Source organism: Antennarius striatus, chromosome 6, assembly GCF_040054535.1.
Source record: "Antennarius striatus isolate MH-2024 chromosome 6, ASM4005453v1, whole genome shotgun sequence".
Taxonomy (NCBI): domain Eukaryota; kingdom Metazoa; phylum Chordata; class Actinopteri; order Lophiiformes; family Antennariidae; genus Antennarius; species Antennarius striatus.
In genome coordinates, this window is record NC_090781.1 from 5,373,031 (window position 1) to 5,517,209 (window position 144,179).

At 43.3% G+C, this 144,179-nt stretch overlaps 1 protein-coding gene across 3 annotated transcripts; it reads left to right on the forward strand.

The window, feature by feature from the left end:
• The first annotated feature begins 24,782 nt into the window (after positions 1–24,782).
• On the forward strand, positions 24,783–81,962 carry tbcela (tubulin folding cofactor E-like a). Of its 3 annotated transcripts, none has more exons than XM_068316903.1 (10): positions 24,783–24,840; positions 40,024–40,094; positions 40,222–40,491; positions 41,196–41,335; positions 41,706–41,887; positions 55,207–55,463; positions 76,221–76,347; positions 76,500–76,616; positions 76,719–76,830; positions 79,579–81,962. In XM_068316903.1, exons 3-10 carry the CDS (start codon positions 40,344–40,346, stop codon positions 79,783–79,785), a joined length of 1,290 nt encoding a protein of 429 aa, XP_068173004.1. In that variant the 5' UTR covers positions 24,783–24,840; positions 40,024–40,094; positions 40,222–40,343; the 3' UTR covers positions 79,786–81,962. The 3 variants fall into 3 exon arrangements, with proteins under 3 accessions (XP_068173004.1, XP_068173006.1, XP_068173003.1); XM_068316905.1 differs by having other exon boundaries at positions 24,830–24,846; XM_068316902.1 differs by lacking the exon at positions 24,783–24,840 and adding an exon at positions 25,340–25,408.
• Positions 81,963–144,179: the final 62,217 nt, after the last annotated feature.

The window sequence follows — 144,179 nt, forward strand, 5'->3', positions numbered from 1 at the left end:
TCACTCTTGTCTTGGACGATTCTGAGAGAGGTAGCTCCATCTGACTCCTGTATCATTTTTGTTTTAGACCCCTTGTCCTTGTCCCTTTCTCTTGGCTGGTCTTGTTCAGGTTTCTTCCTTTGTTTGTGATCCTTCTTGTCACGGTTTTGATGTAAGGATGTTGGATGCTGTTTTTCACATGTGTCACACGTGCTTCTAGATTTGCAGGCCTTGGAATGATGACCAACTTCCAGGCAGCCAAAGCAGAGTTTCTCTTGCTGCACAAACTTGACTCTCTCCTCGATTGGCTTTTCGATGAACCTTTGACACTTGTGGAGAGTGTGGTTTGCTTTCTTACAGAACAGACACTTGCTGTCCAGCCCAGCACAGACTTGAGTGCGAAAGGCTGATCTTCGCTACCATGGATGACATCTCTGGGAGCTAGGGCTTGAGAACAGCTATAACCGATTAGTAACCCTACCTTACAGTCAAGTGCTTGAGACATCTCCTCAGCTAGATGCTCTAAATGTGGCCAGGACTTTGCTGTTTCACTCGTAGGTATATGGAATCTGTTTGCTGGTATATATTCTCTAGTGTAGCTTAGTGGTAGCTTGATCTTGGTGTCGGACTTGATACCTCTCATTTGTAGACCTGTCACCTTCTCACTGGAGACGACCTTTGTTCTTGACGTGATTGTAGATACCTTAAGCTTTACTGGCTCTTTCACCACATTCAGTGTGTCAGCGACATCCTTTAAGATGAAAGTGGTATCGCTGTGGGTGTCGAGCAAAGCATACATTAACACTTCCTTGTCTGGATCAGTCGGTGTAGATACGTAGACTAGAACTATTGGTGAGGTGTAAGTGTCACTCTTGTCTTGGACGATTCTGAGAGAGGTAGCTCCATCTGACTCCTGTATCATTTTTGTTTTAGACCCCTTGTCCTTGTCCCTTTCTCTTGGCTGGTCTTGTTCAGGTTTCTTCCTTTGTGATCCTTCTTGTCACGGTTTTGATGTAAGGATGTTGGATGCTGTTTTTCACATGTGTCACACGTGCTTCTAGATTTGCAGGCCTTGGAATGATGACCAACTTCCAGGCAGCCAAAGCAGAGTTTCTCTTGCTGCACAAACTTGACTCTCTCCTCGATTGGCTTTTCGATGAACCTTTGACACTTGTGGAGAGTGTGGTTTGCTTTCTTACAGAACAGACACTTGCTGTCTGTCCTTTCACTTGAGCTTGACATGAAGGTCTTGGCACCAATAATGCGTTTTCGATATCCCTTATGATTGTCTTGCTCACTTGACTTTGTTTTCTCTTCTTTCAGGTTCATTGCTTGCCACGAAGTGACAGGGTGGCAGGCAATACGAGCCTCTCTTCTGAGAAATGACACAAAGGCCTTGAAGTCAGGGAACGCATTGGTTTCATCCTGGATGGTTACAACTATACAGTTCCACTGTGAGCTGCACCAGTCAGGTAGTTTGGCCGCTATCCTTTGGTTCTCCACGCAGTCATTGAGAACTTGTAGTCCTGGTACATGAGGCATAGCTGATTCAACACTGCTGAGAAGGTCTGCAAATTCACGTAGACCTTGATTATCCTTTGGACCGATTTTTGGCCATGCATGAATCTTGTCCCTGTATGATTTACCAATTAGGAAAGGGTTTCCGAATCTGTCTTCCAGTATAGTCCAGACGGCAAGGTAAGCGGACTCTGTACCGACCAGAAAATTCCCTTCAATAGCTTTCTTGGCAGCACCGCTGACATACTTTCGTAGGAAAAACAGCTTTTCTTGAACTGGTACGTTCTTCCTGTCAATCAGAGTAGAGAACGAAAGCTTCCAATCATTATACTTAAGAGGATCTCCTGTGAAGACCGCAGGCTCTGGGATTGGAATGCGATTTGCAGTGATGGCTTCAACTAAGATTTTCACGAGATCGTTGGAATTGTCGTGAGATGTAGTTGTGTGAGTGAGAGGAGTGTGCGCGAATGTAGCTTGTTGCATAGGAAGAGGAAGAGTGGGTATGGATGCATAAGTAAGCGTAGCTGGTTGTGGCACTTGGGCTTGACTTGTTGGATTGGGTTCAGGTTGATGTGCTTGAAGTTCTTGTGGAGGAGGTAACGATTGATGATCTTCTTCATCATCACTATTAACACTTTCAGAGTAAACCTTTAGCATGGCCTTTGCTGCGTTGAGCTTTTTGGTTTCCTCTAACCGTTCAACTTCTCTCTTTTTCTCCTCTAGCTTCATTTTTCTATCAGCACTTTCTTCAATGAATAGAGCTCTTTTCTTGGCGTTCTCGGCTTCATTTTTAGCTGTCAATATTTCATCTTCACGCTCCAGTCTTTGGATTTCTTCTTCTTGCTCACTCTGTTCTTTCATGATTTTGAGAACTTCCTCTGTAGCAGCTGCTTCTGCTGCGGCTTGTCTTGCATCTTGTGAGGCACGTGAAGACTGTTTAGACCTTCTGGTGTTTAAAGAGAAGGAGATGTTGGAGGTTGTAGTTTCAAACACTGATTCATTTGTCAGGCCCAGATGAGATTTCGGATCCACTGTCTCTGAGGAATTGCTGAGCCTTTTTATTAGCAGTCTTGCTAAGAGCTTGACATGTATCATTCATTCTGCGTATTTCAGCGTCTGGATGCTCTGTGTGTCTCTGATTTTCAGATAAATTGTATCAATCTCAACTTGGGCTGTATTTATTTTACTCATGGTCTCCATTAGGTCAGAGTCATCATTATACTTGATGGATTTTTTCAGTCCATTTAAATTATGCTTCCACCTCTCATATGCCCTTTTGAAGTTTGCTTTCAGATTGTTCAACCTAGTATCTACAAGAGCCTGTCCCTTTCAGTAAGTGTTCGCATACGTTCACTTCTCCTAGGCTATGTGGAATCTGCCTTAGCTAGAGGTTTTGAGTCTAGTGTGGTAGGTACGACTAGTTTACTATTGTCGACCTTGTGTGTCTCAACGTGAGATGGTGTTTCATTTGCTGTTGTCTTATCTTGCTCGATATACTCATCTTTCTCTAGGGGGAATGTTCCACTGGCGTCATGCCCGGAGTGTCCCCCAACTCACGCCTTATGCCAGCTGGGATAGGCTCCCCGTGACCCGCTACGGTGGATACAGAGTCGGAAAATGGATGGATGGACATGGGTTAGTGATGATGTCTTGTGTGTCATTTGGGTTACGAGGCTTGTGTGGTTGGAACAGTGTGATGTAGCCTTCATGACTGGTCGTCATGGTGGTCATGTTGGTAAGTGGTCATGCTCTGTGACTGGTCTTAAAGCTTTTGGTAATTTGATATAGGAGAAAATGTCATGATTTGGATAATAAATCACAAGGATATGTTAAATCTCACCAGCAGGACTAAGCTTCCAGAACCATAAACATACTGTTGTTACTCTGAACTTTTAAATTTAAAGCAAAAATATATTAAAAAATTCAATATTTTCTTATTTTTTTTAGCTACACTTTATAAAGTGTAGCTAAAATACTGTATATATAATGCCCCGCCGCTCACCCGTAGCAAGCTGGGATATGCGCCAGCAACACCTATAATCTGCAAAAAGTAAAAGCAGCTGAAGATAAGATAATTACAGTTGTCGTGTCTGCAAGAAAATGGATGGATGGGTGGTTAACATCATGAAAAATCATACCTCTAAATTAAATTTAGGAGCTGCACACTTGAATGGGGACTCTGCAACTATTATAAAGCTGTAAGTAATCTACTATCCAATGAGAGAAAAATAGTACCCTACTTTAACAATCCTCTCCTGGTTTAATCAGACCATCACGACCTACAGAAGAAGACCCTGGGCGGCAGTGGCTCAACAGTAGAGGCAGTTGTCCAATGTTTCAAGATTGGCGGTGTGAGCTGACAGGGGGAGGCATCAGCTCACCTCTCAAGCACTGCCGAGGCGCCCCTTTACAAGTTGCTCATTGGAGGCACTCCATGAAGGAGCTGCCTGCCACTCTACCTCCCACTTACCTGCATGCCCACTGGCCCCTTGTGTGTGTGTGTGTGTGTGTGTGTGTGTGTGTGTATTACGGGCCTGTACACACTATATATATATATGCATGTACCTACTAACCTGTGTGTATAGTGGATTCTTAATTTCCTTTCGGGGATTAATACAGTTAATAAAATAAAAAGAAAACAAATGAAAACCACACCTAAGGATATGCAAGCAGGATGTTCCAAAAAGATGGTGCAGTATATGGGTTATAGAGTTAATGTTTATCAGAAAGAAACACTGTATGTCTACCTGTCTAATCATAACCAAGTCATTCCAACCGCTAGCCAGTGGGACTGTTAGAGAAAATATTAAAGGTTCCAAGCCGTGAAACCCAGAATTGAGGCCAAGAGACATGTTTCTGGGTTTCCATTAGGACTGTTTCCTGCCAGAAACCCCACTGAGGCGCTGTGTTTCCCAAAAACTTAAATATATTATTACAGTAATTTAAATTTAAATGTATTAAATTTCATAAATAGACAACCAAAATGTGACATCTAAACCTTGTAGAAATCAACCAACCCAGTAAGTACAAATAACAGTGATACAGATTTGTATCGTCCAACGTTTATCAGAACTTTGGATGATCAGCTAATCAGATCAACATATTGATTTATTTTGCCTTACAGATATCTGGCTCTCTCATAAGGAATATGTTAGTTTAAATGGATCCACTCTGCCCACTCATACCACAACCCACATTCAAACAACATTCAGATACATTCAGACATTGGCTCTAATACAGTAATCAATTCTAAACATAAATTGAACTAAAAATAATTTAAAAGGTTGAGATTAGTTTCTCTCATTCATTCTGGAAAGCAGTTCAACCAGTTCTTTGTGTTCTAATCATTATTACTGTGAAGGCATAGCCTCACAACATACAAGAAGGCCCTTCGCACTGCTGAAGCAGTCTACTATTCAGCTTTAACAGAGATTAATAAGGACAGTCACAGTCACACTTCTTCCTTGTCTGTATAGGTATACCTCCAAGATGTCTAGCAAGAGGAAATTGTTTTCATCATCTTCTCAGGCTGCAAAGAAGGCAAGACGGGCCATCGATCTGGACACAAAAATGATGGTGATAAAACAGCACGAAGGAGGAAAAAAAGTGAATGTGATCGCACGCAACTTAAAGTTATCACACTCTACTGTGTCAACAATTTTGAAAGACAAAGATAGGATCCGTGAAGCTGTGAAAGGTTCTGCATCTATCCACTCAACAGTAATTACAAAACAACGCACTGGGCCCATTCACGAAATGGAAAAATTACTGCACATTTGGATGGAAGATCAGATTCAAAAACGGACTCCACTAAGCCTTTTTACTGTGCAGACGAAGGCTAGAAGTCTATTCCAGACTTTGAAGGAACGTGCTGGAGAAGACTACGGTCAGAATTTTGTGGTTAGTACTGGGTGGTTCAAAAGATTTAAGAAAAGATTCCAGCTGCATAATGTTCGAGTGACCGGAGAAGCAGCGAGTGCAGACGACAAAGGAGCATGTGAGTTTGTCGCCAGTCTTGACGAACTGATTACAGAAGAGGAGTATCTTCCAGAACAAATCTTCAATGTTGATGAAACTGGGTTGTTCTGGAAACGAATGCCAGAACGCACTTACATCCATAAGGAAGCCAAAAGCATGCTGGGATTTAAAGCCTACAAGTTAAGGCTGACTTTGCTGCTCGGAGGGAACGGGAAAGGGTTTAAGCTTAAGCCTTTCTTAATTTATCATTCAGAAAACCCGCGTGCCTTCAAGAATGTAAACAAGCACACTTTGCCAGTTTCATATCGTGCTAACAGGAAGGCATGGATGACCCAGGCATTGTTTGAGGATTGGTTTATCAATTGTTTCATTCCTCAAGCGCGAGAATACTGTTTGGAGAATGGAATTCCTTTCAAGATTTTGCTGCTCCTCGACAATGCACCTGGACATCCACCTCACTTATCTGACCTCCATCCAGATGTAAAAGTGATTTTTCTGCCTCCCAATACAACTCCACTTATCCAACCCATGGATCAGGGTTCAATTGCTGCATTCAAGGCAAACTACCTCCGTACCAACTTTGCACAAGCCATAACTGCTATGGATGCAGACCCAGAACTATCGCTGCGAGATTTTTGGAAACAGTACAACATTCTAATGTGTATCAAGAATATTGCTACTGCTTGGGAGGCTGTGACGGAGAAATGTAAGAATGGGGTATGGAAAAACTGTGTCAAGCGTTATGTGAACTCTTCTGCGGGATTTGAAAGTGACGAAGAACTTGATCAGATTCGGGAGAAAATAGTTAAACTGGCAAAAAACCTCTCCTTGGAGTGTGAAGTGGAAGATATCGAGGAGTTGCTAGACAAAGAATCAGGAGAACTTACGAATGAAGAACTGATCGCGCTGGAAGAAGAAAGAATGGCAGAAAAAGAGAGAAGGGAAGCAGAGAGAGAAGAGGAGGAACCAGAAAAAAAGTTTACCACCAAAGGATTGTCAGAAGGCTTTTCCCTCTTAAATAAACTCCTTGCACACTTTCAAGACATGGACCCAAACATAGAAAGATTTGCAAGGATTGAACGGATGGCAAACGACGCTTTCCGTCCTTATCGTGAAATTTATGAGGAGAAAAAGAAACGAACAATTCAGACAAAGCTCACAATGTTTATGAAAACATCGTCTCCCACCAACCCACACGCTGCCCCAGTTGATGATCCGGACGACCCACAGCCAAGCACCAGTTATGCCAGCAGCCACTAAGTTTGTACAGTACAGTAGTACGTATACGTATTTTACGGTCTTTGCATTTTGGTATTTCAACACTACATCGTTTTTCATTTTGTATGTTTTTTACATAATAAACTAATTGTATTGCAGTACGGTGTTGATTGTTTGACTTGAACGTGACAAACGTAAAAATATGGAACAGTATGATACGGTATCTAGAGAAAATGATCAGAGAGACGCCACCCCCCCCCGCTCCCTCGTGTTTCACAATAGGCGAGAAAAAAAAAATTGCATTTTTATGTAAGGGTCGATTTACGACCGAGTCGATTTACGACCGATCTGTCGGGCCCAATCACGGTCGTAAGTCGACGACTACCTGTACAGATAGAAAGTGGTTTAATATCAGCATAGAGAGGGTCATAAACCTTTAAATTATCGTAAATAGATAAGTAGTTTGTCACTGTATCGACAAACTACCTATTGCGGAATTCATTAATTCCGTGTGGTTCCTGGATTGCATTAACCACAAAGAACGAGGGCTCACTGTATATATATATTTTTACAGGCCCCTGAAACAAGCGCACACACACACACACCAACACCAGGGGCCTGTAAACATGTAATTAGCACACAGCAGGAGGCAGAGTGATGGGCAGAGACTTCTGGGTGTGCCCCGAAATGAGCAGCCTGTAGGGTGGATAGCGCTTTGCTCAAGGGCACCTCGGCAGTGCTCGGGAGGTGAGTTGACACCTTCCACTGTCAGCTCGCTCTCTAAAGATGGCTGGTCGGAAGCGGGAATTGAACCGTTGATTTTAGACCCACTCTACCGACTGAGCTAATGCTTCCCCAAGTCATTTTCTTTGTAGCACTACAGGGATTTCCTAAGGAACACACAATATTTGTTTATACAAAGCGTAAAGGTAATTAAAAAAAGCAATATATACAGTGTTATCTTAATCTCAATTGTGAAAAAGTACCCCCCCAACAAGGTGACATTCTATCCACTTAATAAAATTACTACTGCAGAAATAAATTAAAAAAGCATAATGAGTATATAACAAAATAGCAAATGAATATTGCGCACATTTTCATGATATGAAGTTAACTTATGACTGTGTTTACTATTTTGAAGCTTTTTCTTTCATTTTATTATTCTATTCAAACTTTGTCCTGCAGCCCTTTTTGGATTAGACCTGGTGTTCATGGTCCAAATTTTAACATCCACACCTAATGTGTTACCTATGAGTTGGATGAACTACAACACTGAATAAGGTCGTGTCTAGTCCACAAGAATCACATTGTGCATTAACAATGCACAATGACTACCGGTGTGTAGGTCAATCGCTTGCCGTTTAATATGTCACCCAGTATGGTGAGGATTTCTTCTGTGGTTTACACAGACTGCCTCCCCACTGGGGGTCATAGTGGTTATGATGAATAATCTCTCTGACTCAGCAATGTATAATTTCCTCCAAATTGTCCTTGCTCTTACAGTTGGCTTTAAATATAAGTGGACGTTTGACTGTTCGGTTGTTTTATCCCCAACATAACGCTCTTTTCACGCACATAAATGCGCTCTCATCTATATCAGGTTCTGTTAAATAATGAAATACATTACAATGTTTTATTGTTGTGTAAATAAAACAGTCAATCGGCATATGAACGTTACAAAAACAGTTGAGAAGGATATTCACACCATTGCGTACACCGATATTATCTAAGAACTGAAATCAAGAGCTGACATGTAGCTTGTTTCATACAGTCATAGCCAAAACTGCTTTAGTTCATACAACAGTGGCCGTGACATTGTATTGCTTATAATCGCTTTAAGGTATTACAGGTTTTATTTTCTGTCTGTTTTAGTCACATGATACACACAGGAGTTAATATTGATTTTAAAAAAAAGAAAGAAATTAACAAGAAATTGAAGAAAACAAAGGTGGGATAATATTTTATGTTACTGATTGTTCTCTTCCCATTCTGGTGGAATACAGAGTGACATTTATCCTCTACTTAAGTATTAACAGATTCTCATCCCTTTTTAAAGAGAACTGATAAAGAGAACTGTCCGACAGGATATGACAGGACATCTGAACGCGATACAAAACAAATTCAAATCTCTGTGAATTAGAAACTCCATCAAGGGGCTCCTCGTCAAACGGACATGCTATGTTCACCTCTGAAATACGGAGTTATTTATTAAACTTACTTCGGTCAGACTCTCCGTCTCACAGAACCAGGAAATGAAGCCGCGCGAGCGGTGGTGAAAGGGGGCGGAGTCAAAAGAAACACTGGGTTTGTGGAATAAAACCTGCTCCCGACCAGGTTATGTTCAGAGAGTCTGTTACTGCGGTAACGAACCCAGAGGTTCACTTTACCTCGCTACATGAAACAAGCCAGGGTTACTGCTCTAACTGCTCTAACTGTGCGTTAAGTTGTGAAACCGAGAACCGTGATTTCAAGGTTAACTTACTCTGGGTTACCACTGCACCTGCTTTGTGACACGGCCCCTCCTCCAGACCAGGCTAGCTTCAGAGTCTGTTACTGTGGTAACAAACCAAGAGGTTTACGTTCTGACACAGGCTAGGTTTACTCCTCTGACTCTGGGTTAAGTTACCTCCCTTTGTGACACCGCAAGCTCTGGTTTTCCCTGATTTCAGGGTTAACTTACCCAGGTTTTCCACTAAACCGGCTTTGTGAAACGGACCCAATATGTTTGGTGAACTTGTTGATGTGATTCTTGGATGTGCTATTGTTTTTGTTTGTCTGTGTTGTTACATTGTCCTTTATGATGACGCAGACCTGACGCAGTGACGTAGTTCCTGTATCTCTGTACGTATCTGTTTTCACACGCTGTTTCTGCTCTCGCTCTGTCCTTCTGTTTAAATATTGCCCTTTTATTGCTATTTAATTGTTATTATGGACGTTAGCACGTTCGTTAGGCCTTGTGATAGCTTATCCTCGTCGGCAGTGGCTCCGCAGTTTGTCACCGTGGATCGGTGGGAGGGGAGCGGCCGGGGCCGGTGTTCTGGTAAGCGGACCAGTTTGCGCTCGCTTCCCCCGGCGGCCGGCTGGGCTGCGGTCACGGCTCGCCCGGTTTCCTCGGCCCCGGCCTCCCCCTCTCCCGCCCGCGGGGTTAAGCCTGGTCAGCCTAGACAGCCTAGCACGCTAGTCATAGGCGACTCCATTACCAGCAATTAGCAACGCCAGCAACAATATGCTGTCTACCAGGAGCCAGAGCTTCCGTCATAGAAGCTAACCTCAGGGTACTTGGCATCAGCTAGGGAGAGTAAGGGCAGTAAGAAACACTCCACCAATACACCTAGGAACATTGTTATTCATGTTGGCACCAATGATATTAGGCTCCAGCAGTCAGAGGTAACAAAGAACTTGGTTAGGGCTCTGGACTGCGCTAGGAAGATGTGTTGGCATCGAGTAATAGTCTCTGGCCTCTTGCCTGTGCGGGGGAATGATGAGACTTACAGTATAGTAGATTAACAGCTATGAACCGCTGGCTGGCGCGCTACTGTAGGGAACAGGGTTCAGGCTTCGATAACTGGCCTTCTGGGGCCGCCCCGAGCTGCTGAGAGCTGACGGTCTGCATCCTACTGGGGCAGGGGCAGCTCTTTTGTCCAGGAATATAGACAGGGTCTTACAGCGTGTTTAACAATAGCCATACAGCGCTTGGGCTGCAGGTGATTAGAGAACCTGCTAGGGTAGCAGTTGATGCGGTCGTGGAGTCTAGACTAGGAAACCATCAGACTGATGGAATAGTTAGTAACATTGAGACTCTCTCCTTCCCTCAGATTTTTAATAAAATGGCCTGGGACTTAAAAATGTACATTAAGCACGAGAATCTTACTTATGCTCCTATCACCAGTGAGTTTACTGTTCAGTGAAGCACCTGATCAGATTATAAAAGACTCTATACCTGAAAGTATCCCAGTTGTTTTATCACATCGTATTTATAGGTCAGTACCTCCCAGATTCATTGAGACGTGGCATTTGATTAAGATAAATATATTCTCAGCTGTTAAACCGTTTAACAATAATGTTAATGATACTACCACATTTCAATTTGTCCTTTTAAATATTAGATCATTGTCATCTAAGGCCTTGCTTGTGAACGATTTAATTAATAATTCTTCAGCATGGCCTGGATATGATTATGTGAAACATGGCTAAAACCAAATGTCTTCTTACCGTTAAATGAAGCTTCACCACCTGATTTTACATCTGCTCGTGCCGCAAGGGCTGATAAACAGGGTGGTGTTGCTTTAGTTTACAAATCTATTCTGAACCTGACTTCTAATCTAGATATTAATTTTACCTCTTTTGAGGCTCTTGTTCTAAAACCATCGCCTACAGCTGTAAACAGCAGGCTTCATCTTGTAGTAGTATATAGACCGCCTGGTCCCTATTCTTTATTCTTAGAAGAATTTGGTGAATTTATTTCGTATCTAATTACTCAATCTGATGAGGTTATAGTGATTGGTGATGTTAACATTTAAATAAGGCTAGTAATTCCTTGTGTAAAGCTTTCTTAACCCTCCTTAACATGTTAGGTTTCACCCAATGGGTACATGAAATAACTCATTCCAGTGGTAATACCCTAGATCTGATTCTATCGCGAGGTATAAATGTTACTGCTGTGACTGTCTCTCCACTTACTTCAGTGATATCTGACCATTTTCTTATTACTTTTAAGCAGCCTTTATTTATCAAGATAGCATTACCCTTGATGTAGTCACTACTCGCCATATCGGCTTGTCAACGGTATCTAAAGTTAGTGAGCTTCTACCTGAGGTATTGACTCCTTTTAATGCAGCAACAGGATCAATCGAAAACTACACTAGTGACCTAAACTCAGCTATTTCTAGTCTGTTGGACTCAGTTGCACCTCTAAAAACTAAAACCATAGGGGTGCGCAGATCTACACCATGGTTTAATGAGGAGACACACACTCTCAAACGGGCCTGTAGGAGTTTAGAGCGCAGATGGCTCGGGGCGGCAGTGGCTCAGTGGTAAAGCGGTAGAGCGGGTCGTCCTATGATTTAAGATCGGCGGTTCGATTCCCGCTCCCGCCCCCCAAAAATACCCGGAGGTGAGCTGACAGTGGGAGGTGTCAGCTCATCTCCGGAGCACTGCCGAGGCACCCTTGAGCAAGGTGCCGTCCCCTTTACAAATTGCTCATTTGAGGCGCACCAAGAAGGAGCTGCCTGCCACTCTACCTCCCCTGCATGCCTACAGGCCCCTTTGTGTGTGTGTGTGATACAGGGGCCTGTACTCACAAATATATATGTATGCATGCGTTTGTAATCAGTAGCTAGAGTGTGCGTTCTTAATTTCCCTTCGGGGATCAAACCAGTATATAAAATAAAAAAAATTAAAAAAAAGATGGCGTAAATCAAAATCAAAATTAAGCTATATCTCTTGGCATGAGTGTGTCTTAAACTACAAGACATAAGATTACTTCTTCAGCTTCACCTGGATCAAAAGTTGATGTGGTTCCTTCTCTGGGTGATAAAAACCCAATTAGTCTCTTTAACACACTTTGAGACCATCTCTCTGGAAGGATTATCAAAGTTGGTCTCAACCTCTAAACCTACTACATGCCTCTTAGACCCTCTCCCAGCTAAACTTGTCAAAGAATTATGGCCATTGCTGGGCCCTACTATTTTAAATGTAGTTAATCTTTCTCTTGCAACTGGTGTTGTTCCCATTAGTTTTAAGTCGGTCGTATTTAAACCTCTGCTTAAAAAGCCACATCTTGACCAAGAGTCTTTAAAGAATTATAGACCTTTTTCTAACCTTCCATTCTTATCTAAAGTACTAGAAAGGGTAGTATCTCAACAGCTCTTAGATTATTTATCATTAAGCGGTCTTTTCGAACCATTCCAATCAGGTTTTCGGGCCTGCCATTCCACTGAAACAGCACTTACCAAAGTTGTAAATGATCTCCTATTAAATATGGACTCTGATGTCACTTCTGTTCTCTTAGTTTTGGATCTTAGTGCAGCGTTTGACACTATAGATCACTGTATACTCCTTGACCGACTGGAGAGGCAGTTTGGTGTCTGTGAGTTAGGTCTTGCTTGGTTAAAATCTTATCTATCTGATAGGACACAATGTGTCTCCTACAATAATAAAACTTCCACCTTCTCCGACATCAAATATGGCATACCTCAGGGGTCTGTACTTTGTCCTCTGTTATTCGCCCTGTATGTTTCACCTCTTGGTCAAATTATACGCAGCTTTGGAATAAGTTTCCATTGTTATGCTGATGACACACAACTCTACATGCCCATAAAAGCAGATGATTGATCTGAATTAATTAAACTAGAGGCCTGTCTTTCTGCCGTGAATAGTTGGATGTCCAGTAATTTCTTGCTCCTAAACCCAGACAAAACAGAGATGTTAATCATTGGCCCTGCCCGACATAGAAACCAATTTCAACAACTAACAATATCTGTAGATAACTGTTTAATAACCCAAAGTTCAACAGTCAAGAATCTTGGAGTAACGTTAGATTCAACTCTCTCCTTTGACCAGCATATTAAAGAGGTGACAAAGATCGCCTTCTTTCATTTGCGTAATATCTCCAAAATTAGGTCCTCTCTAACTATGGCTGATGCAGAAATTTTAATTCATGCTTTCGTGTCCTCTAGACTTGACTATTGTAATGTTCTGTTATCGGGGTTGCCTTGGTCTAGTACTTGGGGCCTTCAGATGGTTCAGAACACAGCAGCAAGAATATTAACTAAAACTAGGAAATTTGATCATATCACCCCAGTATTAGCTGCCTTACACTGGCTCCCGATTCATGTTAGATCCGATTTTAAGGTACTTTTATTTACGTATAAAAGCATTAATGGGCCTGCTCCAACCTACTTGTCTGAGCTGGTTAAACCTTACACTCCGACAGGTCTCTTGTGTGTTCCTAGAATTAAAAAGAAGTCAGCTGGCCAGAGGGCCTTCTCCTATCGTGCCCCTTTCCTGTGGAATGATCTCCCTATAGGTATTAGACAGTCTGAATTCGTAGATATCTTTAAATCTAGACTCAAAACGTATCTGTTCTACCTAACATATAAGTAATATCGTGGGTGGCAGTCTCAATGTTTAGGTTTAGCCTAGTCCTGCCGATGACCCGTAGGATTTCTTAGTTAGGCCCATGCCTTCCATTAATCCTCTGGCATTCTAGTCCCTCTAGCACCACTCTCACCCCTATTCTCTCTATCTCTTTCCCTCCTTTTCCTGTTCTCTCTTTCAGGCCTTTGTGTGGTGGATCATCGGCAATCGGCTACCTCTGTCCGCTTCCGTGGCTGGCGATATCAAAAGCTGCACAATGGTCCTGTTTCACCATCCACTAGGGGAGTCTGGTTTCGTCTCATTTGGTTCTGTTGTGGTTTTTTGGGTTTTGGCAATCTTATACTGTAACTTTTTTGAGAACAATGACTTAGGCACTGTTTGGTCTGTCCTCAGAGTGGTGGATCCTCGGCAATTGATGACCTCTGTGTGCTTCATTGGCTGGTGATGACTCGCTCTACTGGATGGATTATGTGGAAGCGAAATAATGCATGTGTAGGTCACATTTCAAATCAGAGGAAACACATTTTCAAGTTTGGCAGCGAATAACCAGATTGTCCGAAAAACAGGAAGACAGGAAGCGGGTCAACCTGACATGGGGTGGTTACTTAGGTTTGGACAGTTGCCGGGAACAATTGGTTTCCTGTTTTCTCATGAATAGGACACGTACAAAGCTCACATACACACAAATGGACAACTGTGACTATAAAAGGGTCAGGAGACATGCATCCAGGGGCTGTTCCCGATTGATCTGTACTGATGATCTGCGTATCAATAAAGAATTCCCGTTTTGGCTGTAACATCATCCTCGTTGTACTTTGGTTTTATTTTGGTATTTTGCTGGACAAAACACTCTCACCACATAACTGGCGTCACGAACAGGATCAGGATTGACTAGAGGATCTCTGAAGGGAAGGAGAGCGGTCGGTGCAGCTCCGAGGGGCATCCTCTCTGCGTGGTGTGACAGGCCAACTAAAGGTAAGGTCATTTGAATTCCTTACTCAAATTTGAATTGGCAAAGATAAAATATCTAAAGTTTAAGTCACTAAGCGTAGGTGGATGCTCCAAATAGTTGTCTAGAGTTTTCAGAGACAGAGAACGTGAGAGGTGTTGCAGCAGAGGGTGTGTTTTGCTAAAACTCCAGGTGCACATGGACGGCTGCTGCAGACAGTTTCACTTAGAGAAGTGAAGCGACAATTGGACTGATTGGCATTACGACTAAAAGGGAAACAGCCAGAAATTAAGACAGCAGCTGGGGAGAAGTTTGTGGAGCTTAGTGAAGCTCGTATGTCCAAGTGTGGACTTGTGTTACTGGTCTTGGGAGACCAGGGTGAGTCTATGGGTAGACCACTTTGAGAATACGGTTTTGGGAAACCGGGGTCCAAGAGTGGACTTGTGCTGAGAATACGGTTTTGGGAAACCGGGGTCCAAGAGTGGACTTGTGCTGAGAATACGGTTTTGGGAAACCGGGGTCCAAGAGTGGACTTGTGCTGAGAATACGGTTTTGGGAAACCGGGGTCCAAGAGTGGACTTGTGTTGAGAATACGGTTTTGGGAAACCGGGGTCCAAGAGTGGACTTGTGCTGAGAATACGGTTTTGGGAAACCGGGGTCCAAGAGTGGACTTGTGCTGAGAATACGGTTTTGGGAAACCGGGGTCCAAGTGTGGACTTGCGTTATTACTGGTTTTGGGAAACCAGGGGGTCCAAGTGTGGACTTTGAGCTTTTTCCAGGGTTTTGAGTTGACAACCCTGGGCCCTTCTACTGCTTCCGGCGGTGAAGCAGCTGTTTTGTTTGTCCATTTGTGTGTCTTTGATCGAGCGCCGGCAGTAACTGATAGTGGCACAATTTGACTCTAAAATTCAGAAAAAGTGCCAAGAAATAGCATAGTTAAGAGACTACGCCTATCGTGTCTCTATGATCCAGAAGATAGTTTGAAGAGATAACGATCATATACTGACATAATAATGAATTGCAATAACCGGCCGGTAAAAGTAAGAAATTAAGAAAAATATATATAAGTGCACAATAAGTGAAGGTGATATAAAGATAATTTGGGAACCGTAATTTGTGAAATAGTGTAAAAAGGCTGCAGCTAAATATAGCAATCACTTCATGCGCATGAATTTCAAATTGAATCCAATCTAAATTGAAAACCCCCTCCACTACACACATGTCCCACTGAAATAAAATGGGCGTATGAATGCATAAACTGTATAAGTAATTGATATAAGCTTTGTGGTGAAGTCTTTCAGTGTCTGCATACATCCATGTATACATTGGGGTGCGTTTCTTAAAACGTCATCTGGCTGAAATAAGGTCACCCAGAGTTAGTGTGTGTTTGATAAGATCCAACCATACGCATGGGAAGATCAGAGTGAATGAGAATTTGTGTGACTGATAAGCCCATTGAAAGTACAAGCATACAAATTATATAATCTGATCATACAAGCTTGGGATAGAACAAATAAAGTTTTCTTTTATGAGTGTTGAAAAATTGTTCTGATGTCTTAAGTGATACCGAGTGATTGAGTGAATGATTGCTGAGCTCAGATGTGAATGTGTGAGTTGAAGAAAAAACAACAACAACAAAAAAAACAAAAAAAACAAACCAAAACAAAAGTCTGCGATTGATTGTTCGGTGAAGATTGAAACCGTATGTGCTGTAGACGGAGTAATAGAAGGTGTATTGAAAGTGTATTGAAAGTGTGTTAAAGTGTGTTGAAGCAACAACGAAGCTTAAATTCATGTTGTGTTGAGTCGTTGAGATTGTTGTTAATTGTCCGAGCAGAGGTTTTAACATTGTGGGCATAGAGTTGGGTTGTGTGGCACGATCTACACGCGCGGAGAGTCAAGCAGAGACTGGAAGTTAAGATTAAGAGGCAGACTACAGGGGGAGGGGTCAGTAGACACAGACTGGACCTGTCTAAAAATATATCTAGGTGCAGAAGCTGCAAAAGAAATCCCTCCTCTGGCGTTGTCGGCAGGAAATGAACACCCCCGAACAGGCACTGCTAGCACTGCTAGGAAGGCTAGACACAGCAGGTCAGGCGTACTGGATCGCTACGAGGGGAGGAAAAAGTGCAGGAGGAGAACAATCTGTAGCTTCTGGATTGATCTGCCCAATAAAGGAATAGACTTGAGAAGGGAGATTAAGCGGTACTAATGAGAATAAATCTCTACATGTCCCTGAGTCAGTTCAAATTATGATGGGGAACCAATGGGGGTAATCCTCTCACAGGCCCTGCTAGGAACAATGGGGTAAATAAATGTGGTTATAAATGTTTCACTTTGGCACCATATCACAAAGAGGGTTTACATTAATAGTTACGTTGAACAAGAATTGTTTAGAAAGTTTTGGCCACGTTGATAAGAGAAGGAGAAGAGGTAAAGAGAAAAGAGATGGACTGCTAAGTATGAAGAGAATGTTAATTTCCAAGAGGAGGGATTATGTAATTTCTAAGAGGTTTGCAGTTAAATGAAGTAATGAAGGAAAAAATATGTTTGAAGAGAAGGACAAACAGTTATGTAGGGGAAGCGATAGGATAGGGCTCTGTATCTGTCTTCACTGTCTTCACATCCTGTCTGCAACATTTTTTCTGATAACTTAAGACACTCAAACTGACTGTTTTTTTCCAAGATGTCCTGTTTCTTCCAGAGTATCGTTCTGGGATACTTTCACAAAGCAAAGGGAATTCAAAGGTGGCAACACCAGATACCAATGATGATGTTCACTAAAGACTGGATGTGTGACACGAGTCATGTGTTCATCCAGCAACAAGGCCGTAAATGAAGTAATGAGGAGACAGGGGACAAAGGCCAGAGCAGTGAAGAAAACACACCTATGAACACTTTAGATACAAACACACACAACGACACCATTATGGTAAACATAGACAGACACACACAGGTTATGATTATGATTCTAATGACTGAAGAAGTAATGTTGTCAACAGTTCCTGGTTGTTCATTAGATTATAGGTTGACCTTAGGAACACAGGATTCAGCCCATGATAATGTTTATTTAGATCAGAAGCAAATCAGGATGTTTTATCTTTTCATTCAATCACTCATGAACCAAGGTGCCTTTTGTTGAATGGCCTAAACCACCACAGAAAACCACATCTTGTCTGTTAAGAACCTATTGGGGGCTGGAAACCAGTGTCAGAGCTCAGAGTGGTAAAGAATCTGTACGTCATCCAGCCCCAGCTGAACTAAAAGGTGAAAGATTACAGTAGACTCATATTGGTTAACTGATTAATTATTTAATTTGATATATGCAAACCTTGACTCACACTTCTTCTTGTATTTTTAATGATAAACATTTTACTTTATATATATATATGGACAAATTCCACGTTTCTTTTTTCTTGACAATGGTATTTGTCTTTGCTCTTTCCGCTCGTGAAACAATCACGTGGGTTTTTTTAGCTGAATTATTACTCTAGAGGTGTATACGTTTTGTCTGGACCTCGTACAAACGATCGTGAGGGAAACATGAACATAAATGATGTGCTTAAGTTTTTGGATCCATGATTTTACAGAGATCTCTCAACCCCAAATGACATCACACGTGGGGAAGACGTTTTGCCATGACTGACTATGACTTGGATGTCTGACTGAAACACTGCTTTACTGACTTAAAGCAGGTTTTAAAAGGTCTATTTTCTTTTTATTTATTTATTTATTTTTTTCATTTTTATAACTCTTGACATAATTTACTCTGGATTTTTTTAATGTGTTTATTTAGTGAATACTGTGTTGTCCAACTGTGACAGTTGGATTTTTATGCATTCCTGTGTAACATATGATTGTACGTGTTCTTATCAGAGGGAAATAATTTCCCTTTAAGGTTATTAACATATTTTTCATTCATTCATGCCGTAAAGCAGCTTTTGAGAAAAGACTGAAATAAAAAGATGATACAAGATGATTTGAAATTCACAAGGGATGTGGTAAAAAAGTGTATTTTCTTGAGACTGTAGAAAATAGCAAACCACACCCCATGTCCTGTCTTGGATTTTTGGCTGCCGGGGAAGGGCCCTCCTGCGACAGCCGGAACCCATGAACAAGGACAATAGTTTTACTGATGATAGAGAATTTTTAATTTGAAAAAATTGGTAATAATCCATTCAGAAACATGTCAACTCAAGCAAGAGAGAGAAAGAGTGGAGCATGAGATGTCGAGAACATGAAAATGCCAAAAGAAATTTGAGGATTTAGTAAAGAAATTCACGAAAACTACAGTTGCACTTAACTAAAGCTCAACCACAAAACTAACAAGACTAACACCAAGACACAAATGATTTCTTGCCCCAACCTGGGCAGGGAGATGTGTGCTTGTGTGTCTCATTTCTCCCAATCAGATTTACGTGTTGGAGGCTGAGGTGATGACACGGTCACACCTGAGGTCATACACCACGACACCGGAGGACAGTCCAGTTTACACAGATGCTATTGGCATCCCAACTGGAGTTCCAGATGAGTATATAATGACTGATAAAATTGCAGGTGGTTTTGAGTCAATCTCTGTTTGAATCACCTCCGGAAAAAATAAATAAATGAATAAATAAAAACATTGACAGGATTAATTAGGTCCATCACAACATTCAATGTCTGACAAATTTAGCTAGAAACAGATTTGAAGCTGTATTTGATTAATTGTCTGCCACCAAATTAGTTACTTATGAAAATGGAATTGCTGTTTGTTTTCTGTGGATGCTGTTAGTTTGCTTGCATTCAACAGTTGCTCCTAAGAAGCATCGGTCGGGCGGTGGGCAGACTGGAAACGCCCCCGTCATATCAGAAGGCAGAGCGGGAGGCCCTATTGGCGCCCGACTCCAACGAGAGAAACGCCGCAGACTTTACCTGTCCAGACATCGTCCATCCCTCTGATGGAGAGGGGGGGGCAGCTTAGTCAGGTTCTACAATTCACATTCACAATGTTGCTCATGCTAATGCTAGCACATGATCACGCTGCTGCAGGGACAGTTTCGTTGGTAATTCTGTGCCCATTGCTCATGTGAGGGCTGTGGAGGTAAAAGGGTTGGTAATATTGTCTTAGCTACCACAGACCCCGATAATGAAGCTTTGCTGAGTCCCTAGGGCTCATAGGGAAGGTTAGCTTCCATTGTTCCAGCTGAAAACACATGGCTATAGACATTTCCATATTGTTACATACACTCTCCACTGCCTGTGGAGCGGGGTGTACGCTAAATCCCTTTGGGGGGGGGGGAGCCACGTCCTCAGCAGTTGGAGTGAACATATAGGATACATATAGGATCGCCACACTGAGGTGAGTTGTTGGGAATCTCCATTTAACAATGGAAATGACCACAAAATGCATCTGCTTACACAAATATAGGTAACACAACACGTAGTTCTTGTCTACCACATAATTTTCTGAACACAAAAGTGGCACGAGCCACGGAAAGAAGGGCCATACACCGTGGTGGGGGTGACCCCAACAGCGGTCCAAGTCGAGGGAAGCACCACATGGTATCAACTGAGCCACTGCACCAAAGAGACTTTGCCAGAGACAAAGGGGAGAATGAAACTGAGAAACAATGAGGAAGATGATGTGGTTGTTGACAGGAGTCAGGGGACTGTTCTGAGGAGCCCGACTCAGATTCTGAAGCTAAAGAACAAGAGACATCCGCTGGAGTCACAGCCGCTCCAGGAAGCACCGCACAGCCATGATCAAGATGAGTATAATGCAACCACAAAATTCCCAATTCACACTGTGTTGAAGCCCATGCTAGCATTCTCATCTCATGTTCATGATGACACACAACCAGTAAACCAGGAGCAAGATGACAGGAGAAGTAAGAGATCTTCACACTATGTGGAAGTGGACAGGAACAGTGATTATTTCTGAAGAGATTAGAGAAAAGGGGACAAAATGTGAAATAAGTGTTGAATTAAATAAAGCCATTTTATGTAGGATGAAATCGGGGGAAGGGCAGATAAGTATGAACAACTTTTCATGCCACATAAAAATTACCATAGATCAAGTGCTCGAGATACAAGTAAAATTAGATAGGAGAATGAATTCTAATGATGCGTTCATTAGAATTGATCACAGAGATCTCTCTGTTGCTATGAGAAAACCTGAAGCTTTGAAGTTTGAAATGAATGACAATGCTGGTAGGGGTGGAAGCATTAAGTGGGATGGGCTAGAAGAAATTTTTGGAAAATGGGAAGCCGGTTTTGGCTAAATCTGGAATAATTATACTGATAATACTGATACTATTCTCTTTATTGACATGTTGCATCGTGTCTATCCTGAGGAAATGGTGTGTGAGAACAATGGACGAAAGGATGAACCTCATTAAGGACACACAGGACGCACAAATGCTAAGTATGCTACCGGCTGATGCACTGGTGCGCAGAATTCTTCTGGCGCAGAGGAGGGAGAACATGCCAGATGTGTTCACAATCTCCAACTATGAGGAAGAACTGTTATAAGGAATGATGGACAATGGCTGATATGGATATACATTACAACTACATACAGATATATCACCAGGATATCACTATGACATTATTCTTACTATTCTGTGTAACCATTGTTTAATCATCAATTTTATCAGTTAGATCATTCTGTTTATTCTATATTCAATGTTGTGTTCTATAAAAGAAGAGGTAATCTAATTCATACCATTCAGAATTATTAGAATGACTTCTGTGTTTCAGTAAATGATTTCAGTGTGTGATGTATTTGGTCAGTCTGTTAGGATGTATTGTTTAAGGTCGCCCAACGGGAAGGGGGCCATGGGGGGCTTTTCCTGGTTAAAAAACAGCCGCCAGGTTTTTCACCCTCATCAGGGAAGTGATAACAGATGACCAGTTATGTTAGTATATTCATGTTAAGTTCATATATCAGTAAATGGAATGTTTTTGTCACTTATCACTATGTTTAGAGTTCACACAACCATATATTTAACCCTAAACTTACAGCGCCACCAATCCTAGTCACACACATAGAGACATACAGTTTGATTCACCATACATTATTTCGATGAGTAGTTTATGATAATCTCATAAAGAGGAGGGATTATGTGGAAGCGAAATAATGCATGTGTAGGTCACATTTCAAATCAGAGGAAACACATTTTCAAGTTTGGCAGCGAATAACCAGATTGTCCGAAAAACAGGAAGACAGGAAGCGGGTCAACCTGACATGGGGTGGTTACTTAGGTTTGGACAGTTGCCGGGAACAATTGGTTTCCTGTTTTCTCATGAATAGGACACGTACAAAGCTCACATACACACAAATGGACAACTGTGACTATAAAAGGGTCAGGAGACATGCATCCAGGGGCTGTTCCCGATTGATCTGTACTGATGATCTGCGTATCAATAAAGAATTCCCGTTTTGGCTGTAACATCATCCTCGTTGTACTTTGGTTTTATTTTGGTATTTTGCTGGACAAAACACTCTCACCACAATCAGCGTGCCTTTGTCATACACTTATTATAGTTATTGTCACTGTTATTATTATTGTGTTGCTAATCTGTACATGCGGTATCTATTGCTTCATCTGTCCACTCCTGGAAGAGGGGTCCCTCCTCTGCAGTCTTCCTGAGGTTTCTCCCATCCATTTTTTCCCCTGTTAAAAGGGTTTTGGGGGGAGTTGCTTGTTATCCGATGTGAGGGTCGTACTGCTCACAGTGCACAAAGGTCAGAGGGATATCGTCCATGTGCAGATTGTAAAGCCTTTTGAGACATTGCAAGCTTTGCAGCCAAACACTGAATTAACAACCTTGATCAACCAGCCTTTACATTGGCATGGGTGACTGATTTACACGAGTTCTCTTAAATCTGTTCTGTTATCTGTGAGCGACATACCAAAGCTATGCGGGAGTGTTCTGTGAATAAAACCATGCCAGTTTTGTTCTTTGTTCTGCTTGTGAGAAAACTGTCTTTGTATTTGATTTTCTAGAAAAATATTGTATGCTTGAACTCTTTCAATACAACTCACAAAATACCATGCTTTCAGTTCTTACGATAGATAGATAGATAGATAGATAGATAGATAGATAGATAGATAGATAGATAGATAGATGGATAGACAGATAGATAGATAGATAGACAGATAGACAGATAGATAGATAGATAGATAGATAGATAGATAGATAGATAGATAGATAGATAGATAGATAGATAGATAGATAGATAGATAGATAGATAGATAGATAGATAGATAGATAGATAGATACTTTATTAATCCCGGAGGAAATTGTATATATCCACTGCTCAGGCATTACATAACGAATAATACTGGATAAACACCAGGGGAAAAAGAAACACTGACATCATAGGACATACCGCAAGACATACACTACACTAACCGACACATGCAGCACTAACAGGACTTATATACTAATCTATAACTAAAATATAAACAGTATAAAATTAAAATATAAACAGTATAAAATTAAATTAAAATATAAAACAGTATAAAATTAAAAAATATAAACAGTATAAAATTAAATTAAATCCATTCAACCGCGTGCTGACCTCGCCACCTCCCCCTCGCTCCTCCTGAAAGAGTCATTGTACCCCCTGATGGCACTGGGCACGAAGGAGGACCCCCAGCCTCTCTGTGGAGACGCTGTGTGACAGCAGGCTGCCACTGAAGGTGCTTCTCTGCTGGGAGAAGGTGGTGTGTAGGGGGTGGCTGGTGTTGTTCATGATAGCCTTAACTTTAGACATGGTCCTGCTCTCCAGAAGCGTATCCACAGAGTCAAGGCTCAGCCCAACCACTGAGCCCGCTCCGCAGATGAGTCTGTTCAGACGGTCCATATCTCTTTTCCTGGCCCCACCACCCCAACACACAATGGCGTATGACAGCACACTGGAGACTACGGACTGATAGAACATGAGAAGGAGCTTAGGACAGATGTTGAAGGAGGCCAGCCTCCTCAGGAAGTACATCCTGCTCTGCCCCTTCTTGTACACACAGTTCAAGTTGAGTGACCAGTCCAGTCTGCTGTCTAATTGCAGTCCCAGGTACTTATAGTTGTCTACCAACTCCACCTCACTGCCCTTGATGATCACTGGCTGTGGAGAGGGAGGTGCCCGCCGGAAATCCAGCACCATCTCCTTTGTCTTGGAGACGTTGAGCTGGAGCTGGTTCTTTTGGCACCACTCCACGAAGTCAGCCACCAATGCCCTGTACCCCCCTCATCACCCTCCCGGATACATGCCACTATCGCAGTGTCATCGGAGTACTTCTGTATGTGGCATGTGTCCGAGTTGTGCTTGAAGTCTGATGTGTAGAGAGTGAAGAGAATGGGGGAGAGAGAACAGTCCCTTGTGGTGCCCCCGTGCTGCTGGTCACCATAGAAGACAAACAGTCCCCCATACGGACGTACTGGGGTCTGTCCGTTAGGTAGTCCATAATCCAGCTCACGAGGTAGGGGTCCACAGCCATAAGGGGGTTACTATGGGTTATGATAGAAAATAATATTTATTTTTTTGTAATCTTTCATTTTCAAACATTTGTATTTATTTATTTGAGAAGTGTGTCTTAAAATATTACTTTCATGAACTGCCTTTTGGAAAAATTTCATTCCATGTGAAAGGACAGTAGTATAATGTACATGAACTTCCAGGCACACTATCCAAAAGCTGTTTAAGTTAATCCACTGGACATTAAGAAAGTTCTTGAAGACTGTCTCTCATCCAAGAGACTTCTTCAGTTCAGAGTGTGGCTGATCATGTCCCAGTTTATAAACCCTGTGGGGTGTGGCCAGTGCTATTCACATTCCAACGACCATCGTTGAAACCCGTCTGGCTCCTCAACGCCACAGGGTTTATAAGCCGGGACATGATCAGCCACCCTCTGAACTGAAGAAGTCTCTTGGAAGAGAGACAAAACGTCTTCAAGAACTTTCTTAACGTCCAGTGGATTGACTTAAACAGCTTTTGGATAACCATGACCTGGATGACTGAGAACCTATACAGACATCCAGGCACACTGCTGTCCACATACTTGACTGAACTTGATGTATTGCTGACTGTAAACTGCCCAGACCACTTATCCTTGGTAAAGGTAATTTTATAATATCTCATTCATTTATTTCATTCATTTATGTGTGTGTGTGTGTGTGTGTGTGTGTAAATATATATATAATATGAATACATATTTACCTAAAATCCTCTAAATCATCAACAAATAGGTCAGTATTGTGTTTCCTGGAAAGTCTGAAAAATTAGAATTAATTTTAAGAAGGTTTCGATATGTTAAAAAAATTTGTCAACACATTATGCACAACATCTGCAGATAACCAGGTAAGCAATATACAGATAGGAAAATACATACTATATGTAAATTTTAAAAAAATCAACAATATCAACTGGCAGGAATTCACAATGGCAGCGATACAGTAGCATTATAGGACCATTCTAAATGTTTATTACAATTATTTTTAACTATATTCTGCAGTTTTAATGTCATCTTCAGTACATGTTTCAATTGTTACGCTACTATAAAGGAAGTAAGAATTTTTATTGTGTTAGGCGTAATAATACGTCACTTCCGGGATAGACGACGGAGCAGAATGACAGGTTATTTGTTTTTTATCAACAAGGAGAATTCAAAGTAGACTTTGAAGGTATGTAAAACGACGACATTCTGATCTATGAGGTTAAGATACTTTATTGAAGGATAGCGTCATTATGTATCGTTTATTGAAAGTATATTACTATCGCTGCCCTCTAATTTTATCTCTTGCTCCTTCGAGCTGCTATTGGGAAACAGATTTGTATGAACAGGAGACTGTCTGCTTTTCGACTACAAAACATTAGTTTTCCGTTAAATGAGTGGTTAAATGTTCTTTCCTTAACATTTGGTTTTAAAGGGGGAAATATATTTTCCGTATAGGGTTAGGGATCAGCAATATAATGATTACAGCAAAACGCCATTTACAAGTTTTATTGTCTGTGCCATATCGTCCTGTTATCATAACAATACGGCCATGACATATTTTTAAAAAAAATCAAAACATGCATTAACTCATGGAGTACCCACTATGCACACCAATAACTTTTCTTATCAGTTCCATGTTAGTGTTGCTATTATTATTATTGATATTATGTCCAGTGTCCCCCAAACTATTATTGCTAGTTACTGGCACTCACTCATAAATCAGGTGGAAATCTAATTAAATAAATGTACTTGTAATGGATATTTGGTGTTGTGAACTCCATATTATTAAAGCAAATAAAAACACATGTCACATTTAAAATACCTGCACCTCTGTTGATCATGTGGGCTCCAATATAGCACAATATTGTCAAAAAGTGTGAAGTTTTATCGTGGATTTCACTGTTAATCATCCTCAGGTCAGGGATTGTGTGTGTTGGTGGCTTCAAATGCACGTGACTTTGGGCAAGCTGCATCCCTTTCCAGAAGTGGATGTTCTAGTAAAAATTAAAGTTTAATCTTACAGACGATTGTACACAATTTGTTGCAATGGGTGGGTGGTAGGTGGTGCTTGAAAACAAACAAAGAAACCCCTTGGAAGAAAATACTGAAAAGGGTACGTTACAGGTACAAACTGTATATATAAACTTGACAATATGATGGATACTTGGAGACTGTCTTCATTGTACAATGACTTAAGGATTTTAGCCAAAATATTGCTTCTAATTTTGACTTTTCTGTTTCTAATTACCTCAATTACCAACATTTAGTTGTATGTCCTTGGCAATGTACTTGGGTGAATATGGATATTAAGTGGTATTTTGAAAAACACAATATAAAATTTCAGCTTAAGTGTTACTAAAAGAACATTCAGTTGAAACATCTTTTATACATTTTCATGGCAATAAGTTGCAAAGGTAAAGTTTGTGAATGATTATGATATTATTGTCCATGGTTTAATAAGGAATGCTTGATATGTAATGCTCAGTCCACGTCTTTTGCTATTATGTGGACATGTTTGTTTTTGTTTCTGTGCTCTTGATATATCCCTCTTCTCAATTAATGCGTTTCTTATATGTTAATTTTTGCGTTTGTGATCTGAAAAATACAGTACATACATACTTCATGGGTAATACTTTTAATGAGTTTGGACAGCAAAAATATTTTTTCTCATGTCAGACATCAGTAAATGCATACAATATATTGTTAGAATATTATAGGATTTTTAACCCCACGGCAAATATACAGTATGGGAGCATGTCATGGCCAGACTGGTTGGGCACTGACTAGTTGTGTGAAACCTTTCAAAGGTGAATATCATTAATTCAGCAAACTCTAGCTTTTAGACCGTGTTCACATCCTGAAGAAAACCATGACAGAAGATATCTCATAATAAAATGTACCCTGCACACAGACAGTACTACCATGTTGTCAGTCTATTGCTCTGTGATGTCTCACATCTCTCTCTATATTACTTGATTATGTGTTGACAATCCCAAATACTTTTATATGTAAATATATACAGTAGTATGTTGGATATGAGATTAATTCATTCCATGACTGAGTTTGTAAGTCCAACAACTTGTCAGTCAAACACATTTACCTCACTTAAAATAACTAAAGTCATTCTAAATGATTGAGCGAACTACACGTGTGTATGTGTGTGTTTGCATGTGCTATGTAACAGTTAGAATAACTATACAGTATCAAAATTATTAATTTGAACTGAAGTGAGAAAGTATCAAAATAAGAGCAAGCAGATTAAAAAAAAAGACTGGAGTGGAGGCAGTGACCTCATGTTATCAGCTCTGTCTGGTCAAATGCACTTCAAGAAAAAAATGTGAAAGAAAAAAAAAACAAGAAACAAGTCTGGAGTTTGCATGTTCTCCTCGTGTCTGCATGGGTTCTCTCCGGGTTCCCCGGCTTCCTTCCACCTCCAAAAACATGTACTTCGGGTTAATTGGCCATTTCAAATTGTCCATGGTGAGTGAGTGTGTGTGTTTGTATGTCTCTGTGTAGCTCCGCGGTGCACTGGTGTCGCGCCTGGAGCTTGCCACGCCTCACGCCCATTGCCAGCTGGGATATGCTTCACCTCCCCGTGACCCGTGCAAGCGGATGAAGCGCGGAGGAAAATGAATGAAGTTCATTAAGTAACCTTAAGTAGACTGAAATAGAGGCAAGCTGAAGAAAACCTAAGGAGAGCAGTGAAGCCACACAGTGAAGCCACACAGAGATCAGTCAATGTCTGTGTGTGAGTGCGAGAGTGGGGCAGCCACAGCTCTGCTCTGGTTGCAGTCTCTGCAGGGAGGGGCGGGTGCTGTGTGTGACTAGCCATTCACAGAGCGTGAAGACAGTCAGTTATGAGCAGGGGTCCGCAACCACCGGGTCAAGGACTGGTACCGGTCCATGGGTCAGTTAGTACCAGGTCGCACAGAAAAATTTTTTTTTTACATTACCTCTGTTTTATTTTATTATTATTTATCGAAAGATGTTTTACTTACCCGATTCTCTGTTACATCCATCTATGTCAGTGGTCTCCAACCACTGGGTCGTGACCCGGTACCGGGTTGCGGGACATTAGATACCGGGCCACAGAGAACATTTGACTTTCTATTTTTTATTGATTACCATTATAAAGATGTTTTGTTTTGAAAAGTGACATTCTGTGCGGAATGATGTGCGAACGAATGTGTAGCTGTAGTATGTTGTTGCGCTGTATAATGAAACCGGGACAGCCTATATTTTGAAATTTTCTGTAAGGGAAGTTTATACTTTTATTTTGAAATGCGGAAATTTGCATTTCCGTTTACATGTTAGGGTGTTTGACTGGGGTTCGAAAAAAAGTTCTCGGGGTGTGCGAGAGACAAGCAGGTGCAGCGGACGGAGGAGAAACGGGATGACGGTGCTTTGAGAAGTCAACTGGTGGACGTTTCTTGCGAGCTTTACGGAAAAAGTTCCGCTCGTCAGGTACATTGCTGTGGACCCTTGCCGACCCCAGTAAGGACAATTCACTAATTCGTGGATGGACATTGTTAGATGGAGACGTACCCTAGCATAAATGCTACTGGTCTGCCATGTGCGAACCTTGGATTCCTGCTCGCTAACAATAAAACTCATTACCGAAAGGAGAAGGTGTCTTCATTTGCCATAACTATAAAAATTACACAACGCAGAGTTAAACCCACTACAAAAATTGGTGCCGTGACCCTTCGACTGGTTGGCTGGAGCTGACCACCTTCGTTGCTGCAGTACGAGGTAGGACGTGGGAATCTGCGAGGTTTCGGCGGGAACCAGAGATTATTAGGAAGCTATCGGACGTGTGCACTGGTGTCATCGTTCCTGCTCGGACTGCATGAAGAAACTTTATCCTTTGTGAACTGATTCAAAGTGCTGAGGATTCATACGAACATTGTACTCTGTTTCAGCAGTTGGTGACTTGTTTGTTGCTAATATTCTCACTGTGATAATTGTACGTTGCATCAATATGGAGTCATTTAACATTAATCCGTTTATGAGTGGGGGACGTGGTAGAGGTGGTTTGATGTATACCCCTGTGTCAAAGTCCACGCCAGGGAGCCGTGTAGAGCCATGTCACTCTATGGAAAGGAGCGAGTTACGGGGATTGAGTGACTCTGTAGTCATGCCACTGCCATTTAGTCCAGGTTTGTCACCTATAGACCCTCCACTTCAGAACGTGACCGATTCCGGGTTGGGAGCATCTCCTGGCCAGCTCGCAGAGCTGGTGAGGTCGATTGGAGCTGAGATCGGCGAGTCCATTAAAGCTAGTCTGTAGCATGCAAATTCCTCTGACCGAACACTGGAAGTGGCCGCCGATAGATGTCAGAATGTTTCCCATTCAGGCCACTGTGGTGCCACTGTCATTGATGCATCTAAATTGAACTTAGTGTTACGATCTGATGTCAATGCTCCGCCTTACTTTAGGGGGGATAGCTCAGATAAGTACTCTCTTTCAGAGTGGGAGGAGCTAATGCGAAATTACTCTGTGAAACAAGGTTTCATTGGGAAAAAATGTGTTGATGAGGTTGTGGGTCGGTTAATGGGCAGAGCTAGGGATATTACCAAAGTATGGCTGCGCAGCAACCCTGATGTTACAGACGTCAATGTGATATATGGTGTTCTCAGATGCCATTTTGGGGATGTTGTACATTCGGACCTGCCTTTGGCTGATTTTTACGCGGTGTTGCCTTTAGCTGGAGAAAGATCTTTAGATTACTGGATTAGGCTCAACAAAGCAGCTGAATTGACAGAACAATGCCTCGTCAGTAAAGGTGAACCTACTACTGATCTGAATCGTCATGTAGTCATCATGTTTATCCGCAACTGTCCTGACAAAGAATTGGCTCTGATTTTTAAAACCAAGCCCCCTCGTGAGTGGTCCGCTAAGGAAGTGCAGGAACACCTGGATAATAACAGAAAGGTGCAGACATTTTGTGGGGCCCAGAGCTCTGTACAGACAGGGGTGGAGGGTATATCGAGCCAGGGTGGGACAGTTTGTGGTGCTCAGGTGGGTGGGTACATCGCACCTGACGTTAGAGCAACATCAGCTCAGCCCAGCTCCAGTGATGAGGGTCATACTCTAGATAGAGTTCTGAGTTTGCTGGAACAGACACTTTCTTGTAGTGTTCAGCTAGGTCGCAGTTCTTCCCGGAATGGTGTTAAGAGTCAGACCCGTGACTGTAAGGTCTGTGGCAGCTCTGACCACGGCACTAGCGCACACTGCCGGATGGACAGTCAGGTCAGGTCGCCAGGTCACATAGGTGCAAACTGTAAGAAACCAGCATCTTTTCGGCCATCTCACGCGCCTCGGGTTTCACAGGATTCGGGAAACTAGCTGGCTCCAACTTGGTGGAGGGCAATGTGGAGCTAAGTGGTTTCTCCTCCAATGATGATGATATTCAGTCTCTGTTCTCGGCTGCACGGGAATCAGCTTCACCAGATAAAACAGTGGTTTTTCAGAACACCACGAGAGTAGGCAAAAGTGATGGTTTGTTTTTCACTACTGTGGTTGTTGGGGACAAAGTTGAAATTCGGGGGATGTTAGATAGTGGGTCCATGGCTACTTCTCTGCGTGCGGACATTGTACCTCAGTTGAGGGAGGCCGGAGTTGTACATGGTGATGTCTTGTCCCCTACGGACATTGTTCTCATTGGGTGTGGTGGGAAGCAAACTGAGCCAGTGGGGATTTGTGATCTGAAACTCAGACTGTTTGACTCCGACTATGTTGTCCCAGTGTTGGTTGTTGATGGACAGGTGGACGAGATAATCGTGGGGACTAACCTGCTTAAACCAGTCATCAAGCAGTTTAAGGCTAGTGAGGCCTATTGGCGTATTCTGAGCAAACCTGAGTCATCGCAGCAGCAGGGTGCGAGTGAGTTTATCCGATTTCTCGCAAATTTGGAAAGGTGGCGTGGGGATGAAATTCCGGATAAGGTGGGAACAGTTAGACTGAAGAAAGCTGTTACATTGGAGCCCCTGAGCGAACATGTAGTGTGGGGTCGTCTTCCACCTGGGACCAGACTATCTGCCGGTAGTACTGTTGTGGTGGAACCGAGCTCATCACGCTGTATGCCCCGAAACATACTGGTTGGCAGAGTGGTGACTCCTTTGTGGGGGGATGGATGGATTCCTGTGAAAGTGATAAATCCGACTAGGTCCAAAATGATATTGAGGAGAAATGCGAAAGTGGCTGATGTTTCCCAATGCATTGCTTTGGAAGATTTTGAGGATGGTGGTGAACAAGTGAGTCAGCAGTGCGTGGGGAGGGTCAGCACTGACAGTTGTGACGGTTTGAAATCACAGGGCTCAGGGAGAAATCGTATGAGAAGCAGAAATGCTAGACTAAAGAATTTGGGACTCCAGGAATTGGCAGTGTGAGACATCTCCATTCTGGAAAGAGAAACTGTCTGACCTGATCGTGAAGTATGAGAGGGTGTTTTCCAGACATAATTTGGATTGTGGAGAGGCTACTGGGTTTTGTCATCGCATTCGTTTGACTGATGACCGTCCCTTCCGCTTGCCATACCGCCGTCTCTCACCTGCTCACTACCAAAAGTTGAGGGAGACACTGGACGAAATGGAAGAGCGGGACATAATCAGAAAATCGAGTAGTGAGTATGCTTCTCCCTTGGTTTTGTGCTGGAAGAAAAATGGCCAACTGAGACTGTGCACTGATTTTCGCTGGCTTAATGCTCGTACAGTTAAGGATGCACACCCTCTGCCTCACCAAGCCGATGTTTTGGCTGCGCTGGGAGGCAATACCTTTTTCTGTACACTGGATTTGATATCTGGCTATTACAATGTGCCACTCCATGAGGACGATAAGAAGTACACAGCTTTCTCATCGCCTCTCGGATTGCATGAATACAATCGCATGCCTCAGGGTCTTTGTAATAGTCCAGCCACTTTTATGAGGATGATGCTTACCATTTTTGGTGACCAGAATTTCATGTCCATGCTTTGTTACCTTGACGATGTATTGGTCTTTGGCAGGATGGAGAAGGAGTGTTTGGAGAGGCTTGAGACTGTTTTCAAACGCTTGCAGGAACACAATCTGAAGCTCTCCCCTGCAAAGTGTAAGTTTCTGAGGAGGTCAGTGAAGTTTTTGGGGCATGTGGTTTCCGAGAAAGGTATAGCCACTGACCCTGGTTGCAGGGACATAAGTTCACTGTGTGGACTGATAACAACCCTCTTAAATACATCTTGACTAAACCTATACTGGATGCGTGTGAGCATAGATGGGTGTCTAAGCTAGCTCCCTTTGATTTTGACATTCAGTACATTCCTGGGCCCAAGAACACGGTGGCTGATGCTCTAAGTCGGGAACCGTTTGTCAAGTGTGGGGTGATGCACAGGCTGACTAGAACCCCATATGATATTTTGTTGAAGGAAGCTAACTGTGTCTCTGTGCCCCATGTCCAGGATGTGTTTCACATCTCCTGTGAGGATCAAGGGTTGGGAGAGCAATCTGCGCCTATTCCAGACCCTTCCAGAGTCAGTGTGGGTGGGTCTGGACCTGTGGGTAACATATCACGGGAAGAAGTGTCTGCTGTGCTGGACGTGCATCGCCATTGGGACGATGGAGTTTTACTGCGGGCTGTGTCCCATGTTCAGCAGCTACAGCAAGTGGTTTCGATGGGACAGAGCCCACTGCCGGTTTTGACTCGTGAGGAACTGCATCAGATGCAGTCTCGCGATCCGGTTTTGAGCAGAGTGCGGTTCTTTGTGGACAGAGGCCGCCGCCCGTCTCGCAGAGAGAGGCTTCATGAATCTGAAGAGACTAACAGGACGCTGAAACAGTGGGGAAAACTAACGACTCGATTGGGGGTACTCTATCGTGTTTCTAAGCATCCTGTGAACAAAAAGAATGTTTTTCAATATGTTGTTCCAGTGTCATTAAGATGCCGAGTGCTGAGAGGTGTGCACGATGATGCTGGTCACCAGGGACAGCATCGCACTCTGTGGCTTGCCAGACAACGTTTCTACTGGAACACAATGACTGATGACATTAAACTGTACGTCGCACAATGTAAGAGATGTGTGTTGAGCAAAGCTCCAGAGCCGGAAGCTAGAGCTCCACTTGTTTCCATTGTCACAACTGCACCAATGGAATTGGTTTGTGTTGATTTTTGGTCTGCGGAGGATGTGAACAACAAGTCAGTTGACGTTCTAGTGGTTACTGATCATTTTACCAGACTGGCTTGTGCTTATCCCTGTCCTAACCAAACTGCTAAGACGGTTGCTCGTGTACTGTGGAAATTTTTTTTTTCAGTGTATGGGTTCCCAGCACGTCTTCATTCGGACCAAGGTGCTAATTTTGAAAGTTCGCTTGTAGCCGAGCTTTTGCAGTTGGCTGGGGTTGGAAAGTCGCATATCACGCCGTATCATCCAATGGGTAATGGCCAGGCTGAACGTTTTAACCGCACTTTGGGTTCAATGATTCGGGCGTTACCGCCTCGCTCGAAAGTGAAATGGCCTCAAATGTTGAATACGCTGACTTTTGCATACAATTGCACCGTTCATGAAACCACAGGGTTCCCACCTTTCTTTCTGATGTTTGGTCGTACGCCTCGGTTGCCTGTGGATGTGATGTTTGAAAGTGTTCTCTTGGATGGGGAGACGGTGGATGTTGACAAGTATGTTCAATCTCTTGGGGAAGATCTGAGAGAGGCCATGTCACTTGCTCAAAAACATATCAGTACACGGCAGGCCAAACAAGCTGAGGTGTATAATGAGAAAATGAAGGGTTTCTCTGTTGAGGTAGGTGACAGAGTCCTGCTGGCCAACAAGGGGGAAAGGGGGAAAAAGAAATTGGCTGATCGGTGGGAGAATGCCGTTTATGTGGTTGCTAGCAAGAATGACCAGCTTCACACGTACAAGATTCAACACCCAGTTTCAGGTCGGTGCAGGACAGTACATAGGAATCTGATCATGCCTGTTAATTTTCTGCCTCTACCATCGTGGGATGAGGCTGATCAGGACAACTTTTCTGTTTCCAGCGAGTGCCAGAGCCGAGATGCGAGTATGATGAGTGACTTGGTGCGGAGTGATGTCAGGACTGCCCGGTGGGTATCTGACATGTCTGAACATCCGGTTGTGGATGAGGAAGATCGGTCCATGCCATCTATTGCTCATGGTGCTGTCACTGGGTCTGGGGATGATCTGAGTGGGCAGGCGATGGGTGTTCCAAGGGTTGGTGAAAGTTCCGGGAATGGGGACACAAGGTCTGCAGGGTCATGCTCAGGTGACTGCCAGTTGATGGATTGGTTCAGTGACACTGGTAGTGTTGGGACTGTGTTTGGTGTTTCTGCAGATACGGTTGGAACTTCACGCGGGGGATCTGTGGCCATGAGTGATGTTCGACCTGTGTCTAATGTTCATGGGGAGGGTGCTGTGGGTTCTTTACAAGGGGGACTCCGCACTAGATTGGGCAGGTTGGTGAGACCTGTTAATAGACTTATTCAGACTATGTCTACGCAGAGGGTTCAGTTTGTGAATTAGGAAGTAGGTTTTCCTCTAGGGGTTCATATTGTTTTGTTGGGGTGAAGTTTTGTTTTTGTTCTGCCGTGCTTTCATTTTCTTTAATTTTGTAAAGGTGTATGGTATAAGAAGGGTGCATTTTAATAACTATGTATTCCGGAGCTTGTATAAATGTGTATATGGCACATTTTCCCATGGTGAAGTGTGAGTTTGATCACCTCATTCTTTTCCTGATCCTTAATTGGATAGTCGTATTGACTGGATGGGCTAATAACTGTGTTATAGTGAGGGGAATTACTTAGTTGCACTTATATCTGGGACACCGTATTTTTTTTATTTTTGTTTTGGTTAATGGGTTGTATGTTACTTGGGGTTTAGATTGTGAGCCTTGTTCATCATGCAGCGCAAAACAGTAGGGGTGAATGTAGCTGTAGTATGTTGTTGCGCTGTATGATGAAACCGGGACAGCCTATATTTTGAAATTTTCTGTAAGGGAAGTTTATACTTTTATTTTGAAATGCGGAAATTTGCATTTCCGTTTACATGTTAGGGTGTTTGACTGGGGTTCGAAAAAAAGTTCTCGGGGTGTGCGAGAGACAAGCAGTTGCAGCGGACGGAGGAGAAACGGGATGACGGTGCTTTGAGAAGTCAACTGGTGGACGTTTCTTGCGAGCTTTACGGAAAAAGTTCCGCTCGTCAGGTACATTGCTGTGGACCCTTGCCGACCCCAGTAAGGACAATTCACTAATTCGTGGATGGACATTGTTAGATGGAGACGTACCCTAGCATAAATGCTACTGGTCTGCCATGTGCGAACCTTGGATTCCTGCTCGCTAACAATAAAACTCATTGCCGAAAGAAGAAGGTGTCTTCATTTGCCATAACTATAAAAATTACACAACGCAGAGTTAAACCCACTACAAATGCATGTGTCTGTGCCTCTTGACGGGTCTAGGTCATGTGACAGGTTACCAGCCGTTACCCCTCAAGTAAGCGCTCACAACTGCACAAGTGTTCTGGATTAAAGTCAAAGGAGAATGTTCTGAGATGGCCAAAAAGTATCAAAAACCCTGCTTCCATTTCCAACCTCCTGTCTTTACGGTCACTGCAGGATTTTCTGCAGTGACCATAGAGAAAACCAAACTGCGGAGTAGACTGAACGTCCGGAACACACTTTAGTTGTCATTGTCTCCCGTTAGCCCTAGATCAGCAGTCCCCAAACACGAATTGTCATTATAGTAATTATTATTTAATTGACTTGTTCACCCTTTCATTGTAAATTATCAGTATTTCTCCTACGTTGAATGTACTGATTATATGTCAAAGTCAAATTCAGCTTTATTGTCAAATGTACCATATATGCACGACATACAGTACAGATGAAATTGCAGTCCCCTCTGATCCACTGTAGACAGTACAACAGGCAGTACAACGCAGGCAGGACAACGCAGGCAGGACAACGCAGGCAGGACAACGCAGGCACAGGGGGCAGAGCAGGGAGGGAGTTGAGCCTCCTGACCGCCTTGTGAGAGAAACTGTCCTTGAGCCTGCTGGTTCTGGCCCGCAGACTCTGCAGTCTCCTACCTGATGGCAGCAGGCTGAAAAGGCTATGAGAGGGGTGGGTGGGATCACCTGCAATGCTGATGGCTTTGCGGGTGAGGCGGGTGTTATGTATGTAGCTATATTTCAAAATAAACATTAGTGCAGTCACTTGAATTGAGTTTTTATCCATCCATCCATCCATCCATCCATTCTCTTCCGCTTATCAGGGGTCGGGTCGCGGGAGCAGCAGCTTAAGCAGGGAAGCCCAGACTTCCCTCTCCCTAGCCACTTCGTCCATCTCCTCCGGGAGAATCCCAAGGCGTTCCCAGGCCAGCCGAGAGACATAGTCTCTCCAGCATGTCCTGGGTCATCCCTAGAAATTCTGTCCATAAAAGTTATGAACAGAATCGGTGACAAAGGGCAGCCTTGGCGGAGTCCAACCCTCACTGGAAACGAATCCAACTTACTGCCAGCAATGCGGACCAAACTCTGACATCGGTCGTACAGGGACCGAACAGTCCTTATCAAGGGGTTCGGTACCCCATACTCCCGAAGCACCCCCCACAGAAACCCCCGAGGAACACGGTCGAACGCCTTCTCCAAGTCCACAAAACACATGTAGACTGGTTGGGCGAACTCCCATGTCCCCTCAAAGACCCTGCGGAGGGTGTAGAGCTGGTCCACTGTTCCACGGCCAGGACGAAAACCACACTGCTCCTCCTTAATCCGAGATTCGACTTCCCGACGAACCCTCCTCTCCAGAACCCCTGAATAGACCTTGCCAGGGAGGCTGAGAAGTGTGATCCCCCTGTAGTTGGAGCACACCCTCCGGTCCCCCTGCTTAAAAAGGGGGACCACCACCCCAGTCTGCAAATCCAGAGGCACTGTCCCCGATGTCCACGCGATGTTGCAGAGGCGTGTCAACCAGGACAGCCCCACAACATCCAGAGCCTTTGGGAACTCCGGGCGGATCTCATCCACCCCCGGGGCCCTGCCACCGAGGAGCTTTTTAACTACCTCAGTGACCTCAACCCGAGAGATAGAAGAGCCCGCCTCAGAGAACCCAGACTGCTTCCTCATGGAAAGGCGTGTCTGCGGGATTGAGGAGGCCTTCGAAGTATTCTCCCCACCGAGTCACAACGTCCCGAGTTGAGGTCAGCAGTGCCCCATCCCCACTATACACAATGTTGATGCTGCACTGCTTCCCCCTCCTGAGACGCGTGATGGTGGACCAGAATTTCTTTGAAGCCGCCTGGAAGCCGTCCTCCAAGGCCTCACCGAACTCCTCCCACGCCCGAGTTTTTGCCTCAGCAACCACCAAAGCTGCATTCCGCTTGGCCAGCCAGTACCTATCAGCTGCCTCAGGAGTCCCACAGGTAAAAAAGGCCTGATAGGACTCCTTCTTCAGCTTGGCGGCATCCCTTACCGCTGATGTCCACCAGCGGGTTCTGGGGTTGCCGCCACGACAGGCACCGACCACCTTACGGCCACAACTGCGGTCGGCCGCCTCGACAATGGAGGCGCCTAACATGGTCCACTCAGACTCAATGTCCCCCGCCTCCCCCGGAACGTGGGTGAAGTTTTGGAGGAGGTGGGAGTTGAAACTCCTTCTGACAGGGGATTCCGCCAGGCATTCCCAGCAGACCCTCACAATACGTTTGGGTCTGCCAGGTCGGACCGGCATCTTCCCCCACCATTGGAGCCAACACACCACCAGGTGGTGATCGGTTGAGTGCTCCGCCCCTCTCTTCACCCGAGTGTCCAAGACATACGGCCGCAAGTCCGATGACACAACCACAAAGTCGATCATCGAACTGTGGCCTAGGGTGTCCTGGTGCCAAGTGCACATATGGATACCCTTATGTCTGAACATGGTGTTTGTTATGGACAGTCCATGACGAGCACAGAAGTCCAATAACTGAACACCACTCGGGTTCTGATTGGGGGGGCCGTTCTTCCCAATCACGCCCTTCCAGGTCTCACTGTCATTGCCCACGTGAGCATTGAAGTCTCCCAGCAGAACGATGGAGTCCCCAGTGGGAGCACTTTCCAGCACCCCCTCCAAGGACTCCAAAAAGGGTGTGTACTCTGAACTGCTGTTTGGTGCATAAGCACAAACAACAGTCAGGACCCGTCCCCCCACCCGAAAGCGGAGGGAGGCTACCCTCTCGTCCATCGGGGTGAACCCCAATGTACAGGCGCCAAGCCGGGGGGCTATAAGTATACCCACACCTGCTCGGCGTCTCTCACCATGGGCAACTCCAGAATGGAAGAGAGTCCAACCCCTCTCGAGAGGACTGGTACCAGAGCCCTGCTGTGTGTGGAGGTGAGCCCGACTATATCTACTCGGAACTTCTCGACCTCACACATCAGCTCAGGCTCCTTCCCTGCCAGAGAGGTGACATTCCACGTCCCAAGAGCCAGCTTCTGTTGGTGATCGGATCGCCAAGGTCCCTGCCTTCGGCCACCGCCCGGCTCACAATGCACCCGACACAATGGCCCCTCCCACAGGGGGTGAGCCCATGGGAAGACGGACCCACATTTTTCTTTCGGAATGCGCCCGACCGGGCCCCAGGAGTGCAGGCCCGGCCGCCAGGCGCTCGCCTTCAAGCCCCACCTCCAGGCCTGGCTCCAGAGGGGGACCCCGGTGACCCGTGTCCAGGCAAAGGAAAACGTGTTCCATTGTTTGTAATCATCATTTAGGGTCTTTGAGCAGTCCTTTGTCTGGTCCCTCACCTAGGACCTATAATTGGGTTTTTAATATAATTATTTCTTCTAATTATTTTGTTTACAGAATTGTTGATTATCAGTTTATGAAAAAAAGGTTGTTTATTGTCTGTTGATGCATTTTACATAAAACCAATGCGGATGATTTATTATTAGACTACAGCTGTCCTGGCATCATCAGCGATGATCAAGCAAATGAAGACCGGTCGGTGAAAATATTGTCTTAGATGAAACCGGTCCATGGCGCAGAAAAGGTTGGGAAACGTTGGTTATGAGGATTCTTCAGCAGAAGCACGAGTATTGACGAGTTTTACTCGTATCGTGCTCGTACTCTTTAAAAATGTTATTCGTACCGGATACTGGTCTGAAACAAGTATACAGCTCAACCCTAATTGTAGTGTTGAGCCGGGATCCTCAAATGAAGTGATGTGAAGTGGCCTTGAATTTGTACCTCTGCACAGGAAAACTAGTGACGAAAATATTAACATTTCGCCACTTGTCAATGAATGCTTTTATTTTCATTGATAGAATTTGTTTTATTTTAACGCTTCTGAGGAGAGGGGATCCTGTTAATCGGATCTGTTGGTGTGGTATCCCACTCTCTTTTATTGTTTTGACTTAATTGTCATTGTCAAATTAATAGTAAGGTAGAAAAACTGGTCTTGCTCTTTAGCTTTGGGTCTGAAGTTAAACTGCATCCAACCTGGAGAGGGATGGGTGCCGCCAGGTTCAATGGCCCAAGAAACACCATATGATGACAACCCAACACCATCTGAGATGTCCTAATGACCCTCTGGGTTTATGGGATAGACTAGGCTAAGCTAGGCTCGGTGACTTATTTGTGAGTTGTCCATCCAGCATGGGACTGTCATTTCTTCTGGAAACAGTCCTACAAGGTATTTTGGTGAAAAATGGTACTGATTATGATTATAGACTTTGTCTTCTCTATTAAGACAGCTTTACATTTTTGTATAAAACTTAATACTTATTATATGATGCAAATCAAAGTTTTTTTCCTCAAGTATTTTTCTTATATAGGTCATCAATACAAACACAGAGGCTGACTCTGAATAGTGATTGTGGTCACATCAAGGAAGACGTCTCTTCAGGTAAGACTCCTTCTATTAATGTGTCTGTATTTAGTAATTTTGATTAATCTTGTTCACCATTCATTCTGGTAAGAATAACAATGGTAAGTTATATTGGCTGCGTCCATTTTTGCAATCTTTATTGCAGCCCAACCCATAACCCTGACAAGAAGTGTGTCCTGGTAAGGTCTACTGTATATCACATGTGAGCGCTGTGTATTTGCCACACTCCTGACAAGTTGACGGGAGCTCGATCCGCTGAGCAGAGCCATGGAGCCAACAGAGGACATGGAGGGTCGTACCTTTGTAGAGGTGATGAGTGAAAAGTACAGTCCAGAGAATTTCCCTTATTGCAGAGGGCCTGGTATAGGAGTTGTTGTGGTTCCCACAGCAGGCCCTCAAGGCTCTCCAATGAAAGGTGAGTTGGAAGTGAATAATGACTGATTGCTGTTGCAAAGGCCTTCTGTCTGTCTCTCTCTCTCTCTCTCTCTCTCTCTCTCTCTCTCTCTCTCTCGCTCTCTCTCACTCTCTCTCTCATGTATGTATGTGTATATATATAAATATTATATAATATGCATGATTGTGTATATATGTAGAGTATGTGTACATGTATATACCTATACAAATGCATACTGTATATACACGATACAGTAATCCCTCTCGCAACACACGCAACTTCACCTCTTCGCAGATTTTTAGTAGGTAGTCACTCGATACCGTACACGCTACGTTCCGTGAGTTTCAGACTGCCGCGAGACACAAAAGTGTTTTAAACAGTCAATAAGAGTGTGGGAAATAATGTCAGTATGAGGAGAGTTCATAAATGTTTAAATTACTGTAAATAATAATATGAATAGTTTGTCGCGGAATTTTTTATTTACGTGTGGTTCCTGGAACGCATTAACCGTGAGTAACGAGGGTGCACTGTATACTGTATGTAAACATACATATAGATGTATGTTACAAGTACACTCCAAAATGACTGGGTGGGAGCGGGAATCAAACTGCCGATCTTGGATCATTGGATGATTCACTACCGCTGAGCCACTGCCGCCATATATGTTACTTGTAAGCTGTCCCCACATTAACTATTCCTACCATCATCTCCCTCCTCACCTCCAGACCGACTGAACCTGCCTCGTGTGCTGGTGTTGAGTGGCTGTGGAATCAGCAGGTCGGGAGACGAAGCTGAGATTGCTGCCTTTTGTGCCCATGTAATGGAACTGGACCTGTCTCATAACAAGCTGCAGGACTGGCACGAGGTGATGTCTTTTGGTCTTTTTATCAATGGAGTATGTTTCATTTACTGTTAGTAAATCCACTCTGAACAATCAGATTCTTTATTTGTCGTATTGTCGCCCAAAACTAGACGTATTAAAAATTTCATTGAACAACAGGATGCATTTTATTATCAATGAAACCTACATTGTAGTTTATTTTCCACACAGTGCATGATTCCCAGTGCATGAGATGACTTTGTTTCCAGTAAATATTTTTTTCAAACAGAAAGGCAAAACCTGTGTTTTCATGTTGGTGATGATGAAATATGAATTGTAATGTCCAGGAAGCAGCAGTCAAAACTGTATAATATCTTTGACTTTTTATTTTTGTTTTTATTTTTATTTTTTCCAGATCAGTAAAATCGTGTCCAACATCCCCAACCTGAAGTTCCTGAACTTGAGTTTCAATCCACTGGCAGGAATTATCCTTGAGCTGAATTGTGCTGAAGTCTTTTCCCGGGTTCGGCGCCTTGTCCTCAATAACACTCAAGTGTCCTGGGAGACTGTGCTGCAGCTCACAAGGGAGATACCTGAGTAAGAAGAGTCTTTAAGAATTCTCTCTTTATTTGTCCACAGCCATACACAGTGAGCTGCAGACTCCAAAGCAGGGGTCTCAGATTCAAACTCTTTTAAATTAAATTAATAAAATGCTTGTACTCACCTAATTAAGCAATTCAAACTGCTTACTAAAACACAAAATTCATTCTCCTTTCCTCAAGAACACTTCCATGACTTGGTTGCACAGGTTATTTGTGTGTTTTAATTCTAGCAACAAATCCTTTTCTATTGACATGGAGGCCAGTGTTGAAAGCACGTCTATCCATACTCTTTTATCTCACAACAATTAGCTTCTCTTCAAATGTGCGTCTTGAAAATGGCATTGTGAGTATATCAGCAACCAAATCTTCATTTTGTCCTCCTTCAGCCATTGTGGCAGCAAAAAGCAAGTAAGTTTTTCATATTCAAAATGCGTGCAGATTTCTCAAGCTCTACGCTCTAATGGTAAACCGACTCTTTTGATTTGCATAACACCCTACTTCTCAGAGTGAATATCCAATCACTAGACACGGGCATAACAGGACAACGTGGGTCCAGCTACCAGGCCTTAGAAAGCCAAATTGTGATCTGATTAGCTATCACATCTGTCTATTAACTATATGTGCCTGTTTTCTCACAGTACAGGGAGGACTCTATTCTAGACTCTGAAGGCTCCGGGCAGAGTTCATTCAATCTGACAACACAAGCAAGCTGAATTCTAACCTAAAAAAAGAGCACTGATCCAGTATCTGATCCAGTTTCCAAACACATTTTTCCCATTACAAATAATGTAAATGGTCATAATCCGTTCCAAGACGTTAGAAAACTTAATATCCAACATAATATCCATCTACAGGTAGTCGCCGACTTACGACCGCGATTGGGACCGACAGATCGGTCGTAACTCGACTTGGTCATAAATCGACTCTTAAGTAAAAATTAAATCCAGCAGCGCTGGTTCTTGGCTGGGGGTCGTCCGGATCGTCAGCTGGGGCAGCGTGTGGGTTGGTGGGAGCGGGAGACGATCTTTTCATAATCATTGTGAGCTTTGTCTGAATTGTTCGTTTCTTTTTCTCCTCATAAATTTCACGATATGGACGGAAAGCGTCGTTTGCCATCCGTTCAATCCTTGCAAATGTTTCTATGTTCTATGTCCATTTCTTCAAAGTGTGCACGGAGTTTATTTAACAGGGAAAAGCCTTCTGACAAGCCTTTGGTGGTGAACATTTTTTCTGTTTCCTCCTCTTCTTTCTCTGCTTCTCTTCTCTCTTCTTCTTCCACTCTTTCTTCTTCCAGCGCGATCAGTTCTTCATACAGCGCGATCATTCGTAAGTTGTCCAAGGAGAGGTTTTTTGCCAGTTTCACTATTTTCTCCCGAATCTGATCAAGTTCTTCGTCACTTTCAAATCCAGCAGAAGAGTTCACGTAACGCTTGACAGTTTTTCCATACGCCATTCATACATTTCTCCGTCACAGCCTCCTAAGCAGCCCAGCCCATCAGTAGTGGGCTGGGCTGCTGATCTCAGTGTGACTGAACAGCGTGTGTGCGCCGTGGGGACTGAAGAGAGCGCGGGAGCCTCAGAGCGTTAGTACTGTGGCTGGAGGGAATGCCCCGCCCTACCCGGACATTGTGGTCGTAAAGTCGATCGGTCGTAAGTTGCATAGGTCGTAAGTCGGCGACTACCTGTATTTTCTGCCGCTGTATCCGCGTACTATAAGTTATTTCATAATGTCATTTATGTATCAAATTTTATAGTAATGAAACATATCAAAGAAATGTAAAAGAAAGAAGCAAACACGAGAAAGAAAGCAAGAAACCCCCCCCCAATGTAATCAGGTTAGCCTAAGGTACGAGTTACCGTCGTCTTTTGGACAGAAGTTTACGGTACCGTAACTCGTACCATAGGCAATGCAATGCAAATTAAGTGAAAAATGATTGAATACAGTAAACTAAAATAAAAAGCACATTACAGTTAAAGCATAAGAACAATAAAATAAGAATTTTTACCTTTGTGGTGGTGAGCAGTTGGCATACGTGAATGTTGGAGAGGGAGAGGAGGAGGAGGAGGATGGATGTTACTGCTTTTGTTTCGCATTTGACTTCCAAATTTTGTTAGACTTCTAAGACAAAAGAATTCCAAATTTTTTGGTCAAATTCAAATTTGTACGATGTCTAAAGCGTTCGAAAACCATCCATCCATCCACCCATCCATCCATCCATCCATCCATCCATCCATCATCAACTGCTTACCCGAGTCCGGGTCGCGGGGACAACAGTCTCAGCAGGGATGCCCACATACTTTCCTCTCCCCAGACACCTCCTCCAGCTCCTCCAGGGGGAGCCCGAGGCATTCCCAGGCCAGCCGAGAGACATAGTCCCTCCAGCGTGTCCTAGGTCTTCCTCGAGGTCTCCTGCTGGTAGAACATGCCCGGAAAACCTCCCCAGGGGGGTGTTCAGGAGGCATCCGGAACAGATGCCCCAGCCACCTCAGGAGCAGCGGCTCTACTCCAAGCTCCTCTCTGGTGACTGAGCTCCTCACCCTATCTCTAAGGGTACGGAGGTCTGATGATATGACAACAAAGTCGATCATCGACCTCCGGCCTAGCATGTCCTGGTGCCATGTGCACTTATGGACATCCCTGTGGTTGAACAAGTTGTTTGTTATGGACAAACTGTGACTAGCACAGAAGTCCAATAACAGAACACCACTCGTGTTCAGATCGGGGAGGCTGTTCATCCTAATCACCCTTTTTCAGGTCTCACTGTCATTGCCCACGTGAGTGTTGAAGTCCCCAAGGAGAACAAATGGAGTCCCCAGTCAGAGCCCTATTCAGTACTCCTCCCAGGGACTCCAAAAAGGGTGGGTACTCTGAACTGCTGTTTGGTGCATAAGCACAAACAACAGTCAGGACCCTTCCCCCCACCCGAAGGCGCAGGGACCCTCTCGTTCACCGAGGTGAACTCCAACATATGATGGCTGAGCTGTGGGCTCACAAGCAAGCCCACACCAGCCCGCAGCCTCTCACCTTGACAGAAAAGAAAAGTGGAGAGTCCAGCCCCTCTCAAGGGTTTGGGTTCCAGAGCCCAAGCTGTGGGTGGAGGTGAGCCCAACTATATCTAGTCAGTAGCTTTCAACCTCCCTCACAAGCTCTGGCTCCTTTCCCCCCAGTGAGGTGACATTCCATGTCCCTAGAGCTAGACTCTTTGTCTGGGGATTGGGTCATCGAGCCCCATGCTGACGACTGCCACCCAATCCACACTGCACCCGTCCCCTATGGTTTCTTTGGCGGGTGGTGAGTACACCGGAGGTTGGGCCCACGTCGTCCTTTTGGGCTGAGCCCAGCCAGGCCCCGTGGGCAGAGGCCTGGCCACCAGGCGCTCACATACGAGCCTCAACCCCAGGCCTGGCTCCAGGGTGGAGCCCCGGTTGAGCCATACCTGTTCGAAAACCAAGGTTTGCTTATCTAATGTATATACAGTAAATATAAGAGCAATAGAGGCCAATATCTACCATGGTAGATCTGACCCAAGGTGCAGGCTATGTAAAGAAGCCCCAGAGTCAGTCCAGCATGTGGTAGCAGGGTGTAAGATGCTCACCAGCTCAGCATACATGGAAAGGCACAACCAAGTAGCTGTGATAGTGTATAGGAACAACTGTACCCAGTGTGGACTAGAAGTACCCAAATCCCAATGGGACATACCACCGAAGGTGGTTGAGAACGACATGGCTAAGATCCTGTGGGACTTCAGCTTCCAGACCGACAAACAGCTGCTGGCTAACAAACCGGACATAGTGGTGATGGAGAAAGAGCAGAAGAGAGCAGTGGTGATAGATGTGGCGATTCCAGCTGACGCCAACATCAGGAAGAAGGAACATGAAAAGATTGAGAAGTATCAAGGGTTGAAAGAACAGCTGGAACAGATGTAGAAGGTCAAGGTTAATGTGGTTCCCGTGGTAGTAGGAGCATTTGGGGCAGTGACCCCCAAACTGGAAAAGTGGCTCCAGCAGATTCCTGGAACAACATCTGAAGCCTCAGTCCAGAAGAGTGCAGTCCTAGGAACAGCTAAGATACTGCGCAGAACCCTCAGACTCCCAGGCCTCTGGTAGAGGACCCGAGCTTGAGGATGACACACAGATACCACCCCACAAGGGTGAGAGGGACATTTTTTTATTTTTTATAATATACATATACTAGCAGGAACCAGTGGAAATTCCACGATAAAACAATAATATCAGACTTAATACCAAACATATTAAAACAAATGTGTTGCTATTATAAACCAAGCGCACCCATCACAGAATTTTCCCACCAGCAGGCAGCCCATCCCAGTCTCACCCAGAACTGGCAGCTGCGTCTTTGGCGAGGAACATGATGAATGAATGAATAAATGAATACATATATAAACTTTATGACTCATAAAGAAAGAAAAAGACAAATTTGTATTTGTATCAATTTGTCTTCGACCTGGAGCTGTTATACGTCAGAACATACAGACACCGGTCACACAGACTAACGTCACAGCGTTTTTGTCGCAGGGAGACGCCCCCCAGATAGAAAAAGTTTTGGTTACAGTGTCCACATGACAACGCAGACCCGGCGTTGTCTTGTGGACACTGCAAAAAACTTCACTTTGGTTTCGTCCCGGATATCTTCATTGTCGTGTGACTGAAAGGCACAACCGCAACAAAAAGTCTCGCTATCCGATGCCTTACATATTGTTCATGTGATTCCTTCCACTAGATGTACTGTGATTGGTTTGACTGTAGCGAGTGGAGATAAAACGTAACACCATCAAGTTTTCAAGTGAGCTTATTCAAGTATATACGTGGGGAGATTTAAATATATTTCTTTAAAGAAAACGCATTAAAATATAATTAACTCTTATCATAAATATTATCATGATTTCTGGTTATGTTAGGCCAGCAGACAAGGTTTTGCTAGCCCTGACCGCCCACCATTGGTTTAAAGCCAGAACAATATTACTTAAAACACTAACTAGAAAAGTGTGTTTTTAGTCTTCTTTCAAAAATATCAACAGTCTCTGCATTCTTGAGGTCCTCCATCAGGGTAGTCGACAAATGAGGGCCAAAGTGGCTTAATGCTGGCTTACCATTGGTTTTTGTTTTCAGTTTTGATTTTGTTAAAAGGCCAGAGTTATAGAGTTAATAGCCAATGGCAGAGCAGCTATGAGAATGTTGCTTTCAGGAACCTGTGGGAGCAGCGAGTATCTGTGGTGGGGGTTTCGTTTTTCTTAAGGACAGGAGACAGTGTAAAATACAAGATATTTATTTGTCAATTCAAATCATGTATAGGTTGAGTAGCAGTACAATAATATCATCAATAGGTTGAGTATGAGTCCAATAACGTCATCGATGATATTGACAGACAGACAGGTTCAACAAACAGACAAGTTCAACAAATACTTATCTAAGCATGATGAGAGCTCTGGGGACGATGAAAAAGTCCTCCGATGTGTTGTTGCAGAGTACTCTGGGTACAGGAAAAACTTCAAGTACAAACTAAAAATGGATCACATCTTTTTTTATACTCTAAAGGCGTAACTATGGGAGGTGTGAATCAGTTGTTTAACTTCATTCCCTCTGCTCTCCACTAGTCTTTCCCCCGGTTTCAGTAGGTACATCATGACCTCAAGAAGTTAGCAGAGACATCTAGTCGACAGTTTCACATGGCTGATGACATAACCTAATCAGTCACACAGACATTTAGTGCAGACAAAATTATTAACAGATACTGACATTTACGCAAACACTTCTAAAAACAGATTCGATTCTTGCAGAATCTTTCATGACCTCGAGGCTTCCTGGGGCCGTTTCTCCCAAGTGCTGAAAGATTTGACACATATTGATTTTTGGGTCAAGAAATGATATTATTTTATTATATTATTATATTATTTTATTGTATTACTTTTGTATTAAAACTTTCCACCACATATCAGCCCATACTCTATTTTTACCTTTCGCAAGTCGAAACGCTTTCGTAACTAGAAGCAATATTTTCCTGCTGAGAAATTTCATAAGTAGAAACTTTCAGAAGTAGAGATAATCGGAAGTAGAGATACCACTGTAAATGGAAGTTGATGCCATCTTTCCTGATGCTGTCCCTAAGGGGAAGCATGTAAAGATTAAAAAGAAGTGGCCCTAAAATTGAGCCGTGGGGGACCCCACCCCCAATTTCCTGGGATGTGGGGTTGTTCTGTGGAAAAACCCCCAAAACCAGTTAAAAAGAGTTTCAAAGAAGCTAACCAGGTGTTTAAAATATGATGGTTTAACTGTATCAAAAGCGGTGCTTAGATCCAGTAAAATCAACATTGTATGCTAAATTCCACCTGATGCCATTTAAAATCTTAAAGTACTGTCTCAGTATTGTGGTTGTTCCTAAAACCAGAGTGATGTTTCTCTGAAATGCTATTACAGTAATCCCTCGTGCATTCGCGCATCAACATTTGTGATTTCAACTCATTGCAGATTTTTAAGTAGGAAGTCACGTGATACCGTATGTGCATTCTATTGGCTGACAGCATCCGGAAGTGAGTGTCTGTGAGTCTTGGAAGGCAGCATTTCCATGAGACACAAAAGTGCTTTAAACAGTTTATAAGAGTGTGGGAAAAGGTAATACAGTATAGGGAGGGTTCATAAACATTTACAGTATTTTCTGCTCTATAAGGTGCACTTGATTATAAGGCGCACCCTTAATGAATTGTTCATTTCACAATGTATTTAATAGATAAGGCACATCGGATTATAAGGCACTTTTAATAAATTTTTTTTAAAAAAAAACTAGCGGCTGTAGTTGCGCTATCCGTCCACTAGACAGAACATTCATTGTCTGAGTACCTTTAATAAACTGATGGCCCCTATCGTTATGTTAATGAGGCCATTCTGAGCTTCATCACTAAAACCTGATCACTTGATCACTTTGCCATTTTAGAAAGAAGTCAACACACTGGGTTTTTTCCTTAGCTGCTGAGATTTACTGATAAAAGTACTACAAAATACGGTAGTACAAAATTATCTAAAAACATGGTCAAATTAGATTTTATTTCTCTAGCACCAAATCCTAACAGTCACCTCATGAATCTTGACATATAGAGCTGGTCTAAAGAAGTTTCTCAAGCCTATTTAAGGAAAGCCAACAGAATTCTCTAGGCACAAGCAGTGGAGAGGAAAAGAGCAGAGCCGCTTCACAGCTCGAATACAAAAGTGACTACGATAGTCACTTCGGCGATGCCTCCTGACTACCGTAGTCAAGGGGTGTAGCCTGGCCAGACTGCTGGCCAGAGTGCCTTCTGAGGGCGCTTCCAGGTGGCGCTGACTGCTGGCTTTTTTTCAGCGATCTTGGTTTTAACCAATATTAATATTAATCCATATTTAAAGCGCATCGGATTATAAGGTGCACTGCAGGTTTATGCAGCGCTCGAAATTGCGACCATTTTGGTCGTATATGCGGCCAAATTTTTATCAGTGCAACTATTAAATATATTTGGGGGCACCGGAGCGATGAGGGAAAAAAATATCTGGTGTGCTTTTTTTCCCTCTTCTTTCTCGCTCTTTCTCTCTCCATAGAGCAGGGGTCACCAAATGGGAGACCGTGGTCCAGATCCGGACCGCGTGATGGTTCTGTCCGGATCCGTGACCACTCCATGATAAATTCACGAGAGTAGAATTTATCATGCATTTTTACTTGCAATTCGCGGCTACAGACGGCAGGTGCTGCTGCTCCAGTTTATCCGGTAAAAGCTCCACTCAGTTCAGCCAATCAAATCGTTTGTCTACCCTGCGCTGTCAGTGCACCAGGAAGTGAGACAGCTTGCTGCCGCTACAGCGGAGCACAGAAGAAGGGAGACAGCATAGCTCCAAACAAAGGGAGGTTAACGAGGAAAACCGCTGGTTAACAATGAGTGGACAAAATTTATGTTTATTCCTCCGTCAGGCAGTTCAAAACCACTTTACCTCATATGGGCCGAACACGGAGCATGAATTAAAAGTGGTAACATGAAATGCCACTATGAAACAAAGCACAGATCTTTTGAGCAGAATTATCCCCTGAAGTCCGAGCTGATGGCAAAATGACAAACAAAATGAAAAATGCAAACGAATGTTCACTAAAGGCAACATAAAACATCTTTTAGTGATGTTTTAAAATACAAAACAATCCAATAATAACCAAAATGGTTCAGTCCAGTTACCAGGCTGGCCTTACAGCGCGCCACAATGCGCTATTTAAGCCACGTCCAGGTAGTGCCTCGGTTTTGCCCCTGACCTGGAGGCAGACCAACGCAGCATCCTCAGGTGAGCGTCTCTCATACAGTTTTGTGTGGATGTGGGGAAAACGCATAGGCGCCGAGTGTGCACCCTGGAACGCACTACCGCGACAGTTTGTTTGGTGCGGACATGTGAGTGTGGACCTGCTGGAGAATGTGCGCGAAATAGTCTGAGCAAGACTGCGCTCCTGTGGTCCTCCCAGGAAACAATGAGAGCGCAGCTGCGGCTGCTCTCCTGGGCGAGGGAGAGAGGCGCGCGGAACGGAGATGAATGGAGCGGTCTCTATCACTCCGTCACTGCCTTGCTTTTGGGTAGGTGCTCCTAAAGTCTTTCCTGGTGCTACTAACTTCTACATTTGGGAGCACCAGTGCTACCAAGAAAAAAAGTTAATTTAGAGCCCTGCTATGAGAAAATTATACACTTTTAGGTGCGCCTTATAGTGTGGAAAATACTGCAAATTGCCGTAACTAATAGCATAGGTTGTCGTTTTATCACGGAATCCGTTATTTGCGTGTGGCACCTGGAAAGCATTAACCCCGAGTAACGGGGGTGCACTGCACTGTTTTAAAAGTCATTAACTTGGTTAAAAAAAATATTACTTAAAGGGACAGTTAAGTCAAAATGAACCAGGTCTGTATTTGAAGTACATAATTGAACAAAAGGCTTGGCGGCATTTTAATTTTTTTATGAGCTATGGGGACTTAGAAAAACAAAATTTATGATAAGTTACAGAGCGCGCCTTGACAGCGGAAGTGACGCAATTGTAGACATCACGGTGAATCCGTATCAGCGCCTTTATATAAATATACAGCAAGAGAAACGTAGCTAGCTGACAGTATCACATTTATCAGGATATCATCTAAAATCATGTCATCATCATCAGATATTGAGGACGAGTTCCCTGTGAACCCACCTGGGGTGTAATTATCCTGTATAATTATCACCCGATGTATGCAGAGGATGATAGTTTGCTGACATCTAGCAACTCATCCCTGGTGGCTTCATCTGAATCAGATTCTGAGATATCGAACTAGTTATAGTGTAATGTTTTGGTTTACTGTGTGTATGTAAACGTTAATCGTGCTACTAATGTTAACGCGCTAGTCCGTCAATGGGATTTCCATATTATGTTAGCATTGAGCTGACTGCCACTCGTTACTGTTGGACTGTGTGGAGTTAATAAAAACTCTAGTTTATATTAATAAGTCTTGTATTTACGAATGTATAAGGATCAGGGCCTGAGATGCTGTTTTTGTAGCTGAGAGCTACCTCCAGGCCTTGAAATTAACTTTTTTTCTTGATAGCACTGGTGCTCCCAAATTTAGAAGTTAGTTGCACCAGTAACAAATTTAGGAGCACCTACCCAAAAGCAAGGCTGTTTTGTGAAAAACTTTAATAAACAAGTCCGTGGAGGTGGGTACACAGAAAACTCACTCACACAATGAATCAAACCACTCCTTTAGGGCTATAATGAATGTGTGATTTATTACACGCAGAGAATAGAAATACTAAGAAACAATAAGTACAAACAAACAAACAAACAAACAATAAGTCAAAAGACCTCTATGATGCTAGACTAAATGTGTCGTTTAGTCCCCGCAGGGCATAGCAATGCAAACAAACAATTCTATGATGCTAGAATAAACTGGTAGTTTCATTCCCCACAGAGCATAGTAATAAACAAACAAATATTTGCTGGGGCTAAGGCAATATATGGTGGCATTACAAATATGCTTTGTCTCTTACCTTGACACAGGGAAGGAGAGCCCACAACCCAGGCAGAGTAGCTTCAACCAGGCTGGGCGTCCGTAGGTGTAACCCGCAGCTGACTCTTTCCTCGGAGTATGAAACTCCTCACCTTTTATACCTTTTAAGAAGAAAGGCCTGCATGCGAGCAGGAATGGCCAGTTCCAGCTCTCAGGCAGCCCTCCCTTTGGTGGTACCCCCAGCTGAGGAATAAACATCACTACCCTCGAGAATGCATTGTAGGAGGCTTTCATGCACTCGTAAACCATCTTTATCAGGAGACCTTACACCTTTGGAATGCACCAAACCTATCACACCAAAACTAAGAAACCTAAGAAATCTTTATTACACCTTGGAATGCAATTTAGAGGCTTACATGCACCCATAAAACATCTTACACCTTGACTGGAAACAGGTCTCCATCTCCTCTCCATCGGTTCTCCTTTGAGACAGGTACTGGGTCTGCTGCATCTGGTTTAATGGGCTGTGACCTGCTGTGACCTCTTTGTCCAAACAAACTAAGATGTGACTTAGCCCAGCAGTTGCATGGAGAGGTTTTGAAGCAAGTTCTCAGCAATGACATGATAAGAGTCAAATCAGGACACACACGATACAAATTTCCATTACAAAGGCGTACAGACAATATATGTAACATGACATGTATTTTATTCACAGAACCGTCAACACTTTTGTAAACATGTTTATAACATTAGTTGGGTCTCCTGGCTCTCAGTCCCTCTCTCATCCACCTTTTCACTGAAGGCCCAGCAACAAAGTTCTCCTCAGGAGGACCCTCTACAACAGGGGTATTCAATTAAAAGTAACGGAGGTCTGGTTAGAAAAATTCCTCTTAGTAAAAGATCCGAACCAAAGTCCAGTTTGTGTCTTATAGCCGGCCACTATATCCACATTATCATTTATTATCAAGCAGCGCCCACTGTCTATAGCCGCGAACGGCAAGTAAAAATGCGCCAAGAAAAATTACACTGTGAACTTATCATGGAGTGGTCACAGGTCCGTACAGAACCATTATGTGGTCTGGATCCAGACCGCGGTCCGCCATTTGGTGACCCCTGGTCTATGGAGAGAGAGAAAGAGCGAGAGAGAAGCAGGAAAAAAAGGCACACCAGATTTTTTTTCCCTAGTCGCACCGGTGCTCCCAAATATATTTAATAGTCGCACTGATAAAAATTTGGGCGCATATGCGACCAAAATGGTCGCACTTGATTCCTGGCTACGCCCAATTAAAACAGAGCGTTAAGGGCAGAGGAGAATTTATCAACATTCAGTCAAAGATATTGAGGACCACAAATCACTTTGGGAGAAGAGATGTCGAATATAGTGTAGTTGGACATCTGGCAGCTGAATGACATGAATTTTAAAAAAAAGCATAATATAGGACCTAAAGGCAGTGGGAAAGACACCCGTCTGAGAACGGCCTGTGGGTGTTTTTTGAGTGGTCAAACGTTATGGTGGTTGCAAGATTAAGTATTGTAATGTGTATTGTGTTAATGTAGTGTAATTGTCACGGGTTCGTGAATGCAGTGGGGAAAAATTGATGGCACAGCCGCAAAAGATCCGTTTTTGGTGGGGTTTTTATTTTCACCAACAACAAGCAGTGAAAAAATATTTACAGTGCAGATCAAAATTCCCAAAACCAAAAACCCAGTGCAACAAAAAGAAGTATATACAGAGAAATCTTACACTACCAATAGGAACCTGCATATTATTCAAGAACACTCAACCTAGCTCCAACTCTGCAACTCCCAACTCTCAACTCTCCCAACTCTCTCCCATAAAGCAGAAATGCTTCCCTTAAATAACCCCATGCCCCTCCCGTGGCAAACCAACAATAATTAAATGGGGTTGGTTTTACAATATCTGATATAATACACCTGAAACTGAAAAACCTGCTTTACAAAATAAACCAGAACAGAATAAAACATAAATGCCCATCATATGGCTGTTTAAACATTTATCAAAACCCTGCAAAATACAAAAAAATCCAGTAATCCACAAAATGGTTTAGTCCAGGTACCGGCTGGCGTGACAGAGCCCCACTTTACGCTATTTAAGCCACACCCCAGGTAGTGGCTCGGTTTGGCCCCTGAACCGCATACGGACTAACGCAGCATCCTCAGGTGAGCGACTCATCAAGTTCTGTGTGGGTGTGGGGAGAACGGGTAGGCGCCGAGTGTGCACCCTCGAACGCACTACCGCGACAGTTTGTTTGACATGGACCCACCCTAGAATGTACGTGCAACAGTCTGAGCGGGACTGCGGTCCTGTCAGGAAACAATGAGAGCTCTGCTGCGGTTGCTCTCCTGGGCGAGGGAGAGAGGCGTGCGGAACGGAGATGGACGGAGTGGTCTCTATCGTTCCATCACAGTAATGATTACTGGAATGGATGAGATGTTTCTGTAAAAATAAGGTCCAAGTCCAGTATTGTGTGTATAGTGATCAAAGGTGGAACAGAGTCGATAGGAGCACGGGCATGGTGGACATCAGTTGGTGTTGGACAGAGCAGCTTGTGTGGGTTTGGGGAGAATTGCATGCTGAATGCAGTATGCCAGGTTTCACTTTTTGATAAATGTTTGTGCTGAATGCCAACCTTTCTATTGATGGCAGGTTTTGAGGAAGATATAAATGGGGCTGAATATATCACGAGTTTGAGATTTGTGCTGTATAAGGATCAGGTTTACTGACATTCCACAGAAATAAAATCTGTCCATGTGAACATTTATAGTTTATGCAATGATTGATTAAAATTGTTTTTTAGAGAAAATGTATATAATTTGGTTTTCTAGCACATATGTTTTAATTCTATTCATGTGAGTGAATGGATGCGATACATTTGAAAGACTCATTATGATCTTATTATGATTCACCTTATATGAAAAAGATGAAACGACACAAAGACAGAAGGACCAACAGTAATGATTAAAATAATAGCAATGATTTTTCCCCCTCAGATTCAGGAACAACTTTAATGAAGCCTTTTTAACATTTTTCAGTAGGTTACAGTTTTCTACAATTGAGTTAGAGTGCCTAGCCTTGACCAAGGTATATGCCCTGAGTCCTTTTGTAGATGAAACTTCTGTCTTTTGTGTTTTGAATAATTCCTTTTAAAAGAGACCCAAATACATACAAGAGAGTGGGTAATCACTTGATAAGGAACTACACATGACCTGTTTGAGTAAAGGACCAGGTCATCCTCTTTTAATATACTTAAAACCAGCAATGCTCCTAACTTTTTACACTGTTTTTTCCCATGTTCATCTGGAGGCTGGAAGAGTTGTTCCTGTGCCGTAATGAGTACAGTAGTGTTCATGACTCCAGTGTGGCCTGCCCCAACTTGCGCCTGCTTCACATCGCTGACAACAGCCTCAAGGATTGGGCTGAAGTCCGCAAGTTTGGCTCCATGTTCCCAAGATTAGACACTCTGATCATGGCCAACAACAACCTGTCCTCGATTCAGGACAACAAAGATATCCTGCGGCGGCTTTTCCCCAACTTGCGCAGTATCAATCTGCACAACTCAGGTCAGTGGAACATTGAATTGTATATGTTCAACAATTTAAATGGGTGTTTCATTGTCCTATGATTGTTTAATTCTAGATGGAATGAGTTGTTCCCTTTCATTCACAATTTCCTGAGACCTGTCTCTGTGTTATAACAGCTGACAAAATTAGCACAAGCAAACATGTCAGTCTGTCATAAAGCCTTGTGTTATTTTGTTTGTATTAGAATGCATTCTTGTCCATATCAGTTTTTATCCAAGGTTATGCTTCTATATTGGACAACATTATTGATTGATTGATTGATTGATGGATTGAATCTATTTATAGTTTTTTTGAGAGCTGAAGAGGCAAAAAAATGTTTTCTGTTTTTACATAATGTAAAAACAGAAAACATTGTAATTGTCAGTGTTTGTATGTTCGTCCGTACGTCCGTTAGTCCACCAAATATGTTCACAACTGTTGCAGATAAAAAGATGAAGCAAAAAGCATATCACTCGAGCAATGAGATGATGATGAGATGATGACCTTGACCTTGAGAAAAATTGTTCAAGGTCAAATTTCAACTTTGTACTCATTGCAGATTTTTGGAAGGCAGTCATGTGATACCGTACGCACATTCTAATGGCTGCATTTGGAAGTGCACTATGTTCTGTGAAGTTCGGACTTCCGTGAGACACAAGAGTGCTTTAAACAGTCGATAAGAGTGTGCAAAAAATTAATACTATAATAATATGAGAAGGGTTAATAAATGTTTAAATTACCGTAAATTATAAAAAATTGTTTGTCAGTCTGTCACGAAATTTGTTAATCGCCTTTGATTCCTGAAACACATTAACCGCGAGGAACAACAGCGCACTGAATACCTTTTTAGGTACACATCTCTGAAACCTGATAAGATATATCACAAAACAAAAAACAAAATTTTCAGGAAGCCAGAGCCACAATATTGCGTAGGTCAGGGTAAAATGTTGAATTCAGGGGTGTCGTGGGATGTTGCAGTCTCAGACTGCCTTGTTTAAATTCACTTCATTGTAGTTCATGGATATTTATTTCGAGGAGAAAGTATATAGAATATCTAACCCAACTTCTGTCAATTATTGTTTGATTGATGACTTTGACCTCTTTGACAGTGTCAAGTCCCGCCCCTTCCGGTGTATGTCCCACCCCCCTCTTCCGGTGTATATCCTGCCCCTTCCGGTGACTATCCCTCCCTATTGGATGACGTCGCATAAATTTAAAATACAGAAAAAATATATCACGCCCCTTCCGGTGAATGTCCCGCCCCCTTCCGGTGAATATCCCTCCCTCCCTTTTTGTCAATCATGTAGCGATCATGCGGTGATCATGTGGTGTTTGTATGATGCAATGGGTTTTTCCCGGAGGGGTTTCGTATGATGGTGGTACAATGAGAAAGTTGCGTTGAAACTGTTGGTTTTGTCAGTGGCGAGGTGATCATGTGAGGAGAGGGTCAAGTTAGTGAATGAAGGGGTTTTCCCAAGTGATTGTTCGTGGTGAAGATCAATTAGTTAGGTAGTGGTTGGGGCTACTTGTGTGTGTGTGTGTGTGTGTGTGTGTGTGTGTGTGTGTGTGTGTGTGTGTGTGTGTGTGTTATACGAGTACTTTATTGTCACACTGTGGGGAGTGATGGAAATTTTATTACATTATCTGATGAACAATTGGGGCTAGTTTAAAAGAGATCTCAAAGATGTTTCTTTTACTTCTCCTAGACAACTATGAGATCTGTAGGATGCCAAACTGAGACTCAAACCTATTTCTTCTGTGTCTCAATTTTTTCTCAGGAGCAATAAGATGTACTGAATCTCAATTTAGTCTCCTTTTAGGTTTCAGAACAGATCTCCACAAGGTCTAATTTACTTCTAAGAGTTTTCTGTCTCTTTGGGACCTCAGGCAGAAAAATCAGAGAGCTCTCTTTATGAACTTATTCTACTCTCATCCCTGCTTCAGGTTATTTGAATCTCATATTAACTCATATGGACCAAATTAAGAGCTCTCCTCTAGCACTCATTTAATTCTCAGAGTTAGATAAATGTTTTGGTTGTTTCTTATCATCTGATGTGATTTGATTGCTTATTATTGTACGCAGAATGAACTGATAGAAAATCTATGATTGCAGGCTGCAAAGACCTTTTTACCTTTAACATTAATTTTATTTTCTATCATTTTAATTATTCCACTGCACATAATTAATATTTTAATGAACCATATAAAACACATTGTAAAGTAAAAACATAAATTTATTTTGAACTTGAGTGCAATGGTTACACTTTTAACATTTCAGCTGTTCCATGCTAAGCCCTGGCGTGACAATAGATTTGCCAACGTAAAACTGTTGAGATCACTGACATTTGTCTAGATGTGGCATTACAATACAAACTATTTGTCCATCAACTTGGAATTTAACATTTTCAGTTAGGACATCCGGTTGGAAAAATCAACGGCTCAAAGTAAAATCACATCTTCTAGTCCATAATATGTTTAGCCCTTTCAAGTTTGTTAGGGAAATGCGTAGCAAATACAATACCAGGCATTGTTGACAAATTCATGAACATCAGCTTGCCCAAAATACTTTCAAGTCCAACTACTGTCCTTTTAACAGGAAACTCCAGGAGGCTCACAATATGGAAACATCCCACTAGTCAAAGTATCTCGTAGAAGATTTTTGCTTGCAACTGCAAATTCATTCACAAAGGCAAGTTTTATCTCATTTTGACCTGCACTGGTTTCTTTGTAGGAACACAAAAACTCAAATCTGGCCATATTTGATCTGCAGACCATCACAAAATAACAGTGTGTAATTGTCGCGCCTTTTAGCTTAGACATACTGCTTTGACGTTTCAAGTTTATTTATTCTTATATAGCCCAGATTCACAAAGAATGTCTCAAAGGGCTTTACAATCTAACACTTTTCCCTATTTGAGCTCTGTTATATGCCTCGACAACATTATTATGTAAACCCTGACCAAGAACCGTTTCAAGAAGAGAAATATCAGTTTCAAGAGATCTATTGGACGAGGGACCAACATGGCCACAGTGTTGACAAAATTAATTGTTTGATAACTAACTTTGACATTCTGGCTAAAAACTTGGTAGCTTCTGTGTTCAAGTTTGTGTTTTGTGTGATGCCAGGGAGAGATTGTATAGTCTTTATAGCATTGACCATTTGGACAGGTATATTCAGGGTCCCATGTATAAGATGTAGCAAGTAACCATTTTTGTCTTAAAAAAAAGCAAGAGTGTGTCCACAGAGGTCCAAGAGCTCTTACACTATTGGCTAAATGGACAAGTAAGTGCATATTAGCTGTCATGTACCGTTCACCACAGTCCACTTATTTGAGAACAGAAATTCCAGAGTAGTTTTACAGTATGATCTACTTGCGCAGGGTTTTTTGACTACCTCAGACGAATAAAGATTGCTTCACTAAGGAGCAGGAAATGGTTGTAGTATAGTCCTGCAAAAATGCCTCGGAATACAACAGGTCCAAAAAAATAGCAAAATGGACCAATACTCAGATGCTTTAAAGAACATTCTGTGAGAAGATACAGATTGAGGCAATCTAATCATAAATGTTGGCCTTATTTCTTTCATCCGTTAGTCAACTTCTTTGATCTAACCATATTGATGCACAACAGGAAAACTCTGTGGAGAGCCACAAAAACATCAACAGACGTATTACTCCCAGTAGTACAGAGTGAAAATAGTCTACTCCTGTACCCAGGACCAATTCATAGCTGTTTAGTTGGCTGAGAAAGGTAGGTCCCTTCACCCCATGTACAATGTTGTTGGAATCATAGACCTTCTTAGCATTATCTGCAAACCCTTGTGGGTATGAGGTGGCCCTTTTGGATTAGTCTTCTGGAAAGGCATGGACATGACTTCCTTTCTCCTGTTTTTATTGTTTGAGCTGGTTGTTCACACTTCAGACATCCAAACTGTCCATTGAATTGAACAGTATTAAGCACCAATGCTTTTGTGGGCAAATCGCAGGTTCCTGCAATGGTAAAGGCTTTGCACCAGCAAACTTAGCAAAAATTCCATCTCTTTTGATTTTCTTCAGGGTGTTACATAGAGGTTCAAGAAATGTCAATATTGATGGTTTTGAGTCCCGAAACCAAAGACCTGCAAATATCATGTTTTCTCATTTTAGTACATTCAACAATATTCAAAGTTGAACAAAGTTGAACAAAGTTTAACTCATTTATAACCAATTAAAAAGGCCAAACAGAAAACTTTGAAGACTTAAAAATGGGTTTGCCATCTGTGTTTCACATTAAAGAAATGTTCCTGGAATCAGTGAGAGGCCAATTGTATGTATAAAGTTTCTGATAGGCTTCTCCATCATAGATAGATAGATAGATAGATAGATAGATAGATACTTTATTAATCCCGGAGGAAATTGCATATATCCACTACTCAGGCATTAAATAACAAATAATACTGGATAAACACCAGGAGAAAAGGAAACATTGACATCACAGGACATACCACAAGACATACATTACACTAACAGACAGACACATGCAGCACTAACAGGACTTATATACTAAACTATAACTAAAATATAAACAGTATAAAATTTAAAAATATTACAGTATTAAAATATAAACAGTATAAAATAAAATCTAAACAGTATAAAATTGAATTAAAATATAAAACAGTATAAAAAATAAATAAATTATATATATATATATATATACAACAGTATAAAATTAAATTTAAATTAAATTAAATTAAATCCATATTCAACCCCGTGCTGACCTCGCCACCTCCCCCCCGCTCCTCCTGAGAGAGTCATTGTACCCCCTGATGGCACGGGGCACGAAGGAGGACCTCAGCCTCTCTGTGGAGGCGCTGTGTGACAGCAGTCTGCCGCTGAAGGTGCTTCTCTGCTGGGAGAAGGTGGTGTGTAGGGGGTGCCTGGTGTTGTTCATGATGGCCTTAATTTTAGACATGGTCCTGCTCTCCAGAAGCGTCTCCACAGAGTCCAGGCTCAGCCCTACCACTGAGCCCGCTCTGCGGATGAGTCTGTTCAGACGGTCCATATCTCTTATCCTGGCGCCCCCACCCCAACACACAATGGCGTATGACAGCACACTGGAGACTACGGACTGATAGAACATGAAAAGGAGCTTAGGACAGATGTTGAAGGAGGCCAGCCTCCTTAGGAAGTACATCCTGCTCTGCCCCTTCTTGTACACACAGTTGGAGTTGAGTGACCAGTCCAGTCTGCTGTCTAGCTGCAGTCCCAGGTACTTATAGTTTTCTACCACCTCCACCTCACTGCCTTTGAAGATCACCGGCTGTGGGGAGGGAGGTGCCCGCCGGAAATCCAGAACCATCTCCTTTGTCTTGGAGACGTTGAGCTGGAGCTGGTTCTGTTGGCACCACTCCACGAAGTCAGCCACCAATGCCCTGTACCCCCCCTCATCACCCTCCCGGATACATGCCACTATCGCGGTGTCATCGGAGTACTTCTGTATGTGGCATGTATCCGAGTTGTGCTTGAAGTCTGATGTGTAGAGGGTGAAGAGAATGGGGGATAGAACGGTCCCCTGTGGCGCCCCCGTGCTGCTGGTCACCATAGAAGACAAACAGTCCCCCATACGGACGTACTGGGGTCTGTCCGTTAGGTAGTCCGTAATCCAGCTCACGAGGTAGGGGTCCACAGCCATGGAGGTCAGTTTATCCTGCAGGAGCTGGGGCTGGATGGTGTTGAAGGCACTCGAAAAGTCGAAGAAGAGCACTCTGACGGCACAGCCCCCGGCGTCCAGGTAGGAGAGTGTGCGGTGGAGGAGGTACATGACAGCATCGTCAACCCCAACCTTGGCCTGATAGGCAAACTGGAGAGGGTCCATAGCACCCTGCACCTGTGGACGCAAGAGCTCCAGGACCAGTCGCTCTAGGGTCTTCATTACGTGGGAGGTAAGAGCGACCGGTCGGTGGTCGTTGAGCTCAGTAGGGCGTCCTTTCTTGGGTACAGGGACAATGCAGGAGGTCTTCCACAGTGACGGGACCCTCCCCAGCCGCAGACTGAGGTTGAACAATTGTTGCAGGGGGTCCCCCAGTTCCGAAGCACAGGCTCGGAGGAGTCTTGGGGAGACCTTATCTGGTCCAGCCGCCTTGTAGGGACGGAGCCTCCTCAGCGTTGTCGTCACCAGGTCTGCAGTGATGATGGTCTCGGTCGTGGTGGGAGCAGGAGGTTGTGGCGAGGTTGAAAGTCCAGTGGTTGAGGTGGGGCCGTTGAGCTTCGCAGTTCTTGGAGTGGGCTCGGGAGAAGTGGCAGGGGTGGAAGGAGAGGAAGCACAGGAGGAGGGAGCATCAGTGGAGCGGTCTGTAGGGCCGGGAGAGGCCTGTAGGCCAGGAGAGGTCTGTAGGCCAGGAGAGGCCTGGGACGAGGAGCCGGGAGTGGTGGGGGAGCTGAACCGATTGAAAAAGCTGTTAAGTTCATTCGCACGTTCAATATTCCCCTCCACAGTGCTGCGCCCTTTCCCGTGTCCGGTGATGGTTCTCATCCCATTCCAGACCTCCCGCACTTGGTTGCGCCCCAGCTGCTTCTCCAGCTTCCTCCTGTACGCCTCCTTGGCCTCCCTCAGGCAGAGTCTCACTTCCTTCTGGGCCTTCCTCATCTCCTCCTCGTTCTTGCTCCTGAACGCCCGCTTCTTCCTGTTCAGGACAGCCTTGACTCCCTTGGTTACCCAGGGTTTGTTGTTGGGGTAACACCTGATTGTCCTGACAGGGGCCACGGTGTCCACACAGAAGTTCATGTAGTCTGTAAAACACTGAGCTGCCCCCTCAATGTCTTCCCCATGTGAGCCCACAATAACATCCCAGTCGGTGGTCTGGAAGCAGTTCCTCAGCATCTCCTCTGCTTCCGGGGACCACCTCCTGACCTGTCGTGTTGTTGCTGGCAGCCGTTTCACCAGCGGGATGTAGGTGGGCTGTAGGTACACTAGGTTATGGTCTGATTTACCAAGTGGAGGGAGGGGGGTGGCGGTGTATGCCTCCTTAGCATTAGTGTAGAACAGATCGATGGTTCTGTTCTTCCGTGTGGGACAGTCTACACACTGGACCATTGTGGGGAGAGATGAGTCCAAGGTGACGTGGTTAAAGTCACCGTTGATGATGACGAGCGCCTCCGGGTGCCGGGTCCGAAGAGCAGCGGTGGTCCCACAGATGGTCTCTCGTGCCGTCTCAGGGTCCGCACGTGGAGGGATGTAGACGGCGAGGACGATGACGTGTGAGAATTCACGCGCCAGGTAGTAGGGTCTGATGCTAACAGCTGTTAGCTCCAGGTCGCGGTTACACAGTGTTGATTTCACCGTCACATGTCCCGGATGGCACCATCTATCATTGGTGTAGATGATTAATCCACCTCCTTTCTTCTTACCGGCGGTGTTCGTGTCCCGGTCCGCTCGGACGGAGGAGAAGCCGGTTAGTCGGACGTTAACGTCTGGCACATCGCCAGTTAGCCACGTCTCAGAGAACACCAACAAGCTGGTCTCCCGGTAGCGATGATCAGTCCTGCACAGCGCCATCAGTTCGTCCACCTTGTTGGGTAGAGAGTTCACGTTCCCCGTGATGACGGAGGGGACGGAGGGCTTGACTCTCCTCCGGTTAGCGGCTCTAGCTGTTAGTCTAGTCCTTTCAACTCGACCCGCTCGGCATCCGCGATATCATATATTTCTTCAAAATTGTGGTGACATTTCTTTATGTCTATTAAACCTGAATCTAAGTTTAGTTTAATTAATTGTTTTACATTTATGCATATTTCCTATCTCTGTTCCCCCAATCCTTGTGTATCCTGTTGAAAACACAGAATAATAATACATTTAACATACTGTACAGTATTTAACACTTGCATGCAAATTTATTACGAAAACATGGGTAAAACTAATGCAGTATGTGAAAAATCCTGCTAGAAGTCCTCCCTTCATAAGGATTAAATATTTATACTTTATTGACTATTTTTGAAAGAGGTGGTTACGCACTTGAATAGTCATTTTGGACATTTGTGTTGCTGTACTAAATTATGCTCAGACATGTTCTTAATATCTGTTATATATATATATATATATATCACACGCACACGCACACACACACACACGCACGCACGCACGCACGCACGCACGCACGCACGCACACACACACACACACACACACACACACACACACACACACATATTATGGAGGAATGTTGTCAGAACCAATGGAGCTGACAAAATGTAGCAGAGAGAAGACCATAAAAGTTGACCATTTTCTTAAAAAAAAGAAAGGAAAAAAAAAGCTAGAAGTCCCACAAAGGTGTTAAAATGTAACGTTATCTACCCGTATGGAAAGTATTATAGTAGAAGTCTTAAAGTATCTGACATTACAGTAAATGTACTTCAGTGTCAAAAGAATACATCAATTACATATGAATTTATATGTATGGGTTGGTTTATTGACCTGGCCCATTACCAGATCTGATATTAACCATTTATCTGAACATCTGAGTCAGTTCAATCAGTGATTCAAATTAGTTAAAAAATATGCTGCTTTAGTTCCAATGACTTTGCAATCTTCAAAGTAAATTAAAACTATGGTTATCAGATAAATGTAGTAAACAATAAAGTATTTGTCTCCAAAATGTAGTGAGGTGGAAATATTAAGTGTCAAGGTATGTACCCCCTGTACTTAAGTACAGAACTTGGGTGAATGTGTTTATACTAAATCACTGCAGGTGACTCTAAAAATATACTAAAATGTGCATTTCCTTACTTTTCTTCTGTATCTTTTGTAAATATTTTGTTCGCTCTTCACTCTTCTCCAGCGTGAGTTGTACCTCTGTGCCATTTTTAAAAACTATTAGACCCAACTGAAATATTTCAACTGTAGAAATAAGCACTTGAAAAGCACTCTACATATAAATATAATTTTATTATTTATAATAATCATAATCATCATCATAATGAAAACAATTGCTGACTTCACACTGTTTAAAACGCATAAAAGAAAACTGGCATATAATATCTTTCTAAACATTTTTTTTTTATCGGGGTATTATAAGGTTGTAAATGGAAAAGAAATAATATGATATACAAATCTTGAAGGTGTAAAAAGTTTTAGTTACAAATGAAGCTTTACAAAACTCATGAACTAACAAAATGTATTGTACAAAGCTAACGGTCAAGTTGTATGCTTTCAGCATGCAGTAATTGTACAGGTGGACCTTTTCAAACATGCATGCTCGGAGCGAGCGAAAACAACACGAGCCGTTCAAACCTATAGTACACATTCATCTGATGGGGTGACCAAAGCAAAGATTCTGATCACGCAATTCATTGCCGAACACAACATGCCTGCTGCTGTTGCCGTCCATTTTGCCGATCTTATCAAAGAAATGTAACCAGATTCAAATATTACATCTGGGCTACAAGTACTGTGTAAGCTTACATGCATAGATGTAAGAGCAAATTAAAACTTTCGTAAGAATCAGTCCACCCCGGGGTTGACAAGTATGATAACTAAAGACAAATATTACGTACCATTAGCGTTTATTGACACTGAATTTTCCTTGGGATCATTAAAGTATCTATCTATCTATCTATCTATCTATCTATCTATCTATCTATCTATCTATCTATCTATCTATCTATCTATCACTGTCTTTATAATGCATCTATGGCTGCACTTGCCGCGCACACATTATGACCTTTGAACCCTGTAAGTCTAAGTGACATCATTGAACAGGACCTGTCCAATGATTTCAGATCCTGTTCAATGATGTTGCAGCATTTTGGACGCATTTTTCTTGGCACGCAGCATTTTTAACTGATGGAGCTCGAGCGTCGTCATTGGATAATTTATGACGGGGACTGACTTAACTAACTTAATGTCTGAATCCATTGCCGGGAAGATCGAGGAATGGAGGACATTGCAGCTCATTAAAAAAAAAAGGTAAGTATCTTTGGCAAATTCACTTGGGCTAAAAGTTTGCCAGATTTAGACAGCAAGTGTTTATGTTGGTTCTGATACTTTTTGATGCTTGCCATGTGTCAAATTGACGCTATAGATATCGAAGGTATAAGCAAAGACCACACGTAGCCTTGAACTTACGGTTAGCTAATGTGTATGTAACTCTGAAAATTATACTTATAGAAGTATTACTATTTCTAAAAACAGTGGACCACTTGAACTTACATCAATTTTGTATGACTGAAAAATTTTGTGGTCTTGTTGTAGCGCCACACATTTCTCTAGCTTCATGCAGCTTGCTTAAGGTAAGGACCTTAATTTGCCTGCACATGTCCACTTGTCCACGTATTGTCCGGGGGCCCCTGGGGGGATTTAGACATTAGTGGGAATGCCTGTTTACTTTGTTTTTCACGGGACCATTAAGCATGTACTTAAATTGACTATTTCACATGAACTCCAAAAAAAGCCCATAAACAGCAGTAATATTTTCTGTTTGTTAATTTGTTAATTACCTCTGTGTGGCTGTTTATTATATACATCGTTATATTGAAAAGATAGTGAGATATTTTGTTAAAATGATTTTCGAATGCAGAAGATGCATTGTTTCTGTCATTATTTGATTTCAAAGATTTCAGTTTTATTTTTTCCTAGATCCCTTTTAAAGGGTGATTATTTTTTGGGGTAACATAACATGTTAATAACCACAAGAAGCCTATCTGAATTTATGTCTTTGTTTATTAAAAAATATTTTTGTTGTATAACCAAGTTTCCTATCCATACAGAGAAGGCATACTTGAAATGCATGTATGTTGCATGTATTGCTGGGTAAACTGAGTATTTTGTGAGTATCTGAAGTCCGATCTAAGTGTCCTCTTTTTTTTGGAAATCAACATATGGTCAACCTATTATCATTACAAAGGTCGAGACGTAGGGAATTGAGAAGGTTCACATTTCCAAGATATGTTATCAGTGAGCAGGGTTTATGAGCAGTGTCCAGAACAAAAGAGCCATACAACTTACGCTAGAAAAGTGCAATCCTTACAGAAATCACAGCCTGGAGTTTTACTGTAACATTCCGTTAATGTCTTTGAGTTGTACTGTTGTTGGTCTGCTGGATTTAGATCATCTTTCTCAGTTCTTGAGTAGCCTAATATAGTTAAATTAATACAATCTGTGTATCCATAGATATCAATGATTTGCTCTACCAAACCATGAGGAAAAAAATGACTTGATTAAACAAAATAATTGTACATTGTGATAGAAGAGTTTCAGCTAAAATGAAAGGAAAGGTGTACAAAACTGGTGAGACCAGCGATGTTGTTTGGTCTAGAGACAGTGTCACTGAGGAAAAGACAGGAGACAGAGCTGGAGGTAGCAGAGATGAAGATACTGAGGTTCTCTTTAGGTGTGACCAGGATGGATAGGATCAGGAATGAGTACATCAGAGGGACAGCACGTTAGAAGTTTTGGAGATAAAGTCAGAGAGGCCAGACTGAGATGGTTTGGACATGTCCAGAGGAGAGATAGTGAATATATTGGTAGAAGGATGCTGAGTTTTGAACTGCCAGGCAGGAGGCCTAGAGGAAGACCAAAGAGGAGGTTTATGGATGTAGTGAAAGAGGACATGAAGGTAGATGGTGTGAGAGAAGAGGATGCAGGAGACAGGGTTAGATGGAGGCAACTGATTGGCTGTGGCGACCCCTGAAGGGAAAAGCCCAAAGGAGAAGAAGAAGAAGAGTTGTACAGTGAACCACCTTTTTAAATAATTAATGTGTTGTGCTTTTATGTATTGAACAGGATGAATGGCCCAGCATAAAATAAAAGAGATGCCCAAAAGAGTGTGAAACCCACCAAAGGAGATGAGTTTCTACGAACCAGACCCCAGCTCACCCAGAGATGACAGAGATGGTATAAGCTATTATTTACTGTTATTTTTAATTTACTTTACACACTGTTGTCACTGAAATCTTTGACATTCTCTGGTGTCATTGGGTTTTTTAATCATCAATATGTTGGCAAACTTGAGGCACAAATAGTGTTTTGTTTTTTAGGAAATGTTAAGAGCGTATAACCCTCACTTGAAACTTCAGAAATTTGCAACTCTATTGGTTAAATTATTAAGATTAAATTATGGAGATGGGAAATGTATTTAATAATGTAAGAACTAAGGTTGTCACAATACTAGAATTTCCAATACTGATACCCAGTATTGGAAATACTCAATACTTGATTCCATTTTCAATTGTGCAGAAAATAAAGATCAGAACTGTAACATCAATGACCCCCACCCCATTATCAAATCGTAACAGGATTCCCATTTCAATCTACCTCACTGTGTAATCAGAGAATCCAGGGCTACATAAGTACACTTATGTTTTCTCAGCTTCAATCTGTGACTTTGAGAGAAACAGTGTGTGCACTTAGTCTGCTGGATGCTGTCGGCACAGCACACGTATTCAAGAGGTGTTGTGATGGAGTGTGCTGTCAGTATCAATATTTTTGCAATTTAATATTGTATCCGGATACAATGATTGGGTAATAATACTCTGAGTATAGATACTTTCGACAGTGCTTCTAATAACATAGTAAAATACTAAAAAGTGATAAAATGCTCTCCACAACACAACTGTGCACAGTTTATTGCCTTTTTGTACCCTACCCAATTGAGCAGATTTTTGATTTATAAATTAATAATAATGCTTACCTAATAAAATGCCTTTCATACCAGAACTGAAGCTCAAAGTGCTTTACAACAAAGAATTCCAGCACCAAGTGCTTCATAGAACATTTGTAAAAAATATAATAAAATAAATAATCAGTAAATACTGAATGAGAAAAAAGCAAAGTTAAAGAAGAGTGCATAATTCAAAAAGTTGTATGAGAAAAGAAGTGTGACACAAATGCAAAAAAGAATAAAGTTAAAGACAAATGTGAAGTGATACTGAAGATTTTTGGTTTTGCTAAGGTCTGAAAGGATTAGAAATGAGACAAGTAAGATATAGTTGTATGTTTAATTAAGATTGATTTTTAGCCAGCCCTGGTTTACTCAAAATCTCCTTTATTTACTTTTGTGTTGATTTTTAGGTCATTTAGTATTTTTGACATTTGAGGATGGATACACGGCAAAAAATTTTAATGTCTGTGATATACTAAGCAAAGATGATGAACCCATCGCTTGCCTCAGAGATCTGAAGCTAGGAGAAGAAGTTCTTGCATGATGGTCTGACAACAGATTCTACAGTGCCACCGTGGACTTCATCGCAAAAGCTCACAAGACAGTGGATTTTTTTAAAAAAGGCCACAAATAAGGACATTAAAAAAAGTGATGCAGCAGCTCAAAGATTCTACAACCTTCCATCCTTACCTCAAGCAGGTCAGTCCATCTCTGCACAGGATCCCCCACATGCTGTGGAACACGGCGTCATCCAGTTTCCACTTGCCTGGCCAGTGTACCAACCTCCATCTACCGAATCATCTCTACCTGTCCAGCCACATCAGCCCATAACTGCCTGGCCACAGTGCCAACTTCCAGTTTCTCAGTCATCTGCACATATGCATCAATATTACCCTTCACAGCATCATCATAGACCTACAGACCTATCAAAACATCAGCCTGTTTTGATAGATTTGGACCAGCAAAGACAGCCACCATCTCCTACTGGAACAGCCAAACACAGCTTTCTCAAAATGCTGTAGAGTCCTGTTACACAACAACAAGCTGCTGCTCTTCAGGATCAGATTCAAACTACTATGTCTACACATGAGACATCTTCAAGCTCATCTTCAGATGAGAACTGTTTTTGAATTTGAATCAACAGAAAACAGATCATGGAAGCCATGTGGGGGCATGCAGGGCAGAGGTGGGAAACTTAGAGGAGGAGAAAGCTAAACTCCAGAATGTGCTGTCTGGTATAAGTAAGTTTGTTTTGTCTCTGGTTGATATCAATTGTTCCTTTATCACTAGTCCTTTTTTCAATCACAGTTTTCCTAAGGTACCCAATTGCTATTCAGTACTGTATACCCAAGCAGTGTAAAATGAACTATAATGTAAAATAATCTGGGCAATGATCAATTGTGCAAAATAAAATTATAATTATAGATATTTGTAAGGACTTTAGACATTGGTAGTTATTGGGTGCTGAAGCTAAAACTTTTTTTTTTTAAATCCAAAGATTTCATGATGGGTTAAGATTTTGACCAAACATGTCTCTTCCTTCTCTTGACTTTATGATTGCTGCTGTATCCCTGTGAGGTCATTTATCTTTTGTGTCCCAGGTGGTGAGCACTTTGAGGCATTAGAATGCTTTGTGGACAAAATGGAGCAGATGCAACTTCAGGCTGGGAAGCAACAGCTGTATCCAGAAAGTGGCCTCTACTTGTCTTCTACTCGCCTGGCTGCAATCCATGCAGAAGCAAAGAAAGACTGCCTTCCCTGATTCCATCTTGTTTTGAGATGAATTGTTCACTGCAGAGGAGTGCCGGAATGCTGTGGCGTTTGGGAAACAAGGAAAAGTGCCAGATGGGAAGACGGTGCTGGATAAAGTCAAAGTCAAAGGGACTCTAAGTAAGTATATTGGTCGTGATAGTTAAATGATTTATGGAACTGTTACAGAAAAGTTGTACAAATTTGTTCATAAATATGTGTGGGAAAATAAGATAGAGAGCCAAGTCATGCTCACAGTGAATCCTTTGGACTTTGGTTATGAATAAAAAAATGTATATGGCTGTGAACTGCATGAGACATCTAATCTTTTTGATACCGTTTAAATTATCATGAATTATGCATTTTCCATTTTTATATATAACTTTACAATTAAAGTCACATTTACAATTACTACACTCCCAAGTGTTGCCAAGTAAAGTCATGCTACCCAGAGCTGCTGAAGCTAGCGTTAATGATACCGTACACGTGTTTTGTTTGGGCATTTAGTCAGATTCACATTGTAGATCAAGCCTGGCTCGTTCTTTGCTTCCCAGCTGAAAAGGAATAGGAGTTGCTGCACAAGCACACCAGCTAAGATATATTTGTGAATGAAACAGCAAGGTTGATAAAAAATTTTAAAAAAAAGTTTAATATATAAAATTTCTCAGCTAATCATAACTGAGACTGATTTCAGATCATAAGCCATGAGCATTTTAATCTGCTGTAGGACAAAAGGTTAAAAGTGAGAAAAATGGCTTTGAACATTCCACAGGATTCCTCGGCTGTGTCTCAGCATCCTCAGTCCTATGGTCCCTATAGGTGTGTGCAATGTAAACAGCAAGTGTAACGTGAGGTTATGTTTGGTGGCTGGCCCATCTTATAGTTAAAGTTTTTTGTATACATCTTCTTCTTTTCCTTTCGGCTTTTCCCTTCAGGGGTCGCCACAGCGAATCAATTTCCTCCATCTAGCCCTGTCCTTTGAATCCTCTTCTCTCACACCAACTACCTTCATGTCTTCCCTCATTACATCCATAAACCTCCTCTTTGGTCTTCCTCTAGGCCTCCTGCCTGGCAGTTCAAAACTCAGCATCCTTCTACCAATATGTTCACTATCTCTCCTCTGGACATGTCCAAACAATCTCAGTCTGGCCTCTCTGACTTTATCTCCAAAACCTTTAACATGTACTGATGTACTCATTCCTGATCCTATCCTTCCTGGTCACTCCCAGAGAGAACCTCAGCATCTTCATCTCTGCTACCTCTAGCTCTGTCTCCTGTCTTTTCTTCAGTGACACTGTCTCTAGGCCAAACAACATCGCTGGTCTCACCACAGTTTTGTACACCTTTCCTTTCATTTTAGCTGAAACTCTTCTATCATACATCACACCTGACACTTTCCTCCACCCGTTCCATCCTGCCTGGACACGCTTCTTCACCTCTTTTCCACACTCTCCATTGCTCTGGACTGTTGAGCCTAAGTACTTAAAATCCTCCACCTTCTTGATGTCTTCTCCCTGCAACCTCACTCTTTCACTTGGGTCCCTCTCATTCACACACATGTACTCTGTCTTACTGCGGCTAACCTTCATTCTTCTCCTTTCCAGGACAAACCTCCACCTCTCTAGCTTCTCCTCCACTTGTTCCCTGCTCTCACTACAGATCACAATGTCATCTGCAAACATCATAGTCCATGGAGATTCCTGTCTAACCTCGTCTGTCAGCCTGTCCATCACCATAGCGAACAAGAAGGGGCTCAGAGCTGATCCCTGATGTAGTCCCATCTCCACCTTGAACTCCTCTGTCACACCTACAGCACACCTCACCACTGTCTTACAGTCCTCATACATGTCCTGCACCGCTCTAACATACTTCTCTGCCACTCCAGACTTCCTCATACAATACCACAGTTCCTCTCTGGGCACCCTGTCATAAGCTTTCTCCATATCTACAAAAACACAATGCAGCTCCCTCTGGCCTTCTCTGTACTTCTCTATCAACATCCTCAAAGCAAATACTGCATCTGTAGTACTCTTTTTTGGCATGAAACCATACTGCTGCTCACAAATGTTCACTTCTGCCCTTAGTCTAGCTTCCACTACTCTCTCCCATAACCTCATTGTATGGCTCATCAGCTTTATTCCTCTGTAGTTGCCACAACTCTGCACATCTCCCTTGTTCTTAAAAATGGGCACCAGCACACTTCTCCTCCATTCCTCAGGCATCTTCTCACTATCTAAGATCCTGTTGAACAACCCAGTCAGAAACTCTACTGCCACCTCTCTTAGACACTTCCATACCTCTACAGGTATATCATCAGGGCCGACTGCCTTTCCACTCTTCATCCTCTTCAATGCCCTCCTCACTTCATCCTGACTAATCTTTGCTACATCCTGGTCCACAACAGTCACCTCTTCTATTCTTTGTTCTCTCTCATTTTCCACGTTCATCAACTCTTCAAAGTACTCTTTCCATCTTCCCATCAAACTACTGGCACCTGTCAGTAGACTTCCACCCCTATCCTTAATCACCCTAACCTGCTGCACGTTCTTCCCATCTCTATCTCTCTGTCTTGCCAACCTGTATAGATCAGTCTCTCCCTCCTTACTGTCCAACCTAGCATACAAGTCATCGTAAGCTTCTTGTTTGGCCTTTGCTACCTCTACCTTCACCTTAAGCTGCATCTCCCTATACTGTCTACTCTCTTCAGTCCTCTCAGTGTCCCACTTCCTCTTGGCTAACCTCTTTCTCTGTATACACTCCTGTACCTCCTCATTCCACCACCAAGTCTCCTTATCTACTTTCCTTCCAGATGACACACCAAGTAATCTCTTACCTGTCTCCCTGCTCATATTAGCTGTAGTTGTCCAGTCATCTGGGAGCACCTCCTGACCACCCAGAGCCTGTCTTAACTCCTTCCTAAAAGTCATGCAACACTCTTCCTTTTTCAGCTTCCACCATTTCGTCTTCTGCTCTGCCTTTGCCCTCTTCATCTTCCTCACCACCAGAGTCATCCTACACACCACCATCCTATGCTGTTTGGCTACACTCTCATCTACTACTACTTTGCAGTCACTGATCTCTTTCAGGTTACACCGTCTACACAAGATGTAGTCTACCTGTGTGCTCCTACCGCCACTCTTATAGGTCACCCTATGTTCCTGCCTCTTCTGGAAGAAAGTGTTCACTACAGCCATTTCCATCCTTTTTGCAAAGTCAACTATCATCTGTCCTTCTACCTTCCTCTCCTGGATACCAAACCTGCCCATCACATCCTCATCACCTCTGTTTCCTGCACCAACATTTTTTTTGTATACATAAAGTTCATAATATGACCCAGGAATAACATGATTGGATGTGCGATCATTTTCAATGGATTTGCCGATGGATAGCTGAACGGAAGGATGCAAAATTTTAAAATAAGTACTTTGTTGTTTTGTTTTCTTGAAATACGTATTCACCATGATATATCTGGTACAGGGTTGAAAGTACAAAACTCATAAAAATATCAAAATAGCTAAAATCTTTCTATTTTGACTCTAAGCAATAAATGAACGTCAGTGACTTCCGACAGGTTTTCACAGACTACCAAACATGTTTTATTGTGTAAAGATGAGACATTTAGTTTACTAACTTTCCCTTTGCTATTTTCTGACTTATTTTTCTTTAATCAGGTTTCATTTTGTAGAGAAATAAATGAACAAACATCACATGTAACTCATGACAATTCATCGGATCAGAAGTTGTCTATTGCTGTTTTCTGCTGTACATACAGTATGTGTCACCCTACTCCAAATACCTGTACTTGATTTGATACTTTTGTTTTTTTAAGGTCATTCAGTTATTCAACTTGATCTTTTATTTCCCTTTTAGCACAGATGGCTAAGCCAGTTTTAGATTGGTCAATCTAGAATATAATTTTACTTTACAACTATTCAACTAATCAGGTATTTAGGGGTGTGTGATATGATGATATTAAAGCGTGAAGAATTTAATCATGTTTATGATCTGCAAAAACAGAAATACTGTAAAATTGTTGATAGGTTACAACCTGCAGGTGTGTGAGGTGCATCGAGGTCAAACACTAAAATAAATTAAAATGGTTAGAACGATAAAATGAGATATAATCTGTGATGTTTCTCCTTAAACTGATACTCATAAGGATTAATTCAGCCTGAGACATTTTAAAGATACAATTATAAATGTTATAAATACTGATTGGAAATTAAAAAAAGAAAAAGTTGTGATTGTTTCATTTCCTTCAGTTTTACTGTGTGGTGGGGGTTTCGTTTTTCTTAAGGACAGGAGACAGTGTATTAAACACAAGATATTTATTTTGTCAATTCAAATCATGTATAGGTTGAGTAGCAGTACAATAATATCATCCACAGGTTGAGTATGAGTCCAATAATATCATCAATGATATTGACAGACAGACAGGTTCAACAAACAGACAAGTTCAACAGATACTTATCTAAGCATGATGAGAGCTCTGGAGACGATGAAAAAGTCCTCCAGTGTGTGGTTGCAGAATATTCTGGGTACAGGAAAAAACTTCAAGTACAAACTAGGAAATGGATCACATATCTTTTTATACCCTAAAGGTGCGACTAGGGGGAGGTATTAACCTCGGCCCATCTGCTTTCAACCAGTTCTTTAAGAGCTTTCAGTTGGTACGTCATGACCTCAAGACGTTACCAAAAATATCAAGTCGACAGTTTCACAAAACTATTTGATGACATAATATAATTAGTCACGTGAACCCTGTGAGGATCTGCTGCAGACATTCTTTGGATGACCCTGTGCAGAAACATACATTCTAATTTCAGGTATGGCATATGAAATGATCTGGCTGGCTGCTTCTGTCAGTGTCTAACTTCTTCAAAGGATACCCACAGTCATGCAAGCATTTCCAAATATGGTCTAACAGGAATTATTTTCATGTAGCGTCTTCATGACCTCGAGACATCCTGGGGCCACCTTCACAAGCGCTGAATAATATGACACACACAGCACTCCAGATTTTTGGTTCACTTAGATGATATTATTTTATTATATTATTGTATTATTTTATTGTATTAAAAACTTTCCACCACAACTGAATGTCCTTATTTGTGAAACGTAGAGATATTACAGTGTGAATTTAGTCATATCAGGATAAAGTTCTCAATGCTGTTATGGTAACTGGTGTTACATGATACAATCTGTAATTTGTCTTTTATTCTTGCAGCTTCCATCATGTGCTGCAGGACCTGGATGGTTGGGAAGAGTGAGCTCAAAAAAGCCTTCATTAACAAATGAGGGCCGCAATGCTGTAAATACTGAGACTTTTTTATCATCCTGTTCAAAAATCCTGCTCAAAAACTTCCATGTTAACTTGAAAGACTTGTTGGATGTTGTGTAACTGTTACGCACTGTTACTGTTTTTAAAACACAGTTTTGCTGAAAAAAGGCACATGAACAGATTTTATGTAAGAATGTTTTGCTTCCTTTAAAAACTCTTTGAATTTTGTGTTATTGTGCAATTTCGTCCTATCTATCTATCTATCTATCTATCTATCTATCTATCTATCTATCTATCTATCTATCTATCTATCTATCTATCTATCTATCTATCTATTGTTATTAATGTTATCACAGGTACTTGAAATACTCTAAATAACCAGTCATTTTACTTGAAAACTAAGTACTACTGTGTTGAATTTGAATAAAGTTGCAAATTCAGATTTTATTCATCACTAAATGTCTCCTTATATTGTTATTGTTATTATTATTATTATTATTATTGTTGTTGTTGTTGTTATTAATATTAAGTGCCACAGGGGTGTGTGTGTGTGTGCGGGCATGAGGGGTGGGGGCGAGTGTCTCATGTATGGCTCCATAGTAGCGCCAGTATTCCATATGGTTCTCCAAAACTAAACAACCGTATGATTTAATAATTTATTTAATAATAATTTAATTGATTTTATATTAAAAACACTCGTTCTTAGATTTCCTTCATCTTTATTATCTGCTACATCAGTCAGCCAGAAGGTGGGTTAGATATTCTCTCTTACATGCATCTTCTTACCGCTTGATCCGCTGTGGTGGGTTGCAGGGAGCTGGTGCCTTTGCCAGCTTACTAAGGGCATGAGGCCAGTGCACCGCAGAGCCACACACAGAGACGCAGACAACCACGCACGCATACACTCACACATTAGGGGTAATTTGGAACGGCCAATTAACAGGCACGGGGAGAAAATGCAAACCCCGCACAGAGTGGGGCTCAAACCCAGACCCGCCTTGCTGTGCGGTGACAGCACTAACCACTGCGCCACTTTGCAACTGTGTTGTACACCTCCTTCCAATTCTTTTGTCCTTTATTTTGCCGTAACTGTTTTGTCAGGTCTCAACCACTGGAATGACATTGAGAAGCTGAACTTCTTCCCCAAGTTGGAAGAGGTCCGGCTACAAGGCATTCCTTTACTGCAGACATACACCAATGCAGAGCGACGCAACCTCATGATAGCACAGTGAGTCTGATCAGTCACATCACTGACAATAGATTTTGGTTTTATGTTGTTGAAGATGGAAAAGCTTTTATTGTCAGCTCATGTCACTAATAAGTGATTGGTATTAGAGGACATCAGTAGGTATATTTACTTTTTTATATTCTTCCCATCAGGCTCCCTTCAATATCACTCTTAAATGGAAGTGTTGTGACTGACAGTGAAAGAGAGGATGCAGAAAGGTTCTTTATTCGTTACCACTTAGATTACCCTGAAGAGGAGCTACCTTACAGGTATGCTACACTCACTAAGTACAGTGATTGATCAATTCTGTTTTTTTAAAATCATGTATTCACTCTGAAGTGTGATGCACAATCTGATCTTTGCTTTCTCAGATACCATTCTTTGGTAACCAAGTATGGGAAGCTGGAACCTCTTGCTGAGATTGACCTCCGCCCTCGTTGCCACGCCCAGGTGGAGATTCACTGTGAGGGAAACATTGAGAAGGTTTGTTAAAAATCTTGTGAGAATTGTCCGTCAACCCGAGCACAGGTATTGGCAAGTTTTACTCGTATCGTGCTTGTACTCGTCAAAAATGCGTTATCCGTACCAGATACTCGTCTGAAACGAGTACCCAGCTCAACCCTAAGACATACACTGTATACAGTAGGTGTGTATTATCTGAAAAACAATGGAAACGTTTTTGAATAGTGCAAACAGTAAATGACAGAGGCAGCCCCCCTTTTATAACACTACTGTTAATGTCATGTTTCTCAGACACACAATCTCCATAGCAAACAAAACTTTCTCACATTGTTGTAAGTTTTGAACTGGAAAGAAAAATTTCAAGACATATAAGACATTCTATTTTATCAAATGTTGAAAGATCTAAGTGGACTAGAAGTAATACCTTATTGTAGTCCAGGGGTCAACACCAAGTGGCTCTAGAGCTGTATGCGGCTGATTAGTGCCACTTCCTGGACCATTTTTAAAAATGTATGAAAATAGAAAAAGCTGGGGAGGGTTTTTTTTTTTTTTTGGTTTTAATATGATTTATGTAGGTGGACAAGCCTGACAAACATTCTTAATGTTTTCCATTGTTCTACATATCTGTATATCTATATATGTATATCTACAGAATATTCTGTAAATCTGTATAAAAAATACATTCCCACTGGAGTGCATGGAGATGAGGGACTTTGTCAATCAGATGGTTTACAAGATAATTGCATAAGCAATAATTCACCGTCAGTTAAGAAAATTGCTAGATGAAGTTGACAGTGAATTTTCGGCTCTCCTGCTACACATCAAAGTCCAATGGCTGACCAGGGGGGAGGTTTTGCATCATTGTTTCTTGTTTAGAACACGTGAAAAAATTCCTGGAAAGCAAGAAGAAGAAGAAGTACACTTTATTAATCCCCGCAGGGAAATTACATAGTCACTCAGGTATATTTTTACATGTTCTTTGTGTTAGTTTTAATGGCAATCAGTGTATACACAGGCCCCGTGAAACACAGCACACAGGGGGGCCTGTAAGCATGCAGTTAGCAGTTAGTACACACATCAAACATCACACATGGGGAGGCAGAGTGACGGGCAGCGGCTTCAGGAACGCGCCCCAATTGAGCAGCTTGTAGGGGGGACGGTGCCTTGCTCAAGGGCACCTCGGCAGTGGCTGGGAGGTGAGCTGACACCTCCCACCGTCAGCTCACACTCCCTCCGAAGATGTCCTGGCGGGAGCGGGATTCGATCCGCCAATGGTTGGGGCGATCTGTCTACAGGACATCTGCTCTACCGCTGAGCCACTGCCGCAAAGACCTGAACTACCCACAACTGGAAGAGACACCAAGTGGCTGGAAAAACTGCCCTTAATGGTGGATATGACAAGTCACCTAAACATGCTCAATAAGTCTCCAGGAGCGGGAAAACGCTGTTTTGTCACTGGAATTCAAGTTGACTGTATTCATCAGGGATGTACAGAGAGGCTCTCGCACTTCCCTTCTTTGAAAGAGATCAACAGGGATTACAGTATTTACAAAGAGCCATCTTTGATATGCGAGCAGATTTAACGAGTTGATCATTGCAACGGAATATAATACATTAATATAGTAATGGAAGTTAAACTTCAAGCACCACATATAATGTACAACAGAGTAGTCACATGGTGTCAGTCTCGCCTGGATGTGCAGCAGGGAAAATAAACATTTATTCATGAATACTCGTTATGTCTTTGTCATTATGTCTTTGTCTTTGTAGTCTACCTTGTTATTTTGACAGTAAGCTAATAAAACTTACATACAATTGCAGCCTGTGTTCCCTTCATATAAGACATATACCAGGCTTTAATTTTTTATTGCTCCAGGTAGATTTGATTTTAGTTCTTTTGGTCCAATATGGCTCTTTGAACACTTTGGGTTGCCAACCCCTGTTAGGGTACTAATTATTTCAGCAAGAGCAATTCAGCTAATTTTATGTCGTTATTATAGTGCCCTTATAATTAGAAATAGGGTACTTTAGACGGAATAGCTTTCTGCTCCATAAACAATTAGATACCATCTAAGAAGGAGTGGACTGTAGATGGGTTGTAGCAGTGGTGACTATCTGGCCAGTATAGTATAGAATAATATTCAAGTTTCCAGTGTCCTTTGGTTTTCTTTCCACATACATTGCTTTGTTATAGACAGTCATGGTTTCCTCATATGCTGCCTTCTTTTTCTGTGTTTCTTGAATATTCAACAATTCTCTTAATCTAACTAACTTTGAGATTGACCTAATGGAGATTCTCTGTGTTGAGTACTTTCTAACATTTAGTTAAATACGGGATTTCAGTATTTAAAACACATGTCAAGCTTTGTCTGAATTTTCAATTATATTGGTTAAAAAGCAATTGTTGACTCTATTTTCTCATATTTTAGTAGAATTTTGCTTGAGACTTCAAATCTAGTAATCTCTTAAAACTTTTATGACATTTTATACGTTGTTATGCTCTTCAAAAGGTATACATAAATTAATTGTCAGTAAAAAAACTGCACATGTAGAGGAACAAAACTACATGTGCGAGTGGAAAGTGTATGTGTGACTGCGTTTATATTTGTGGCCAAATGTTTCACCTTAACCACTATTATAAACTTATTATAAACAGCTAGTTTCTTCAATTCAGTGTACAAAATTTCAAAGTATAGTATTTGCTTTGCAACCAAAGTTAGTTCTGTTAGTTCATCTCCTTTTGATATGAAAACTGTTTCTTTGTCACAGCTGAGCATCCGTTTGGACCAGACAGTAGCTGACTTGAAGAAGCAGTTGACACACGTTGTTCAGCTGTCCAGTAACAGCATGAGACTCTACTACATCGATAAGAACAGCGCCTTTGGTCCAGAGGAGATGAAATACAACACCCGGATTCTCCACTCATATAGTATCCAAGATGACGATGAAATACTGGTGGTGCCCAAGACTAAGTGAATATTTAGTGTTTAGGTGGCTACTGATTGATTGATTGATCGATTGATTGGTTGATTGATTGATTGATTGATTGGATTATTTATTTGACTAACTGACATGATAAAATACAAGTGAAATGCATATGAAACTGCATCAGTGGCCCACATGGGATTAAGTGTAAAAAAATGTGAAAATGATGTCAACACCATCGGTAAAGTTGCCCTGTGGACAGTCACACGTTGCTGGGAGGTTCTGGATGTATCCAGGCTGGAGAGAATTTTAATAACTACATATATCAGCTTTATTAGAAGGTACACACCGGCAGTAGTGAATACATTTGTCACACTTCAGAGCAGGTAAAGAAAACAACTCTGTCAACAAGCATATTTAGAGGGGATGGCTCTGCCCTTCCAGCAAAGCAGCTCTTTATCTTAGTACACACCATGTGCTGTAGCACCTCCATAGTGAACAACACCACTGGCTTACCCACTTTTCACAAAAGCTACTGTGATTTGTAAGGTAGAACTATGGATATGTTTTGCATTTTTAAAGCTGAAACAATGTAAAGAACAGCTGCTGCTAAAGGAAAAATCTTACTTGAAATTTAGGGACCATGGATGAGTTGGTGGGGATTTCTTTTGTTTTTTTTCTTTGTCGGTTTATAATTGTCAAAGTTCTACAATATTACTTCAGATAAAGTTTGGCAGCTTCACATTCAGATTGATTTACAAAATACCAATATGGTTGAAAAGGGGATTCTTTGTAGAATTTTAATTATAATCAATGGTCATTACTGCACATTTATTTAAAAACATTTTATATTTTGAGGAGGAGGAGACGAGCTGAAACAACAACAAAATTTATTTACTCCATATTAAGATAAAATAAATGTAGGTGTGTTATACTGTAATCTTAAATTTATTGTATCTAGCACAGCTATGATAGTTGACTGTCCATATATCCCATTTTATTTTTACTGCACGCGACCACCTCTTCTGGGGAATCTTGAGGCCTGTGTTGTGATTGAGTGAGATTGAAGCTACATTGAGATTCCTCCACAAGGGAGGCTTAACCTTTAAGATGGGGTGAAGACCTCAGGAAGCACATCTGAGTTCAGCTACTGAGCACATCAAAAAACACCCTAGTCTTTTAGGCATCTGATTAGTATCAAAATGGGAGATGACCTAATAAAATGCTGTGAAGATAGAATGTCATCTGGCCTGGGAACAAACTATAAATCTGAAACAGAATTAGAATTTAATCCCTGAGGGGGGAATTGTTTCAGCTGCACAGCTTCAGAAAGTACCACAAAAAAAGGCAGCATATGAAGAAAAATTAGGAATTAGGAATAAATAATAGGATAAATAAAATACTTCAGACATATATACACATGAAGATGGAACAAGAAAGATTACCTGGGAGAAAACGTGGAATAGCTGCTTAGGCTGTTGCTAATGGTATGGGTCGATCAATGAATGTTTTGTACTGTATTCGCATTCATGCTACAGAGGTCATGTCACATGCTGTCCTCTCAAGTGTTTATGATTAAAATGCTGCTCTGCTACAGTAAAAATGAATCTCTCTTATGGACATTTTGCATTAAGGCATCATGTATGGTATTCAAAGATATGATTGTACAGATCCATATACAGTATTCTTTTCTAATACATGCAGATTATTTGTTTTAGTCTTTACTATCTCTTCTGTTGTAGCAATTTGTTAATTAATTGCATACAATCATATTTTATGAACCTCCAAATTCTTAATCATTAATACAGTGGTACCTCTACTTACAAAATTAATTGATTCTGGAAGAAATTACCTAAGTAGAAAATGTCCTAAGTAGAAACGCGTTTTCCATGCAAATGCCCTAATTCGTTCCAAGTCCCCCAAAATTCCGACATAAATGTTTTATAAAGCATAAAAATACATCAATACATCAAAACATTTAACAAATACATGTTACTATTGGATTATTACACAATAAATGAGAGTTTTGCATAACGTAAAAAACAAAGAATAGAGAAAAGAATAAAAACGATGATCATTTACCTTTTAACTGCTGTCCTCATCGTTTTTTGCCCTCTTTGGTTCATGCGTTCCTGCCTCACCATGTCGAACAACAGAGTGAATTCCAGTCCTCCTTTTGAACTTCTCCAACCACCCACACGATGCCTTAAACTCCTTAAACTTCCTTTTTTTTTAATACCGTGGCAATTGTAGATGCATTACAGCCATATTCTTTGGCGAGATCAACTAAAAGCATCCCTTTTTCACGCTTTTCTATTATCTCTTGCATTGTTTGCATGGACAAAAAAACCTCTTTTCTTTGTCTTTTCTTTTCCTCTTTTCTCCATCACTTTCTTGGGGTCCATAGCGAATACTCAAAAAGTTAATACAGTATATTTGCGCAAAACCATCAGAACACCTCACTGGTCGAGAGCCTAATGACGAGGACCTTGCATAAACACCGATCGAGCTCCACACAAAGGTCCCTCTTAGCCAATGGGATGCCAGGAAGATACTAGGTAATAGCCAATGGCAGAGCAGCTATGAGAATAATGCGTTCAGGAACCTGTGGGAGCTGCGAGTATCAGCCAATACTGTATTTTTACCTTACGGAAGTCAAAATTTCTTTCATAACTAGAGGTAGTATTTTCCTGCTGAGAAGTTTTGTAAGTAGAAAATGTCGTAGGTAGAGACATCGTAAGTAGAGGTACCACTGTATCAGTAGAATTCGTTTATAGTTTTGTAGACATATAGCATGTTTAAAGTCCCAATTTGCAACAAAATATTCCTCTAAACCTATATCCACATTAGCTTCACATTCCTCTACTCTAATTTCAGGAGGGAGGGTTTGGTTGAAAGGGGAATTTCTTTAGCAGGTTCTGCACCTAGATATATTTTTAGAAAAGACCAGTCTGTGTCTACTGACTCCTACCCCTGTAGTCTGCCTCCTAATTTTAACTTCCAGTCTCAACTTGACTCTCCTAGCATGTAGATTTCTCCACACAAACTGACTCTACGCACATTCTCCTTCACTACGCGCACCAACCTTCAAACCTCTGCTCTGACAACTCACACCAGCCTTAACTATTCAATACAACATGAATCTAAACTTTGTTATTGCTTTAACGAACTTTCAGCACACACACTTTCAATACACTTTCAATACACTTTTTACTATTCCATCTACAGCACATACGGATTAATCTCAGTTGAACAGTCAATCAGACTTTTTGTATTTTCAACTCACACATTCATACCCGAGCTCAGCAATCATACATTCAATCACACAGTATCACTTATGACGTTCAAGTTTTCCCACTCATAAAAGACAAACTTTGTGTTATCCCAAGCGTTGTATGTTCAGATTATTTGATTTGTATGCTTGTGCTTTCAGTGACACAAATTCACATTCACGCTGATCTTCCCATACACGTATGGTTGGATCTTATCAAACACACACTAACTTTTGGGTGACCTTATTTCAGCCAGAGACTGAAAAACTCACCACAAAGCTTATACCAATTACTTATACAGTTTTTGCATTCATATGCCCATTTTATTTCAGTGGGACATGTGTGCAGAGGAGGGCTTCAATTTAGATTAGATTCAATTTAGGTTCATGCACATGAAGTGATTGTTGTATTTGACTTCAGCCTTTTTTAATGTAATTTCACAAATTATGGTTTGCAAATTTTCCTTTATATTACCTTCTTATTTACTTATTTACTAATATTACACTTATATTTTTACTTGATGTCCTTATTTTTACCGGCCGGTTTTCTTCTTTTCCTTTCGGCTTTTGCCTTCAGGGGTCGCCACAGCTAATCAGTTGCCTCCATCTAACCCAGTCTTCTGCATCCTCTTCTCTCACACCTCTTCCTCTTTCACTACATCCATAAACCTCCTCTTTGGTCTTCCTCTAGGGCTCCTGCCTGGCAACTCAAAACTCAGTATCCTTCTACCAATATATTCACTATCTCTCCTCTGGACATGTCCAAACCATCTCAATCTGGCCTCTGACTTTATCTCCAAAACCTCTAACATGTGCTGTCCCTCTGATGTACTCATTCCTGATCCTATCCTTCCTGGTCACTCCCAAAGAGAACCTCAGCATCTTCATCTCTGCTACCTCCAGCTCTGTCTCCTGTCTTTTCCTCAGTGACACTGTCTGTAGACCAGACAACATCGCTGGTCTCACCACAGTTTTGTTCACCTTCCTTTCATTTTAGCTGAAACTCTTCTATCACACACCTGACACTTTTCTCCATCCATTCCATCCTGCCTGTACACGTTTCTTCACCTCTTTTCCACACTCTTCATTGCTCTGTCTTACTGCGGCTAACCTTCATTCTTCTCCTTTCCAGGACAAACCTCTACCTCTCTAGCTTCTCCTCCACCTGTTCCCTGCTCTCACTACAGATCACAATGTCATCTGCAAACATCATAGTCCATGGAGATTCCTGTCTGTCAGCCTGTCCATCACCATAGCGAACAAGAAGGGGCTCAGAGCTGATCCCTGATGCAGTCCCACCTCCACCTTGAACTCCTCTGTCACACCTACAGCACACCTCTTACAATTCTCATACATGTCCTGCACCACTCTCACATCTCTGCTATTCTAGACTTCCTCATACAATACCACAGTTCCTCTCTGAGCACCATGTCATAAGCTTTATCCAGGTCCACAAAAACACAATGCAGCTCTGTCTAGCCTTCTCTGTACTTCTCTATCAACATTTTCAAAGCAAATACTGCATCTTTAGTACTCTTTTATGGCATGAAACCATAATGCTGCTCACAAATGCTCATTTTTGCCCTTAGTCTAGCTTCCACTACTCTCTCCCATAACTTCATTGTATGGCTCATCAGCTTTATTCCTCTGTAGTTGCCACAACTCTGCACATCTCCCTTGTTCTTAAAAATGGGCACCAGCACACTTCTCCTCAATTCCTCAGGCATCTTCTCGCTATCTAAGATCCTGTTGAACAACCCAGTCAGAAACTCTACTGCCACCTCTCCTAGACACTTCCAAACCTCTACAGGTATGTCATCAGGGCCAACTGCCTTTCCACTCTTTGATGCCCTCCTCACTTCATCCTGACTAATCTTTGCTACTTCCTCGTCCACAGGAGTCACCTCTTCTAGTCTTTGTTCTCTCCTATTTTCCTTATTCATAAACTCTTCAAAGTACTCTTTCCATCTTCCCATCACACTACTGGCACCTGTCAACAAACTTCCATCCCTATCCTTAATCATCCTAACCTGCTGCCCGTCCTTCCTATCTCGGTCTTTCTGTCTTGCCAACCTGTATAGATCAGTCTCTCCCTCCTTACTGTCCAACCTAGCATACAAGTCATCGTAAGCCCCTTTTTTGGCCTTTGCTACCTCTACTTTCACCTTACGCTGCATCTCCTTGTACTCCTGTCTACTCTCCTCAGTCCTCTCAGTGTCCCACTTCCTCTTGGCTAACCTCTGTCTCTGTATACACTCATGTACCTCCTCATTCCACCACCAAGTCTCCTTATCTACTTTCCTTCCAAATGACACACCAAGTAATCTCTTACCTGTCTCCCTGATCACATTAGCTGTAGTTGTCTAGTCATCTGGAAGCACCTCTTGGCCACCCAGAGCTTGTCTTAACTCTTTACTAAAAGTCATGCAACACTCTTCCCTTTTCAGCTTCCACCATTTCGTCCTCTGCTCTGTCTTTGTCCTCTTCATCTTCCTCACCACCAGAGTCATCTTACACACCACCATCCACCAACTGTCTCACTTCTAGGTATGCTCTGCATCACTTCATCCAACTCCATCCAGAATTTCTCCTTCTCCTCCAGCTCACATCCAACCTGTGGAGCATACACACTAACAACATTGAACATCACGCCTTCTATTTCTAGCTTTAGAATCATCACTCTATCTGACACTCTTTTTACCTCTAGGACATTCCTAACAAACTCCATCTTCAAGATAACTCCTACTCCATTTCTCTTTCTAGTTCTAGCTAGTTCTAGCTTTGCTACCTTTCCACCTGATCTCCTGGACACACAGTATGTCTACCTTCTCCGCATCATGTCAACCAACTCTCTACCTTTTCCTGTCATAGTTCCAACATTCAGTGTCCCTACACTCAGTCCTATACTCATGGCGTTCCTCTTCACTCTCTCCCTACAAACACACTTTCCTCCTCTCTTTCTTCGACCAACAAATAAAGATTGATTGATTGATTGAACAGTAGTCCAATTTTCACCGGCACCCTGTAGGTCACAGCACCTATGGCAGTCATTGTTAACCCGGGTCTCGATCGATCCGTTATGGAACTCATAGGTTTGATTTGCATGTTTGATTTGGCAAAAGTTTTATGCCGGATGCCCTTCCTGATGCCCCCTTCCTGCCCTTTTACTGGCCGGTTATTATAATTTATTTTTATATTTGGTTATGGTCACTTCTCATCAGACTGTCTCCTGGCTCATAGAGACACAATAGGTATATTCTCGTAACTATGCTATTTCTCAGCACTTTTTCTGAATTTTGGAGTTTGGATGCCACCATCAGTTACTGCCAGTGCTCGGTTAAAAAAACACAAATTGACAAACAGTTACAGCTACTTCACCGCCTGAAACAGCAAGGGCCCTGGATTCTTCGCTTTAAACCCAGGAAAAGTATGAAATCCACCGTTGGATTTCTCAACATCTGTTAGGCACATCTCGGTTTACCCATAGACCACACAGAATTAAGTCCACACTTGGACGTCACAGCCTCCTAAGGCTCACAGTGGTCTTCCTAGACCAGACAAAATAAGTCCACACTTGGACGTCACAGTGGTCTTCCTAGACTCGCCCTGGTCTCCCTAGACCAGTCACAACACACCTCTGTCTCGCAAGACCTTTAATTTCGCCTCCCCAGCTGCTGTATTAATTTCTGGCTGTTTCCCTTTAGTTGTAGTACCAATCACAATCCAATTTTTGCTTCACTTCTCTAAGTGAAACTATTTGCAGCATCTGTCCATGTGCACCTGGAGTTTTAGCGGACACACCCTCTCCGCTGCACCAACTCTCACACGTTCTCTGTCTTTGAAGGATATCAGCGGCAACGAATATTTGGAGCATCCAACTACGCTTAGGGACTTAAACTTTGCCAATTCAAAATGTGTGTAAGGAATTTTAAATGACCTTACCATTAGCTAGCCTGTCACACCATGCAGGGAGGATGCCCCTCGGAGCCGCACCGACCGGTCTCCTCCCTTTCAGAGATCCTCTAGTTAATTCTGTATCCTCTTTGTGATGCCAGTTATGTGGTGAGAGTGTTTTATTCCAGCATATACCAAAATAAAACTCAGTACAAAAAAATAGGTTGTCCAGCCAAAACGGGAATTCTTTAATTGATTCTAATACAGATCAATTGGGAAACAGCCATCAAACTCATCTCTCATGACCCTTTTATACTCAATGGTCCCCATTCTTGTGTACAGATGTAGGAGTGCGTGTCTTTTCTTGGGGAAACAGGAAACATTGGATTTCCAGGCGAACATCCAAATCGTCGTCACCACTCTAAAGTCACCATGACCCCCTTCCTGTTTTTCCGGTTTTGTACAATTGGGTTCGTCACTGCCAAACCTGGAAATCTGTTTCCTCCTGATTTGAAGTGTGACCTAACCATGCATTATTTTGCTTCCACACTATCCATTCATTCATTTTCATTGACCACTTCATCTGCTTACGCGGGTCGCAGGGCTTCCACACTATCCTGCCTCAAATTAGCTCATGTGGGTTTTATTTTAATGTGGGAAATATACAGTATATTGATAGAATTATGCATTTAACATATCATGGGAGGGGAGTGTTAAAGTTTGATGCTTTTCATTTTTGTAGCATGCTCCTTGGCAGTGTTAAGTGTAGTGCAGACAAGGGGGGCACTGCAGTTTGCAATGTTCTGGTCATGGAGCATACTAATTCGTTCATCCACAAAACTAAATATCCACAAGTTTGTTTTTTGTTGTTGTTGTTGATTTTTAATTTAATACACTGATGTGATCCCCAAAGAGAAATTAAGAGCACACTCTTAGTTAGTAAATACTTCAAACGCATGCATGCATGTCAGTGTGTACAGGCCCCTGTAGCACATACACAGGAGGGAGCCTGTAGGCATGCAGGGGGAGGTAGAGTGATGGGCAGCCCCTTTGTGTAGTGCCCCAAATGAGCACCTTGCTCAAGGGTGCCTTGGCAGTGCTCCAGAGGTGAGCTGACACCTCCCACTGTCAGCTCACACTCCGGGTGGTGTTTTTGGGCGGGAGCGGTAATTGAACAGCCAATCTTAGGAACCTGCTCTACGGCCCGCTGTAACACTGAGCCACTGCCGCCTCAGGCTATTTAATGTAGTAGCTATTTAGGAACAAAAATGTATTTGGTTGTATTCTCTGTTCATTCACTCTTGAAATAAAAATCTCTTTTTATCCACTCTTGACAGAAACAGTTTATAAACAGTGTATAGTAGGGGCGGCAGTGGCTCAGCGGTAGAGCAGATGTCTCGTAGACAGACCGCCCCAGCGAATCGAATCCCGCTCCCGCTCCCGCCATGATGTTACCAGTGTGACCTGATGGTGGGAGGCGTCAGCTCACCTCCCAGCCACTGCCAAGGCACCCTTGAGCAAGGCGCCGCCCCCCCTACAAGCTGTTCAAATGGGGCTCGTTCCAGAAGCCGCTGCCCGTCACTCTGCCTCCCAATGTGTGCAGTTTGATGTGTATGTATTAACTGCATGCTTACAGGCCCCCTTATGTGTTGTGTTCAGGGGGGCTGTATACTGTTAAAAATACTAACCTGAGTGACCATGTAATTTCCCCTCAAGGGATAAATAAAGTGTACTTCTTCTTTTTCTCCATCCATCCATCCATTCTCTTCCGCTTATCCGGGGTCGGGTCGCGGGGGCAGCAGCTTAAGCAGGGAAGCCCAGACTTCCCTCTCCCTAGCCACTTCATCCAGGTCCTCCGGGAGAATCCCAAGGCGTTCCCAGGCCAGCCGGGAGACATAGTCTCTCCAGCGTGTCCTGGGTCGTCCCCGGGGCCTCCTCCCCGTAGGACGTGCCCGGAACACCTCACCAGGGAGGTGTCCAGGAGGCATCCTAACCAGGCATCTTCTTTTTCTTTTAGTATATATACAGAATATAGTATACTGCATATAAAATGTCCCCCTCACCCTAGTAGGGTGGTATCTGCGTGTCATCCTCAAGCTCGGGTCCTCTACCAGAGGCCTGGGAGTCTGAGGGTTCTGCGCAGTATCTTAGCTGTTCCTTTGACTGCACTCTTCTGGACTGAGGCTCCAGATGTTGTTCCAGGAATCTGCTGGAGCCACTCTTCCAGTTTGGGGGTCACTGCCCCAAGTGCTCCTACTACCATGGGGACCACATTAACCTTGATCTTCCACATACGTTCCTTGATACTTCTCAATCTTTTCGTGTTCCTTCTTCCTGATGTTGGCATCAGCTGGAATCACCAGATCTATTACCACTGCTCTATTCTGCTCTTTGTCCACCACCACTATGTCCGATTGGTTAGCCAGCAGCTGTTTGTCAGTCTGGAAGCTGAAGTCCCACAGGATCTTAGCCTTGTCATTCTCAACCACCTTTGGTGGTACGTCCCATTTGGGTTTGGGTACTTCTAGTCCATACTGGGTACAGTTGTTCCTATACATTATCACAGCTACTTGGTTGTGACTCTCCATGTATGCTGAACCGGTGAGCATCTTACACCCTGCTACCACATGCTAGACTGTCTCTGGGGCTTCTTTACATAGCCTGCACCTTGGGTCAGATCTGGTAGATATTGGCCTCTATTGGTGTTGTACTTAGGGCCTGCTCTTGGTCTGCCATGATCAGTGCCTCTGTGCTGTCTGTCAGTCCAGCTTTATCCAGCCATTGGTACAGTAGGTCTTCTTGATATCAGCCACTTCCTCTATCTGACAGTGGTACATGCCGTGTAGGGGCTTGTCCTTCCATGTTGTCTCCTCCTCCTCTTCAAGTTTCTGCTGTCTAATGTTTCACTGAGCAGTTCATCTGTTGGGGCCATCTTCCTCATGTACTCTTGGATTTTTGATGTTTCATCCTGGACAGTGGCCCTGATGCTCACTAGTCCTCGGCCTACGTCTTTCTGCTTAGTGTACAGCCTCAGGGTGCTGGACTTGGGGTGAAACCCCCCATGCATGGTGAGGAGCTTTCCAGCCTTAATATCTGTGGCTTCTATCTCCTCCTTTGGCCAGCTTATGATCCCAGCAGGGTATCTGATGACTGGCAAGTGCATACGTGTTGATAGCTCAGACCTTGCTCTTACCATTCAGCTGACTTCTCAGGACTTGCCTTACTGTCTAGAGGTATTTGGCTGTGGTTGACTTCGTTGCAGCTTCTTCATGATTGCCATTAGCCTGTGGGATTCTGAGGTATGTGTAGCTGTGCTTGATGTCTTCTATCCTGCCCCCTGGTAGGTCAACCCCTTCAGTTCTGATCATCTTGCCTCTTCTCGATACCATCCGGCCACATTTGTCTAATCCGAATGACATCCCTATGTCGTTGCTGTAGATCCTGGTGATGTGGATCAGTAAGTTGATTTCTCGCTCATTCCTGGCATACAGCTTGATGTCATCCATGTAGAGGAGATGGCTGATTGTTGTCCCGCTTCGGAATCAGTATCTGTAACCACTCTTTGTGATGATGTGACTGAGGGGGTTCACATCTATGCAGAACAGCAGTGGTGATAGTGCACCCCTTGGTATATGCCGCACTTGATGTTAACTTGGGCAATTGGCTTGGAGTTAGTTTCCAGGGTTGTCTTCCACATTCCCATTGAGTTCTTGATGAAGGCTCGTAGTGTCCGGTTGATCTTATACAGTTCCAGACATTCCATTATCCACGTATGTGGCATTGAATCGTAGGCTTTCTGGTAGTCTATCCAGGCAGTGCACAAGTTGGTCTGCCTATTCTTACAGTCTCTGTGTACTGCTCTGTCCACCAGTAGCTGGTGCTTGGCTGTCCTGGTGTTACTACCAATTCCTTTCTGTGCCCCGCTCATATATTGATCCATGTGCCTACTCATCTTAGCCGCCATGATGCTTGACAGGAGCTTCCATGTTGTACAGAGACAGGTTATTGGCTGGTAGTTGGATGCGGTGGATCCATTCTGTGGGTTTTTCATGATCTGGACTGTTCTGTATTCAGTCAACCATTCTGGGTGTGTCCCATCCCTTAGCAGCTGGTTCATCTGTGCTGCTAGATGCTCATGGAGTGATATCAGCTTCTTTAGCCAGTATATATGGATCATATCATATCGGGGCCCTGTGCTGACTAACTCTTCATCTTTGACACTCTTTCTTGGATGTCTGCCATTGATATGGTTACTGATTCTTGTTCTTGGAGGCTGTTGTGGTCAGTCCTCAGGTCCACTAGCCACTGGGCATCAGTGTTGTGTGATGCTTATTTCCCATATGCTCTGCCAGTATTTCTCCACCTCAGCTCTTGGTGGGTCTGACCAGCTGCTGTTATTTCCCTGCCACTGAGAGAGAGAACATCTTTGCTGGTTGGGTGGGGAAGGTCTTGTTTAGTCTTCTGGCCTCTATCTCCTTGGTGTATCTCTTCAGTCGGGTAGCCAGAGCTGTTAGTCTCTGTTTGGCAGTTTCGAGTGCTTCAGGTATGGAGAGCTTGTTGTATTTCCTGGGTACCCCTTAATTCACCATGTTCCCTTTCTACAGCTCAGCTAGCTGGCTGACTTCTCTCCATGTCGCCTTTATCTTGGCCTCTAACCGTCTCTTCCATTGAGGGTATTGCTTGTTATGCCCTGTCAGTCAGTCAGTCAGTAGGGCTCTTGCAATGGGGAGGTGTCCTGTCCCTGTGCGTTGAGCCAACCAGATGAGTCAGTTTTTTCCAATGCTGGCGGTCTTGTGCCAGCTGCTCTGCATCTTCCACAGTGACCCCCTGTTTTCGGAGGGCGCCCGCAATTATATCGAGCCATCGGGTGTGGGGCTTGCCTCGAGGTTATTTCCAGCCTGCGGCCTTAGAGTCAAACTGGAGAATGGCTCTTGTTGGGTGATCAGGGGGAAGGCAGAAGACACGACCAAACCAGTGTGTACGATGTTGCTCCGCCTGGCAAGAATCTCTGGGCTGGCATGTGTAGGCTCTAAGCACTTTGTTGGAAACCCACTGGGGCCACCTGATGTTTTCGATAGTTGTGAGAGACCTGCTATCAAAAGCATCTATACTGGCAGCCAGGGTCTTATTTAAGGGCTGCAATGTGCTGCAATTAGAGAGATGTTTTTGATTTAGGGGACTGGAACTTTACAAGCCAATGGCTTCAACCCATCAACCCTTTTTTTTCTTTTCGGATGTTGTTGCTGATGTTCCAACATTGATGAAAGTGAAATCTGTTGTAATAACATGTCTGGAAAGAAGAAAAAATAAACTAAACTAAACTAAACTGAGGGCCAAGTTTCCCAGCTGTAGAGCAGGATGGAGAGGATTGTAAATTCTGAGCTTCATCTTGCAGGAGATGGTCTGGTGCCACCAAAGTGGCTTCCAAAGAGATGATGCCGCCAGAGCTCTTTGGCAGAGAATTTCTGGTTTAAGGTCCCCATTGTCAGTCACTATGGACCCCATATACATAAAGCTCTTGACAGGCTCCACAGTGTCATCACCCAGCTTTAGGGGAGGTGGATCCGATCCATTACAAACATGCATGAATTGGGTTTTGGTCCAGCTCACTCAAAGACCAAGCTTCTCTGCCTCTCCTCCGGGGCGTCTCTCAGCTGGCTGTAGGATGTGCAGAGCAGGAAAGTGTCGTCAGCATACTCCAGGTCTGTCAGGTGGTAGTTTCTGATGGACACTCCAGGGACTCCAGGGACTCACTCCAGGGACTCCAGACCCTGGACATCAGATGGTCAATGATGCAGTTAAAAAGGTCAGGACTGGCCACACAGCCCTGTCGAACGCCACTGGAGATGGGGAACCAGTCAGAGTCCTTACCATTTATACTGACACAGCTCTCTGCGTTGTTGTAGAGCAGCTTGAGCAGGGCAACGATCTTGGGTGGTGCTCCAAGGGTCTGTAGAATGCTCCACAGTGAGGCATGGCAGACGGTGTGAAAGGCAGCCTTCAAATCAATGAACTCGATATATAGCTGGCGATCTTTGCGAATTCATGGGTCTTCTCTATGAGCAGGCGAACAGCAGAGATGTGGTCTGAAGTGGAGTGGCTATAGGCATGAAGCCAGCCAAATTGCGCTGGTGGTTCAGTCGCCGGTATTTGGTCAGGTCGCCTTGGAGCCTTGCTTGGCGCCGCCGATCAACGATGTGGAGTGTCCTCTCCGATATCCAAGGCTTTTTGGGGGAGGATCAAGAGCATCCAAGGACATTATGAGCTGACTGGATGACACTATTCTTGAGGGTCTGCCAGTTTGCCAGGGGTCAGGGCATCGAAGGTGCGGTGGATGGAGCAACTGAACTCAATGGAAATTTTAGGATCGCTGAGTAGGGAGGAGTCCAGGCGAGGTTGAGTCTTGGTGTGGTGGCTGGCTCACAGCTTTTACTTAAGCTGGGCCACCAGCAGGCGGTGGTCAGTGTTGCCAAGCTGTGCTCCTCTGTACACACGGCAGTTGGTGACAAACAACTTCCAGCATCGGGAGATGAGGATGTGGTCCAGCGCTTTCCTGGTTCTGCCATCTGGGCTGTGTCATGTCCAGTGATGGATTAGTTTCCAGGAAGCCAGGTGTCAGTGATGCAGAGGTTGTTGTGGTGGCAGAGAAGGAGAAGGCGGTGACAGTTGTCGTTTGTAAGCCTTTCAGCAAAAGTTTTGCCGAGAGGTGAGGCTGTGGCGTTGGCGTCAGTGAGAATAATGATAATGTCATGTGGTGAGGCTTGGCCAACAGCCTGATGGAGTTGGTCAAAGAAGGAATCCTTTGTGTCCTCATCAGCGACATCGGTGGGAGTATAGGCGACAATGACTGTCATCTTGCCGTGTTGGTAGAGAAAGCGAGTCGATAACAGTCTGTCGCTTAGAGGACTCCACCTGATGAGGCACTTACGGAGGGCCTTTGGGAAGGCAAGTGTTACACCATAGAAGCCTGTCTGTCTCTCAGGGCCACTCCAGAGGTAGCAGTGGTCGCCTGTTGTTGTTTCGCCATTGCCTTTCCATCGTACTTCACAGAGCCCTGCCAAGGTGATGTTATAGCGGCTGAGCTCTCGGGACAGCAGAGTGGCAGCTCTGGGGCGAAGGAGTGTCTGGACTTTCCATGTGGCAACACGGGTCCTACGACTAAGATTGATCTGTATTTGTTGGTCGGGGGCAGGCTGGGGTCCGTTACCATTTTGATCAGTCCGGCTTCTTTTCTGGTCAGTTTCATAACAAAGGGTTTCTCCTGGGTGTGTTGTTAGGCCTCCACAGGATAGTTGGCTGGTGGGGATGCCACCTCACAACGTGCCGACACGCTGGGGTCTTTGTTTGTCTGAAACCTACCCTGGAGACCGGCACGCCATGGGTGACCCTACCAGGAGCAACCTTTCGATGGTATCACTCTCCAGGGTCACTGGAATGCACAAGCCCCCTCGCCATGCCAAAGCCAGACCCAAGAGAGAGTTATGCCCTGTACTGATCTTATATCCCAGCATCTCGAGGATTACTGTTGCTGCACTGTGAATCAGCTTGTTGGTCTCAGTTATGTTCCCTGTGGGGATGGTTCTTATTGCAGCATTCACGTCTTCTATCAGATCTTCTGAAGGTACTTGACAACTCAGCCTAGGTATTTGTCGGAGGCTCCAGGTTTCCAGTTGGGTCACGATCTTCCTTCTCAGGTCAGCAGCTCTTGTATTGAGGCTGTCTATGTCTCTTGGGGCTTGGTACCCAATCTCTGATTGTGGGGGGGATGGTGAAATCCAATGGTCCCACATCCGCCCCATATATCCCCTCTCTCTGGGATTAGTCGTATACTAGCATCCCAACAACTCTGTATTTTCTGCCCTTGTCCATGTGTGTCTTGATCCAGTAACCCATTTCTCATAAGATTGCCTTGGTTCCCTTGCAAGTGACGCGGACCTTGTGACCCAAGCGATGTCGCTATGACTCTGTCATTATTGTGTTCGCTCATAACTGAGGTAGGCGGGTATAGCATTAAGGGTCTTGCCTAAGGACCCTCACTGGATAGTGTTCGCCATGACTGGGATTCGAAACCATGCCCTCCTGCATTTCAGACCACGCCCTCCTGCATTCGAAACCCCACCCCTTCCGCATTTGAGTAAGCTGGCTGGACAGTGTTTGTCCTGACCGGGATTCAAACCCACGACCTCCTGCATTCAAGTCCACTGTACTATATACAGTATATACTGTATTGGCCCGAATATAAGACGACCCTGATTGTAAGACGACCCCCGCTTTTTCAAGACTCAAGTTTGAAAAAAGACATTTTGAACACCAAATTTAAATTTTAGACAGAAAATAATTACAGTACACCTGAAACAAATGATCATAACATTATATTAGAGAGAAAAAGCATTTTATTTTGCCTGATTCAAATCATGCAAAAACTGTCTATCACATCTTAATATGTGAACATTTAAATATGTAAACTAAAGTGCAATCACATTTGTAAAATGAATGGTGAGTGGCACCGACCTTGCTACCATCTGAGAACCGACCCACTTTTCTCCAGATCGTCGCTACGTTTCTCCATTTCCTTTTATCTTATCATATTATCATCTTTTCTTCTCTTTTCTTTCTTGCCCGTTATTCTTAGTTTTCTTCTTCCTGACAGGGGTTCGCTTTGGCCTGGGGAATTAAATTCAGTATTCACTTTAAAGATATCTGGCGCCATCTAGCGTTGTGAATGGATATAATGTCTAAACCCTGAATGTAAGACTTCTTATTTTAATGCAAAAAACACCTTCTTATATTCGGATCAATATGGTATATATATATATATATATATATATATATATATATATATATATATATATATATATATATATTCTGGTTTTTTTGTTTGTTTTAGCAGAAAATGCCACCCTACACCATTACTGACTCACTGCCATTACTGACAGGTTTGGCAGTGGGTCAGTGATGGTGAGGGATGGCATTTTTTGCTCAAAAAAAATAAAGGGACCACTTAATAACACAATATAACTACAAGTCAACCACAGTTCTGTGAAATCGAACTGTCCACTTTTATTTTAATATTTGAAATTTTTATTCATTGTTTGTTGTTGTGTATTTTTTTATTTTTTATTTTTGAAGAACATTTACTGTTTTGCTGTTTGCCTGTTGAAAAGGTTTCCCCTTGACGTTACTGACAGAGCCATAAGAAAATATTGCTTTACTTATTTAATCATTACAGTTTTTCCGCACTATAGGGTGCACCTAAAAGCCTATAATTTTGTCATAATCCCGTAGTGCACTTTATAATCCGATTCGCCTTATATATGGATTAATATTAATATTGGTTAAAAGCAAGATCGCTGAAAAAAAGCAGGCAGTCTGGCAAGCAGTCATGCCGCATTACGCCACCAGGGGCACCCTCAGAAGGTATTTTGGTCCTAACAACGGTAGTCAAGGGGCGTTGCCGAAGTAGCGGCTCTCACTGACCTGCTGTCTTGACGGCAGAGCAGCCTGCGGAGAACACCGGTGACTGGCTACGATAATGTAGCAAAACATAGGGAATTTTCAACAACACTATTAATAAAGTTTGACTGACTGACTTATCTCAGTATTTCCCAACCATGTGGCGCCGGAAATAACCCACTTTAAATTTACTTGGTCTAAAAAATGCTGTAATCTGTAATGTAATGGCTGTAATCTGGAATATAGTGACGGTCCATTCTGTCAGTCTGCGGGAACACACGGACAAATTGACATAAAGGTGAATGACAGACCCTCAAAACTGAACTTCCAGCCTTTTCTGAAATTTTAAGAGCTGAGTCACTGCTAAACAAAGGTGCCTGGTCTATTGCAAAACACGTTACAGGTGGGGCTCGCATTTAAGCTTGTGTATTCTGTCTGGCAGCGACATGCTGTGAGATTCACAGTGGTGAGGTACCGATGTTAGTCAGTTCTATGAGTAAAACAGTGTCGCATTTGCCAGTAAATTAACAACCTGACATTAAAACTGTTTAAAAAATTGTTTCAGACACACAGTGCAGCAGCAAATAGCTGCACAGCACCTCCGACTGGACTATCGATTGAAACAATATGTAATTAATAAACGAAGATGAACGTTGGAGCTTAAATATCTGCCTCGAACTTCAGATGAGGAAATAATCTGTTACGGCACACTATAGAGTGGAACCCAATTAGTGACACCAGAGTCCAAAAATCCAAAAAGCTGCGTTTTTTCAAACAAAAGCAGGCGGAGGACCACAGCACGTGTGTGGTAAAAGGAGGCAGCAGCAGGGAGACCAGAATCACCAACATCAAAATGGAGCAACAATCTGGCACTGTCTGCGTGGAGAGCTGGGTCCAAGAAGCCGGCTGATTGCAGATGGGATCCAGGTGAAGCTGCTCCCAGGACGACTCCGCCCATACCCCCACACCTGTGAACACAGGACTAGGAGGAGAGGCTGGAGCAGTCACCAACACAGGGCGTGACAGTACCCCCCCCCTCTAGAGGGCGACTCCAGGCGCCCGACCAGGCTTAGCAGGAAAAGCCCTGTAGAAGTCACGGAGGAGTGAAGCATCAAGGATGTGGCCTCGTGGAATCCAGGAACGCTCCTCCGGACCATACCCCTCCCAGTCCACCAGATACTGGAACCCCCTACCCCTCCGCCGGACGTCCAGGACGCGACGGACAGTAAAGGCCGGATGCCCATCCACCAACCGGGGGGGAGGAGGGGGAACGGACAGAGGGCACAGAGGGCTGCAAGAGACAGGCTTGAGGAGGGAGACATGGAACGAAGGGTGGACATTTAGAGAGGACGGCAACTTAAGGCGGACCACAGAAGGGTTAATCACTTTGTCAATGACATACGGGCCAACGAATTTGGGTGCCAGCTTACGTGACTCCACCTGGAGAGGGAGATCCCGAGAGGAAAGCCACACCTTCTGACCAGGTTTATAAGCAGGGGCTGGCTTACGACGCTTATCCGCAAGCTCCTGATTCCGAGTTGCCGTGCGGCGTAGAGCAGCTTGAGTGGTCTTCCACACGAGGCGGCAACGTCTGAGGTGAAGCTTGGACAGAGGGTACAGAGACATCCCTCTCCTGGTCAGGGAACAGAGGCGGTTGGTAGCCCAGACAGGACATGAAGGGAGACATCCCAGTAGCAGAAGAGACAAGGGAGTTGTGTGCGTATTCAATCCATGGCAGGTATGTACTCCAGGAGGATGGATGGCGTGAGGTCACGCAACGCAAGGCAGACCCCAAGTCCTGATTCACCCGCTCTGCTTGTCCATTCGATTGTGGATGGTAACCTGAAGAGAGACTGACAGATGTCCCCAGAGCAAGGCAAAAAGCTTTCCACACTTGAGATGTAAATTGAGGTCCTCTATCAGAGACTATGTCAAGGGGAATTCCATGCAACCTATATACATTATTGACGAGAAGGTTAGCAGTTTCTGTAGCAGAAGGTAATTTAGTTAGGGGAACAAAATGCACGGACTTGGAGAATCGATCTACTATTGTAAGTATACAGGTATTACTCTCTGAAGGAGGAAGACCCGTGACAAAGTCTATGGCGATGTGAGACCATGGCCTGATGGGAATTGGGAGTGGGTGAAGGAGACCAGCTGGCTGCTGATGAGAGGACTTGCTGCGAGCACAAACAGTACAAGATGAAACAAAGGATCGAGTATCCTGCTTCATGGTGGGCCACCAAAACCTTTGTTGCAGAAATGAAAGTGTGCGGTTATAACCAGGGTGACAGGTAAGTTTAGATGAATGGCCCCATTGAAGGACTTTGGACCGGACAGAGTCTGGGACAAATAAACAATTTGGTGGGCCATTACCTGGGTCTGGCTGAGAGCGCTGAGCTTCCTGAACTGCCTTCTCAATCTCCCAGTGCAAGGACCCAATCATGCAGGCAGGCATGGTCACCGGGTAATCCACAATTTGTGCTGGAAGGAGAATGGTCTCAGGCCGAGAATCGGATTCATCAACAACCAACTGACGGGATAGAGCGTCTGGTTTAATATTCCGAGAGCCAGGCCGGTAGGTAAGGGTAAAGTTAAATCTCCCCATGAAAAGAGCCCATCTAGCTTGCCGAGAGTTTAACCTTTTAGCTGCCCGCAGGTAGGAAAGCTTTTTATGGTCCGTCCAGATAATGAAGGGATGCTCAGCTCCCTCTGACCAATGACGCCATTCTTGGAGAGCCAAAACCACAGCTAACAGTTCTCTGTTACCAATATCGTAATTCCTTTCTGCTGGAGAGAGTCGGCGGGAAAAGAAAGCACACGGGTGAAGTTTTTGGTCCATAGCAGAGAGTTGAGAAAGGACGGCACCTACTCCAGAGTCAGAAGCATCAACCTCCACAATAAATTGCCTGGTGGGATCTGGGTGAGAGAGAACTGGAGCTGAAACAAAAAGAGTCTTAAGCATATTGAATGCAGCATCTGCTTCAGAGGACCACTTATATGGGATAGATGTGGAGGTGAGTTGGGTAAGAGGGGCTGCTTTCCTGCTGTAGTCTTTAATGAATCTGCGATAAAAGTTCGCGAAACCAAGAAAACGTTGGAGTTGTTTGCGGGTCTCAGGTCTCGGCCACTCGGCCACTGCTTTTACTTTTTCGGGGTCTGCTTTGACTTGACCCTGCTCAATAACAAAACCAAGAAAATTAACTGAAGTTGCATGAAACTGACATTTCTCGGCCTTAACAAAGAGTTTGTTTTCCAGCAGACGCTGAAGAACAGTGCGGACATGTTGTCTATGTTGCGCAAGGTCTTTGGAAAAAATCAGGATGTCATCTAAATAGACAAAAACAAACTTGTTGATCATGTCCCTGAGAACGTCATTGACTAATGTCTGAAAAACCGCAGGGGCATTGGTTAACCCAAATGGCATAACCTGATATTCAAAATGTCCAATAGGTGTGTTAAAGGCAGTTTTCCATTCATCTCCAGTTCTGATGCGAACAAGATGGTATGCATTCCTGAGGTCTAATTTGGTGAAAATGGTAGCCTGGTGGAGTGGCTGGAAAGCCGAGTCTATGAGAGGCAGGGGATACTTGTTTTTCACTGTAATTTCATTTAATCCACGATAATCAATACATGGGCGCAATGACTTGTCTTTCTTGTCAACAAAAAAGAATCCTGCAGCCAATGGAGACGATGATGGACGAATTAACCCAGCTGTTAATGAGGCAGGGGATACTTGTTTTTCACTGTAATTTCATTTAATCCACGATAATCAATACATGGGCGCAATGACTTGTCTTTCTTGTCAACAAAAAAGAATCCTGCAGCCAATGGAGACGATGATGGACGAATTAACCCAGCTGTTAATGAGTCTTTGATATACATCTCCATTGCTTCCCTTTCGGGGCGTGATAACTTGTACAGACGGCTTGAAGGCAAGGGGGCGCCAGGCAACAAGTCAATAGCACAGTCATATGGTCTGTGTGGGGGTAAAGACAGAGCCCCTTGCTTACTAAAAACCTCTCCTAAATCGTGATAATCCTCAGGAACTAAAGACAAATCTGGAGGACTGAGTGGTGGAGTAGGGGGTCGGACATTGGAAGTTACAGCCGAGTTGAGGCAATGGGAATGGCAAAAAATACTCCAACTGGTTATCTTGTTAACTGCCCAATCAATGTGAGGGTTATGGATCTTAAGCCAGGGAAGACCAAGGACAACTGGGGCATGGGGGGAGCTGATAACCAAAAGTTGTATAGTTTCACTATGATTCCCAGACAGTAGGAGGGTTAAGGGCACAGTGCGGTGAGTAATTTTGGCTAGGGTGTCTCCATTTAATGCATTAACATTGCGAGGTGCCTCAATTAAAACAGTGGGAATATTGGCTTGCTGAACTAGGGCTGCGTCAATGAAATTATCGTCTGCACCAGAGTCAATGAACGAGAAGACGGGAACAGACTCACTCAGCCAGAAGAGAGATGACGGGATTTGGAGGCGATCAGGGCAGTTGGACTGGAGAGAGGAGATTTGGCTCACCATAACCTCTCCCCTCACTGGTGAGCCCTCTCTTTTGGCCGTTTCGGGCAGGTGCTAATGTAGTGGCCGGCCTCACCGCAGTAAATGCACAGGCCCGATCTCCGGCGTCGTAGTCGTTCATCAGGAGAAAGGTGGGCTCGACCCAATTGCATAGGTTCCTCCGTAGGCAGTACTTCCAAAGGGTTAGACGGCACAGGAGAACTGGTTGGAACATTAAACACAGGCATTTGAGAAAAGATGTGGCCCCGAGGAGTAGGTGGACGATTGGCCTTCTCTCTGCGCCTCTCCCTAAGCCGGTTATCAAGACGGATAGTCAGAGTTATGAGCTCTTCTAGATTATTGGTTTCATCCCGGGCTGCCAATTCATCTTTAATATTCTCAGCTAATCCCCGTAAAAATACACCTTGGAGGGCCTCATTGTCCCATCCACTCTCAGCAGCCAAAATACGGAAGTCTATGGCATATTGGGCTACTGAGGAGGAACCTTGGCTAAGAGCTAGCAAACGCTTAGAAGCCTCCTTTCCTTTGACAGGATGATCAAACACTCTCCTCATTTCTCGGGAAAATACCACATATGATTGACATGTAGGTGCATTACTGTCCCACAAGGCCGTAGCCCATTGAGCAGCCTTGCCAGTAAGTAAACTTAAAATGAATGCAATGCGGGACTTATCTGAGTTGTATGTGGAGGGTTGTTGCTGGAACACCAGAGAGCACTGGAGGAGGAAGCGACCACAAGCGCCCAAATCACCAGAGTATCTCTCAGGAATGGGCATGAGGGGTTCCCGGGAGGAGGAAGGCTGAAGAGGTGGGCCCGATGGTGGTACAGCAGGGTCAGAAGAATTACTTGGTCCAGGAGAAGCAGCAGCAGCAGCAGAGGAGGCGAGAAGAGCAGGGAGCTGGTTCATCTGGTTAGTGAGCTCGGAGATAGTTGAAGACAGGTCGTGAAGCTTCTCCACTACTCCCCGTAACGTCTGTTCATGTTGGCCCACAAGAATCCCTTGTGAGGACAAAGCTTGTTTAAAAGCGTCTAGGTCACTTGGGTTAGTCATGGCCAGATTGTTCTGTTACGGCACACTATAGAGTGGAACCCAATTAGTGACACCAGAGTCCAAAAATCCAAAAAGCTGCGTTTATTCAAACAAAAGCAGGCGGAGGACCACAGCACGTTGTGGTAAAAGGAGGCAGCAGCAGGGAGACCAGAATCACCAACATCAAAATGGAGCAACAATCTGGCACTGTCTGCGTGGAGAGCTGGGTCCAAGAAGCCGGCTGATTGCAGATGGGATCCAGGTGAAGCTGCTCCCAGGACAACTCCGCCCATACCCCCACACCTGTGAACACAGGACTAGGAGGAGAGGCTGGAGCAGTCACCAACACAGGGCGTGACATAATCTGCCCTGTTCGAACTGAGTGGTCCTCTCATAATGAATTTAACTAGTTTTTAAAGTCAGGTTTTTTAATATGCATGTTGACTTCTTTCTAAGATAAGTGATCAAGTGATCAGGTTTCCTTGATGAGGCTCAGAATGACCTCATTGACATAACAACAGCCTTCAATATTAAAGGTACTCACAGTCATGAATGCTCTATCTAGTGGATGGATATTGCAACTACAGCCACTAGTTTTTTAAATCTATTTTGTTTATTATATGCGCCTTATAATCCGGTGCACCTTATATATGAAATAAATTTTAAAATAAACAATTCATTAAAGGTGCGCCTTATAATCCAGTACGCCCTATAGTGCAGAAAATACTGTAAATAATATACTGTGTGTTAGCTCTTTGTTCAATAGGCTATGTCATTCAATATGTTTTAATAAACATTGAACCAGTCCAGCCCTTGGCTTGTAGCAAATTTGTTTTTTTGGCCCTCAGTGTATTTGACTTTGACACCCCTGGTCTAAAGAGATTTATTAGCAGTTAATACACAAGGATTGAAAAGCTCAACCTTATTTTATAAAGTAGGTCAGACAATGACCATTTAAGCAGTTACATATGCATCAAGGACACTCTTCAGGTAAAACCTATTGAAAAACATGTAAAGGCACACAGGCTACAATTTGAGTTCTCAGAATATTTGTCACATTCCTTTCAGATATCCAAAATAGATAAATGTTGTAAGTGATCTTTGCTTCACACATTAAAGGTTAAAGTATTACAAGTACCACTTTAAGTTTAGAAAGACTTCTCTTTTTTCATCACTTTAACACCTTTGTTTTTATGGAGAATCTTCTCTGCCTCGCAAGAGCATAGATGAAAGAACAGTTTTTCAGGACCATTTCCGTCATTAACACCTAGGGTGGCATCATTTTTACAAACTCCAGAAAATACAAATCAGGCTTTGGTGTCAGTCACTTTTTGTCATTGCACAGACCAAATACAATGAAAAGAACTTTGTCACCTAATCAGACTGCAAATATGCACTGACATGAATAGTAATTCTAGAAATCATATATAGTAGGCAGATGAATATCTGCTCTTTGTACTGCTATGTTTGTTTTGAGTAAGTAATATATCACATGTCCCTGATGAACATTTAAATGTTACAGTATATTCTTGTTTGGGACCTGGTCTGACAACGGTTCTCTTGATTATGTATGTTTTCATGGTGTAAATGGTATAAAGGTTTTCTTTCATACAATTTTAATTTCTTAATAAACTCTTATGAACAAGCTTTTCTGATGCTAGTGAGACCTACAATCAAGACGGGCTTGTGTGAATCAGCTCTCACTGAGAGGCAGTGGCCTTCTCTCCTATCTGCAAATGTTAAATTCCCCAGTTGTCCCCCATCGGTAATCCATCCATCCATCTTCCACCGCTTATCCAGTCGGGTCGCGAGGGCAGCAACTTCAACAGGGAGACCCAAACTTCCCTTTCCCCAGCCACATCCACCAACTCTAACTGGGGGATCCCAAGGCATTCCCAGGCCAGTGTTGAGATATAATCCCTCCACCTGGTCCTGGATCTGGCCCAAGGTCTCCTCCCAGCTGGACGTGCCAGGAACACCTCCCTAGGGAGGCGCCTCGGAGGCATCTGCACCAGATTCTCAAACTACCTCAAAGTGACTCCTTTCGATGCAAAGGAGCAGCGACTCTACTCTCAGCCTTCACGAAAAGCAGTGTTTCTCGCAATATCTCCAAGGGAGAAACCAGCTATCCGCCTGAGAAAGCTCATTTCCACCGCTTGTATCCGCAATCTCGTTCTTTTGGTCATGACCCATCGCTCATGACCATAGGTGAGTATCGGAACTGTGGTGGGGGTTTCGTTTTCTTAAGGACAGGAGACTGTGTAAAATACAAGATATTTATTTGTCAATTCAAATCATGCATAGGTTGAGTAGCAGTACAATAATATCATCAATAGGTTGAGTATGAGTCCAATAACATCATCGATGATATTGACCGACAGACAGGTTCAACAAACAGACAAGTTCAATACTTATCTAAGCATGATGAGAGCTCTGGGGACGATGAAAAAGTCCTCCGGTGTGTTGCTGCATATTCTCTGGGTACAGGAAAACTTCAATTACAAACTAAAACATGGATCTCTTTTTATACTCTAAAGGCGTAACTATGGGAGGTGTGAATCAGTTGTTTAACTTAATTCCCTCTGCTCTCCACTAATCTTTCCCCCAGTTTCAGTAGGTACATCATGACTTCAAGAAGTTAGCAGAGACATCTAGTTGACAGTTTCACATGGCTGATGACATAACCTAATCAGTCACACAGACATTTAGTGCAGACAAAATTATTAACAGATACTGACATTTATGCAAACACTTCTAAAAACAGATTAGATTCTTGCAGAATCTTTCATGACCTCGAGGCTTCCTGGGGCCGTGTCTCCCAAGTGCTGAAAGATTTGACACACACACTCTAGATTTTTGGGTCAAGAAATGATATTTTATTATATTATTATATTATTTTATTGTATTATTCTATTGTATTAAAACTTTCCACCACAGAACAAAGACTGAATGGCAGATGAAGAGCTTTGCCTCAATGCCTACCTCCCTCTTTGTGGCAACAGTGCAGTAAAGTGACTGCAATACCGCTCCTGCTGCCCCAATTCTCCATCCAATCTCATACTCCATTGTTACCTTACTCGTGAACAAGACCCCAAGATACTTAACTACTTCACTTGTGGAAGGACCTCATTCCCCACTCAGAGAAGGCAATCCACCGGCTTCCTGCTAAGGACTGTGGTGGGGGTTTCATTTCTCTTAAGGACAGGAGACAGTGTATAAAATACAAGATATTTATTTGTCAATTCAAGTCATGTATAGGTTGAGTAGCAGTACAATAATACATTCACAGGTTGAGTATGAGTCCAATGATATCATCGATGATATTGACAAACAGACAGGTTCAACAAACAGACAATTTCAACACTTATCTAAGCATGATGAGATCTCCGGAGACGATGAAAAAGTCCTCCGATGTGTTGTTACAGAATATTCTGGGTACAGGAAAAAACTTCAAGTACAAACTAGGTAATGGATCACATATCTTTATATACTCTAAAGGCATGACTAGGGGGAGGTATTAACCTCGGCTCATCTGCTTTCAACCAGTTCTTTACGGGCTTTCAGTTGGTACGTTATTACCTTCAGATGTTACCAAAAATATCAAGTCGACAGTTTCACAAAACAGTTTGATGACATAATATAATCAGTCACGCGAACCCTGCGAGGATCTGCTGCAGACATTCTTTGGATGACCCTGTGCAGAAACATACATTCTAATTTCAGGTATAGCATATGAAATGATCTGGCTTGCTGCTTCTGTCAGTGTCTAACTTCTTCCAAGGATACCGACAGTCATGCAAGCATTTCCAAATATGGTCTAACAGTAATTATTTTCATGCAGCGTCTTCATGACCTCGAGACATCCTGGGGCCACCTTCACAAGTGCTGGATGATTTGACACACAACAATTCAGATCTTTGGTTCTTTGAATTTAATATTTTATTATATTATTTTATCGTATTATTTTATTGTATTTAAAACTTTCCACCACATTCCCCCCTTCCATGGCTTTTAAACCATGGACCAAAACTGGGAAATTTTAATAAAATGCAACAATCAAATTTTTAACAAAGATGGCGCAGATCCATGGCTACGGTCTCACTACTCTAACACTACAGACGGAGACGAAAACCCCGATGACTGCATTCTTGGGGAAAAAAATCCTCCCTGACCCTCACTGAGCAATCACTTTCTTAGCCTGCAGAGAATACAATCCAAACTTAGTAGCCTCCAAAACATTTGAACATGAACATTTCATCCACAGATGAATCATCACTAAATTCTAAAATAATTCATTATTTATTTTAATTATTTCAAACTAATGATCAATCAAGTAGATACACTTTTAATATGAATATGAACTTATGACATCCTGATTACTGAAAAACAAAGATTACTGAAAAACTGAACAATATGTAGTAGTGAGTTTATGAATTGTAACTGAAATACTTATTGGTGACACAAAGTTATCAGCCCTTCAGTGTTCTCGTCCCGTGTTTGGCTGTACGGCAATAAGGACATTCCCCCCTTTCCACCACAGGACCATGGCTTTGGATTTGGAATTACTGATCCTCATCCCAGCTGTTTCACATTCGGCTGCAAACCGAACTGGTGACCGCTGCAGGACACAAGCCAATGACACAAAGCACAATGACACAAGCACATCAGCTGCAAAAAGCAGCAATGCAATCCTCAGCCCACCAAACTGCAAACCCTCCTTACCATGGCTATGCCTCGATATCCTCAATATCAACAGTGTCCCATCCTGGCCGTATACAGCTTGAATACCCCTGCTGAGGTGTCGGACAGTCCTCCAGAACAACTTGGGTGCCATCCAAATTTCTTCTCCATGGCCTCTCCAATCTCCTCACACACCCTCTTTTTTGTCTCCATCACAACCAGGCTGCAATCCTTCTGACCTGTCGCTACTCTGCAACTGCCTCAGGAGTCCCCAGGTACAACATGCCCATGAAAGCCTCCTTCTTCAGTCGGACAGCTTCCCTGACCACCGGGGTCCACCACGGTGTTCCAGGGTTATCGCCCCTCGAGGCACCCAAGACCTTGAAACCACAGCTCTCAGCTGCAGCTTCAGCAATGGAAGCTTTGAGACATCGACCATTCAGATTTGATGTCCACAGGGATGCATGAGAAGCTCCTTCGAAAGTGTGAATTGAAGGCCTTGCGGACAGAGTCCTCCAGATGATCCGAGTTCACCCGCACCACTCGTTTGGGTTTACCAGGTCTATATAAAGGTTTCCCCTGCCAACAGACCCAACTCACCACCAGGTGGTGATCAGTTGACAGCTCTGCCCCTCTCTTCACCAGAGTGTCCAAAACAAACGGTCAAAGGTCAAATGATACAATCACAAGATCGACCATTGACCTCCGACCCAGGGTGCTCTGGTACCAGGTACACTTATGAGCATCCTTATGTTCGAACATGGTGTTAGTTATGAACAATCCTTGACTAGCACAGAATTCCAGCAACATAACACCGCTCGGGTTTAGATCACGGAGGCCATTCCTCCCAATCAGGCCCTTCCAGGTGTCTCCAACATGCTGACATGTACATTGAAGTCCCCCAAAAGAACAATAGAGTCCCATACAAGGACCTCATTTAGGGACCCCAAAAAGGCCAAATACTCCGAGCTGCTATTCGGCGCATACGCACAAACAACAGTTTCCCTCCCACAGCCTTAAGGCGTAGAGAGGCGACCCTCTCATCCACCGGGGTAAACTCCAATACAGCGGCACTCAGCCGGGTGCTTGTGAGTATCCCCACACCCGCCCTCGCCTCACGCCTGACGCAACTCCAGAGTAAAACAAGGTCCAAGCCCTATCCAGGAGTTTGGTTCCAGAACCAAGGCTGTGCATGGAGGTAAGCCCCACTACATCCAACTGGTAACACTCCACCTCCAACGCAAGCTCCGGCTCTTCCCGCCAGTGAGGTGACATTCCACGTCCCCAAAGCCAGCGTCTGCCACCTGGGTCTGGTTTGTCGTGATCCCTGTCATCACTGCATCCCATATGGCAGTGCACCCGACCCCATCAATCTGCCCTGTGAGTGGTGGGTCCACAGCGGTGGGAAAAATCCACGCCTTTTAGGGCTGGCGGGCCCTCCATCCAGTCCTGGCTCCAGACGTGGGCCCCGGGGTTCCTCCGGGCAGGGTCACTTGTTTCCATTTTCGTTCTTTCACGAGTTCTTCTGAACCATTCTTTGTCTGGCTCTTCACCTGAGAACTGCTGGCCTTGGGTGACCCTACCAGGAGTACAAGAGATAGATAGATAGATAGATAGATAAGAGTCCTGACAACATAGCTTTCAGGATCCTTAGGGTACACAAACCTCTCCACCACGATAAGGTAATGGTTCCTTGGAGAGGTGTAAAAGATTTTACATCACTGAATTTCTTCACCTCTCCAAGGAACCATCACCTTATCGTGGTGGAGAGGTTCTAAAGTGTTCTAAAATTCTAAAATTTTAAAAGATACATAATGTTATGACCATTAATGATGTAAAAGATTTTACATCACTGAATTTCTTCATCATTAATGGGCATAACATTATGTATCTTTTAACATTTTAGATTAAAAGCCTAATAAGGCAGGAATGCAAAAGACATGTACCAGGGTGATTCCAGGAGTTTCCCAGGAGTCAACATTACACCTGGGTTATAAATATAATCTCCCCAAGGGAATTATTAAAGTGAGTTTCTTTCCTTCTTTCTAAATTCCTCTAAGTAGACTCTCTTCTGGTCACCTCTGCCTCTAGCTCCTGCATGGCGGACCTGCAGGTCATCATCCATTTAAAAGGTTCTTAACCTTGTTGGAGGTACTGAACCCTGCCGGTTTCATATGCTTGCTCACCGAACCCTTTAGTTAAAATAAATAAAATAAATTTAAGATAACTACAGTATATGTTTTACTGGTGTAGTTAATGAATTGTGTGTTAACGTCACCTTTTTCAAAGAACAAAACCAACACAATGCATGAACTCATATGAAATGACCTACCTGCAAATCAGTGTGACTCCTGCTGTTGTTATTGAGAGACCAGTTCAGATATGCATGGCTTCACCTTGGCAAGTGCTACTCTTATGTCGTTTTCTCAGCAAAATCTGTTTCTTTTGTTTTCTACGCAGCTTAAGGAAGTGTTCCTTTATTTTTGCCAGTGCAAGACTAGAGTTGCTCAACTTGACTTTGCAAATATACAGAATCCTGACTCCCATCACGTTCAGTTTTACAGGACAAGTAAATTCACTTTATAATAATAATGGATTAGATATATATAGCACTTTTCTGGACACTCAAAGACACTTTACATTGGATCCATTATTCATTCACTCCTTATTCATACTTGGTGATGGTAGATTGTGTGTAGCCACAGATGCCCTGGGGCAGACTGACGGAGGCGTGGCTGCCAATCTGCACCTACGGCCCCTCCGACCACCAGCGGAACAATTACACACATTCACACACCAGCGAGTGTCCCACTGGAGGCAAGGAGAGGAAAGCGTCTTGCCCAAGGACACAACAACAAATGACTCGACAGGAGCGGGAATCGAACCGCCGATCTTGAATCATTGGACGACCCGCTCTACCACTGAGTCACAGCCGCCCATTGTACATATTTGTCCGACCACTTTCTTTTTTTTGTTCAACATAAATACTATTGTGGCAGCTCAAGGGCGGATTTGGAATCAAGTTTGCTTAATTTTAAACTGTCCTTTAATTTGCAATAGCCAACAACACCACCTTGGGAATTTCGCCCAAGGAGATAGTTTTATCAGTGAGGGCATGAGACGTGGTTCCAAGTTCAAACAGTTACATTTATTTTCAACAAGTTTTTAAAATAAATCTTTAAAAATTTACCACACACGGGGAGGGACAACCTTCTTCAGGTGCTGAGGCTCATCGACAGTGCAGTGGTTGTGGAACACAAAACGGGAATCCCAGGGAAGAAAAGCACCCCAATCACTCGTGGCACACACTAACACACACTCAGTGAAACACTCAAATTCGGGGATCACAGCACACCATAAAAGGGAACCACCACCAGGGCACCAGGAACCACCACCTTCTGCTCTCTGCAACTGAAAAGGTGAAGAACAAAAAGGGAATTAGTGGGTCACACACACCAAAAGGTAACCAAAATACAACTCAAACTAATATTAATTACACTAAGCAATAAGGGTGGCAGCCCCCCCTCAAGATAACTAATACAAAGTAACACGCGCTGCCAAACCAACAAAATAACTCAATAATTAAACCCAAACCAATATTCAGTTAAACGGAAAAAACAAGTGTAACAAACACAAGGAAAATAATTACGTACTTAAAAAAATAAAGGAATTAAGCAATGAGAAATGATTTAAGATAACTTATTAAAACAAATTCAACCAAAAATATGTTTGCCCACGAACTTAAACCAAAAATGAAATGGAAAAAACCCAAAAAGAAAAGAAGAGAAACAAATAAGAACTACAACCCAAAACAACCCCACTGATCTCAGTCAGTCATTAAGATTACGTTTAAAAAGCTGGGAGAAAGTCAGCTTTACATTAACAATATATTTGGTCCAGTCAGATGTGCAGCTTTGACAGCTAAGTTTTTATCTTTGAGACTCCTTGACAGTGACCGACTCTAGGCCCGAGCTGTGTTAGCCGCCGTAGCTTCAACTGCACGGAGCACCTGAGAGTCTTGTAGCTGCAGCAGGCCGAGGTGAAAAAGGAGCTGCTGACACTGAGTCAGAATGGGTGCCGCAGACACTAAAGCCAGGAGAAAGCAGCAGCGAAGCGAGGCTAGCAACACACACAGGCCAGCGTACACAGTCAAAACAGCGAAAACTAGCAGAGCAGAGCAAAGGCGAAGCAGGGCAAAGCAGCATCCACGCAGCAACAAGCTATGATGTTCTTACAATAACTTAGCGCCGCTGGAACTCCCTAGCAACACACCCGGTCCTCACAGCCCCTGTTACAAATAAAGAGTTAACTTTAGTGAGGTCTGGAGGAATAGTGGAGGAGCAGAGGAAAAGCACAGGCTTGTCATCAGTCATACCTACCAGTCAGGCCCCCGTGACAAGGTTATTATCGTTAACGAAATAACGAAAACTAAATGTTTAAAAATATTTTCGTTAGCTGAAATAAAAATAAAAACGAGGCTTTGCAAAAAAACGACAACTGAAACTGTGTGTTTACAAAACTAACTAAAACAAACTGAAATGATTGAGAAAATTCGCTTAGTTTTCGTCTTTGTCAGTGTATCAATCCATCGGGCGGCATGGCGGCGAAAGTAGGGAGAAAGCGTCCTATTTGGGAATATTTTGAATATGACTGTGCCTCAGACAAGAGTAAGTGCCTTGTAGTGGAACATGATTAAATATGTGGAACCTTTCTGAGGTGGAAAAATCCCACGAATCGTTAAGTCCATTTGAAAAGCGCACACAAGAAGGCTAACCTAGCTTACCTTGAGCAAGTAAGGGAGAACGCCCAGCCTCCTTCCCCCAAAACAGAAGCTAACCCCAGGCCAGGCAGCACGATGCAGCCTGACACAACCGTGTCAACAGGAGGACAGAAAACACTATTGCAGTGCTTCCAACGGCGATCTGACTCCTTCTGGTTGGTAAATACGCAAGAACACCACAAGCGAGAGGAAGCATTAGTTAATATGTTTATTGACACTGGCATGTCTACACGACTTTGTGAGTCGATTGCCTTCATAAAGTTCGCCTCCATACTCGAGCCAAAATTCAAAATCCCCGAGAGTCAGTAGCCTAATTGGGGCTAAGATGGACATGGCAAAGCAGAAATTAAAAGAAATCATAAGGGAGGCTAGGAAGCTGACCCTGTGTATAGATGGTTGGAGCAAGAGAGGATTAACAGCATCTTTCATGGGTGTGTCGGCTTGTTTTTACAATCCACCTGGAGGCCAGGTTCACCATGCTCTGCTTAACCTGCACCGAATGGAGCACCCACACACCGGGGAGTCCATTACCCGCTGTATCGATCACACATTAGAGGCATGGGGCATAGGAGAAGACAAGGTGCTGCTTATCGTGACAGATAGCGGCTCCAACATTGTCAAGGCCGTGCGACTGCTTGGGGAAAGAAGGCAAGCAGAAGATGGCAACATTTCTCAGGCTCAGCTAAGAGGTGCTGGAGACGGACAGGAGGAATTATGGATGGAGTCAGACTCGGAGGAGTCGGACGCGGAGGGTGAGGAGAACGGAGGGCTCGGTGAGTGTGTTTACAGTGACAAATACATTTTTTAAATCTTAAAAAATCTCCCTTTTTATTCTGGATATTACATATTACGGTGATCGAATCAGCATTGTCAACTTCAACTTCATATTTTCCCATGCAATGGAAACACAAAGAGAGATGCTGCAGAAAGGCTGCAAATATAACCTGATGATAGCTTACTGTAGATATCAGGGTTTGGTCATGTTTTTCAAATAATACTATTATACCTACTTAGCCTACATCAGTAGTCCACAACATGAAATAAGCCTACTCAATTTTTTTACTGCTCACACTGAAAGATGCCATGAAGCACCCGAGTGTGGATTCAGTCATAACGAGAACAAGAAAGCTGGTACATGCAGTGAGGAAATCATCAGTGGCCAATGAAGAAATTATCAAAAGGTGTGGCAAAACTCTGGTCCGTGATTGTAGCACACGGTGGAACAGCACTTTTGACATGCTGAGAAGACTACTGGAGACCAGAGCTGAACTAAACCAACTACTTGAGGAGTCGGGCATAGACACACTTCTCACAAGCGATTGGGCTAAGCTGGAGAACCTTGTCAAGGTGCTTGAGCCCTTTGCCATTCACACAGACCAGCTTCAGAGTGAAAGCCAGTCACTCTCACAAGTAGTGCCATGCTTGCTAAACCTTGAGGCACACCTGCTGACAACTACTGTTACGAGTCAGATAGCTCAAGTGCTGCTGAAGTCCTTGCAAGAACGTTTCGCTGGCATTCTGAGCCCTGATTCCACATAGTTTGATGCAACCCCAGCAGGAGCCTGCCTACTGGATCCAAGTGTTTCGCTGGTTCTTCAGTCACCAGACACAGTGCCACTGAGGAGGGCAGCACAATCCTTTGTGCAGAACTTGGCAGCCCAGTATAACGCAGCTACTGCTTCTCAAGACAATGTTGCCACTGCAAGGGCCTCTCAGACAGGAGCCTCCTCTACTGTCCTTCAGAAATACTGCTTCCTTGCATCCCGTATAGAGGTAAACATGTCATCCACAAATGAGCCTAATATGACCAATAGTGTGTTGACTGAAATGGATAAGTATTTAAGTGAAGTCAAACAGGTTCTGTTTGATGAGACCCCATTGCAGTTCTGGAGATCAAGAGAGGCTGTCCAAAACTTGCCCCTGTGGCACTGGATCTTGTTAGTGCCCCTACCTCACAAGCCTTTGTGGAGCGTATCTTCTCTGTGTGTGGACTGCTGTCATCTGGCCTGAGAAACAGAACCACCACATCTCTGGAGCAGCGTGTTTTCCTCAAGATCAACAAGAAGTTGTTGCTTGACTGAAGTACACAACCCCTCATCCAAACACACACCGTTTTGAAATACCTGACTGATTTATAATTCAAGGACTTTTTTTTTCTGATGGAGTAGTATATTACAGTTGTCTTTCTCTCAGCGTCTCATGTGAGATATTGTTTTGTTAATCAGCTATAAAATGATTTGCCATGGAGTTGCAGGACCTGCATCTAGTGCTGGACAGTCGAGTTTGATAAGTCAGTTGGTTCATCCAATCTAATTGAACTTAATGAGGTACTGGGTTTTGAGTTTTTCATGTTTTGTTTTAGAAAGACACTACTTGCATCTCACTTAAGAAACAGAACACATATTGCACTTAAATTTTTGAATCTCACCCCTGACAAATATCCCTTACCACCAAAGAAGACTAAAACTAATAAAAACTAAACTAAAACTAAGCATTTTCAAAAAATAAAAACTAAACTAAACTAGCAGATTAGCTTTAAAAACTAATTAAAACTAAACTGAAGTTTAAAACAAAGAGTTACAACTAAATAAAAATAAAAACTCATGAAAAATCCCAAACTATTATAACCTTGCCCCGTGAGAGATCACCCCGAGGGAGAGGGAGAGGAGAAAGACGAACACGTCATAAAAGGTGCTGTACGACGGCAATCTCTAGAGCCGCAGACTGTAATGATGTCTAAAAGCAAGCCCAACCAGGCAAATCAGTGCAACTGTAACAGGTCAGAGGTAGGACCCACGTACAGCACAGACTGAGACCAGATCAGGAATAGTCCAACAGTTTATTCTGAGGTTCGCACAGAATGGCAGCAATATTCCAGACAAACAGTCTCCGTAAACAGGAATCCCAGGTGACAGGTATCAGACAAGGAACGAGCAGGCAGAGTAGTCAACGACAGAAGGCTGGTCAGTTTACCGGGGCAGAGACGAGGAAGACGGGTCGAAGACAGGCAGGGTCGTAACCGAGGAAGCAGTCCGGAGATCAACGCGAGAGAGCTATGCATGACACAAAGACAATCTGGCAGAGACTGAGAGGAATGGGAGGGTATATGTACTGAGCAGGCAGGTGATAATCAGGTGAGGAAACACAGGTGAAGGCAGTTGCACTGATGAGTTTGGAGTGGAAGGCAGGTAGAGCTGGGCGGATGAGGGGAAAACCAGGAGCGGATTGTGACAGCAACAATATTGAATGGGCATTACTAGCAGCCACTGCCAACATACCTGCACAGGTAACAGCAAAAAGGAGGGAACGACAGGACCCGGAAGTGACAAGGACGGCCAGAGCAAGAGGGAGGGGAGGCCGCCAACACTCCCTTTTATAGAGTGCCACCATGAGGTCATTGGCTGAAAGTGACTCTACACATTAGCTCATAATTAAACACAGATGAGACACATCATCCTGCCACACTATGAATTAAAATATTAAGAAAGCAATGGCGTACCATCATGACAGGTATAAATCGACTACTGAGTGCGCAAAATCCCCTGTAGCACAGGTAGGCTAATCGATGTAGCGTGATCACCTGCAGCCAGTGATGGCTAAGGGGGGCGTGTCATCACGAATTTACACGTTGTGTCAAACGGACACAGTGATTCGTGTATGTTCGGCAAAAACACCTGACACATTGTGTCGGGTGTTTTGTCTTGACCTCCGTCTCCGTCGAACCCCTGACACCGACTCAGCGAACCCCTAGGGTTCGATTGAACCCAGGTTAAGAACCACTGCTTTAAAATTTAATCTTTTCCTGCTAGTATTTAAACATCGGCTGATTTGTGGAATTGTCTTTGACCCTTTTGTGGTAAAAACTTAACGTCTGACATTTTTTCTGATTTTTCTAGCTGTTTGACAGTCAGCTGTCACTTTTCTGACTCATTTTTCTGCTTCTGGTTGACCTGTTTGGTGGGCATCCTGTTTCATTCTGTCTCCACCTGAGCCTGTTGGCACGGATCGATTCAGATTATGCTGCCTCACCCTGTCTGGTTCTATCTGGGCTTTGTTTTTGGCGGGTGGGTTGTTTGACCATGCACTCTCCCTACATTGATGAAATTAGATTGAAATAGTATCTGGCATGATGCCCATCTGCTCTTGCTTCTTTTTCTGAAGGCAGACATTACTTAAGCTTTCCAATGTGTTTTTGTGTAAAGAGACACATTGAAGATTTTTCTTTAAACCTAGCCTGTTTTAGAACACGCTCCGATGAGGTGGGTTTCCTGAAATTATCTTGCCACTGAAGTAGATCTATACAGTGTTTTTATTGCTGACAGATAGCTCCTTTAAAGCTTTCTGTTTTACTGAACATGGTCAAGTCTTGAAATCTGAATTTCTCTCTCCTTTATGGTGTATGGGAGAAAGTGCCACTGATCACTGGTATATGTGTGTGTACTTTAATGCACAACTTTAACATGACATATTACTCACTGTAATTTTAGTTTACCCAATTTGTTTTGTTTGTAGGCATGGCACAATACTGTGTGGCTCATTCAAACTTACCACACAGCATTGCACCAGTATAATAGAGCTTCTGTCTTGTTTTTCACAGTTGAGTTGTTTCCAAACCATATGCCCTTGTTTGACATTGAGTGTCTAGTGAAAGATGTGCAGTGTTCATGTGGTGCCGTTTTCTTAGGTTACCCGTCTTTTCTCCTGATAAACATGCACTCTCACCCCTTCCATTCATTCTAAAGTGAGCGTTTTAAAAGACAATGTATTTGTAAATCTTGTATTTTCATATGCAATCATATACCTCCCGCCCCTGGCGTAATGTACCCCAGTTGGTGTGATGGCCTGGTCACATTCAATTCATGAGGATTCTTTGAGAATGATTGACTGAAATTTTAAAATTAAAATTATTATCAATATTACTTCTATAAAAAAAAATCCTTTCCTCCTTCCTTTCTTCCACCCAGCATCAGACCAATTCAGTGATAAGTTTTGTGTAACCAACAAACATGTTGTCTTAGTCATACTCCCCCATCTCATAATTGTGCTATATAAATAAAGTGGATTGGTTGGATTAGATAATGCATTGCAATGGATGGAAATGGGTCTAATAAATAATAAGATGACAAATACCAACGATGGCACTAAATTGCTGAGTCTATCTAGTAATCTGGATCCACTCCAAAATGTAATTTTCTGTAGTATCTTCAATCATTTTACAAAGTCGCATGAAGTCCCATGGTATTTCTGTATTACTGCTACAAGAGAGATGAACAGAGAAGTGCAGGTAAAAATAACTTCCAGGCAACTCTGGAAAACCACTGAGACAGCTCAGTTTCAGGTGTGCCTATCAGCAACAGCCCCATAGCAGTTTGAGCCTCACGGTGCAACTGCTTGACTGAAAAGCTTCTCTATAGTGTTTGAAATAACCTTGATCTCATGTAATATAACAGTTATACAAGAAAATATATTAATATATTTTCTCATTATTAACCAAGCATTTGAGCATTATTCATGACATTAAAAGCAAAATTCTTACAATCCCCTCCTAACACACATTTATATAAAAAAAATCCTTTTACATCGAGATATTGATCCTAATCACTGCCAAAATATAAAAGATTGTTATTTGGGCCACATTACACTTTTTCCATACATTCAAAGCTATTGAGAAATCCTTTTAATGACAGATGGAGAGACAAACCAACAACATAGTTTTATTGGCAGAGATAATAATTAGCACTAGTTCTTCTGTACCTCCCACTTGTACATGGTGGTGGTTAGGGTTAGGATTACGGTTAGGGTTAGGGTGTCCTGATGAACATACTGGTCTGCTCTCATTTTAGTTCTGCAGTATAGTAAGCCTTTGCTGCTAACAAGATTCCTAAGGTCCTAAATAATGTGTTTTATGAGGTCTCCTTTGTTACTACTTTCAAAATTCCAGTATAACCAATTCAGTAGACCTGTGAAGTTCAAAGAATTTAGTTTCAAAATGTATTCTTTTGGTTATTATGGCAATCTCAGTACACAATAAACTTATAACCTTTGGTATAAACCCTTGAATCATATCTACATGAAAATAAGAATAATTTTAGAAAGACACAGGAAAGAGGCCATATCCGATTTCCTTATATATGTATCAGCACAACTCACAACTCACAACATCAACTGACAAGGCATTACGGTAGATAACAGTTAAATATTAAAATTACACTCAACAATTGTCATTTAAAAAAAAACATTTTGGAAATGTAATGTAATGTAATTCTGTTGGTCAACACTGATTGACGAAGTCCTTCATGTTGTCATGCTGTCAGTCATGAGGACCCTCCATAGGGACAGAAGCACCAGAGGCCACAGGACGGTTGGGGGTCCATGCAGCTTTACAGCTGTGGTCTGTGGTCGCAGGACAGGGCCTGATGCTTTCTGAAGACGAAAGAAGAGAGAAACGTGGCTCAGTTGTATTATTATTCTTCCCTGTGTTCAGGGGGCCTGTATACTGTTAAAAACTAACTTCTTCTTCTTCTGTGAGGAGTGAATGAAGAGAGTGAAAAACTGCTGAGTGTGTTTCAGCACTTTTTTCTATCTATACGTTTTGTCTTTATGTTTGTATTCTTTGTATATGGTTAATTCAGTTTGTCTTGAGTGTTTTGTGTCGTCTATTGTCAGTTTTTGGCCGCCGACCAGCCCGCGCCTGGTCGGCGGCCACTCAGACGCCATCATGGCGTATGGTGGTTTCACATCGCTAACAAGGAGTCACGGGATTAGGGTGGTGTCTCCTTGCAGCGTGGAAGAGGTAGCACTAGCGGTGGGTGATGTTGAAGTGTAGCGCACTGAAGTCTGCCGGCCGGATGAACAGGGCAATTGTCATGTTCGTGGAGAAGGTGGACCAGGTAAAGTTGCTGGTTGAAAAGGGGATAAATGTTAACGGACTGTTAGTACCGGTCATACCGCTGTCACATCCGGCGTCTAGGATCACACTGTCGAACATCCCCTGTTTTATCAGTGATGAATTCCTGATTAGAGAACTCTCTCGACACGGAAAAGTTGTGTCGCCCATTACAAAAGTCCCATCGGGGTGCAAGTCCCCGCAACTGAAACATCTCGTGTGTCACCGCCGACAGGTTTCTATGATCCTGAACAACAAGGCGGAATAATTTAACTACTGCTTCGTTGTTCAAGTAGATAACTATGACTACACGATGTACGCCACCTCCTCTCGGCTCAAATGTTTTGGCTGTGGAGTCTTTAATTTTGATGAGGCTGACTGTATTAATATATTTCCTATTTATTTATTTTAAGTTTCTTACTTTTAACTTCTCCCTCATCATGGATTATTTTAGAGTGGGGACGTTGAATGTAAATGGAGCCAGAGAAGAACGGAAAATGGCACTTGGTTTTTGACACAGCAAGGAGGAAAACTATTGATGTTCTGTTTTTACAAGAAACACACAACGATGAGAGCAATGAGGTGGACTGGCTGAAGGAGTGGGAAGGACAGGTGGTCCTGAGCCATTATACCACGCAGAGTGGTGGAGTGGGCTGCCTGTTCTCCAGAAATTTTAAACCAACATCTCTGGAGGTCGAGCATGTTGTAAAGGGGAGGATGGCTTTTAGCAAAGGCACATTTTGCTCCAACAAATGGTACAGAGACGAAGAGCTTTCTAGAAAAAATACAAGCTAGACTGGATTGCTGTGGCTCGGAGGATTTTTTATTCTTGGGCGGGGATTTTAACTGTACTAAGGACGGGGTTTTAGACCGTAATCATGCAGAGCCTCACCCAGCATCCCAACACACTCTGAAATGGCTGGTCCCTTCTCATGGCCTAGTGGATGTGTGGAGGAGGATGCATCCAGACTGTCGACAGTACACTTGGTCCCACCTGACAGAAGGTAGGGTGTCTTTAGCCAGGCTGGATCGTTTTTACTGTTTGAAACACCATTTTAATGTTTTTAGGGACTGTAATATAATGCCAGCTGTTTTTACTGATCATTGTTTGGTTTTATGTCACGTTGTGATAAAAAATATTTTACCTAGGAGTGCATACTGGCATTTTAATTCAGTTTTAGCTTTAGACTGAGGCTTTAGAGAGGTTTTAAGTTATATTTGGAGCACTTTTAAATTTAGAAAAGCTGATTTTAAGCAGTGGTGGGACTATGGCAAAACGGAGATAAAACTCCTGTGCCAGCAGTGTCACGCGTGACACTTGTCGATCTATGAAAAACCTGGAGGCTGAGATTGTGAAGTTAGAGACCAGTGCTTCCACAGGAAATCAGAGGTTTATTGATATCCTCAAGTCCAAAAGAATGGCTTTAGCCAACCTATTGGACACTAAAGCACAGGGTGCACTGGTCTGATCCAGGGTGCAAAACATCACAGAGATGGATGCTCCCTCTAGCTTCTTTGGCCTGGAGAGGAAGCATGGACAGACCAAAGTGATCCACTCCCTGCTGTCTGACACAGGGCAGGAGCTGACAGAGCTCGGACAGGTCAGAAGGCGAGCTGTGAGTTCTTATTCATTTTTGTATGAAAGTGAATATCAGGAAAACCAGCCATAGTTGGAGGAGTTCTGTGCAGACCTACTTCAGGTCTCCGCGGAGATGACCTCACAGCTCGACCGGCCGCTGGAGTTGGAAGAGCTCCACACTGCCCTGCAGAACATGCAGGGACGACGAGCTCTGGGCATTGATGGTCTGACGGTTGAATTTTATAAAGCCTTCTGGGACATTCTAGCATGCTGGAAGTGTTGAATGAAAGTCTGGGCTCGGGCTCCTTGCCACTGTCCTGCCGGAGGGCTGTCGTTGCCCTCCTGCCTAAAAAGGGCAATCTGTAGGACATCAAGAACTGGCGCCGGGTGTCACTGCTCTGCATGGATTACAAGGCTCTGTCCAAGGCTTTGGTTGCCAGGCTGAGGGAAGCTATCGAGGATCAGACCTCCTATGTGCCCGGCAGGTCCATGTCAATGTCTACCTAATTCGAAATGTTTTGGAGGTTTCCAGCTCATTGGGTATAAATGCTGGTCTCATTTCATTGGATCAGGAAGAGGCATTTGACCGTGTTGAGCACAGCTTCCTCTGGAAAACTATGGAGAAGTTTGGGTTCATTACTGGTTTTATTGCCAAGATCCAGGTGTTGTACAGTGACGTTGAGAGTATACTGAAGTTTAATGGCAGTTTGTGAGCCCCCTTCAGGGTGCACCGGGGCATCTGGCAGCGCTGTGCTTTGTCTGGGATGCTCTATGCACTCTCCCTAGAACCCTCTCCTCTGTAAAATCCGCAAAGGCATCGACGGTTTGATTTTACCTGGTTTTAGAGACAACATTATTTTATCTGCCTATGCTGATGATGTTATTGTTCTTATCAAAAACCAGAGGGATGTTGATGTTTTAGTGGTTTTAACAAACCACTAATGTTTTAACTGCAGCAAAAGTAAACTGGAGCAAAAGTGAAGCCCTTGCTGTTGGTGAATGGCATGGCAACCCTTCTTCCTCAAAACTTGTGTTGGATGACTGATGGTCTCAAATATCTTGGTGTGCACCTGGGAAATGAGACAAGAACCAGGAAGAACTGGGAGGGCATCATTGGAAAAATAGAAGAGAAACTTAAAAAATGGAAATGGCTGCTCCCCAGAATGTTGTACAGAGGTCGAGTTTTAGCCTGGTGGCCTCGCAGCTTTGGCACCGCTTGGCCTGTATGGACCCTCCATCAGGGTTTCTAGCCCAAATCCAGACCAAACTTGTTCACTTTTTCTGGGATGGGCTACATTGGGTACCTCAAGGAGTGTTGTTTTTATCGAGAGAGGAGGGGGGACAGGGCCTCATCCACCTGGCTAGTAGAACAGCCACATTCAGACTACAATTTATCCAGCGTTTTCTGACCGGACCAGCGGATCTGACGTGGAGAGAGGTGGCCAGCTGCATATTCAGACGTGTGAGTAACTTGGGGCTGGATGCTGCACTGTTTTTAATGGATTCTAAATGTCTAAAGTTAAATGGTTTGCCTCCTTTTTATCATGGTGTTTTTAAGTCGTGGGTCCTTTTTAAAAGCAGTTCAGGAAAAAGCTCTGACTCTCTGTTCTGGCTACTGAGGGAACCACTAGTGCATTGAGCCAGGCTGGATGTCTGCAGTGGAGCCACACCTGGGCTGTCTACAGCGCTTTGCAGAACCAGGACCCTGACCCTCCAGCAGCTGGTGGACAACGCCGGACCAGTGTTGGCGGATGTCCAGGCTGTGAGCTCCCTGCTGAACATCCAGTCCACCAGGGTGGCTCAGAGGGTGTGACAACTGTGGAGGCAAAGACTCTCCGGGAGGGAGAGAAACCTCCTCCTTGACGATAGTACAGGGACTGTGCCTGGCAATGAAGATCGTTTCCCTGAGGTCCACATCAGTCCCCTGTTTGGAGAGCTGGAGGGTCCTCTCCTCGGGGATGAACGAGAAGTCAGCCTACACAAAGCAGACAAAAATAATACTGTACAAATACTGTGTAAAAGTCATTAACAAGAACAGCCTGTGTGACAGAGTGCCAACAGGATGACTGGAAATGGACCTGACCCACACTGGAGACTTTCAACAGCCGACCTCCAGGGGAGAATTTTTCCAATGCTTTTATCTCTGTTTTTAACCCTGCTGTGTCAAGCCAGTGTCCCTTCTGTCCCCCTCGTGAGACAGTCTTTCATGCTTTTAGTAAGTGTAAGAGACTTGCAGTGCTCTTCACTCTTTCAACAAATGTTTTTAATCTGTTCAGGGAAAATTTTAATATCAGAAAATTTATTTATGGTGCTGGTAACAAGAAATTGAATCAAAGAAAGTGGCAGCTGTTAAATTTTATTTATGGTGAAGCAAAACTTGCAATTTATGTGACCAGAAAGAGGAACTGAAAACAATACTGTTCAAGAAGCAGCTACTGTTTTTTGCTGTAACATCAGATGTCACTTAAAACTAGAATTTGGTTTTTATAAAATGACGAAAGACCTAATTAACTTTAGGAACATCTGGTGTCACAAAAATGTCCTGTTGATGTTGATGATCAACTGATTTAAATCCATCCATCCATCCATCCATCCGTCCGTCCATCCATCCATCCTTGAACATGTATATAAAAAGAGAAAGTATTACTCACGTTTCCCTTGACTTATACTGTAGTCTATAGTGATTTGCTTCTTTTCCACCCTTTTTTTCCGTGTCAGTATGCAGTTGTAGTTTGTGGTTATATTTCTGTTCAGCAGATGATGATCTTTGAGGACAACCCAGCACATCTTGTCGGATGCTTTAGCCAACACGAATCCCTTTGATGTCATAAATTCACAGTTGAAGGATGGGGAGTTTAGACGATCTGCATAAATGCAGCCCAACTTTCAATAGATTAAAATATTGAGGTTATTTTTTGAACACAAGCTTGAAAAATTTCATGTTAGATCATACAGAAAATCCAGTCCAAAAAAGTGCAAAGAATGTGAGAAATTGTCATGTGTAATGTTGTTAATAGTTGTAATGGATGTGTGAACCTGAGGCTGCTGTTCTTGGTGATGCATGCAGAAAAAATGCCAAAGTCTCCTTGCTTTTTGGCAGATGCTGAACCTGCAATGAGAATGCAAGTTGTTGTGTAAACCATAATCTTCAAACATGTCACACTCTTTAGCATGATACTTCAATGTATACAACAAATTTAGAGTAAAATAGCTTAAGTTTTGTCAAAACGGACATCAATTCTAGCCAGAGTAAGTCAAGTTAAGATAGCTAGTTAAGATAACAGTTTACACCATTTTTGAGCAGCCAAAAGGACGAACATAGATCAGTTGTAAAAAAGAAGAATGTAATAGTTTGGAGCAAGCAGCAATATTGACACTTACTAGAGCTGAATGTCAGAAATACACGAAGACTTTTCACATGAAGTATTCATTCATTCATTTTCTGCTACTTTATATGCTGCAGCGTGTCACGGGGAGCTGGAGCCTACTCAGGACTCAGAGCCAAAAAAGATTACTGTCTGCCTCTGCATCGAGTTTTGCTGGTATAGTGCTTGAAAAACAAAATAAAACCTTCTTTCCATTATTTGTATCAGTGGGCTTACCTGCCATGAAGAGGAGAAAAGACAAAAATATCAGCATTTTCTTGATCTGACTGTGACATAAGAACACATCTATCAATAGACTACTTGTTAAACTTTCAAATAATAATTCATCCAAATATTCATCTTCACAATGGCAACAGCAAAAAAGTGTTTGCGTATCTAATGTAACACTGTCTTTTGTAAGTGACATTTTGGATGTCTGGAATAATGTTCATGAGACAAATTCTCAATAACCATACATGTTTGATATCATAATTCCTATGTCCTGTAGCACAGAAAAAACTAAAATATGTTAAGCTTGCACAAGCTTTTTACCTATATCTTCCATAATAACCTATTTTTCATCACAATGTAATTTAACATGTAATGTCTGACTGGCCTTAAAATTAAACTTCAAAACAGCAACACTTTCTTTTGTTTTCAACTTGTGAATATTTAAGTGAATATAGTATTGAAAACACTGTGATAAAAGTAAAAGTATTTCTGTCTTACCTTTGATCTGTTTTTGTTTTTTTCTCTCCAGTGTGAGAAATCAGAGAATACAGAATGGCAGGAGGATATGAAGAAGCAGCCGGACTGGAGACAGGAGGGAGGGATCAGAGAAAGATGTGTCAAAGTGCTGCTGTTATTTTAAAGGGACAGTAAAGTTAATTTTTAAGTGAGGGATGATGCTACACATATAAAATGTATTTTTTCTTCTATTTTTCATAATGATGAACAACATATATGTCACTTAAAATTAACTTTACTGTCCCTTTAATGTTAACATTATTGTTTTGGGACTGCTCTGTATTAGTGCTACCACAATTAGTTGACCAGTCACGATTATATCGACTATTAAAATCGTCAACAACTAATTTAATAGTCGACACGTAATTTTTTTTGCTGTTACCCACTGCCGCATCTCCCTCTGTCCTTTACACGCATATGCAATAGTGATAATTGGGGTCAGCAGTAATGTCACTCGAAGTTACACCAGACGGTAGTGGTGTGCTGTACCGCATCTTTTGGCATCAATCTGATACCAAGCAATTAAGGGTCAGTATCTCCGATACCTATACCGATATTTTTCAATACTTAAGTTGGATGCGTAATTGTGGCGCGTGACAACGATGAGGACGGACCGTCGTCTCGGCTAGTTAGCTGCTAATACGAGCCTAAACAGAAAGCTAATTCACCACTTACTCATATAGCTCTAAACAATGTAGCCACAAGAGGACACAAACCAGTGTCTTATTGTGCCGGTCCCAAGCTCAGATAAATACAGAGTGTTGCGTCAGGAAGGGCGTAAAACTTTTGCCAAATTAAAGATGCGAATCAAACCTATGACTTCCATACCGGATCGGTCAAGCCCGGGTTAACAACGACCGGTGGAAACTGGATTACTGTTGGTCGAAGAAGGAGAGGAGGAAAGTGCGTTCGCACGAAGAAAGAGAAGAGCCAAGAGTATAGGACTAAGAGTAGGGACGTTGAATGTTGGAACTATGACAGGAAAAGGTAGAGAGTTGATTGACATGATGCAGAGGAGGAAAGTAGACATACTGTGTGTACAGGAGACCAGGTGGAAAGATAGCAAGGCTAGAAGTTTAGGAGCAGGGTTCAAGTTGTTCTATCATGGTGTAGATGGGAAGAGAAATGGAGTAGGAGTTATCTGAAGGAGGAGTTTGTTAGGAATGTCCTGGAGGTAAAAAGAATGTCAGATAGAGTGATGAGTCTGAACCTAGAAATAGAAGGTGTGATGTTCAATGTTGTTAGTGGGTATGCTCCACAGGTAGGATGTGAGCAGGAGGAGAGGGAGAAATTCTGGTTGGACTTTGATGAAGTGATGCAGAGCATACCTAAAAGTGAGAGAGTTATCATTGGTGCACATTTCAATGGACATGTTGGTGCAGGTAACAAAGGTGATGAGGAAGTGATGGGCAGGTTTGGTATCCAGTGAGGAACGCAGAAGGACAGATGGTAGTTGACTTTAGCAAAAAGGATGGAAATGGAAATCCATCCATCCATGTATTAGTGCTACCACAATTAGTTGACCAGTCACGATTATATCGACTATTAAAATCGTCAACAACTAATTTAATAGTCGACACGTAATTTTTTTTGCTGTTACCCACTGCCGCATCTCCCTCTGTCCTTTACACGCATATGCAATAGTGATAATTGGGGTCAGCAGTAATGTCACTCGAAGTTACACCAGACGGTAGTGGTGTGCTGTACCGCATCTTTTGGCATCAATCTGATACCAAGCAATTAAGGGTCAGTATCTCCGATACCTATACCGATATTTTTCAATACTTAAGTTGGATGCGTAATTGTGGCGCGTGACAACGATGAGGACGGACCGTCGTCTCGGCTAGTTAGCTGCTAATACGAGCCTAAACAGAAAGCTAATTCACCACTTACTCATATAGCTCTAAACAATGTAGCCACAAGAGGACACAAACCAGTGTCTTATTGTGCCGGTCCCAAGCTCAGATAAATACAGAGTGTTGCGTCAGGAAGGGCGTAAAACTTTTGCCAAATTAAAGATGCGAATCAAACCTATGACTTCCATACCGGATCGGTCAAGCCCGGGTTAACAACGACCGGTGGAAACTGGATTACTGTTGGTCGAAGAAGGAGAGGAGGAAAGTGCGTTCGCACGAAGAAAGAGAAGAGCCAAGAGTATAGGACTAAGAGTAGGGACGTTGAATGTTGGAACTATGACAGGAAAAGGTAGAGAGTTGATTGACATGATGCAGAGGAGGAAAGTAGACATACTGTGTGTACAGGAGACCAGGTGGAAAGATAGCAAGGCTAGAAGTTTAGGAGCAGGGTTCAAGTTGTTCTATCATGGTGTAGATGGGAAGAGAAATGGAGTAGGAGTTATCTGAAGGAGGAGTTTGTTAGGAATGTCCTGGAGGTAAAAAGAATGTCAGATAGAGTGATGAGTCTGAACCTAGAAATAGAAGGTGTGATGTTCAATGTTGTTAGTGGGTATGCTCCACAGGTAGGATGTGAGCAGGAGGAGAGGGAGAAATTCTGGTTGGACTTTGATGAAGTGATGCAGAGCATACCTAAAAGTGAGAGAGTTATCATTGGTGCACATTTCAATGGACATGTTGGTGCAGGTAACAAAGGTGATGAGGAAGTGATGGGCAGGTTTGGTATCCAGTGAGGAACGCAGAAGGACAGATGGTAGTTGACTTTAGCAAAAAGGATGGAAATGGCTGTAGTGAATACTTTCTTCCAGAAGAGGCAGGAACATAGGGTGACCTATAAGAGTGGTGGTAAAAGCACACAGGTAGACTACTGTACATCTTGTGTAGACGTTGTAACCTGAACGAGATCAGTGACTGCAATGTAGTGGTAGGTCTGTCACTTCACTGTATTGAGACTGATTGGAGAGGGTCAGTCTCTCTTTCTCAATTTCAGTTGGATTTATTGGTATGAATGTATCAAAATAAAATTGACAAAGCATAAATAACAGTAAAATAAATAAATGATGAAATGATTTACTTAATTAAAGGGGCGGCCGTAGCGCAGTCCACCAAGTCTTGAGCTGGAGACCAGAGGATTGCCCCTTTGTGTGTGTGTGTGTGTGTGTGTGTGTGTGTGTGTGTGTGTGTGTGTGTGTGTGTGTGTGTGTGTGTGTGTGTGTGTATGGTTTGTAGGGCCCTTACCATACACAGATATGCTCAAAACAATTGCAGTCACTTAATTGGAACAAGATAAATCACTGCTTTTGTTAAAATTTCAACCTCTACGCTGCAAGTAAGTTTCTGGAGGGTATAGTAAAGGTATAGAAAACCAACATACCCAACAGGCCTGCTGTGCATGCTGCTGATTCTGTGAATGCAGTGGTGAGTTCCACAATGCAGTGGTGAGTTCAATTAGGGATAGTGTCAATTCTGTGGAAAAAAAGGTGTTACTAGGTGGTCCTTATTTAACTATATGATAAATAAATTATTGAATAAGCAAATAAATGAAAAGTGTAATGCATACTCTGACAAATATTGTTAATGATTAAAAAAACTGTAAAAAAAAATTCTCTTCATAATGCTTACTAATCTTCCAAATCATGGTTTTAAGGTTAAGGAGGCCCTGGGGGGCATCAACAGTTTCCTCACACTGACTGCTGTGGACCAATTTTGCAACAGAGCATTATCTTAACCATTTTCTGCATGAGGATTGGAAAATGAAGACCTTCTACCTTTCCACCATGACTCTTGAGAATCATTCTTGTGCATCCCCCAATGGATGCTTCGAAACCCACAATCAAGGCTAACAAAGAAACAGTTGTTAGCCCAGTGTTCCAACATCAGTAACCGAAAACTGCTGTCACAACTAGAGATCGATGAAATACTACAACAATGCTACAGCACGACGGAGCCAGGACGCCAGGTCAGTGGGGGGATATCACCCCCCCCATGATCTGAGATTGGGTACCAAGCCCCAAGAGACATACACAGACTCAATACAAGAGCTGCTGACCTGAAAAGGAAGATCGTGACCCAAATGGAAACCTGGAGCCTCCGACAAATACCAAAGCTAAGTTGTCAAGTACCTTCAGAAGATCTGCTAGAAGATGTGAATGCTGCAATAAGAACCATCCCCACAGGGAATAAACTGAGACCAACAAGCTGATCCACAGTACAGCAACAGTAACCCTAGAGATGCTGGGATATAAGATCAACACAGGGCATAACAAACAATACCCTCCATGGAAGAGACGGTTAGAGGCCAAGATAAAGGCGACACGGAGAGAAGTCAGCCAGCTAGGAAATACAGCAAGGTCTCCATACCTGAAGCACTCAAAACTGCCAAACAGAGACTAACAGCTCTGGCTACCCGACTGAAGAGATACACCAAGGAGATTGAGGCCAGGACAATAAACAAGACCTTCTCCACTCAACCAGCAAAGATGTATTCTCAGTGGCAGGGAAATAGCATCCGGCCAGACCCACCAAGAGCTGAGGTGGAGAAATACTGGAAGGGCATATGGGAAAGAGAAGCATCACACAACACCGATGCCCAGTGGTTAGTGGACCTGAGGACTGACCACAGCTGCCTCCCAGAACAAGAACCAGTATCCATCTCAATGACAGACATCCAAGAAAGAGTGTCAAAGATGAAGAGTTGGTCAGCATCAGGCCCGGATATGATCCATACATACTGGCTAAAGAAGCTGACAACACTCCATGAGCATCTAGCAGCACAGATGAACGAGCTGCTAAGTGATGGGATGCACCCAGAATTGTTGACTGAAGGCAGGACAGTCCTGATCATGAAAGATCCACAGAAGGAATCTACCCCATCCAACTACCGGCCAACAAGCTGTCTCAGTACAACATGGAAGCTCCTGTCAGGCATCATGGCGGCTAAGATGAGTAGGCACATGGATCAATATATGAGCGGGGCACAGAAAAGAGTTGGCAGTAACACCAGGGGAGCCAAGCACCAGCTACTGGTGGACAGAGCAGTACACAGAGACTGTAAGAAAAGGCAGACCAACTTGTCCACCTCCTGCATTGACTACCAGAAAGCCTATGACTCAATGCCACACACGTGGATACTGGAATGTCTGGAACTGTATAAGATCAACAGGACACTAAGAGCCTTCATCAAGAACTCAATGGGGAAGTGGAAGACAACCCTGGAGACTAACTCCAAGCCAATTGTCCAAGTTAACATCAAGTGCGGCATATACCAAGGGGATGCACTATCACTATCACTGCTGTTCTGCATAGGCCTGAACCCCGTCAGTCACATCATCACAAAGAGTGGCTACGGATAATGATTCCGAAGTGGGACAACAATCAGCCATCTCCTCTACATGGATGACATCAAGCTGTATGCCAGGAATGAGCAAGAGATTGACTCACTGATCCACACCACCAGGATCTACAGCGACGACATTAGACAAAAGTGGCCGGATGGTTTGGCAGTGTGTCAGTAATGGTGAGGGATGGCATTTTCTGCTCAAAAAAATAAAGGGAACACATAATAACACAATATAACTCCAAGTCAACCAAACTTCTGTGAAATCGAACTGTCCACTTTTATTTTACTATTTGAAGGCGTTTTATTTTTGTTTTTGTGTATTTTTTTAATATTTTGTTTTTGAAGAGCATTTACTTTTTTGCTGTTTGCCTGTTGAAAAAGTTTCCCCTTGAAGTTACTGACAGAGCCATAAGAAAATATAGCTTTACTTATTTAATCATTACAGTATTTTCCGCACTGTAAGGCGGAAAATACTTAAACGCCTGTAATTTTCTCATAATCCCGTAGTGCGCTTTATAATCCAATGTGCCTTATATATGGATTAATATTGATAGTAGTATTGGTTAAAAACAAAATCGTTGAAAAAATGCCTGCAATCTGCCCGGCAGTCATGCCGCACACACTACGCCACCAGGGGCACCCTTAGAAGGTATTCTGGCCGTACTACACCCCTAACAATGGAAGTCAAGGGGCGTCGCCGAAGTGGCGGCTCTCACTGACCTTCTGTCTTGACGGCAGAGCAGCTGTCAAGTTTGACTGACCTACTTTGACCGTTTTTTGGTACTTTTGATATTTGTCTCTATTACGATATTAAAAATGATTTAACATACTCATGCTTGGTATGTTTATCTTCAGCACAACTTCACCTATATGAAGAGGTAGTTATTATTTCCCTTTAACTGATTATATTGACAAACTGGGGCAAAATAGACACACAGTCAAATTCGGAAATGGGACAAATGATATTTTATTGCATCTAAAACCAAAAACATGCTCATCAATTTGATTTTGAGCTCCAAAAAAGTTGCCATATGTTGCTAATTTTGCCACTCTTCAAAGGAGTTTTTTGGGCTAAAATAGACACACAGTCAAATTTGAAAATGAAACAAATTATATTTTATTGCATATTAAAACCAAAAACATGCTCATCAATTTGATTTTGAACTAAAGTTTGCCATAGGCTTTTAAAATAACTAAATACAGTTTGTGTCATTTGTGCCACTCTTCAAAGGAGTTTTTCAAAGTAAGACTATGTGCACGATTCACGCATAAAAATGCGTAAATCGTGCGTATAGTCTTTTGCGTCATTTAGGCGTTTGCATCACATGACAATTTGCATCACGCGAATCGCAAAACGAATTGCAAAATATGTTTACATCACGTGAGTACATACATCCCCGCTTGTACGATGGTGACTACATAGACAGAAACATGGTGCCTGCCGTCTGACGATAAGGAGCCGTTTGAACTGCTTGTCTTAGATCAAATGTAAAAGATCATATCTCCGGTTTTCCAAGGTCAATCGGCTCCAAATAAACACCGGAAGACAGTTTCATATCTATACTGTCACGTGAACACACGCACAGCAATCCATATGACAAGCTTTATTATTTAAGAACAGTTTAAATGTAGTATTGAATTTGTGGTCGTTAAGACTATAAATACTAAATTCAATTTACCCACTGGATACACAGGTCAGTCTTCTTCTTTTCCTTTCGGCTTTTCCCTTCAGGGGTCGCCACAGCGAATCAATTTCCTCCATCTAGCCCTGTCCTTTGAATCCTCTTCACTCACACCAACTATCTTCATGTCTTCCCTCATTACATCCATAAACCTCCTCTTTGGTCTTCCTCTAGGTCTCCTGGCTGGCGGTTCAAAACTCAGCATCCTTTTACCAATATATTCACTATCTCTCCTCTGGACATGTCCAAACCATCTCAGTCTGGCCTCTCTGACTTTATCTCCAAAACCTCTAACATGTGCTGTCCCTCTGATGTACTCATTCCTGATCCTATCCTTCCTGGTCACTCCCAGAGAGAACCTCAGCATCTTCATCTCTGCTACCTCCAGCTCTTTCTCCTGTCTTTTCTTCAGTGACACTGTCTCTAGACCAAACAACATCGCTGGTCTCACCACAGTTTTGTACACCTTTCCTTTCATTTTAGCTAAAACTCTTCTATCACACATCACACCTGACACTTTTCTCCACCCGTTCCATCCTGCCTGTACACGCTTCTTCACCTCTTTTCCACACTCTCCATTGCTCTGGACTGTTGACCCTAAGTACTTAAAATCCTCCACCTTCTTGATCTCTTCTCCCTGTAGCCTCACTCTTCCACTTGGGTCCCTCTCATTCACACACATGTACTCTGACTTACTGCGGCTAACCTTCATTCCTCTCCTTTCCAGGACAAACCTCCACCTCTCTAGCTTCTCCTCCACCTGTTCCCTGCTCTCACCGCAGATCACAATGTCATCTGCAAACATCATAGTCCATGTTGATTCCTGTCTAACCTCGTCAGTCAGCCTGTCTATCACCATAGCGAACAAGAAGGGGCTCAGAGCTGATCCCTGATGTAGTCCCACCTCCACCTTGAACTCCTCTGTCACACTTACAGCACACCTCACCACTGTCTTACAGTCCTCATACATGTCCTGCACCGTTCTAACATACTTCTCTGCCACTCCAGACTTCCTCATACAATACCACAGTTCCTCTCTGGGCACCCTGTCATAAGCTTTCTCCAGATCTACAAAAACACAATGCAGCTCCCTCTGGCCTTCTCTGTACTTCTCTATCAACATCCTCAGAGCAAATACTGCATCTGTGGTACTCTTTTTTGGCATGAAACCATACTGCTGCTCACAAATGCTCACTTCTGCCCTTAGTCTAGCTTCCACTACTCTCTCCCATAACTTCATTGTATGGCTCATCAGCTTTATTCCTCTGTAGTTGCCACAACTCTGCACATCTCCCTTGTTCTTAAAAATGGGCACCAGCACACTTCTCCTCCATTCCTCAGGCATCTTCTCACTATCTAAGATCCTGTTGAACAACCCAGTCAGAAACTCTACTGCCACCTCTCCTAGACACTTCCATACCTCTACAGGTATATCATCAGGACCAACTGCCTTTCCACTCTTCATCCTCTTCAATGCCCTCCTCACTTCATCCTGACTAATCTTTGCTACATCCTGGTCCACAACAGTCACCTCTTCTAGTCTTTGTTCTCTCTCATTTTCCACGTTCATCAACTCTTCAAAGTACTCTTTCCATCTTCCCATCACACTACTGGCACCTGTCAATAGACTTCCATCCCTATCCTTAATCACCCTAACCTGCTGCACGTCCTTCCCATCTCTGTCTCTCTGTCTTGCCAACCGGTATAGATCAGTCTCTCCCTCCTTACTGTCCAACCTAGCATACAAGTCATCATAAGCTTCTTGTTTGGCCTTTGCTACCTCTACCTTCACCTTACGCTGCATCTCCCTGTACTCCTGTCTACTCTCCTCGGTCCTCTCAGTGTCCCACTTCTTCTTAGCTAACCTCTTTCTCTGTATGCACTCCTGTACCTCCTCATTCCACCACCAAGTCTCCTTATCTACTTTCCTTCCAGATGACACACCAAGTACTCTCCTACCTGTCTCCCTGATCACATTAGCTGTAGTTGTCCAGTCATCTGGAAGCACCTCCTGACCACCCAGAGCCTGTCTTAACTCCTTCCTAAAAGTCATGCAACACTCTTCCTTTTTCAGCTTCCACCATTTCGTCTTCTGCTCTGCCTTTGCCCTCTTGATCTTCCTCACCACCAGAGTCATCCTACACACCACCATCCTATGCTGTTTGGCTACACTCTCACCTACCACTACTTTACAGTCACTGATCTCCTTCAGGTTACACCATCTACACAAGATGTAGTCTACCTGTGTGCTCCTACCTCCACTCTTATAGGTCACTCTATGTTCCTGCCTCTTCTGGAAGAAAGTATTCACTACAGCCATTTCCATCCTTTTTGCAAAGTCAACCACCATCTGTCCTTCTGCGTTCCTCTCCTGGATACCAAACCTGCCCATCACATCCTCATCCCCTCTGTTTCCTGCACCAACATGTCCATTGAAGTCTGCTCCAATGACAACTCTCTCACTTCTAGGCAAGCTCTGCATCACTTCATCAAAGTCCGACCAGAATTTCTCCTTCTCCTCCAGCTCACATCCTACCTGTGGAGCATACCCGCTAACAACATTGAACATCACACCTTCTATTTCTAGCTTCAGACTCATCACTCTATCCGACACTCTTTTTACCTCCAGGACATTCCTAACAAACTCCTCCTTCAAGATAACTCCTACTCCATTTCTTTTCCCATCTATACCATGATAGAACAACTTGAACCCTGCTCCTAAACTTCTAGCCTTGCTACCTTTCCACCTGGTCTCCTGTACACACAGTATGTCTACCTTCCTCCTCTGCATCATGTCAACCAACTCTCTACCTTTTCCTGTCATAGTTCCAACATTCAACGTCCCTACTCTTAGTCCTATACTCTTGGTGTTCCTCTTCTCTTTCTTCGAGCGAACGCACTTTCCTCCTCTCCTTCTTCGACCAACAGTAATCCAATTTCCACCGGCGCCCTGTAGGTCAACAGCGCCGATGGCGGTCGTTGTTAACCCGGGCCTCGACCGATCCGGTATGGAAGTAATAGGTTTGATTCGCATCTTTGATTTGGCAAAAGTTTTACGCCGGATGCCCTTCCTGACGCAACCCTCTGTATTTATCCGGGCTTGGGACCGGCACAATAAGACACTGGCTTGTGTCCTCTTGCGGCTACATTTGGATACACAGGTCAGTGTCTAGAACAAACGGGACAAGAGGCTGGCAGTTAGAACAGGAATTTACAACTTATTAAAACAGGTTACAGCACAGATGAAATTGCAGTCCTCTCTGACCCACAGCAGACAGGCAGTACAACAGGCAGTACAACACAGACAGTAGAACACAGGCAGTACAAGACAGGCAGTACAACACAGGCAGTACAACATAGGCAGGACAACAAGCAGCCCAACACAGGCAGGAAAATACAGGCGGTACAGAACAGGCAGGACAACACAGGCAGTGCAACACAGGCAGGACAACACAGTCAGGACAACACGGGCACCACAACAGGCAGTACAACACAGACAGTACAACAGACAGTATAGCACAAAGTATGAGACGAAACACAGGGGATGGTAAACATCTCAATACACTCTGTAATCCCATAAGGGAAGTGACGTGTGCGCAGTCCCTGAGTTGACGGGAGGAGAGAGAGATAGGAAGTCAGGTGCTGGGGGGAGGGCAGAGTGAGAGTAGAGTTCAGGATTGTGGTAGGGGCCAATACAGTTGAGCCTTCTGACCGCCTGCTGGTTCTGGCCTGCAGACTCTAGTCTCTTACCTGATGGCAGCAGGCTGAAAAGGCTGTGAGAAGGGTGGGTGGGATCACCTGCAACGCTGATGGCTTTGCAGGTGAGGCGGGTGTCATAAATGTCTGTGAGGGAAGGGAGAGAGACACCAGTGATCTTTTCAGCTGCTCTCACAATGCGGTGCAGGCGCCACACAGTGATGCAGCTGGTCAGAATGCTCTCGATGGTGCCTCTATAGAAGGTGAGCATGATGGGGGGGGGGCTCTTGCTCTCCTCAATTTGCGGAGGAAGTAGAGGCGCTGTTGGGCTTTTTTGGCCAGTGATGCGGTGTTGCGGCCCTAGGAAAGGTCTTCGGAGATGTGCACACCCAGAAACTTGGTGCTGCTGACCCTTTCCACTGCAGCACTGTTGATCGTTAGTGGAGCATGCTGGGTGCGTGTTCTCCTGAAGTCCACAACAATCTCTTTCATCTTCTCCACATTCAGATGGAGATTGTTGTACTTGCACCACATAACCAGGCGGCTCACCTTATTTCTGTAGGCTGTCTAATCGTTGTTGTTGATGAGACCCACCACAGTCTGCAAACTTTATGAAGGGGTTGGAGCTGGAAGTTGGTTTGCAGTCGTGGGTCATTAGAGTGAAGAGGAGGGGGCTCAGTACACATCCTTGGGGGGCTCCTGTGTTCAGCGTGATGGTGCTGGGGGTTTTGTTACCAACTCAAACTGCCTGTGGTCTCCCTGTCAGGAAGTCCAGCAGCCAGTTGCATATGGAGGTGTTTAGTCCAAGCTGGTCCAGTTTATAGATGAGCTGCTGGGGGATGATAGTGTTGAATGCTGAGCTGAAGTCGATGAACAGCATTCTGGTGTACGAGTCTTTGGTCTCCAGGTGGGTGAGGGTTGAGTGTAGGGCAGTGGAGATGGCGTCATCGGTCGAACGGTTGTACCGGTAAGCCTCCATAAAGAGGCTCAGAATGGCCTCATTGACATAAAAATAGCAGTTCACAGCTGATTAAAGGTATTCACAGGGCCCGTTTCACGAAGTGGAAAACCTGGTTAAGTTAACCCTGAAATCAGGGAAAACCAGAGTTTCCGGTTTCAAAAAGGGAGGTAACTTAACCCAGAGTTGGAGGAGTAGACCTACGCCTGTGTCATGAGGCGAGGTAAAGTGAACCTCTAGGTTTGTTACCACAGTAACAGGCTCTCTGAACATAATCTGAGGCCTGTACCATATAGCTTGATGAACCTAGCCGGGCTTCCTCTTACTTAACTGGCTTCACTTACCGAGACATCCGCCCTTCGGATTTTCGGTACCATAAAACCGACTATCCACTCACTAATTCAATTCAGACATGTCCACTCTAGATCTGTGCGCGCTCACATAAAAAGGGCAGAGGTTGCTGCATGCGACCAATCGCAAAAATGCAACAAACCGGCCCGAGCCGCATATTTCACAACGGAGGAGCAAACAATAATAATTGATAAATACGAGCAATACAAATCAATAATCCAGGCAAAAAGCAACACAGTTGCAGATGCCAAACGACGCAAGGATCGCTGGCACTAAATCGCCGACTGTGTCAATGTGGAAGTTAGTGCCATTATATTACTTCCCCACTATGACTGCACTTGTACGTATATCTGACTGCAGTAACATTTGTGTGTTCCATAAATGTATGTGTGTACGACATTTTTCGTAATGGCATGTGATTGTAGCCCCCGCGACTTTATGAATAGCTCTACATACTGTGTTCTTCCCGAGGTTTTTGAAAACAGGAAGCTTTTGTTATTTTGGCAGGAACGAAAACGAAACCAAAAACTTGACATTTTGTAGTGTTCTGGAACAGAATTGGAACAGAAAAATAATCGTAAACCGTTAATACCGGGTTTTTTTCATTCTTGAAAAAATATTTCACCTCATGTATCACTTCCTGTCATTCACTCGACGCGGGATGAGAGCAGAGAGAAGTAGCGGCTATCAGCAACAGTTTAGAAAAGGGCAGTCTCCCAGTCACAGTTTAATCATAACAGGTAACCACTGCAATATGTCAATTTTAAAAGTGTATGATTTAGACATTAACTCATTGGCTGCAGTCATTTTCAGAGCAGTGTGTTCCCGTACTGCCAGCGCTTTGTAGCAATATTGAGCTATGGGAGAAGCACAATGAAGATCTGTTGTTCAGCAATAAATGACATGGCAGAAGTCATTCTTGTCTTATTTCATGTAGGGTCTAAGTAGGAGGCATAGACCTTAACTACAGTGATATAACTTACATAAAGCAGAGATGTAATGCTGTGGTAGTGTTTACTGTAGGGTAGTGGCATATCTATAATTATAGTCTATAGGTATAAACTAATTGCTTTAGCTGCCAATTTAAAAGTCCTTAAGTTACCGTATTTTGCACACCATTCGGCGCATTGTGCAAAGAGGCGCAATCTAATTTGCACAGTTTATTTCTGTACTTCGATGTGCTTTTCTGTGTTAAGTGTACTTACTATGCTGTGTGCGACGGAGAAATCAATTTCCCTGACGGAAACTCCTGAAGGGATAAATAAAGTTATACTCTACTCTCTACTTTTACACGCGGCGCACCTTATTCTTCGGTGCATGCTAGCTAACGGAAGCAAAATGGTAACTGTGGTTGAACTGTGTTGTACTGCGTATTTAAATTTCAAAAAATACACCGACATTATTTTTTAAATATGTTTTTATTTCTTTATTTTTTGATAAATCTGTGCTAAATCCTTCGAAGTCCTCATCTTTGGTCTGCATTGGCAATTTCACTATTACTTACCGTCTGGTTTCCGGGTCGTTGTCCAGTAATGATGCCGGCTTTTGCGAAACATCGGACAAAAGTCGAAGCAGACACATAAGTCCAGGCATCCGCAGTCCACGCACATATTGTGGGGGTGTAACTTGCGGTGTAACTCGCTAATGCCTCCAGTCCTGGTAAACCTGTGTTCACCGTCACATCCATCACTCCACGACGCACGCAGTTTAACTTTAAAGTGGTTTTTTACAGAAGCGGTGGTATGGGCATGCATGGAGTCACAGATCAGAGAGATATACAGCACCTACATATGTATATTTACAAGGAACGTTATTAACCGGTTCAGGAACTTTATTTGTTTTTGTTCTAACCGGTTCAGGAATGTCAGTTTATGGGTGGAGCACAAAACTGGAAACGTTATAATTCCATTTCTGTTCGGAACGACCCAATTGGCAAAAATTCTGGTTCAAAGCCCTGCACACACTTTATCCATCCTCACGTCTGCAGCAGTGCTGTGTGCAGTGCTCCGTTCAGTTTTTCAGTTTTTATTTGGAAACGGTAATAATCCTATATAATGTAGGACATGCTCAGTGCACCTCGCCTTTAAACTCTTACCCCAGTTTTTCTATTTCCCTGGAGAGAAACCCGTCAGAATCATCAAGGAGGAATTCCACAGGACTGCAGGTGGATGATGTAGAAATTTGATAAATTCATTTGAAAATATGTTTTCTTAACGATATTGTGCTGCAATCTCAGACTTGGGTTAGTAACATTAATTTCTTTTCGGATTTCCCAATGTAATTTGCTGCCATAGATGGTACCCATATTCCCATCAAGACTCCCTCAGATAATGAAGGTGATGATGTGAAGAGGATTTCAATTCACAGCAAATATACTGCTAAAAAAAATTAATAAAAAAATTAATAACAAATAACGACAGGGCAATGTCTTAGGAACGAAAGGATGCCAATCTTTTGATGGAAATAAAAGGTTTCAGCCTACAGAAGGCTTATTTGTGTAGACACCCTAAAATCAGAGTGAAATGAAGATGTGGCAGGTGAGTCCATTTTTTCAAAAACTTAATTTCTGCAACTCAAAATACTTTTCAGTATCTTGTGTGGCCCCCACGGGCTTGTATGCATGCTTGACAACGTTGTGGCATGCTCCTAATGAGACGACGGATGGTGTTTTGTGGAATTTCCTCCCAGATCTGTATGAGGGCATCCCTGAGCTGTTGTACAGTCTGAGGGGCAACCTGGCGGCGCCTAATGGACTTAAACACAATGTCCCACAGATGTTCTATTAGGTTTAAGTCAGGGGATCGTGACGGTCATTCAATTGTTTCAATTCCTTCATCCTAAGGGCACTGCCTGCATACTCTTGCCACATGACACTGGGCATTGTCGTGCATTAGGAGGAAACCAGGACCTACTGCACCAGCGTAGGGTCTGACAATGGGTTCAAAGATTTCATTTCGATACCTTATGGCAGTCAGAGCACCATTTCCTAGGCAGTAGAGGTCTGTGCATCCCTCCATGAATATGCCTCCCCAGACCATCACTGACTCACCACCAAACCTGTCATGTTGAACGACGTTGCAGGCAGCATATCATTCCCCTAGTCTTCTCCAGACTCTTTCACGTCTATCACAGGTGCTCAGGGTGAACCTGCTCTCGTCTGTGAAAAGTGCAGGGCGCCAGTGGCAGACTTGCCAATTCTGGTGTTCTTGAGCAAATGCCAGTCGAGCTCCATGGTGCTGGGCAGTGAGCACAGGGCCCACTACAGGATGTTGGGCCCTCAGGCCACCTTCATGGAGCCTGTTCCTGATTGTTTGGGTAGAGACATTCATACCAGTGGTCCTCTGGAGGTCATTCTGTAGGGCACAAGCAGTGCTCAGGCTGTTTTGTCTTGCACAAAGGTGCAGGTATCAGTCCTGCTGATGGGTTGAGGACCTTCTACAGCCCTGTCCAGCTCTCCGAGAATAACCACCAGTCTGCTGAAATCTCCTCCATGTTCTGGAGATTGTGCTGGGAGACACATTAAACCTTCTTGCTGCAGCACGTGTGGATGTGCCATCTTGGAGAAGTTGGACAAACTGTGCAACTGCTGTAGGGTTAAGGAATCGCCTCATATTGCCAGTAGAGATAATCACTCAATCCAAAACCAGGACGAGTGGAAAACCAGCCAAAAAAGATCAAGAGGGAGAAACTTGAGATGACCTCCATATGTGAAATCAGTCCTGTTTTGAGGGTTTTCTAATTGTTGCCACTGTAGTGCAGCTATTGTTAATTCCACAAACACCAATACAGCTGAAAGTGATTAACGGTTCCTTCAGCTGCTTAACCAACCACAAAATTATCAGACTAATTTAATTTATTTCCTGCCAAGCCAAGTTAAAAAAGTGTTCCTTTAATTTTTGTGAGCAGTGTACTGTATATGCAGGTAAAAGTAGATTGACTACTATTTCAACATGTTAAAGACTACATCACAGATAAACTAACATCTGTCCAGATCATATGTGATGCTGCAGACTACATTTTCCACCTTATTTTTATAGCGTCTAATCACATCAGCAGACATTTCAAAGAGCTTTAACAGACAGACACCCAACAGAACCCTCCAGAGCAAGCATAAGCGGCAGCGGCAGGGAGGAACTCCCCTCAGTACCGATGTGGAGACGGAGCGGTCCTGATCGGTTCCTGACTCACGGGTGTATGATGAATCTCACCTGAGCAACAGACTAATGCAGTAACTAAGATTAGCACAATAATTCACTAGTCTGCATCGTTTAATCCACTCTAATGAATCTACTTACCATCACAGGAGAGTCTGATGGTTGTTTTCTGGGGGACAGGGGTTACCCATGCCAACCGAGGTTGCTGACCCCTTACTAACCCAGGCCTCCAACAGAACTTCAAATGGGTTCACTGCAGGACGAGAGCCCGAGTGGAGATGACCATAGGCCTGCTGAAAGGCCGTTTCCAGTGTCTATGACACCTCAGGATGATTCCTGAAAGGACCTGTGATGCAGTTCTGTTCTTCATAGTAGTATTTCCGCTATCAGAGGGGAACAGCACAAACTGAACACCCCGATGATGACCCCGTCCACCTGCCAGCCATCCAGGGTGACAGAGCAGTGACTCCATCTGCCAGAATCATTTCAGAGTCTGTCTGCAACTACAGCCACTTGTTTTTTAAATCTATTTTAATTTTTTCATTATATGCGCCTTATAATCCGGTGCCTTATATATGAAATAAATTTTAAAATAAACTATTCATTAAAGGCGCGCCTTATAATCCAGCATGCCTTATAGTGCAGAAAATACTGTAAATAATATACTGTGTGTTAGCTGTTGATTCAATAGGCTATGATGATGGGGCAATATGGGCCATCATGATGCAATTTCCTCCGGGATTATTAAAGTATCTATGTATCTATGTATCTATCTATCTATCTATCTATCTATCTATCTATCTATCTATCTATCTATCTATCTATCTATCTATCTATCTATCTATCTATCTATCTATCTATCTATCTATCTATCTATCTATCTATCTATCTATCTATCTATCTATCTATCTATCTATCTATGTCATTTCAATGTTTTAATACAAGTTCAACCAGTCCAGCCCTTGGCTTGTAGCAAATTATTATTTTTTGGCCCTCTGTGAATTTGACTTTGACACCCCTGGTCTAAAGAGATTAATTAGCAGTTAATACACAAGGATTGAAAAAATCAACCATATTTTATACGGTAGGTCAGACAATGACCATTTAAGCAATTACATATGCACCTGGGATACTCTTCAGGTAAAACTTATGGAAAAACGTGTAAAGGCACACCGGCTACAATTTGAGTTCTTGGAATATTTGTCACAGTCCGAACAGTTGACAGCTCTGCCCCTCTCTTCACCCGAGTGTCCAAAACACACGGTTGAAGGTCAGATGATACGATCACAAGGTCGATCATGGACCTCCGACCCAGGGTGCTGTGGTACCAGGTACACTTATGAGCATCCTTGTGTTCGAACATGGTGTTAGTTATGAACAATCTGTGACTAGCACAGAAGTCCAGCAACATAACACCGCTCGAGTTTAGATCACTGAGGCCATTCCTCCCAATCACGCCCTTCCAGGTGTCTCCATCACTGCCGACATGTACATTGAAGTCCCCCAAAAGAACAATGGAGTCCCCTACAGGGATCTTGTGAAGGACCTCATTTAGGGACTCCAAAAAGAAGCTGCTCTTCGGTGCATATGTACAAACAACAGTTTTCCCTCCCACAGCGTTAATAAGGCGTAGGGAGGCGACCCTCTCATCCACCGGGGTAAACTCCAATACAGCAGCGCTCAGCCGTGGGCTTGTGAGCATCCCCACACCCACCCTGCACCTCAAGCCTGACGCAACTCCAGAGTAAAACAAGGTCCAAGCCCTATCCAGGAGTTTGGATCCAGAACCGAGGCTGTGCGTTGAGCCCCATCACATCCAACTGGTAACGCGCCACCTCCAACCCAAGCTCTGGCTCCTTCCCCGCCAGTGAGGTGACATTCCACGTCCCCAAAGCCAGCGTCTGCCGCCTGGGTCCCGTCCGTCGTGACCCCTGTCGTCACTGCATCCCATATGGCAGCGCACCCAGCCCCATCGATCTGCCCTGCGGGTGGTGGGTCCACAAGGCTGGGAAAAATCCACACCTTTTTGGGCTGGGCCCAGCCGGGTCCCGTGGCAGACCTGGCTACCAGGCTTTCGCTGATGGGCCCTCCATCCAGGCCTGGCTCCAGACGTGGGCCTCGGGCTTCTTCCGGGCAGGGTCACTTGTTTCCATTTTCGTTCTTTCATGAGTTCTTCTGAACCCTTCTTTGTCTGGCCCTTCACCTGAGACCTGTTGGCCTTGGGTGACCCTACCAGGAGTACAAGAGACCCGACAACATAGCTCTCAGGATCCTCAGGGTACACAAACCACTCCACCACGATAAGGTGATGGTTCCTTGGAGAGGTGAAGAAATTCAGTGATGGAAAATGTCCTACATCTTCTCACAATAAGACTGTTGCTTAGGAAACAGAGCATGTACTGTTCCTGAGGGAAACCACTGTGAACACATTTGTGATTATTTTTCCCTTCATTAAGGGGCATAACATTATGTATCTTTTAACATTTTAAAATTAAAAGCCTGATAAGGCAGGAATGCTAAAGCAATTTGAGTAGCAGGGTGACTGTGTTTCCCAGGGGTCAACATTACAGCTAGGTTACAAATATAAAGATAATCTCCCCAAGTGAATTATTAAAGTGATTTTCTTTCCTTCTTCTTTCTAAATTCCTCTAAGCAGACTCTCTCCTGGTCACCTCTGCCTCTAGCTCCTCCACGGCAGGCCTGCAGGTCATCATCCCTTTAAAATGTCATCTTTTCCAACTGGTATTTAAACATCAGCTTGCACTCCCAAGATCTTTTGAATTGTCTGTGACTCTTTTGTGGTAACAACTTAACGTCTGACATTTTTTCTGATGTCTGGTCTGGTTCTGTCTGGGTTTTGTTTTTGGCGGGTGGTTTATTTGACCATGCACTCTCCCTAGATTATTGAAATTAGATTGAAATAGTCTCTGGCATGATGCCCATCTTCTCTTGCTTCTTGTTTTTCTGAAGTCAGACATTGCTTAAGCTTTCCAATGTGTTTTTGTGTAAAGAGACACATTAAAGATTTTTCTTTAGACCTAGCCTGTTTTAGAACACATTCTGATGAGGTGGGTTTCCTGAAATTATCTTGCCACTGAAGTAGATCTATACAGTATTTATTGCTGACAGGTTTTCTTCTTCTTTTCCTTTCGGCTTTTCCCTTCTGGGGTCGCCACAGCGAATCAATTTCCTCCATCTAGCCCTGTCCTTTGAATCCTCTTCTCTCTCACCAACTACCTTCATGTCTTCCCTCATTACATCCATAAACCTCCTCTTTGGTCTTCCTCTAGGCCTCCTGCCTGGCAGTTCAAAACTCAGCATCCTTCTACCAATATATTCACTATCTCTCCTCTCGACATGTCCAAACTATCTCAGTCTGGCCTCTCTGACTTATCTCCAAAACCTCTAACATGTGCTGTCCCTCTGGTGTACTCATTCCTGATCCTATCCTTCCTGGTCACTCCCAGAGAGAACCTCAGCATCTTCATCTCTGCTACCTCTAGCTCTGTCTCTTGTCTTTTCTTCAGTGACACTGTCTCTAGACCAAACAACATCGCTGGTCTCACCACAGTTTTGTACACCTTTCCTTTCATTTTAGCTGAAACTCTTCTATCACACATCACACCTGACATTTTCCTCCACCCGTTCCATCCTGCCTGTACACGCTTCTTCACCTCTTTTCCACACTCTCTATTGCTCTGGACTGTTGACCCTAAGTACTTAAAATCCTCCACCTTCTTGATCTCTTCTCCCTGTAACCTCACTCTTTCACTTGGGTCCCTCTCATTCACACACATGTACTCTGTCTTACTGCGGCTAACCATCATTCCTCTCCTTTCCAGGACAAACATCCACCTCTCTAGCTTCTCCTCCACCTGTTCCTTGCTCTCACTACAGATTACAATGTCATCTGCAAACATCATAGTCCATGGAGATTCCTGTCTAACCTCGTCTGTCAGCCTGTCCATCACCATAGCGAACAAGAAGGGGCTCAGAGCTGATCCCTGATGCAGTCCCACCTCCACCTTGAACTCCTCTGTCACACCTACAGCACACCTCACCGCTGTCTTACAGTCCTCATACGTGTCCTGCACCGCTCTAACATACTTCTCTGCCACTCCAGACCTCCGCA

Coding starts and splice junctions, on each gene's coding strand:
- tbcela (XM_068316903.1), top strand. CDS start 40,344: ATGGAGCCAACAGAGGACATGGAGGGTCGTACCTTTGTAGAGGTGATG. Junction 40,492..41,195: donor TCAAGGCTCTCCAATGAAAG/GTGAGTTGGAAG, acceptor CCTCACCTCCAG/ACCGACTGAACCTGCCTCGT. Junction 55,464..76,220: donor TATCAATCTGCACAACTCAG/GTCAGTGGAACA, acceptor CTGTTTTGTCAG/GTCTCAACCACTGGAATGAC.